At 42.4% G+C, this 144179-nt stretch overlaps 1 protein-coding gene across 1 annotated transcript; it reads right to left on the bottom strand.

Moving 5' to 3' along the window:
* Nucleotides 1-38972: 38972 nt before the first annotated feature.
* On the bottom strand, nt 38973-117319 carry LOC126144218 (J domain-containing protein-like). The gene is made up of 4 exons (XM_049915478.1): nt 117100-117319; nt 109692-109793; nt 48900-49016; nt 38973-40233 (listed from the first exon to the last, which is right to left on the bottom strand). The coding sequence occupies exons 1-4, from the start codon at nt 117184-117186 to the stop codon at nt 40018-40020; spliced, it is 522 nt and encodes a 173-aa protein (XP_049771435.1). The 5' UTR covers nt 117187-117319; the 3' UTR covers nt 38973-40017.
* Between the last annotated feature and the right edge of the window lie 26860 nt (nt 117320-144179).

Here is a 144179-nt window from a genome sequence, read left to right as displayed (position 1 = left end):
CGTTTCAAGGTGGCGTAAGGCCGTAGCATTGAATGGAGATTACGTTGAAAAATAGTGTTGTGTAGCTAAAAGATTGGGGAATAACCTGGTGTATTTCAATGCTGAATAAAACAACCCCTGTTTCAGAAAAAAAATGTGTTGCATTACTTATTGAACTGCCCTCGTATATTTACTCCCTTCCACAATTTCACTAAATCCACAGTAAATCTGAATATTCCCTTCTCATCAAAGATCAAACAAAGTTATGTAGTAAACTGCCGAACTTTGAGGCTTTCGTTTTTTCCACAAAATAGGACACTCGGTAATCATAGTTCAAATGAAGAGGAACCTGAGAGGTGTTGTGATAGGGAAAAAATCAAGGTAGGTACATAAATTCAGTTATAAGTTACCTTATATTTGTGCACACTAAATCGCCCAATAAGCTGATCCTTCACTGTACATTATATTAGTACTCCTTTACAGTGATTGCGCAATGTGGTGGCAACTGCATGTTGGTAGGCGGATTTGCAGACAGAATTGCTAGACCCTGGCCCTTCTTGGTGGCGATGATGAATGCCAATTTCAGAATCATTCCAGTTATTTATCCATCCATCCGAGGCACTGGAAAGTAGCAGAAAAAGACTCTCTCGGAACCAGCACAATATGCAACATTTACATGGCAGTGCACAGTTTGGTAGCTCGTTCCCGACTGACTCTTGTTCCGCCTTTTCTACCTTGGCCAACCACAATTTGCGCGCGCTACACAGTTCCGTTCCCAAGGGGAACCACACTATCTCTTACACACAAGATAACTAAGAATTCTAAGTGAAGGTCAGCAGTTTACATAACAATAAACAAATATTTTAAATATAACAGAACCTTTGCACATATTGACATTTCTATAAAAATTATTTAAACAAAATTACACTTATATACAGTGAGTTTTGTTCCCGCCAAATGGGACAAAGAATTTAAATGACAAATATACTACATTGCATAGAATCAAACCAGGGCATCAAAGTTTTAACAAAGAAAGGAGTATACAATTTAGTGTTATCGATTCAATCAAACAAGATTTACAGAAGCTCAACGATGTAACATTAACTAAAACAAAAGCAAAATAAATCAGTAGAGCATTAGATCTATGGTGTTACAAGCACAGTTGTTGTATGTCCTGCTAACGCGTGAAAAGTGTTCACTGCCTTGCCTAGTGTGTTTTAATTACGGATTAGTAAACCAATGGTTAATTAGGCTTACTTTTCTGTCTATTGGCAAGCTATCGCCTTAAGCAGAGGCTAACTTGTGTTCACTGGGCTAGTGCCTACCTAGTGATAAGGGGCTAAAACTCACCAAGGATTAAGATCTAAATGAAGCTACGGCTAGTGCGAGTAGAAATAAAGGATTATTCCTTCTACTCGTATATTATAAGATCAAATGGAATTTACTGTCTAGATGTAAGTGATATTATAGCTATTGAGACTAAGCAGTTTTAAGAAACTAAGTGGGCTGTAGTATGGGTATCAGTAAATCGGTGTCCAATAGTCTGGGAGTTCTAGAAATTATTGCTGCTAAAAATGGACTAAAAATAGTCTCCGCTGCAATAAAAAACTGATTATCAATGATTACCGGTTAATAAACATTTTATTGCGTTCGAGACGGTTTTCTCCACGAGAAATATTCTCAGAAATGATTACTGCTTACTCGTGGTTTGGTGGTACCGCATTTTGCGGACTATTAAGACGCTACGGACTATAAGACGCACCTCAATTTTTAAGCTCTTTTTTTTAAAAAATAACCTTTTTATCATTTTTATTATAAGACTGCAAAGACAGACTAAAAAAAATTCTTAGCTTATAAAACCAAGCTGACGTTTAAAATCGCTGAAAATCGTCACCTGAACTTTCTTTTCTTCTTCTTCTTCATCCCTTTCGTTGTCATCGTTGTCCTACTCTTATAGAAAATGACCTTCACTGCCATCGAGAGCGCTAATTGCGCGGCACTTCTTGAAAGATTTAACAAAATCTCACTCAAGACCGCGACTGTTCTATCCACTGACTCACTTGTTTGGTTGGTTTCATACATCGTCTCTCATATACATAATGGTTTATTTATCGAGACATCAAGAGGTTGCAACTGTTAATTCGGTCCTCCCGGAATAACAGGAAGCTCTGTATTTCACTGTCTCAGTTTCTCTTTCACAGAATTTTTCAAATGACCAGTAAACTGATTTAGCACAAGAAGAGAACTCTTCTTCAATAAAACATCTGTTCTTCTCTCCAACACTCTGTTAATCCAGAATTTCACACCAGCCTCGTCAATCCAACCCTTGTCACGTACGTAAAAAACAACATCTGGCGTATTTCAGAAGGTTTTGGCATTGTTTTGCGCTTGAAAATGATCATTTGGAATAAGTTTAGTACCATCAGCACAGCATGAATGGACAACAGTGTAGTGCATTTTTTCATGTCCACTTGTTTTTATAGTTACAGTTTCAGCACTTTTCATGGCAACAGTTCTGTTACTCGGCGCATCAGATGTCAGAGGAGTTTCATCCACATTCGCTATTTGCCTTAGTTTCACACTTATCTTCTTTCGATTTTGAATAATAAAGCGATGGAAAGATAATATTTTCTCTTCATACTCTTGTGGCATTTTCTGAGATATTTTGGTTTTGGCTCACCTGCTAAGTACATGAAGCTTCATAAACCAGTAGCAGTAACCAACTCCACCCGTGAAGTCTGTTATGTTCCACTGTAATGCTAGCTTACGAGTGTGTATTTGCGTCATTTTTGTATCAGTTCCAATGCCATTTTGACGTGTCCTTGAATCTATTTCAAATCGCCACCTTCTAGTTTTGGCCATTTTTGCTTTGCACATTTAGACTTCCTAATGTTTATTAGTTCTTCTTTACTAGCCCGCCAGTCGCGAATGTTTTTTTTTTCTGTTGGTAGAGGGCCGAAATGCCGCTCAGCTGCTCTGTTTCCATGTTCTTTTGCATGTGCTGTTACTTTCAGTCTATAGCTCGCGCATATGAATATCTTTTTTCCATAACGAAACAAGCTACTACCAAAAATATTGTACTGTTACCGACAACACAAATCACTTTCAGTTCTAGTTCACTAGTACCGTATACTGCAGTGATGCATCAAAGGCTAGACAGTGTCCTGGGTTTGTGATGGCGGGATGGGAGGGAGACGCTGTTAGCAAACTTATGAATCCCCGCAACTCATGTTCGTAACATGTACTTCTTTTAATATCTCTGTCGGCAAGACCTATTTGTTTCCACAACTTGCTTTCCTATTAAACCCTTAACGTCCAGGTGCGGTCTCACAGACTGCTAGCGTTTACTGTTACTCTGTTGCTAATGGATAGGGGTGGGGCAGGTGATTACAGCGATGCCTAGTTGTCCTTTCCCGAGGCTGTCGTGTTTTACTTTGTCAGTAGCCACTTGAACGTGACGAGAATTGACACTATTTAGTGCTTCTTTCGTGCTATCGGTCTCTGAGACCGCACTTTGCGTTATGCATTCAGTAGTCAGATCTTCGTCTGCTGTTCGTGTTACAGACCCTGACTTCGACGGTACTGTTTTAAAATGGTTTGAGGACATTTTAGGAAGTGATGTTGGATCAGATAGTAACAATGAAATTGAAAGTGAAAGTAATTCAGAATCGCGACAGTGTGGAAGCGAAGAAGAATTTGTTTTGCCACCTCCAAATTCCTTGAATGAAACAAGTGATCAGAGTGATGAGGACAGAAGTGTAGAGATTGAGTTTTTAGCTAAAAGTTCTGCTAGAAATCTATTTGGTTGAAACAAATATCGCTGGTCGTCAAAGATTCTTCTCAAGTGATATCGTGTTTAGCAGCATATCATTCGTTTGCTGACATTGCGACCGCCTGCTCTAGTAGATAATATCCAGACCCTCTTACCATCTGGAATTTTCTAATGACTGACTATGTCTGAGTGTCATATTGAAACGGAATAACTTAAAAATAAACAAAGAAATGCCTGAAAATGATCCAAATGTTTCGTATGGAGCTGATTTGTGTGCACTAAAAGCATTTTTCGGTTTACTATTTCATTCAGCTTTTTTCACATTCATAAGAAAATATTACAAATCATTTTATGCCACAGATGGATGCAAGGATGGCTTGAAAGCCATGTGCCTTACTGATGCTCACACTGGTTATCTGTTTAATGCACATGTTTACGCGAAAAGGGATTCAGATGGACAAAATCTAAGCGCAGAAAAAAACTTCCATAAACCAACTCAGGCTGTGATTAGACTAGGTAAACCAATTGAGCAGGCTAACCAAGGTATTACTCAGACAATTGGTTTAGCTCAATCGAATTAGCAACATGCCTCGAATCAAGAGGACTAACGTACGTGGGAACATTGAAAAAAAAAGAGAAATACCAGAAGATTTCTTACTTATGAGAACTCGGTTCTGCAATATATGCATTCGTGCATGATCTAATTCTAGTTTCATTTATGCCGAAAAAGGGTAGGATAGTGATTCTAATAATGACTGTGCACCATGATGAATGTAAAGATGGTGATAAAGGTAAATGAGAAATAATTTCATACTATAATCTCACTAAAGGTGGTGTTGATGCCTAGATTAGCAGTGTGCGAAGTATTCAACTACACGATGTACCCAACGATGGCCAATGGCATTGTTTTTCCGCATGCTGGACATGCGAATGCCTTTTTCCTTCACAACCCCTACAAAGACACTACTCAGATCAGCCGCTTTAATTTTTTGAAGAAGCCTGCTTACACGCTAGTGACACCACAAGTGGAAAAGCGGATCAACAACTCTCACGTACCTCGTGAACTTCGTGCATCCATCCGCCATGTTTTGGGTGCAGCAGAAACAAGAGCAGACGTCGCCGGAGAATGATTGGAAAAACGCAAAACATGCTTTACCTGAGACCAAAAAAAGAAGAGGAAGACTTCTTATGTTTGCCATTGTGGCAAGAAGCCAGTCTGCCTCGAATGCTCTACAAAAATTTGCTGAGCATACAAAGAAAACTTTTGACAAGGAAACTTAAAACAAAAAAGTACTAGTGTCATTTTAATTTTTTAAATGTTGTGTGGGAGTTGCTTATGTTTTCATTATTACATGTATAATAAACAATAAAGGTAAAGCAAAAAGTAAAATTTGGAGTGTAGGGTGTTCGAGTTTTTATAATTTTAATATAATCATGTAATTTCTACCTAAATACTTCTTTTCGTAAAAATAAACTTTAAAATTTATTTGAATATTTTTTGTGTGGTATTAGTGTAACATTTTGCAAAAAGATGAACTATCTCACTGATACTGCTGAATGCAGTTTTTTATGGCAATTTAAACATAGCGGTCTGCCAGACTGGACATGGAACCAGTGATGAATTTAGGGGGTGGCCCGGGGAGGGGGATTGTAAATTCCCCCCCCCCCCCCCCCCCGAGAAATTAATATCTATAGTTGAGGTGAAACATAAAAATTATCACCTGGTCTGTTAACTTGTACCGTTGTGACAAAATTTAAACTACGCCAGCTGCTGTTGCTAACGAAGTATGTTGTCAGTTATGGAGAAGTCGTGATGACATGCAGTTTTTACAAGCAAAATGAATGTGTAACACAATAGGTGGCGTCTGGGTACCTATAGTTTGGTTTCGTTACTTATCGGTTCGGTCTGGAACACTTAGCGTCGATTATTCTGTTATTATTATTATTCTTTCTTCTCTCAGACGTTATGTCTGGTCATTATTATTATTATTATTGCCAACAACAACAAATTAGCAGTTGCTGTATAATAAGCTAAGCGTTGCAAGGTGTGTTGGCAACGCCGATTGTGGAATAAGTCAGCCTTTCCTCTCTCATGTCTTCCCTCACCACACCTCCAATTGGCCTAACGTGTAAGCTTAGCTACGCAGCCCACCCTCGCTGCGAGCTTCATTCTTATCCGCCACTCGTATCTATACTTTATTTGCCCTTAGAATAAACCTGATGTCGCAAAACACGTCCACGGGTATTGCTACGAATTTGGAAGTAGCATCTGACATTATAAAAGATTGTTTTAATTTTTTTATTGCATTACTGGGAATATTTCCAAGATTTTATAGCCATATAGATTTTTCCTAATCGATGAGTCCAAAGCTCAAACCAAATATTTGTGTACACTTGACAATAATTTTCGCAGTGTCAATGGGGATACACAGTTTTTGCCTAAAGAAGCGGTACATTCCACCATTAGTGGGACATTTGGCAACGCTGCTCTACGAGTATAATCTAAGCTTTCATTGTTGTATAAAAACTCAATGTATTGTTGAAACTGTTGTAAGGTTGTAACAATCAGTCGACAGGTTACTGAGGAAGTGTGATGTTATTCTATAGTGTACTACCTGCAGTCTTCGTCAGTTTATAACATAAAAAGAAGTGTTAGTGCCGAAACACAATGTCGAAACAACAAACTTTAATTTCTTTCTTTTCTAATAAAAGACAGTGTATTGTAAAAGACAAAGACGAGTGTGAGTCTACTGAAAGAAGTGCTAGTGATTGTGACGATGAATTGCATAGGTCTACCAAGTCTTCAGTTTCCCTTCCACAGTTTTCAAACGATAAATGTGCTATTTCTGGCCCATGCGTAATTTGAAATTCTAAACAAAGTATTGAACGCGAGATTAAGTATCAGCAAAAATGGGAGTGTAAGTACAACTGGTTGTACTTTGATCACGAGCGGGGTGGGGCTTTCTGCAGATTGTGTGAAATGCATTTAAAAAACGATATCGAAGCTCTACAGAAAACAGGAGGAGTGCTCATTTCTGTACCTTTCACTAAATTTAGAAAAGCTACCGGAAGCACGGGAAAACTAGAAAAGCACGCCAACTCAGAAAAACATGCAAGATCCGTTACACTTGAAAATTGTAGATTACAGGGATTAAACGCTCCAATTCATACACAGATACTTAAACAAAATCAAAATGAAAAAGCTTTAAACCGCCAAGCATTGTCATCGTTAATTCGAAGTCTGTATTTCCTTAGTAAGGAAGAAACACCCCACACAACAAAATATGAACGTCTAATTCGTAATGCAGTACTGAAAAGCGACATTAATCTTGAAAAGTGGTGAAAATTTCAGAGCGAAAGGTCCACATATCTTAGTAAGTATACTGCGTCAGAATTGTTGACTTGTTTGGGAGAGTCTTTAGACTTTCAAGATGAAACACTTCTCCACGACAAATATTTTTCATTAATGGCAGACGAATCTAGAAATGTTTCCAACCAAAGTGAACTGTCTTTAGTAGTTAGAGATGCTGCACCGTCTCCATCGTTTGAAGTGAAGGAAAGGTTTTTATGTCTCGTCGAGTTGAAAAGCACTTCAGCTGAATCCATATTTACAGCAATTGATACTGAACTAAAGAAAAGAAAACTTTCTTACGACAGATTATTATCTTGTTCTTTCGACGGAGCTGCTAGTTCTAGAGGTTCTATCTCAGGAGTCCGCACTCGGTTGTCGGGGAGGAAGGGCCATAAGCTGCCATACATTCACTGTAGAGCACATGTTTTGTCAATTGCTGCCACCAACTCTAGGAATAAACACCCCATTATAAAACGCACATTACATGTTGTTAAAGACATTTTCATGGTTCTTCCAAACGAGAAAATGTTTTGCATGAAATTCAGTGTGCTTTAGAGCAACCTGTTTTAAAAATACACGAAGCTGTTGACATCCGATGGTTAAGTACCTATCGCACAATTCATGCTATTTTCCTAACCTACAAGTCCATTATAATGGCATGTGAACATATACACAAGGACGGCGCGGATTTAACAAGTTTAGCTGCAAGAATCTTGCTAGAAACAATGAATTCCAATTTCATTGTAGGTTTAGTGATTTTAGGCGATATGTTAAATGCAGTCTCAAACTTATGTAAAGTTTTGCAGATACAATCACTTAAAATTTCGCAAATCCCTCTACTTGTTTCTGGAACTCTGGAACATTTAAGACACATCGACTGTCTTTGTGACTGCGATGGACATAGTGCAGAAAATGAAACTCTTAGTAAAATTAAAAACTACAGGAGGTCGCAACAGAAGTTAAAGGTGTGCTATTCACGAACGTAGAGGAGCAGATTAAAACTATGAAAAGCGCAAGGAAATTTGTTAAAAGTATGGTTGAAGAAATTGAGCAACGGTTTGATGAGAAGGCAATGAAAGTGATAGAACTAAGTGCATATTTTGAAAGTTTTAAAAAATTTCTACAGTTTAGTGATAATGATTGTAAAGAACTGTGCTTCATTTTGGAACTTACAAACGTCGACGCTGTTACTGCAGACTTGCATTCTTTTAGGTACGTTGTTATTAATAAATTAGACGATACGTCTTCTGATGTTGCTTCTTTCATTCTGAGAGCCGACATCGCCTACGAAGCACTACGGACACTCGCTGAAAGTGTACTGCGCGTTCCCGTTTCGACTTGCAGTGTGGAAAGGTCATTTAGTGCAATGAACAGGGTGATTACAAAATTAAGGAATAGGATGGGTCAGGAAACGCTCCAAGCTTGTGTGATGATTTCAACTGAAGGGGACGACGAGCCAATAGAAAGTTTTATTGATGACGTCATCAAGAGATATGCTGTAAAAAAGCCTCGACGTATTAGTTTGATGTAAATGTGAGTTTTTTTGCATGCAATAAAATTATTTTATTATTTAATATAATTAACTTAGGTTTAGCCTAACAGCTTAGTACTTAACCTACATATTATTTAATTATATATTAGCTATTCATGAAAAACTTTAAATATTAATAGCGCTGCTACGTCTTTAGAACGCTATCACTTAAATTTTAAGCCTATAACTTTGTCCTCTCCTCCCCCCCCCCCTCCCCCCGTCAAACTATATAGCTATATATATCCCCCTCCCCCCGGGGGCATAGTGGCTGTATTCATCAATGCGTGGAACCATGTGTGACAAGAAAAAATGACCAGGGAAGCTAAGGGTTAACAATGTCGGCGCACGGAGAATTCGTAGCGACAATCCGAGTGAAAGCTAAGCACAGCGCCAGTTAGGTACAACCCCGGCTGCCAGCTCCTCTGCGTCGTAACAGTGCATCTTTCAGCGCGAATGTTTACATATCGTGCAAGCAGACGTCGCACTATGCACAGGACAACACCGTCATAAAGGTCGTACCACACCAACAGCAGCTGACACATTGCCGAATACATTACTGGTGAGTAACACGTGTCATTGTAACTTTGCGCTAGCAGCTTTTTTAATTTGTTTTGCGGTTTACAATTAACGTCACGACACAGTACTAGCTCGGAAAGTTCCGCCATTACCTGGTAGTGTCCATAACTGTTCATATCACGTCATTTATTCACAGCCGTAAGCGTGTTGTTCCCTAGAACCTCAGCTCATTTCATCGTAGACCAGTGGTTTAACATTTTTTATTGTATACCATTTTCTTCCCCTCACAATCAAAGTACCTTGATCGTAGCATTCATAATTAACATATTTTCAGAGCAATAAGCCCACCTCCGCCGAGTAAATAATATTGTCACACATCTCAATAGAGTGAGTTAAGAATCGTTTTTTTCATATGAGTTCGGACCTGACCAGTATGTATCTTTACTTCATATTAGGACCATTTACGGACAAGTTAGGTCGACCTTACCTGTTTATAAAAGTGATGAGTCTAACAATCACGAAGAATGTCAGGTTAAATCAGGATATGGGTCGCGAATAGGAAAACTAAACGTGAAGGAAAATCATGGATCAAAACAGAGCAACGTTCAAAAGCGCGAGTAGCAATGGTATCGTAATCAAACAAAACCTGCTTGCTTTACTTAAGAATAATATTTACAAGGTTTTGCAGAGTACTTTATCTAAATCTCTTTTCTCAGCTACTTGTGGTAGCATAAATGTATGATGAGTATATACACGTTGTCGTCTGCAGCACATTCTCATTTAGCTAAGACTCATATTTACAGGATCCGCAAGTGGTGGAAAGGAATTTTCAGTGATTATTCAACTACACTATAAGATCTGTTACATTTGCGTTAGCCATACGTCGACATCCAAAAGGAAAGGTACTTACCTTTTTTCCTTAATCATCACATCTATCTGTTTTAAAGAAATAAATCTTCCCATTTTGTTCCTCGATCTACATAGACAAATTACTTATACTCATTATACAACTTAGGCGCAATCTTACTGAGCATACAATTAGATCAGTAACATGATTCATTTAACAATACAATCTTTGCTTTTAAATCATCCTACGCCTATTATTTACATAATTATGTACGTCTGTTAATAAGTTTAATACCCTAGGCAGAACAATGTCGACCAATACAGTGCACTCAACCTGTAAAATCTGTAAGTTGGAGGAGTACTCATTTATCCCTTACTGTTCTAAACTTTCTTATCATATGTTTAACTGTTTCTAATATGAACATTTTAAATTTATCTTTAAACGGTAAAAGTCTTATCTCAAATACAATCAATTCTTTTACCATTTGCACTTGCCATTTCAGATTCACCTCATAAGTAATAGTTACCCTAAGTACTAACATTAATTCAGTGTGCGCTGATATGAGATTTCATGGTAGATTAAAAACTGTGTGTCAGACTGCGACTCAAACGTGGGACTTTTGCCTTTCACAGGCAAGTGCTCTACCAACAGATCTACCCAAGCACGACTCACGACCCGACTGAGCTGTGGTAAAAATTGCTGTTTTGAAGAGCGCGCCGCAGCGCGTTGTGTGAAGCAGTCGCCCTCCGTTTCTGGCGGTAGCGCCGCTGTGGCAATCGCAGCTTTGGTGTCTCCCTCTGGTGAGAAAGGGAAAAGGTTGCCTGTTCACGTGCATTTAAGGGGCGCTATGAGCTCGGCAGTTGGTCAGTCGGAATGAGGCTGGGTCAGTCTCGCGTCACCAGTTGCTGGTCTGTCTCTCGTTCGCATTTGTGCGGCAGTTAGTGTCTGTCTGTCGTCGGATCAAACTTTAAGGCCAGAAAATGAGAGTCTTGCCACTCCTCCAGTATCAGAACTCAGCTAGTGGTCGCCCGGTCGGGGCTGAGTTCCTGCATCTAAGTCTGCACATTAGGCCGCCAGTCTGCTCGAGTTGCTCGGGCAACGGTCATTGGCGGTTGGGGCCGCCCTCACCTCAGGGTGAGTGGCGGACAGCAGTGCGTTCGCGTCGCTCGAGGCGGAGGGTCAATGTGGAGGCTGGCCGGCTGGCCTCGCCCATTCATCCGTCAGTGGGCAGGTGGCCGCTCCTTCAGCAGGGCCCGAGGAGGCACACGGGGGCAAAGGCTTGCTGGTTATTGGGAGCTCCAACGTTAGGCAGATGATGCAGCCCCTTCGGGAAATAGCGTACAGGGCTGGAAAGAAATTCAACGTGGACTCGGTTTGTCTGCCGGGGGGTCCTCATCCAAAATGTGGAGGCGGCCTTGCCTGCGGCTATCGAGCGTACGGGGTGCAGTCGTCTGCAAGTAGTTGCTCACGTCGGCACCAATGATGCCTGTCGCTTGGGTTCTGAGGCGATCCTCAGTTCGTACAGGCGGCTGGCGGATTTGGTGATGACCGCTGGCTTCGCACGCAGGGTACAAGCAGAGCTCTCTATTTGCAGCATCGTTCGCAGAGTGGATCGGGGTCCTTTGGTTTGGAGCCGAGAGGAGGGTCTCAACCAGAAGCTTCGTCGACTGTGACGGTCTTGGCTGCAGATTTCTAGACTTGCGCTATTGGGTGGGGAATTGTAGGACGCCCCTAGATAGGTCAGGGGTGCACTACACAAAGGAGCGGCTACTCGGGTAGCAGAGTACTTGTGGCGTGCACATGGGTATTTTTTAAGGCTAGGCCGTAGTGCGAGGTGTCCTGATGAACACTCACCAGTCGACGTGCTGGCAGGGAAATCAGGACGCGCTCAGTGTAAAGACACTTCAGCTATCAAGATATTAGCAGTAAATTTTCAGAGTGTTTGGAATAAAGTTCCTGAATTTACTGCCCTCCAGGAAGCGTGTGGCGCTCAAATTATTCTCGGGACTGAGACCTGGCTGAACCCTGAGATAGGAAGTTCTGAAATATTTAGTGAGGGTTGGAAAGTGTATCGGAAAGACAGATCAGACACCATAGGAGTTGGTGTCTCCATTGCAGTTGGCAAAAATATTGTCTACTGAGGTCGAAGTAGAGTGTGACTGTGAAGTTATCTGGACACGTTTAACAGGGCTATGGGAAATAAAGTTAATTGTGGGGTGTTATTACCGGCCACCAGGTTCCACCGTGACAGTTCTAGAATCATTCAAAGGGAGTCTACATTCTGTATCGCAGAAGTACCCGGATCATGCTATATTAGTCGGAGGCGACTTCAACCTACCTAGTATAGACTGGGATGTCTATGGATTCATTACAGGTGGTACAGACAAGCCGTCGTGTGAATTGCTTTTGAACACATTATCCGGAAACTGTCTTGAGCAGCTAAATCGACAGCCAACGCGTAATGGAAATATTTTAGATCTGGAGCCACCAACAGACCAGACCTCATCGATGGTGTCAGTGTTGAGACAGGGATTAGTGATCATGATGTCATTACGACTATGGTTACGAAAGTTACTAAGTCGGCCAAGAAGACTACGAGAGTATTCTTACTAGAAAGAGCAGATAAGCAGTTGTTAGCATCCCACCTAGTAAATGAATCGACTTCATTTACGTCCGGTACGATGGACGTGGAAGGATTATGGGCAAATTTTAAACACTTTGTAAATCACGCATTGGACAAGTATGTGGCGATGAAGTGGGTTACGGACGGAAAAGCCCCACCGTAGTTTAACAGCGCAGTTCGGAGAATGCTCAGGAAGCAAAGGCAGTTGCACTCGCAGTACAAGAAAGATCGGGAGAATGAGGACAGGCAAAAGTTAGTAGAGATTCGTGCTGCTGTGAAAAGAGCGATGCGCGAAGCATTCAACCACTACCACCATCCTACCTTAGCAAAAGATCTTGCTGAAAACCCAAGGAAATTCTGGTCTTACGAAAAATCGGTAAGCGGGTCGAATGCTTCCATCCAGTCACTCACTGATCAGTGTGGCCTGGCAACGGAAGAAAGCACAACGAAAGATGAAATTTAAATTTAGCATTTGAGAAATCTTTCACGCAGGAGTATCGTACAAACATACCGCTGTTTGAGTCTCGTACAGATTCCCGTATGGAGGACATAGTGATAGGCATCCCTGGGGTTGTGAAGCAGCTGAATAGGTTGAAAATAAATAAATCGCCAGGTCCTGATGGGATTCCAATTCGGTTTTACCGAGAGTACTCTACTGCATTGGCTCCTTACTTAGCTTGCATTTATCGCGAATCTCTTGCCCAACGTAAAAAAGCGACTGGAAAAAAGCGCAGGTGACGCCTGTATATAAGAAGGGTAGAAGGACGGATCCTCAAAATTACAGACCAATATTCTTAACATCGGTTTGTTGCAGGATTCTCGAACATATTCTCGGTTCGAATATAATGAATTTCCTTGAGACGGAGAAGTTGCTGTCCATGCATCAGCACGGCTTCAGAAAGCATCGCTCCTGCGAAACGCAACTCGCCCTTTTTTCACATGATATATTGCGAACCATGGATGAAGGGTATCAGACGGATGCCATATTCCTTGACTTCGGGAAAGCGTTTGACTCGGTGCCCCACTGCAGACTCCTAACTAAGGTACGAGCATATGGGATTGGTTCCCAAGTGAGTGAGTGGCTCGAAGACTTCTTAAGTAATAGAACCCAGTATGTTGTCCTCAGTGGTGTGTTCATCGGAGGTGAGGGTATCATCTTGGAGTGCCCCAGGGAAGCGTGGTAGGTCCGCTGTTTTCTATCTACATAAATGATCTTTTGTATAGGGTGGATAGCAATGTGCGGCTGTTTGCTGATGATGCTGTGGTGTACGGGATACAAGATGACTTGGACAGGATTTGTGATTGGTGTAAAGAATGGCAGCTAACTCTAAATATAGATAAATGTAAATTAATGCAGATGAATAGGAAAAAGAATCCTGTAATGTTTTAATACTCCATGAGTAGTGTAGCGCTTGACACAGTCACGTCGATTAAATATTTGGGCGTAACATTGCAAAGCGATGTGAAGTGGACAAGCATGTAATGGCAGTTGTGTGGAAGGCGGATAGTCGTCTTCGGTTCATTGGTAGAATTTTGGGAAGATGTGGTTCATCTGTAAAGGAGACCGCTTATAAAACACTAATATGACCTATTCTTGAGTACTGCTCGAGCGTTTGGGATCCCTATCAGGTCGGATTGAAAGAAGACATAGAAGCAATTCAGAGGCGAGCTGCTAGACTTGTTACTGGTAGGTTTGATCATCAAGCGAGTGTTAGGGAAATGCTTCAGGAACTCGGGTGGGAGTCTCTAGAGGAAAGGAGGCGTTCTTTTCGTGAATCGCTACTGAGGAAATTTAGAGAGCCAGCATTTAAGGCCGACTGCACTGCAATTTTACTGCCGCCAACTTATATTTCGCGGAAAGACCACAAAGATAAGATAAGAGAGATTAGGGCTCGTACAGAGGCATATAGGCAGTCATTTTTCCCTCGTTCTGTTTGTGAGTGGCACAGGGAGAGAATATGCTAGTTGTGGTACGAGGTACCCTCCGCCACGCACCGTATGGTGGATTGCGAAGTATGTATGTAGGTGTACATGTAGACTTGTCTGCCTTGAGCGTCGGCGCATGTGAAGTCCCCAGGTGAGTCCAGTGGGCCGCGCCGTATAGAAAGGGGTCGTGGCTTCGCTGTTGACACGAGAGGAACAGGAGTCAAACCACATCGGGCTGGCCGGTGCGAGCTGCGACGATGTGAGACGGGAGATCGGCGCGCCTTCTTGCGTCCGTTGAAGCGGCTGGCAGCGGACGGTTCGGGAGAGCGTTGGGGGTGCTGCGCCAGGTCTTCGCCAGAAATCGCAGTTTATTAGAAGTTAAGTGACTGAATGTATGTTGTTTCATTTACTTGTTAAATTCTACTTGTTTTCTTGGTGAGGTCACCAGCCGCTTTGTTTTGGGGTCGTCCCACCATTCTTCTCCGTTGGGTGGCCGTTTTTCCCTTGTGGAGTAGGGGCGGGTCAGAGCAATCTGCGGTTTGGGTTGTTCAGTAATCACCCTGTCAATCTGCCATGCGTTAATAGCTGCCTCTGTCATGTTTGTCGGATTCGGTGTCAACGAATTTATTGCTTAATATGTTTTTATCTTGCCTATCATCTTGAGAGGCGGTATATGTGTAATGTAGAGCATGTTTGTACATTTTATGTACGACTGCAATTCATGGGTTTTTATTTAAATGGTCATTTCAGTATATAAATTTGCCACCCTTCCACGGTAAGAGTTTTCTTTTAAAAACAAGTTGCACTTTCGGTCACATGTAATTTTTTTAATGTGAGTGTTTTGTACCATTTCCACCCCTCCTAGGGGGGTGCATACTTTATGTGTTTGTGTGAGTTGTTAAAATTTTTCTACGGCCGTGTTAAAAGGGAGCGGCAAGCTTCTCAGCCCGAAAGCTCATACTGTCAAAAAAAATGTTATTTCTGCCTCTGAATAAACCGTAACTTGATATTTAGAGGGTGCTTTCTGATTATAATTTTAAATCTGTTTTTTTCTTAAAAAAAAGAAAGGGCTTTTAGGAATAAAATTTCCATTTGTTGAAAGAAATGTGTTTTCATCAGTTACCCATTGGCACTACTTCCACGCTCACATAGTGTGATTAAATGTGTTAATTTGCTTTCTAGTAAATAAAGTAAATTCTTTAAGAAAATATTTTGAAAGTAAATTCACGGTTCACTGACCTTACAGCTTTACTTCCGCCAGTACCTCATCTCCTACCCCCCCCCCCCCCCCAAACTTCACAGAAGCTGCCCTGCAAACCTTGCAAGGTTTCTTGCTTACGAACTGACATTTTACTACTCTGTTTCGTAATTTCACATCTACTTGCGCCTGCATCTTGTCCCCCAGGGGGCTCACAATTCTTTTGTGAGTACGTGCTTGGCTAGCAAGGGGCCCAGCCTTTGCAGCATTACTTCCTTTCTGGGGTGATTTTCTTGGTGCAGATCCTGCTTGGACTTGGTTTACAAATAGGACTCGAGTTTACACTTAAGGTGTTTACTAAAACTTTTCATTAAATGAGTACATGCTCCCCATTGTTGGGTTTGACCTACCTCCAATTTTCAAAATTCTCCAGTCGTGCAGATTGTGCAGGAAAAGTCTCCCAGTGCGGTGGATGCTCCACCAGTGTGTCTTTCCATCTTTGCACCTTTCCCCCAGGGACTCCGAGCAATGGAAAATTGGAAATTTGTGGTTAGGTCTTATGGGGCCAAACTGCTGAGGTCAACGATCCCTAAACTTACACACTACTTAATCTAAGTTAAACTAACTTATGCTAAGGACGACACACATACCCATGCCCGAGGGAGGACTCGAACCTCCGACGGGGGCAGCCGCGTGGACTGTGACAAGACGCCCCAAGACCGCTCGGCTACCCCGCGCAGCTCCGAGCAATGGATTATTGGCCAGGTGACCATTGCTGAGGCTGTATGGCACCAAGGCGAAGCTCCCGTTCGGAGTGGGTGGCACCATGGTGGATGAATCACAAATGAAGGGATAGTTATCTGCTGCTGGTGGCTGTACAGCCCCAGTGGTCTCTATGGGAGAGAAGTCCTTTTTAAATGCAGAGAGATACGACCCTACAATGTTTATCCAGAACTTCCTCTTTTATTTTTTATTTATTTATTTATTTATTGTTCCGTGGGACCAAATTAAGGAGATATTATAACACGATATTAGAAACAGATAAAATGAAATATATAAAAAAAAACATATTCAGGTGACAAGTCGTAAGTTTAAATAAAGAAAATCAACAATGTAACACTGGAATTTGCTTAATTTTTTAGCTCTTCCAGGAGCTCCTCGACAGAATAGAAGGAGTGAGCCATGAGGAAACCCCCTTCAGTTTAGACTTAAAAGAGTTTGGGCTATTGCTAAGATTTTTGAGTTCTTGTGGTAGCTTATTGAAAATGGATGCAGCAGAATACTGCACTCCTTTCTGCGCAAGAGTCAAGGAAGTGCATTCCACATGCAGATTGGATTTCTGCCTAGTATTAACTGAGTGAAAGCTGCTAACTCTTGGGAATGTGCTAATATTTCTAACAACAAACGACATTAAAGAAAATATATACTGTGAGGGCAATGTCAGAATTCCCAGACTATTGAATAGGGGTCGACAAGAGGTTCTCGAACTTACAACACACACATCGCTCGAACAGCCCGTTTTTGAGCCAAAAATACCATTTTTGAATCAGAAGAATTACCCCAAAAATAATACCATATGACATAAGCATATGAAAATATGCGAAGTAGACTACTTTTCGTGTTGAACTGTCACTTATTTCAGATACTGTTCTAATGGTAAATAAAGCAGCATTTAGTTTCTGAACAAGATCCTAGACATGGACTTTCCACAACAGCTTACTATCTATCCGAACGCCTAGGAACTTGAACTGTTCCGTCTCGCTTATAATACGCCCATTCTGTCTGATCAAAATATCGGTTCTTGTTGAATTGTGAGTTAGAAACTGTAAAAACTGAGTCTTACTGTGATTTAGCATCAAATTATTTTCCACAAGCAACGAACTTATTTCATGAACTACATTATTTGATACTGTTTCAATATTACACACAAGATCCTTCACTACCAAGCTGGTATCATCAGCAAACAGAAATATTTTTGAATCACCTGTGATACTAGAAGGCATATCATTTATATAAATAAGAAACAGCAGTGGCCCCAGCACTGACCCTTGAGGAACGCCCCACTTAACAGTGCCCCATTGGGACCGAACATCACTACCACTCTCAATATTGCGGAGAATTACCTTCTGCTTTCTGTTCTTAAAGTAAGAGGCGAACCAATTGTAAGCTACTCCCCTTACTCCATAACGGTCCAACTTCTGCAGTAATATTTTGTGGTCAACACAGTCAAAAGCCTTCGTTAAATCAAAGAAAACACCTAGCGTTCGCAACCTTTTTTTTAATCCGTCCAAAACCCCACAGAATATAGCATTTTCAGTTGTTAAACCATTTCTAAAACCAAACTGAACATTTGACAGCAAGTTATGTGAATTGAAACGCTCCAGTAACCTTGTATATACAACCTTCTCGATAACTTTAGCAAACACCGATGGCATAGAAATAGGTCTAAAATTGTCAACATTATCAATGTCTCCCTTTTTATAAAGTGGCTTCAGTACCGAGTACTTTAATCGGTCAGGAAACCGACCACTCCTAAAGGAAAAATTACAGATATGGCTAAGTACTGGGCTAACATACATAGAACAATACTTCAGTTTCTGCTAGATACCCCGTCATATCCATGAGAGTTCTTGGTCTTTAGTGATTTAATTATCAACTCAATCTCCCACTTGTCAGTATCATGGAGGAGCATTTCAGGTAACAGTCTCGGAACACTTTTTTCTAAGAGCGCTATATGATTCCCTGTTGGGACTCGGTTTCTATTTAGTTCACCTGCTGCATTCAGAAAGTGATTATTAAATACTGTACATATATGCGACTTATCAGTAACACGGACATTCCCACTAAGCACTGATTCTATATCCTCGACCTGTCTCTGCAGACCAGCCACTTCCTTTACGACTGACCATATGGTTTTAATTTTATCCTGAGACTTAAGCTATTTTATCTGCATACCACATACTTTTTGCCTTCCTAATAACATTTTTAAGCACCTTACAATACTGTTTGTAATGGGCTGCTGCATTTAGATTTTGACTGTTTCTAACGTTTTGATATAATTGCCACTTTGTTCTGCAAGATATTCTTATCCCTCTAGTCAGCCACCCAGGCTGCCTGTTTGTGCCAGTACCCTGTTTTGAACGTTCTAACGGAAAGCAGCTTTCAAAGAGCACGAGAAAAGTCTTGAGAAAAGCATTATATTTATCGTCTACTGTATCAGCGCTATAAACATCTTGCCACTCTTGTTCCTTGATAATGTTTACAAAGGTCTCTACAGCAACTGGATCAGCTTTCCTAAACAGCTGATGACTATATTTAACACGTGTTTCAGCAAAAAAATCTTTTAGAGTTAAAATTTGTGCATCATGATCTGAAAGCCCATTCACCTTTTTGGTAACAGAATGCCCTTCTAGTAATGAGGAATGAGCAAAAATGTTGTCTATGGTTGTTCTACTGTTCCCTTGCACTCTCGTTGGAAAGAATACGGTTTGCATAAGATTATATGAATTAAGGAGGTCTACCAGCATCCTCTTCCTTGCACAATCACTTATACAATTAATATTGAAGTCACCACATATAACTAACTTTTTGTATTTCCTATAAAGTGAACCAAGAACCTCCTCTAGCTTTAGCAAAAATGTTGTGAAATCGGAGTCTGGGGATCTATAAATAACAAGTTAGAAGCTTAGCTCCATTAAATTTAACCACACCTGCACAACATTCAAACACCTTTTCAGTGCAGTACTTTGAAACATCAATTGACTCAAATGGGATGCCGTTTTTCACATATATGGTTACTCCCCCACACCGCAAAGAGCTCCTCGAAAAGCTGCCAGCCAACCTGTATCCTGGTAAAGGAAGCCTCTGAATTATCTCCTTATTTAAGAAGTGTTCAGATATACCAATAATTTCAGAGTCAACATCTATAAGCAGTTCACTAACTATATCTCTAATACCTTGTATATTTTGATGAAATATACTAATTCCCTCATTACTCGGATACCTAAGCTTTGTCAAAAGTGGTTCCTTTGTTAGAGAGACTTGCCTTAAGCAGGAATACCTAACAGCTGACTTCAATCTAAAAAAGGTGCAGCTCTAACACCCACTACTGCAGGAATTTTCCCATGAGTGATCCCATAAACCCCACCTATGCTGTCACCTATAAGCTTTGCCAACCTCCCCTTCCCCTACCTGTTGAGGTGCGGGCCATATCTAGTGAAACCCGTCCTGCTGATAGACTCCACCGACACCACTAAAATGTGACCCATGCTTTCTGTCATCAGCGCACCCCCAAGTCTCATGTTATTACGCCTGACGGCTGTATTAAGATGAGGCCGATCGTGACGCTGAAACAGTTCCACGAAATGCACATTCGTGTTGCCAGTCTGAGTGGCTATCTTTTCCAGGTCACCATCTATGTCATACTCCCCATCCCCATCAATACTATTACCAACCCCACCCACAATCACTACCTGATCCTGTTTAGTAAAATCCCTACATAACCCCCCTATGTTAACAGTCACCTGAGCCAATCCTGCATTAGGCTTCACAACGCTGGTGACCTGGTACTCACTCCCTAGCACTTCCTGCAACTTCTGGCCTGCACCTCTGCCATGAGAACTACCTAACAGCAGAACCTTCTTCTTCCTCTTCGACTTTGCAACTGTTCTAGCCACCGTAACTACTGAGGTCTGCTGCATACTTCCTACATCTACAGCTACTAGAGATTCCTCTCCAGTAGACTCTGACAGTTGGTCATATCTATTGTAAACACCAATAGTAAAACTATCTGAAAATCTTCTTGTCCTAGCAGATCTCTTGCCATCAACTTGCAACTTCTGGCCTGCACCTCTGCCATGAGAACTACCTAACAGCAGAACCTTCTTCTTCCTCTTCGACTTTGCAACTGTTCTAGCCACCGTAACTACTGAGGTCTGCTGCATACTTCCTACATCTACAGCTACTAGAGATTCCTCTCCAGTAGACTCTGACAATTGGTCATATCTATTGTAAACACCAATAGTAAAACTATCTGAAAATCTTCTTGTCCTAGCAGATCTCTTGCCATCAGCCAGCTCCCATTCCCCAACCCCCTTCTCCCTCCTCATCCTATCTAGCTCATCCTGTGCGTTTTTCAACGGCACCTGAAGGGTACAGATCTTACGCTCCTGCTCCTCTGTCAACTTACTCTTGCTACATAACCTGCGGTTCCAGGAGAGGATCTCACCAGAATGCCCACTGGCTTCCCCACTGCATTCTCCCCCCCCCCCCCCCCGTGAAAATACGTCGAACAAGTCTCACACCGCAACCCACTACTCACGAACCTACGGCAAAGCCCACACTTCTCACTCACGGTAAAATTTTACTTTTTCTAAGTTCCGCTACTACAGTAAGAATATGTTATAAACCTGACTACAATAATCACAAACTTACTCTACAAGGGAAGTAACTACTATTATTAACAGTATTAATACACAAAAAATGTGAATATAACAAAAGACTAATACAGAAAGAGAATCAAACGTATAATGACACAGTAACGAAGCTGAAAACAGTTCCCAAAAGGTTCTTCTGAAATTATTTCACCAGAAAACACAAAAAACACCGGTTGAAGACTACTTAAGTTCCTAAATAAACCACTATACACAAACAATTAATTAGTACTTAGCTTTCGATGCGCCGATACAGCAGCAACTGGTCAGCGCGGAATGTAAACACAGGTAAGAGGTTACGTTGCTCGATACGAAACACTCACAAATGTCAGGTCACACCACAAGAAAGACAGAGGTGAATGAAGAAACCACTAATAAGTCACTTATATAGTCACTTATAAGTCACTTATATAGTAAATATTATCACAAAAACCGTTAAAATATGTATCTGAAACCTAAAAATATATAAAAACTTAAAGAGCGATCTCACACGCAGTCACTCGCTTATGACGTCGCACCAAAGATTTCTGGGTTTGAGTTGGTGCTTCCAACAGTACCCCTGCTATCTAACAGAATGGGATCGCACAGGGCTCTGCATTGAGTGTGTCTCTTTTTCTAGTATCCATCAATGGTCTAGTGGCAGCTATGGGGTTCTCAGTATAACCCTCCTTGTGTGCTCACGACTTTTGCCTCTATTATTGCTCCTCTAGTGTGAGTGTTGTTGAACGTAGACTGCAAGGCGCCATACAAAAGGTGCAGGCATGGACCCTCACCCATGGCTTCGGTTTTCAGCCATCAAGCCTCGTGTCAGGCACTTCTTTTGGCGTCATTCCGTTCACCCACACCCAAAACTTTACCTCGACGACCAACTACTCAGTGTAGTGGACTGTCTTCGAATCTCAGTTGACGTGGATTCCCCATCTTCGCCTGCTTAAGCGAAAGAAATGGCTGCACCTTAATACACTTCACTGCCTGAATAACACCAGATGGAGTGCAGGTCGCACTACCTGTCTGCAGCTTTACAAAGCCCTGATACTATCCTGTCTTGATTCTGGGAGTCTGGTGTACGGTTAGATATTGCCTTCAGCATTGTGCATATACCACTGTGGGGTTTGACTTGTGACAGATCCGATACACCACTGCGGGGTTCGACTTTCGTCAGGAGCCTTTCGAACTAGCCCTGTCAATAGCTTACTCGTGGAGGCAGGATCCTTCCACTGCAGATCAAGCGCCAATCACAGCCTGTCAATTATGCTACCCACAATTGCAGCTCCCCTGAGCATCCAAACTACCATTTCCTCTTTCCAAACACGAAAATCCATCTCCCACAATGGTGGTCCAGAGCATGGATTACAACTGCAGTCCATATCCGGTCGCTCATCTCTGAACTTCAGTTTTGCTAAAATATATATCGGCTCAGCCACTTGGTTATAGTGTAAAACACTGAGATTGACGCGTTTCGGAAGTCAAGCTTCCATCATCAGAATAATAAAAGTAAAAGAACCTGTTAAAACTCGCTGAAATGGAACATGTACCAGGCACAATAAAATTGATAATAAAATTAAAACATTGTGGCTACTTCCCTTGTTGCAGCCGTGTCTTCGAAGGTGCATCTCCACATATTCGTCAAAATATAAAAAACTCTAAAATGGTGTCGCCTATGGTGTTCAACATCTAACCACATGGCTGTCTCCTCTATCGTCGTAAACAGTCCGTGCGTCTCCGTTGATACCACACACCACGTAGCCAAACACGACACTGAAACGCGAGTGAGCTAACGCGCAAGTAAACAAGGAAGTCACAGAGCTGTCTATAAAAACAGATAACGTATACATGTTCCAAGGATCTCATGAAATGATGGTATCCTGCCAATTGATAAAAATGTAGTTACTAAAAGAAACCAGTGAAATGTTTGAAAAAGTTATTTGTATCACCAGTTAGCTGTTCATTCAGTGTGTTCTGATTATGTGGAGATGCACCTTGGAATACACGGCTGCAACAAGGGAAGTAGCCACGATGATTTAATTTTATTATCAATTTTATTGTGCCTGGTGCATGTTCCATTTTAGCAAGTTTTAACAAGTTCTTTTACTTTTTATTATTCTGATGATGGAAGCTTGACTTCCGAAACGCGTCAATCTTAGTGTTTTACACTATAAACAAGTGGTTGAGCCGATATATTTTTTAACATTGACATTCACAACCACGACCTCTCATCCAGTATGGATAAAATCAATGAACTTCAGTTGTTTCCTCTTCCATCTGTCCGGTCCTGTCCTCTGGGCCCACTCATATACACCTCCATGGTGCACCCTTTGGCCAAACCTAGTCTTGACCTATCACTAGGTCCAAAAGGTTCCTTCCGAGGTCCTCCACCACAAATGTTTCTCAGTCTTTGGCGCATCTTGGGTTTCAGAAGTAATCTATAATGATGACTCGATGGTTGCTGGTCACATGGGCTGTGCTTGTACTCATAAGGGACGTACCAAACTGTGTTCCTTGCTGGATGGTTGTAGTGTTTTCACTGCAGAGTTAGTAGCCACCTCTCGTGCTCTTGAGCATATCCATTCCTGCACTTGTGGGGTCGTTTCCCATCTGCAGCGCTGCCTTGAGCAGTTCGCAAGGTCTCATCTAGTGTTACCCTCGCTATCCCTGATCATTGCTATCCAGGATTCCATGTATGCACTTGAACAGTGTGTACACTCAGTGACCTTCATCTGGACCCTGGGCCACATTGGGAACCTCAGTGAAGAACTTCCTACCAGTGTACGGACTCTTGAGATCGGTTTTCCGGAAACAGACCTCGGACTGACACACAGCGTCAAGTTTTAGGAATCTGGAACACAGAATGGCTCGCTTAGACTTCACCAAACAAACTACAGGGGATAAAGGAGACTACAGTTTAATTTAGATTCTCCATCAGGCCTCTTGCAAGGACTTTACCATCCTTTGCCGGCTTCACATCGGCCATACTTGGCTGACTCATGATCGTCTCCTCTGTTGCGAAGACCCACCTCACTGTCGTTGTGGTTCCAATTTGATGGTGGTCCACATTTCGTTGGACTGTCCCAATGTAGCTGCTGTGGGGTGGACTCTTAATCACTCTGACTCGTTACCCCTGGTGTTCGGAGATGATGCCTTAGTGGCTGACTTAGTTTTACGTTTTATTCATGAAGGAGGCTTTTATCATTCTCTTTGAGGGAGAGCCACGTAACCTTAACGGCTCGTAGACGGGTTGGCAGAACAGTTCGTTGCCTTCCCTGCCCAGACTGGTCTGTGGCTGTACGGGCTTGATGGTCCAGCTGGGGTCTTCACCCTTCTCTCCCCCCTCTTGCATGGTCTGTTCGACTTGGTCGTTTAATGTCTCTCTGTGTTTCTTTTGCCCTGTTCTTGGAGCTGGTCTTTCCTAGGCAATTTCTGAGTGGAGTACCTCTGGTAAGTGGCGGGGCTGGGGGTTGTACGTCCCCTCATTGCACTCTGCCTTTGGGGGCTTCTGGCTGCCCCCTGTATGGGAACCTTGCCTGTCTTTCTTCCTCTGTGTCCCTTCCTTCTTTTTGTCTCTTATCTCGCCTTCTTTGATCTTTCGTAGATCTTGGGGTTTTCTTGTTCTGGACTTTGTGCAGTAGGCTATCTCTGATCTACAGTCATATCGACCTGTCTGTTCGGGGAAAAAGAGACTGATGACCTAGTAGTTTGGTCCCATTAATCATCCAACCATCCAACCTACATCTTGATATTTTGTAACTTTACATAGCAGCTGTAATTCTACAGTTGACCAGTGGACAGGTTGGTACTTTATAAATTATACGTATTTTGTTAAAAAGATTAAACAATAAAACACTCTCCATAGCACCTGATATTACTGTGGTCGATATTCCACCCACTACTGCAGAGAGTGTGGCCTGCACAATCTTTTGTTAAGATTATGACATTTGGAATGATCCGTGGTTAATTCTTCTCGGATGTCCACGTCATCATCATAAGGCAACAAGTTTACTTTATGGTGTTGGTAGCACCTACCCCAGTTACACCTGAGATTGTGAAGGGTGGTTACTCCGCCAGTTCACTTTGAAGATGGCCATGTCAGGCTTCATTCTGAGTAATTTTCGGTTATTTATGTGTTTTTTTGACTTTTCACGAGTAGAATAAGGGTACGGGCTGAACAGTTCCATAAAAGTATGTCCTCTGTTATGTTCTCGAAACTTTAATAAAAGCCCGTACCGAGCTACTGCAGTGGTTAGCACACTGGACTCGCATTCGGGAGGACGACGGTTCAATCCCGCCTCCGGCCATTCTGATTTAGGTTTTCCGTGATTTCCCTAAATCGCTCCAGGCAAATGCCGGGATGGTTCCTCTGAAAGGGCACGGCCGACTTCCTTCCCCATGCTTCCCTAATCCGATAAGACTGATGACCTCGATGTTTGGTCTCTTCCTCCAAACAACTCCCCCCCCCCCCCCCCCCGAGCTACTGAGAGAATGTGCTACTTTTCTTCCTTTTCAACAATAATGGAAGTGCTCAGTATCTTCTTCGCTGCTCAGCCTTTACGAGTTACAGACGACCCAGTCGATCTATATATCTTCGTCTGATGATTACGTATTCTGAGTCATTCTTAGCACGACCGTCCCGCATCTCTTTGACAGCGCCACTTCAACGTGAATCGCTCACGTCCGTCCACGCCACGTGCGTGACTCACTGCCGCCAGGCATGCACGCCACGCCATTTCCGTGTGAATGGGCTCTTACGTTACGTTGATAACTGGCGTCCCCAAAAAGGCATCCAGCCACTAAGTTAAAAAATAAAACAAGAATTGTCAATTTCTGAAATACTGGATCCCATACTATATGGGATGAACACTACAGAAAAGAAGTAGTATTGTAGTTTACCGGTATAGGGAAAAATAGTGTATCAGTAAGAAAAGGTGGTTCGCGTGCGAACCTTAAATATGTATTACCTATACCGGGAAAAAGGAAGTAAAAACTTCCTATAGCGTTACTGAGAATAATATTGCCGATACGGAATCTACTTACCCGACTCCATTGTCAGTTCCGAAATTCCCATTATTGTGAAGAAGTAGGCTTACTTTACCTTTCATCTACATATTCTTCAGTAGGCTAACTTAGGCGTCATTCTGTGGTAAGTGTTCCACCCTGGAATTGCTGCAAGCTCACCCATCCTCGATTTTGTTGAAACTTACACAGAATGTTCGTAAGAGACAAGTATGGACTTCCGCGAGTTTCAGCCCTATTGCTATTAGTGCTGTTTCCTTTTCGAAAAGGCTATTTTATTTGGCTTGGGAAAAGTGTGTAAAAAATTGCATCAGCGAGTCATGGTTGTTGACCTAGTACAGCTAGGGCCCTGTAACTTGCCGTCCTGCAAACTTTTTGTGCACATTTCGGAACCACGAAATCACTACACACGGCGCAATTTCTCTCCAGACTTTATGACAAATTTTGTGAAAAATTTTGCCCGTATTTTAACAATCAAAAGACAGTAAGAAGCAACTGATAGATGATCATTTTTGAGTGTCAGAAAATTAGTGAATTGCCAACTTTTCCATAAATGTATTCACCCTGTTACGCTTGTCGTAAACGCTGCAACAGAAAAAAAATGAATGCATTCCTGTGATATTCTTTCATTGTTGACGTTATTCTCTACAAGTGATGCACTGCCTATTTTACATCTGTATCTACACTCTCCAAACCACTGTAAAGTGTATGGCAGAGGGTACATCCCAATGTATCAGTTGTTAGGGTTTCTTCCGATTCCATTCACATATGGAGTGCAGGAAGAATAATTGTTTAAATGCCCCCGTCTGTCCTGCAATTGACCTAATCTTGTCTTCATGATCCCTTTGGGAGCATTATGTAGGGGCTGTAGTATGTTCGTGGAGTCATCATTTAAAGCCCGTTGTTGAAAGTTTGTAAATAGGCTCTCTCTTGATAGCTTACACCTGCCGAGATTTTGGCAGTTCAGTATCTTGAGCATCTCTGTGACACTCTCCCATGGCTCGAACAAACCTGTGATAATTTATGCTGCTCTTCTCTGTATGCGTTCAATATCCCAAAAGTCCTATTAGTCACGGCGCAAACACACTTGACCAATATTCTAGAAGAGATTGCACAAAATACTGAAACTGGCGAGAAGCCTGATGGACATAGTGCTGCCGAAATGGTTCTGCAAAATACAGAAGAGAGCCATAATCAACGACTTGTGTTTGCAACATGAAAAAAACCATAAATGAGGGATCCCTCGTCTATATGTTTTATTATCAAATGAAGGCAATAGCTACGCATGTAGCACTAGGGGAAGGTGATGATGTTTGACAATCATACACATGCAATGTCTCTTCCAACAAGGTGTTGGATAACTGCAGTGTACTAGGTGAGTTTTTCTTGGGAGTTTTATTATTTCAAAATAACGGAATCATTTACAGTAATATGGCAAGCACTGAAACGTGCACATGTGGATGATCCCCATATGCAACAGCATAAAACGAATGTACAGGCTCCCTCTATTCTAGAATGCGTGCTGTAGTAATCTGACGAAAAAACTAACACCAAAAAATAATTATGTAGAGTAATGAAGTTTCGGGAATAGGCTACATTTGTCCAGGTAACATATTTAAGTGATTAACATTGCAAGATTACAGGTTACTATAATGAGCGTTCAAAAATAAACGAGCCGGAGGCATAATTATAGAAACCAGTACCTGTATGTTAGAAGTATTGACACTGTCTGTTGACACACTTGTCCCACTGTGACACAAGGCGGTGAATGGCTGTCTCATGAAATTCCCTAGGCTGTGATGTGAACCAGTTCCGCACGTACAGCTGGACGTCGTCGTCCGAAGTGAATCGTTTGCCCCTCATAGCCTTTTTAAGGAGACCAAAACTGGCCCCCTTCTGATTCACTTCCTTCAGCACGGGACAACAGTTAATGTCCAGCGTTACTCGCAAACCATGACCACCTTTCGCCAAGCGATCAAATCAAAACGACCAGGCAATCTCACCCGTGGGGTCATTCTGCTCCACGACAATGCAAAGCCTCATACGGCCAACACAGTTGCGGCACTCCTGCAAAAATTCAAATGGGATGTTTTCGGCCACCCTCCATACAGTACGAACCTCTCTCCCTGTGATTACGCCATTTTTGGTCCCCTTAAAAAGGCTCTGAGCGGCAAACGATTCACCTCGGACGACGACGTCCCGCTACGTGCGGAACTGGTTAACATCGCAGCCCGGGAATTTTATGAGAGCCATCCACCGCCTTGTGTCACAGTGACACAAGTGTCTCAACAAAAATGGTTCAAATGGCTCTGAGCACTACGGGACTTAACATCTGAGGTCATCAGTCCCCTAGAACTTAGAACTACTTAAACCTAACTAACCTAAGGACATCACACACATCCATGACCGAGGCAGGATTCGAACCTGCGACCAGACTGTAGCGCCTAGAACCGCTCGGCCACCCCGGCAGGCGTGTCTCAACAGCCACGGACAATACTTCTAACATGCAGCTACTGGTTTCTGTGATTATGCCTCCAGTTCGTTTCTTTTTGAACGCTCTTTATAAAAGCGTGAGATAAGGTATTGCAAAAGTGAAATGGTGGTACAGTAATAGCTGGTGCCACCGCCAGAATTTTGAATGCAAACATGAAAATGTGCATGCATTGTGTTGTACAGGTGCCGGATGTCAGTTTATGGGACGGAGTTCATACCTGTTGCACATGACCTGTCGATACGAGACAGTTAACACTGTGGATGACGCTGGAGTTGTCCGATGATGTTTCATATGTGCTCGGCTGGACACAGGTCTGTTGATCGAACAGGCCAAGGCAATATGTCGACACTCTGTAGAGCATGTTGCGTTTCAACAGCGGTATGTGGGCAAACATTATACTGTTGGAAAACAACCCCTGGAATGCCGTTCATGAGTGGCAGCGCCACAAGTCGAATCGCCAGATTCAAGTACAGATTTGCAGTCACGGTGTGTGGGATAACCACGGGAGTGCTCCTGTCGTATGAAATCGCACTTCAGACCATAACTACAGGTGTAGGTCCAGAGTGTCTAGCACACAGACAGGTTGGTTGCAGGACTTCAACTGGCCTCCTTTCTTTTTTCTCTCTCTCTCTCTCTCTCTCTCTCTCTCTCTCTCTCACTCACTCACACACACACACACACACACACACACACACACACACACACACACACAACTACACCACAAACACACGGCCGCAAGTGGCACCGAGGCAGAACTAGCTGTCATCAGAATAGGCAACAGACCTCCACCCTGCCCTCCAATGAGCTCTTGCTTTTCACCCCTTAAGTCGCAAAAGGTGGTGGTTTGGTGTCAGTGGAATGCACACTACAGGGCATCTGACTCCGAGCTGTCTTTAAAGTAGTCAATTTGTAACAGTTTGTTATTGATAATTGGCAACCAATGCTGTACAATCGCAATAAAGCCATGAGATGTTCAATTGACTCTTTTATTAGAACATATTACGCGTTTTTGGGATTACACCCATCTTCAGACATCACAAACTTCAACTCCTTACTAACCAACCACGCGTACAGCCTTGACAACTCAAAGAAAGTGTCGAAGAACATATGACTGCGACACAAGCAGTCTTGAAGCAGCTCTGCTTCGAGACTGCTTGTGTCGCAGTCATATGTTATTTGGCTTTTGAGTTGTCAAGGCTGTACGCTTGGTTGGTTAGGAAGGAGTTGAAGTTTGTGATGTCTGAAGATGGGTGTAATCCCAAAACGCTTAACACGTTCTAATAAGAGTCAATTGAACATCTCATGACTTTATTGCGATTATAGAGCATTGGTTGCCAATGATTAACATAAAAATGATTGCAGGCTTCATACGGTATTTTATGTCTTGTATATCACAGTTTGTTATTGGATACGGATCCTCCTAACCCGCTTGTCTCTCCCATCCCCTCCCAACCCCGTCCGCTGCCGCGCCTGTATTTCCACGTCCCACCTGTTCTCCATCTCTCCACTCTCCTTACCCTCTCCCAAGGTGGCTTCCGCCAGCTCCCCCTCCCTGATGATGCCCTCCTCCCCTCCATCTACCCCCCTACCAACTTTGATACTCCCCTCCCTCTTCCTGTGCTTGTTCCCATGGGCACCCTCTCTCCCTTCTCTCCCCCTTCCCTCCCTCCTCCATTTCTCCCCCCTTCTCCCCCGGGCTTCCTCTACCCCGATACCTTCATTCCTCCCACCATCTCCTCTGCCATTGGCATCTTTGCTCCCCCTCTCCATCCCCCATCACCTTCTTCCCCTCTTGGCAGGTCCCCGTACTCGTACACGTTAAGTGGACATTCGCGTGCCAGAGATCATCGCCATCAGTTTCTCGTGTGTGTGCCATCGTGTTTGTGATTTAGTGTTTTTCGCCGCCACGCTACTTCGTTCACTTGTACCGTCTCAGTCATCTGTGTTTGTGCGCAGTGCCGACAGTTCTTCCTGTTTTTTTCGTCGAATGTGAACGGCTTCGTGTTTTTACATTTTTGTATCTATTGGTTTTAACCACCCATCTTACTTTTCTCTCTTGTCTCTTTTATTGTAATGCTTGTGGCTGAAGAGTGGAGTCGATTTATTCGCTGCCAGCCCACCTTTGTATGAGGTGAAACATAACAATAAAGAAAAAAAAAACAGTTTGTTATGTCACTGTGGTACCAACTAATGTTCAGATTGCTGCTGCAGATACAGTACGATGCGCCAGAGCCGTATACTGAACACGATGGTCTTCGCTCTCCGTAGCGCCACGTGGACTTCTAGAGCCCGGTCTTCTCGAGACCTTATTCTCGTGACCACCGCTGCCAGCAATCATCTACAGTGGCTACATTCTTGCCAGGTCGTTCTGCAATATCGCAGCAGAAACATCCAGCTTCTCGTAGCCATATTACACAACCTCGTTTAAACTTACTGAGGTGTTGATAATGGCGTCTGTGTCGTTTTAAAGGCATTCTTGACTAGCATCAGCTTACCACGCCCAATGTCAAAGGTAACTAACGCTCACGACCATTACATTTTAAAACAAATCTGACTTTCATAGTGGAGCTATTGTAAGTAGGCTGTTTAGGTTTTTATGTTGGTAACGTCACCTAGCGCTATATATGAAAATCACTGACTGTGCGGTGTGCAGTTTGTGGCTGATTTGCATTGTTGGAATTTGCTATTGTAGTGTTGGGCAGTTGGCTGTTAACAGCGCGTAGCGTTGCGCAGTTGGAGGTGAGCCGCCAGCAGTGGTGGATGTGGGGAGAGAGATGGCGGAGTTTTGAGAGCGGATGATCTGGACGTGTGTCTATCAGAGAGTAAATTCGTAAGACTGGATGTCATGAACTGATTATATATATGACTTTTGAACACTATTAAGGCAAATAAAAAATTATTTGTTCTCTATCAAAATCTCTCACTTGCTAACTATGCCTATCAGTAGTTAGTGCCTTCAGTAGTTAGAATCCTTTATTTAGCTGGCAGTATTGGCGCTCGCTGTATTGCCGTAGTTCGAGTAACGAAGACTTTTGTGAGGTAAGTGATTCATGAAAGGTATAGGTTATTGTTAGTCAGGGCCATTATTTTGTAAGGATTATTGAAAGATTGAGTTGCGCTAAAAATATTGTGTGTCAGTTTAGTGATGATCAGAATAAGTAAAGAGAAATGTCAGAGTACGTTCAGTTTTGCTCAGCTGTTTGAAAATCAAATAACGTAAGGGGTTTACCAGCACAGTAACTCAAATTTTTCTAAGGGGACGTTTCACTATTAGCGCCACTCTTCTGTGACTGGCGCGAAATTTGAATAGACGTCATCTTTCAGGTGCAGAAATACGCCTATCAACTTTCGTTTATGTCGCACAACTCTTTCTTAGTGTTCCGATTATTTTTCCATCAGTATATGTGTGAAAAAGAACTGGAGGGGGGTGAGTCTTTAAATCTGTGTATAAGTACAGACTTGAGTACTGGTCAGCTTACAAACTATATGCCATTCGAATGAACCAGAGACGTAATACTTTTTGAAATAGCTAAGAAAGTGCCTATACTCATGTGAGGGGTAGTTTTAACAAAAATTGCGACAGTAAAAGTTTGTGATCGTGTTAGTTCCTTCACAACATACTCACCTTTCAAAATAACACATTTTTACCAACGGTGGGTGGATTTTGGAGACCTGGGTTCCAAAACTGTCTTTTCAGCTCTCCAGGAAAAATTCAACCTTAAAAATCACAGTCATTCTGAAAATACTGGCCAAGCAGGACACAGAAAGAAGTCAGTGTGTGCTATGTGGAGAGAGGAGGGGGGCAGAGGCGAGGAAAAATTTGGTATCCCAACGAAAGTCTGTGTGAACGTCTCCTGAGCAGAAAGAGCTGCGTTGTTGTGGAGCAAAATCATACCTTTGACAGCTTCCCGTAGTTATTCGTCATGGCAGTCTCAAAAGATACTTAGCATCACCTTGTCCGATAATGGTTGCATCTTTGTCTTTTACGGCGATGATGAAACCACACATTTCCACTGACAGCCTTGATGCCTTGTCTGGGGTGTAAGGGTGTAGCCAGGATTTTGTCGAAAGGGGAGAGGGGATTCGATTTGTTGAGGAGATTCTCAAAGAGACTTGTTTATCATTTATCCTGAACATTTCCATAAAGAACGGTAAACTATTTTATTTGAAAATGATCTGTGTTCTCATCAAGCGGGGATACAATCTAGTTAATTAGGTGTGCTGTCTTTTTTGCAAACCGGTAAGACACAGTCATGCTCCAATCTCCTTTCACCCGTCAAATTCACTTTATACTCTTGTTCTTTCAGTTTGGATTAGAGCTGAGAAAGAGATCAGGAATGCACGTGCGCAAATTTTTTGGAGCACCGTGCTTATTACCGACCGGGCTTCTGGAATAGAGAGATCTCTGTTCGACAGAGAAGCTACGAGGGCAGTTCAATAAGTAATGCAACACATTTTTTTTCTGAAACAGGGGTTGTTTTATTCAGCATTGAAATACACCCGGTTATTCCCGTATCTTTTAGCTACACAACACTATTTTTCAACGTAATCTCCATTCAATGCTACGGCCTTACGCCACCTTGAAATGACGGCCTGTATGCCTGCACGGTACCATTCCACTGGTCGATGTCGGAGCCAACGTCGTACTGCATCAATAACTTCTGCATCATCCGCGTAGTGCCTCCCACGGATTGCGTCCTTCATTGGGCCAAACATATGGAAATCCGACGGTGTGAGATCGGGGCTGTAGGGTGCATGAGGAAGAACAGTCCACTGAAGTTTTGTGAGCTCCTCTCGGGTGCGAAGACTTGTGTGAGGTCTTGCGTCGTCATGAAGAAGGAGAAGTTCGTTCAGATTTTTGTGCCTACGAACACGCTGAAGTCGTTTCTTCAATTTCTGAAGAGTAGCACAATACACTTCAGAGTTGATCGTTTGACCATGGGGAAGGACATCGAACAGAATAGCCCCTTCAGCGTCCCAGAAGACTGTAACTATGACTTTACCGGCTGAGGGTATGGCTTTAAACTTTTTCTTGGTAGGGGAGTGGGTGTGGCGCCACTCCATTGATTGCCGTTTTGTTTCAGGTTCGAAGTGATGAACCCATGTTTCATCGCCTGTAACAATCTTTGACAAGAAATTGTCACCCTCAGCCACATGACGAGCAAGCAATTCCGCACAGATGGTTCTCCTTTGCTCTTTATGCTGTTCGGTTAGACAACGAGGGACCCAGCGGGAACAAACCTTCGAATATCCCAACTGGTGAACAATTGTGACAGCCCTACCAACAGAGATGTCAAGTTGAGCACTGAGTTGTTTGATGGTGATCCGTCGATCATCTCGAACGAGTGTGTTCGCACGCTCCGCCATTGCAGGAGTCACAGCTGTGCACGGCCGGCCCGCACGCGGGAGATCAGACAGTCTTGCTTGACCTTGCGGCGATGATGACACACGCTTTGCCCAACGACTCACCGTGCTTTTGTCCACTGCCAGATCACCGTAGACATTCTGCAAGCGCCTATGAATATCTGAGATGCCCTGGTTTTCCGCCAAAAGGAGCTCGATCACTGCCCGTTGTTTGCAACGCACATCCGTTACAGACGCCATTTTAACAGCTCCGTACAGCGCTGCCACCTGTCGGAAGTCAATGAAACTATACGAGACGAAGCAGGAATGTTTGAAAATATTCCACAAGAAATTTCCGGTTTTTTCAACCAAAATTGGCCGAGAAAAAAAATGTGTTGCATTACTTATTGAACTGCCCTCGTAGAATAATTTTCGCTTGGGAAAATGCAAAGGAACTAAGTATTCATCCTTACACTTTTCCAAATTTCCTCGTTTAAGTATGCATTTGTACTTCTTGGAATGTAAGAAACGTTTTCTGCATTATAGTGTGTCGCGACAGACAAATGTGCGAGTCTAAATGAGAAGAATTTGTATTATTATTTATTTATCATATGGCCTTTAATGCCGGGAGTCTCTGAAGAGGTGTTTGGCTCACCTTCGATGGTAAACTGAGCGACTGCATCTTTAAGGGAATTGGAATCTGTCAAGAAAGAAAGGTATTAGGAAGGCTGTGTTCTGTAATAAGGGAGCAATACTGGCATTTGTATGAACTGAAAAGGAGAAACCGCAGAAAACGATATTCAGGCTTGCTAGCAGATGGGTTCAAACCAACTCGCCTCCCGAATCCAAAGATTGCTAGCTCAGTGGCTCAACACGCGGAGCTATCACAAATCGGTGGAGAATTTGGAAAAAACTGGTTGTTGCACATTGTTTCAAAACAAAATAAAACACAGGCAAACCCAATGTAATTTTGATGTAATGTTTCTAATGATATTTTCCGCTCCGTAGCCTTGTGAAATACTGAAATATTGCATCCTCAGAGTCCTACCAGCCTCTAAATAAATCCAGTGATAGGCCATTACAGTAATGCATACACATTTTTAACTTACAATAACGCTTTCTTGTTACAAACTTATACATAATTAGAAACTATCGGAACAACACACAGCACAAAAATAACACACATAGCACAATGATCAAATTCAACTGCAAGTAAAACTGAACTGACTAACAACTGAACTCAAGCGAGGTCAACAATTGGTCTTAGCTAAAATCGGGGTGGGCGATAACTGAAAGTGTTACGGATGTATAGATAGTTTAAATCTACAGTTGGCATTGCTGACTATCGACAGTGTGTATCCCTCTTTTGTCGCATGATTGAAAATCAAAATATTTTTCAGTTTCACTACACGGCAAGTAGATCGTGTGTAATTTCAAGTAAGTGAATGGGGGTGAGGAGGTGCAGACAGCCCTTTGGCTACGTCTTTGTGAGGAGTCATGATGATACACCGAGATCTCGTCCGCAGTGATTAGGCGGTTATGGATTAGTCTCACGCCGCTGCAACATTCACACTACACTCGGCATGCTTTTTAAATGAGTGTGAGCAATCGTGGAACCCGGGGGGCAGCAACCTTTGTCATGTACAACAACCCGTGCAACATTTTGAAAACTAATCCATTACTGATTTTCGGTTTTTACATTGCCGCCTCGAATGTTATATGCTGCTCTTCCAGCACTAGAGCCTTCACTTCTCTGGCGTTTTCTGGTTCTTCACGGAGAGATGGTCTGATACTTCATTCTTCATCATTCAGACCTGTAATCACTCTGGAAGCGTCTGCACTACGTCAGAAACTGCGATGTATGATGGTGTTGCCATACACTTCCACCAACTCTGGCGAAATTTTTGTAGCGTTGTTCCCCATCCAACTTCACACAGTATTCGACTTTATCAGTAGGCTACACAATTCTTTTGGCTCGTTAACAACATGCTACGTTACTGCCATGCAGGGGTTGTAATTGTAACCGGGGCTCCAGACTTGTCGTTGCGAATGGACTTTATTGTAACTTCAGTATAATTGGACACATGAAAAATCAACTCACAACGCGGCAGCAGGAGAAAACACACACAAAAGTCGTGGAAATGTACAAGCTTTAGGAGCCAATGACTACTTCTGGCAGAAGGAGTGGAGGGGAAGGAGGGAAAGGACTGACGAGATTTAGGAAATCGGGAGTGTTACGGAAAAGTTGCCGGAGCATCAAGTCATGGGAAATTTACCGATGGGACTAAAAGGAAAGACAGACTGTTGGGGACTGCACCGGAAGAGATTTGAAAATCAGAGAGCTTAAAGGCCTTGATTATTACCCTGTCGTCCGAATTCCAGCACTTAGGTTTCAAACCCCATGTGGTGCAGTTCCCAAAAATCAGTCTTTCCTTCTCATCCTGTCCAGTAAGTTTCCCCTGACCTGAGGTTCTGGGCGACTTTCCCGTAACTCTCCCCATTTCCCAAATCTCGCCAGTTCTGTTCCTTCGTTTATAATACACACATCAAAAAAAGTTTTGCATCACCCCGGTTCCGAGAACTCCTGAAGACAGACGTTGACTGTGGACATTGTACCACAGACACAGTCCCTTTGACTGTTCAGAGGTGTCAGTAAACCCGCCCAAAAATGTAAGAAGCCACGCATGAGCAGCGCCTATTAGGCGGAGGGGGTTCGACAGCCGATCAGTTCCAGTCATTCCACCAGGAAGAAGGTACACAGCTCCTGTTGTCTGCAGTTTAACCATGCCTAGATGGTCAATACCGCGGTTCGATAACGCGTCCGCATTGTTACTTTGTGCCAGGAACAGCTCTCAACAAGGGAAGTGTCCAGGCGTCTAGGAGTGAACCAAAGCGATGTTGTTCGGACATGGAGGAGATACAGAGACAGGAACTGTCGATGACATGCCTCGCTCAGGCCGCCCAAGGACTACTACTGTAGTGGTTGACGACCGCTACCTACGGATTACAGCTCTGAGGAACACTGACAGCAACGCCACCATGTTGAATAATGCTTTCGTGCAACCACAGGACGCCGTGTTACGACTCAAACTGTGCGCAGTAGGCTGCTGAAGCACAACTTCATTCCCGACGTCCATGGCGAGGTCCATCTCTGCAACCACGACACCATGCAGCACGGTACAGATGGTACCAACAACATGCCGAACGGACCGCTCCGGACTGGCATCACGTTCTTTTCACCAATGAGTGTCGCATATGCCTTCAACCAAATAATCGTCGGAGACGTGTTTGGAGGCAACCTGAACGCCTTACACACACTGTCCAGCGAGTGCAGCAAGGTGGAGGTTCCCTGCTCTTCTGCGGTGACATCATGTGGGCCCGACGTACCCCGCTGGTGGTCATGGAAGGCGTTGTAATGGCTGTACGACACGTGAATGGCATCCTCCGACCGATAGTGCAACCATATTGACAGCATATTGGCGATGCATTGATCTTCATGGACGACAATTCGCGCCTCCATCGTGCACATCTTGTGAACAACTTCTTTCAGGATAACATCGCTCGAATAGAGTGGCCAGCATGTTCTCCAGACATGAAACCTATTGAACATGCTTGGGATAGATTGAAAAGGGCTGTTTATGGACGACGTGACCCACGAACCACTCTGAGGGATCTACGCTGAATCGCCGTTGAGGAATGGGACAATCTGGACCAACAGTGCCTTGATGTTCTTGTGGATGTATACCATGAGAACACAGGCATGCATTAATGCAAGAGGACGTGCTACTGGGTATTAGAGGCAGCTTTCTGGACCAGCACCAATGAAGGTCTCGCTATATGGTTTTACAACATGCAATGTGTGGTTTTCACGAGCAATAAAAAGGGCGAGATTGATACTTATGTTTATCTCTATTCCAATTTTCTGTACAGGTTCCGGAACTCTCGGCACCGAGGTGATGCAAATCTTTTTTTGATGTGTGTATATATATGAACTATATGAAAGTGTAATATCTGTTCTTTCAGACTTTCATAGTCCATGCATTTGTGATAAATAGTGTGTGGCTGACGTAATGGTTAACGCAACTGCCTAGGATGCAGGAGATACCAGAATTGAGTCTGGTTGTGGTACATATTTTCAGTCGTCGCCGCCGATTTCATATAAAGCCCCGATGCAGCTGATATCAGTTTCTTGTGTTCCTTTCCTTTCTCTCCTCCACTTTGAGTTTACGTAATAACCTTTTCCTTAATCCATTTTCCTTCCTCTTCTGCCAGGAGGATTCACTGGTTCCAAAAGCTGACTCATTTCCATAATTATTCTATGTGCTGTCTCCTGCCGCCTGTTGGGGGAGTAGATTTTTTATATATTCAATTACATTATATTTTCAAAAATTTATTATTTTAGGTGATATATTGTATCTTTATGAGGTGATATATCTGATGACTGACCCTCATAGCATAAATGGAAATAGTAAAAAACTGAGCGATGTTCTGTGAGCTGTGGAACGCAATCTTTATGTTATTGCTAGGAAGATATCTGTTCAAAAATTGTCATTTAATTCTTAATTATATACTCAAGCTAAGCAACTTGGGTACAGTTATGTTAATGAAAGCTCTGGCAGAATGTGAATGATTTGGGAGTAAAGAAGACAACTCATCAAAATGGTGGAAGTAATGAGTAATTGACAGACACACAATAAGTAATGAAAACTGTGCCTTTAAGAAGATCACCCGCCCACCCGCCTCCCCTCCCCCCCCTCCCCCCCCCACATACACTACATTTTGAACCCAACTGTTGATTTTCCAACATACATATGGCCTATAGGTAGATGCAACAGCAGTGCACATTCTTTTGCTTCACTTTAAATCTGAGCATAAAATTACATGTAACTCACCATACATAAAATATTTCATGAATACCTTGTACACTATGAACTGTTTGTCAGAATGCAAACTATAGTTTGTTAGACATTTATTGTTGAAACATACAGGAAACACACTTATGGAAGGTACATGATAAATACACACATTGAGAATTAATGGTGCTTTCAAGTGGAGTTGATTTCCCAGGATATCAAAGTAGCAACACATTTAGCTCCAAAACACAGGTACAGATTATACTAATAAGTAATATAAACAATGACTACTTTACATTGTGACTTCACTAATTTAAATTTGCAATTCCAGCTTGCAAATTTGTTATAAATTTTGAAACCCTTTATAATACATTTTAATTCTTTTTCAGTTATCTAATAACCATTCATCAACAGAACCCTGTTTTCGTACTACTCTGAAACATGTCCAACATATCATGCACACATCAAATACTTATTATAGAATGACACAATTAGTTTGTCTTCAGATTTGGGTACTAAGATCACCTAACAACAAACATTAATTGTAACATTAAGTTTACAGGTAAGGAGCCACATTCAATAAGAAGGAAGTTTATCACAGGAAATTTCTAAGTAGGACCCGTCTCTTGCACTTCACTTAAAATAGTCTTCAGTTTAAAATATAGGAATTCCATTATTCATAGTGAAAAATGCTTGAGCATGTTTCCAAAATACTTAAATTCATGTTTTGTTGATTATAATGCTTTATCACAAAAATAAAAATACTGATTATCGTAACTTGTCATGTTTTAGCCTTCAGACACCTGTCAGTGGAATGCAAAAGGTGATAGTTTGCTTTCTACATTTGTGGCAGATTTAAAAATACTTTCATTTGGATGCCACTGAAAAATAAAAGTGTATAGTTGGTGGCTATATAAATATATAAAATATATTATATGAAACAAAAATTGCGATGTGTAAGATTGTAGAGTTACAAGGAAGACAATAGAAATACTTCTTGCTGTATGAAAATATCAGAAATATTACAGACAGCATGCAGATTGTCTAAAGTATGGTACAACACAGAGACGGTATCACACCCATGGAATGTAGTTCTCTACAGGTTGTGACACAAACAGGAAATTAGTTACAATAGCAAAGCAGTCTAAATTTCATAGTTGCGGAACTTGCTGACAACTTCACTAGAAGCATCAGATTTCCAGTTGACAGTGCCGCGAGCACCCCAGTGTATATTTGCACCTCCCTCTGAAGCCCGGCGGTGTGCCTGGGGGGCACTACCTGAGCCACTTGTGCTGCCACCTTCACCTGCAGTTTCAGGCAGCATCCTATCTTTCGTCTTCAGGGTGGTCCAGTGCATTGACTGAAAAATATTCAATAGTATGAAATTAGGATTTCTGAAAAAAATTTTCAAAATAAAGTGAAACTTTTAAGAATCAGCAAACATATTTTGAAGCTAAGGAAATTATGAGTTAATGGTACTGCAGAATTGCTTTAGGAAGATTGAAGAAGAAGAAGAAGAAGAAGAAGAAAAGGAGAACAAGAAGAGAAGAAGCTAGGTAAGCCGTGAAGAAAACTGTAAATCTTAGAAAGTTTGTAAGAGCTTTATCTTAAAATCCAAGAGATAGAATACAACAAATGGTTGTTTGTATCGTTATTTTTATTGTATGATTATTAAGAAATTGCGGTTATATAATTCTAAATGAATTTATTGATTCCCCTGTTTGTCGGCCTCATTCTGTGGATGTACTGGAGCAACTATTGTCCTATCTCTTGGGTGATCATCTGACAGTTTTTTCCTTGTGGTCGTTCCATGTTTGCAAATTTTAACGAGTCTTTGTCATCCTTCCAATTTCGTTGTCTTATCTCTCTGTATTCACATACATCTTTTATCCCACACAGATGCTTTATTCATACTTTTTTTTCTCTTGTCCCACAATGTTACTCCTTGGATCTGTCTTAGTTTCTTAACTTCCACTGCCTTTAACTTTGGTTATCTTTTCCATTTTCACTCTAGTTTCTACTGGATTTCAATAGGTTTTTTATATATTTTTATTTTCCCCATAGTTGTCAAATTTATTTCAAGATAGAGTACTTTGCAGTGATTTGCCTACCGTTACTGCCTTTGTCACTTTGTTTTTCACGTCCATGGTTATGTCTTTATAGCTGGTGATAAGAGTCCCTGATTAATTAAAACTCATTACTTGTCCAACTGACACACCATCCACTTGTAATTTACCTCTTACAGGTGTTTTTGATATTACCATACTCATTTTTTTAGAGAGGATTTTCATTTTATATTGCATTGCTATTTTACTGAATTGGTGATTGAACTGTAATTGTGAAAATCAGCTGAAACTGATTTCCAATTATGCCATTTAATCGCCATCGCCTACGTGGACAGGAACTAAAATACAAGCAGTACGTAGTTCCGTTTATTTAAGACAACCATAGACCTGAAGCCAGCAGTAAGTCACTTGGACATGAGGCATCCATCAGTGTTTTCTGGAGACGCTGGTCAGGATATGATGAAATGATTAAAAGGATTTGACCGAATCACCAAATGCAACTGGTGGGATGACATGTGTTTGGCAAATGTGCACTTTCACTTGGATGGAACAGCCCAGCAAAGTTCAAGAACAACGAAGAGTAGCTCTGTAGGGGACAAATTCGAGGCCGAACTGAAGAAAACATTTGATTACAACCAACAGCAAGCCCGATTAGCAGCAGAACAGTTGAATGTGGCCCAATGTCGTGGCGAAATGACGGTTTTATGTACAGAATGTTTTGGACTTTTGCAACATTGTGAATCTGAATATGACAAAAGCCAATAAAATATTACATTGGATGAAACGAGTCGCAGAAGGCATGTACCAAATACTTATGGTTAGCGATGTCACAACAGCAGAAGTATCATCAAGCGGTGCAAGGAAATGCAACAAGAAAAAGTCTGACGAAGAGTTATAACCGCCTGCCGAATGTGGTCCCTTTGGCAACTGAGGAAGGCCACCATGATCTCGCTTTCTCTCATATGCCATGTTGTAATGTATGTATCAATCGTGGGCTCCAATCTCCACCACCACACGAACGTGCCATGGAGAAGTGACTGCCATCTCGGACTTACATCGCAGCTGTGAAACACACACCCGGCAACCAACCAAAGGAACTACAACCAAATCCTCTACGAAGTAGAACGCCCCCTAGAAGAACAGGTATCTGGAGGCTAGAGGACAATATGCCAGTCGATTTTCACTGTGGATACTTTACTACAGAAAAGAAGACGAATGTTCAGTGACTGTTAAGCCACAAGAAGTCAGCCACTCATACCAGCGAACTGCAGACGATTATAGTTTACCAAAGGGCTGAAGCTCATTGCTGTGTCATGGATGACATTGCAGAGGGTGACCAAGAGATGAACACACTAAGCAGATTCAGAAGGATGTAGGTTACAGTAGTTACTTGGCGCTGAAGAAGCTTGAATAGGATAGAGTAGCATGGAGAGCTGCATCCAAGGACTCTGGACAGAAGACGACAACAACAACAACAACAACATAGTCATGATGTTATTCTCAGATGGAACTTCTTGCAGGCATCCCAAGAAGTCTATGGATGATCTGAGATCCTGGTAGACGAAGCTACTACAACAAGAAGAACACATACAAAATATAGCTTATTTGCTGTTGAAGACGTTATCAACGTCGTCATCAATTGAGATGCTAAGTACAATTGTGAAGATATTTTTTTTTTTCCACAAGCAATCACAGTTCATCTCTACAGTTACGTACATCGGGTCAGTGGAACCAGTCCGGGACTGGCAGATTAGTGTCACTCCAGTGCTCCAGTACTGTTACAGACAAGACAGTGGAGAAAGCTGCCACCTGTCAGTAAGATCTGGCCTGACAGAGGAACAATGTCAGCGAGCAAGACATTCTGCAACAGTTTTCCGATGTTTTTTTCACATCCGGAGTGGAGAAAGAGAAACCAAGTGACCTGTGGTAAAACACCGTATCAACACTGGGAATCTTACACCAATCAGCAGCGCTCATATGAAGTGTCGTCAGCTGAACGATGGATAATCGGGGAGGAAGTGGAGAAGATGCTACAAAATGACATCACTGATCATTCAGAGAATTGTTGGTCCTATGCTGTTGTCTTTCTGAAGGAGGGTGGTAGATGGCGTTTCTGTGTTGACATCAGTGACTGAACAAAATCATGAAGAAAGATGTCTTTCCATCGCTGAGCACTGATGACACTCTAGATCGCTTGGAAGGAGTGGCGTATTCTCAACTATGGTCATGCAGACAGGCTTCTGGTAAATCGAGGTTGACCAGGAAGAGATTACCTTTAATACCCCTGACATCCGAGTTCAAAGTTATGCCATTTGCTGTGTAATGCTCCAGCCAACTTCGAATGCGTGACTGACAACCCGCTTCGACACCTTAAGCAACGACTTGTCGTCACTATCTGAATGACATTTTTGTTTAAGACATTTGAAGACCATCTAAGCCACCTACAACCGTGCTGTAGTGTGTTCACATTGAAAGTCTCTTCCTTAATCAGAATAAGGGTCTGTTCTTTGCCCAATAAAGTTTTGGGGCACCTAGTGAATTATGCTGGAGTCCATCCTGGCCCAGAGAAAATACTATGGTGTGCAAAACTTAAGGATTAAATTGGCTTTTGGATGATATGTCACTGCCAAATAACAAAGCTCTTTGAAACTTGGACCATACACAGAAGAAACAGCCACATTGTAGTACAGAAGGCAATAGAAACAAATACGCATTGAGACCAAGAGAGAGACGCTTTTATTCAAAGGCAGTAATTACACTGAAGTCACCGTAGTTCATGCTGGCCCTCTGGACATTATAGACTCTGGGACACTGTTCTTAATAGGGTGTGTGATCACCACATAAGGCAATGAATACTCTGCAATTTCTTCCAGTGCTAGCCACAAGATTGATTTATAAGTTCTTGTGGAGGGGCAACCCATTCCTCCACCAGCGCGCTTGACAACTGCTAGACGGTCATTGTTGCATGTGTACTTGCTGCAATACGTCTCACCAACACGACACACACATGCTCAGTGGGAATGTGGAGTGGATAGGCCAGTCCATTTTCCAGATATCCTCTCGTTCCAAGAGCTGTGTCACTTGCACTGTTCGCGATCGCGCGTTGTCATCCATAAAAGTGAAGCCAGGATCGAATGCACCCCTAAGAAGATGAACAACAATAACGTTGACTCGTGAGTGAGCCCTGTTAAAAAGATTTGGAGGCCAGTATGCCATGCAACATTATGCCTATCCGTAGCACCTGGACTATCAAAACGATCATGTTCAGCAAGACTACAAGTACCTTCATAAGTCACGATGTGGCAACACACAATACACCCATGAAAATTGTTGAACTTTATTTTAGTGCTCCAGGTATTATGGTGTGGGCAGGCATAATGTCGCATTGGCTTACTGACCTCCAAATGTCTGAACAAATAATCACCGTTGATGTTGTGACACTATACAGCTACCCAACATACATCTTTATAGAGGTGCATTCGGTCTTGACTTCATATTTATGGATGAGAGTGCGTGACAGGGAACAGTGCAGGTGGAGCAGCTCTTGGAATGGGAGGATATCTGGCGAATGGACTGGCCTACTCGTTCCATTCCATAGAGCACATGTGGGATACGTTGTGGGTATGTACTGCAGCATGTCCACATATCCAGCAACGACCGTGCAGCAGTTACCAAGTGCGCTGGTGGAGTACTGGAACGCCCTACCACAGGAACTCCTTATCAACCTTGTGGCCAGCATGGGAGCACACTTCAGAGAATCCACTGGCATCTGTGGTGATCACAAAACCTTCTAAGAACAGTGTCTTACCCTCTGGAATGTCCAGTGGATCATCATAAACTATGCTAACTTCAGTGCAATTATTGCCTTTGTATACAAGTATCATTCTGTTCTCATTGAGTATTTCTTTCAGTTACCTTCTGTACTATACCGTAGTATACTGTACTATACCGAGTTCTTTTTATGTATGATCTAAGTCTTTGAGCTATGTTACTGGGACGTCCTGGCGTCCTTGAGTTTTTCATACCAGTTTAAGAGCAGTCACAGATTTTCCAATGCCTCAGCACATTCGTAATGTGACAAGTTGTCTTGGAATGTGCTCGAACTACTGACGATTCATAAAGGACGTCTGCTCCAAGGTATGTCCATTGCAAGACCTACTGCAGGGAGAAGCCAAATTTTCCAGAAATGAGGTGCAAGAAAGATCTTATCACATTTAGCACTGTGTGACTAGAATGCCGAGACAAAAGTTCGCATTGATATTAGTTGTTTTGGGATATGAGCAGTTGTAGCGGAAATTTAGGATGGCATTGAAAAGGTTACAGCTTACGTTTACAGAGTACTTCCAAATCCGAGGTGAACTACTCTAAAACCGAAAAAGAGTGCCTTGCAGTTGTTTGGGCCATTAAAAACTCCAGCGGTATTTGCTTGACAAACTGTTCAGTGTTGTGACGGTTCATTATTGTCTATGTTGCCTGACTAGCCAGGAGGATCCCGTCAGTTCATCTGGTGAGACGGGTGCTTTAGCATGCAGAGACCAAGGTCACGATGGCTAGGTTTCAAGGCATCCTTTAGCGGAACACAACGCTGTGAATGAAATCTCAATCATGACTGTGTTAACTGACATTGCTGCTAAACAGAGGAAAGATCCAGCATCGCTAAAAACCATAGAAGCCTTTAACTAGTAGGAATTGATGAAAGGAGGATGTCAGTTAATAAATGGAACATTGTTTTAGAGGAATTATTAAATTTGGAAAAGTGTGGCTAAATAAGGAGCGAACATACACATTAGGCTTTGATACATGCCAGTCTCACCACAATCAAGATTTCAGAGAGTGGGGGGGCGTCCGATATCGCATTTTAGCCCCATGACTACCCTTATTTTCGTTTTCAGGGTTAGAGTAATTTATACTTTGCCCATTATACCTTATCGACGCGATCATCGGAAGTTATAATTTAAAAAATGTTGGTACCTGTTGTAGATTCAAACTCTGAAAAATGACTATGCATACATAAAATCCTAACCAAACTGATTCACAGAGTATTTTGTAAGTCACACTCTGCATATAAAGGGCTGCCATTATAATTTGAAACTATAATTTAAAACAGATAACTTTTGTTCACAGGTAATTACACACCATTCCTTAATAAGGTGAAAGCATGCTTCATTTAGTTTTCAGAAAGAACCAAAAACAGTTATTGGAGTAATGCTTATTGCAACTGTCAAACTGGATCACACAGAAAAGACGTAATCGACCATATCTTCCAACCAGAAACTAAGATTTCAGTCTCAGAAAAAGAAAAGAAAAGCTTACGGTATTATGATCCTGGCGTTTCGGAAATGTTACAAAGTATGATACAGGCCAGGAACGTCGTATGCTCAGAAGAACCTGGATGAAACAAGTTCTACTACACAAACAAATACACCACTATATACAAAACAGCGCAGTTCCAGAACACAGTACGTAAGAACATTTACACCAATTTTTTTCTAGATATGTGCATACATTTGTATTCTGAGTTCAACTGCGGAAAGAAACTCAGCAACTGCGTAACTTATGAAACCATACTCGAGCTCTGTAACTTTCAAAGCAACCGCAGAATGACTTCCCGAAACATGGCAACTCCTAGTACGGACTGGCACAGCAGGGAGCGCTGAATAACGTGCCACAGCTATTCTATGTATTCTCTATCTCTCTGGCTAGAGATCAATGTCATTCGTGTGCTCTTGCCGAATTGAAGCTACCGAACACGACTGTAGTTACCAGTCCCTTGCACATTTGTACTGACTATCAAGAGGACCACGTGCCCCTACATTAAATTCCATGACCGTTATACTTTCGGCTATATTATTTTACGGTTAACCACCTACTTCCCTGGACACCCATTCATTAAGCTCCAAATGGAGTAATTACAGCGTGTAGCAGCAAGGGTGGAGCAGCAGGACTACCTGAGCGCGAAGACAACTATAAAAGCTAGCATTTTAGTGTTTAAGGCACGCGCAGGGCCTACAATCTGTAGTAATTCTGCTGACACGCTGCCTACCGGCAAAGGAGTTGAGAGGCAGCTGAGCATTCAAATAACTGGACGCTGAAATCAAGCAGATTTTAGAATGATCATTCATACAGCTTTTATGGTACCGTAGTTAGGTGGAATTATAATTTAATTCCCACGCAGCCTGCTAATTTCCAACCAGATGATGGTTCAAATAACTCTAAGCACTAAGGGACTTAACATCTGAGGTCATCACTCCCCTAGACTTAGAACTACTTAAACCTAACTAACCTAATGACAGCACACACATCCATGCCCGAGGTAGGATTCGAACCTGCGACCGTAGCAGCAGCGCGGTTCCGGACTGAACGGCATAGAACCGCTCGGCCACAGCGGCCGGCCAAACCAGTTGAATTTTGTAATCTCCCTAGTGTCTGTATTTTCGGGACTAATGTCAGTTGGTGGTGTATGCCGTGTCTGCGCAAATAAATGTGACGCATCTGTATTTGGTTGTGTATTTCTGTGTGCAATGTTTGCCACCGCTGTTAAAAGTAGTAATTGCATTTGGTGACCAATGTTTTCAAAGTGTCATGTCTACCAGAGCTATTTCCTGAGGGATGAAGTCCATTAGTATCACCATTTTTGTTTGTTTACTAATGGGCTAAATGTTCTTTGATTTATTCTTAAGCGTTTAATTTTTGAGCAAAGTACACCATTTCTATTTTATTGATAACAGACGGAAAGATTTTACAGTACTGGTGGCAATGGAGTTCCAAACCTTGAGTATAGCCTTTCCTCTGAATTACCTAGATCTCTGTCTTCCTAGCGAAAGTATTTTAATCCTAGGAATCACCCACCCCTTATCTCTGCTTCCTGAATGGAGAACAATCGTTTTGACTTTTCAATTAAATTACATTCAACTAATAGTTCTATGAAATACAGAAGATCCACCGATATACTGATTGCACAGATCTATTGATATTTTCGAAAACGAAATATTAACACTTAGCTTTGATGAATAATGATGCTGCAATGTGTTGCTTCACAACAACGTATACTATCACTACTCACGTATTTCGAAGGTACATATTTTCGCGCCATGAGTTAACGCTGCCTTAGGACATGTCAATTTCTAACAGGAATATTTGTCTTGCTGTGTTAAATTTACAACATCAGATTATACTTCTTTTTACGTCAATTATGACAGCATTTTAAATTTTTAAATTCGCTCAAAAATTATATTAATATTGAAAATGAAATTTTTGTTGACCCTGAAAGCCGTCAGATAGACAACCTGCAACTGAGATTGTATAAGCGAACGTTACTTAAGTGTAACTATCAGCAGATGATTGTCAGCTACGAAGACCAGTAAACAGTAAATGATCTGGGCAGTTAACAGAAAATCCCAGTGTCCTCAGAAGGACATTGCAAGGGTGTTATAACTTCCATATTATTGTTACTACTGACTTCTGGCAAAAAAATTATTTTATTTAGGTGCTTTTCACAAGACGTGAATTTCGTAAGTGAAGGAGTGATAAAACACAAAAACTAACCACAGTACATATTTAAGGTCGTACAGTGAGGGGCACAGTACGTTTATGAAATAAACATGCTGATCTGAGCTGCTTGATTAGTTGCCTATGTGTTGATTAACTTGTTATCGAGTCATGATCCATGGAAATTTAGACACAGATTTTCATATAGTGTATGAGGCCGTATTTGCTCATTTGAAATTGCGTAATATGAGTCTTGTGAGATTAAAAGTTAATCTGTTGTGTGCTTGTTCAACCGACATCTGAGCTGTGTCTGGTACAGTTGAATTTTGATCCTCGATTAGCGTACTTATAACATTAAATGTTTTCAACCATTTGTAATATTGTTAGCCTAGAATTTACGTAGTAAACGAAAGTGCAAAAATTGTAATAGTAAACTACGTAACAAACGTTTATCTTCGCTGTAGGTACTTACCGAATGAACGTGTTCCTTCATTCCAACCCATTGCTTGTAGCTGATAGCAATGCCACTATTGCGCCACTTGTCGTAGTTGCTTCTTTTCTCGGGGTCACAAAGGATTTCCTTTGCTTCCTGAAATAACCAAACTATTATGAAATACTGTTTTCATCAATTTCTTACTCTTAGTTTACTAAAACTTATTTGGTCCTGTGCCTAGGAGAGGGAACAAATTATGGAATTATTATTGTTCTGATAATCAGTTGTGTTTGCGACATGCATGTCGCTCTATGACCTATGCCTGCAGGGTGCTGTCAAATTGCATTTTCATAAGAGCTGAAAAATAAATATACTGATTAACAAAACCTAAGTGATTTAGGTAGCTTGCATTATTAGCACCTCATCCAGAAGACTTACTTTGTTGTGGTTCCCAATTTTAGTTGTTTTTCTTGGGATATACTGACGCTATGCCATACTGGAGTAGAAGCTGTGACGAAACGAGGTAAGTGCATTTCGCACATTGACTTACGTGTGTTTATATATACAAGCCGACTTCTAGTATTTCCTTTGTGTCCGAATAGAAACTTGTCTGTCAGATATATTCGCTTGAAAACAAATATCCTCAATTTTCACGTACAATTTAAATGTCTTATGTCAACTGTGCGGTGATCACACGCACACACGCACACGCACACACACACGCACACACACGACAACTCGGAAACCGATATCCTGACATATCTTTTGTAATCTTTGGTTTTTACTCAGTCTGCTCTTCCTCCATGCACTTGACATGTGTAATATTTGTCTACCGGATAGAGTGATTTAGATAAGTAGTTGTGATTCATTCTACTCACCGTCCTCTGTAGTACCCAAATTCCACAACTTTCTCAAAACGTGTCTCTGTATATTATGATAAGAGTGTAATCGAACACAGTTTAGCATAAAACTTGTTTTGTGCTATAGCATCAGTTGTAATTTACTTTTGTTTTTTTTAATTTTGGAACAGTATTCTCGTCCAAAAAAAAGCATTGATCCGAAATTTCAGTTTATATTTTTTAGAGTGTTCAGAAGTTATAAGTTAAGGAAGTTTTACACGTGTAGTGTGTTACATTTTTCTTTGTAAATCGGATTTTGTGAGTTACAGTTACTACAGCGTATATTTTAATTAGCGTATCGTGTTAAATGTAAGTTTTCTCTTCCAACAATACTGTATATTGTCAGCGATAATCTTACATATTCACTGTTTTCGAGTCTGATTTGTGCATTTGTTAGTTCCCACAATGTAAAAGGTTCCACATAGTTTCAGGGTATCAGTAGTTTTTATTCCCGTTCGTGGTTATCTCTTTGATGGGTGCTCAGCGCTTCACTTCTTTAAGAGAACTGGTATCATTCGTAGCGTAATGGATCCGGAAACTGAAAGAGAATAAGCAAGTTTATTTAAAGTTATTTGTTGCCAGTTGTATAGTATATTTCACCAGCGACAATGCAACCCCATGTGAATGCCATCCTTGGTGCAGGACGATTTTGTTGCTGTCTACAAGAAGGTGGGATTCTCACTGACTAGCATCACACATTTGGAAGCAGCTGCAGATCAGTGTTCTAGAAGTCTACCAAGAGACATGTACCAGAATACCAAAGGTACATGAAGTACTGTCTACTGTGCATACCGCCTCTTCTGCGGGCAGTACTCAGGGTATTACATACAACCCTCCACCCAACAAATTTGAGGTGCTATTGTTGAGTTGGCGTTGATTCCTGACAGTTGCGGTAGGCTAAGCGCGGTTGCTTCACGGGCCTACTCCAACCAGTGACTTAACACGATTATATAAACATATCTCTGGCAATGTCTCTGTGTTGTCACAGCTCTATAGGCGGCTGCAGTTTTTGCCTGTAACCGTGAAAGCTAACAACAGCACAACGAGTTGTCAGGTATCTCTTACATTGTCTCGACTGTATCTCCCACTGAAACTGAAGCAAACTGAACCCAGCGAGGATGACTTCACCTTTTGGAGAAACTGCAGTGTTCCGTATCAACAGGCAGCAAAAGCGAAAGGATGGTGTTTAGTGATCATTTCCCTAAGGACAAAGATACCAAGAAATGAGAATTAACTTCACGTACAGTGTGTGTCTCTGCCTCAAGGACTCATTCAGCATATTGAAGTTGTTCCAGCAGACGTTGAGGAAACACGGCGAAAGCAACTGCCGACCGTGGTGCAAATTGGAGCAAACAATGCCTATTGTTTTGGTTCCGCAGTAATAACTGGACCGTCCTACTGACTGGCAGAGGAAGTTGTGAAGACGAAGCTCATAATCTGTAGCATTGTACGTGGAACTGTTCATGCCCCCCCCCTGGTCCTGTGTCTAGCGGAAGGCTTGAACCAGTTGCTTAGACTTGCGACCCACACAGTATTGGGTACAAAAACCTGGTAAAACCCAAAGTAGATATCAGTGAGGCTCTTGGGGACAATTTAAGTGTGTATCGAAAGGACAGGCTAATGGAGGGTGTATCTTTTGCAGTAGATAGTCAGTGCAGGTTTAAGGCCCAGGTAACAAAAGCTGCTGCTTGAGACACCAAACAGGGGGGCGCCAGAGACGCGACAAGTGTGAGATTTTTGTGCATCCTGCCGCTTGGGGGCGCTAGCTGAGAGAGAGAGAGGTGCACCAGGCAATCCAAGTGCTAGATTTGTACACAATGTGCACCACAGTTAGTTCCGAAAACTGACCAGGTGAGAGTGTACGAGGGAAAGGGGAGGGGGGCAAATCGTAAGTCGGTTGTGTGGAAAAAGTTCTCGATCTGACCCTGTGGGACAGGTGATAAATTCACAGAGTTGGTGATTGAAGATGCATGCGAGATTGTTTGGGCAAGAATCAGTATTAATGGTGGGTATAAGCGTATAATTAGATCTTTCTACTAGCAGACTCGTCACACATGCCAACAAAAACCTTAGAGGAAATCTCAGTTAACCTCATATTTAAGTTCCCCAATCACTCTGTCATCACTGAGAGAGACTTTAATCATCCAACAATCAATTAGAATATAACAATTATGTAAGTGGTTGACATGACAAAACAACCTGCTAAGCCAATAATAAATGACAGAGATATCTAGATTGGAAGCCTACTCATGATGGAAATATATTGGATCAAATCTAACAGCAACGAAAACTACCGAGTGCAGAGAGCAACTAAAACAAGTAGGTTTGTATTTTCGGCAAAGCAGATGAACAGTGTCATATCTCAATTAGGAACTTTTAACATTTAACTCAGTACAGAAGCATGCTACAAAAATGTATCTCAGGTTTAAACGAATGGTTGATAATGCACTGGATAGAACAACAACTAGAACAGTTTATTCTGTCAGTAAAGTAACTTCTAAGGAAACAGATTACTGCAGAACAGGTGTAAAACAGAGGATGGGGTTATAATCTAAATTTAAAGCATTTGGTTGTACATAATAACAATCCTTGAAGCCTTCAATGACAATCATACCATAAAACTATATCTCTGACCAACTCCAAAGAACTTCATATACGAAAAGTTGTAAGTAGCAATGAAATTAGTTATCTGAAGTACAGACATATATCAGAAACAGACGAACTATCAGTTGCAGAAAAGTCTTCGGAGGAACTACTTTAGCTACGAATTCACCACATCCAAAAACATACGGCCTCCAATATTATTTTAGAGAGGTGCGTAAGGGACCTGAAGATGGCGTAATGAATTGCCGAAACTGGTAGCGAAAACATCTCAACTGCAAGGCTGTTTGGCGAATTTCATTGTTAATCTGTTTAGCTACGTGACATTATGCGAAGCACAATGTGTAAATTGCCTTAGTGGGACACAAACTATGAAAGTTGTTCAGCATTTTGCTTTTCCAGCGCGCAATGTGTGTTTTTCCACTTATTTCAGTTCCGCTGACAAACTAAAGAAATAGTCCTAACATGGACTCAGTGACGGGCATTAGATTATGAAACTTAAGTCAAGAACGTTATTTACTTCGCTATTTCAACTATACTTCGAAGTAAGCACACAAATGAATAAGGCAAGTTGCCCAGTAAAATGTAACAGACTTCAACTAAACTGTTGGTATATGAGACTACATTGCAGAAGGAACTTGCGCAGTAAAATAATGAACCAATATACTAGTGATAAATTTCTCATCTTTGACCATTTCGTGGTGTCCTACGTTTTAGGCACTAATGTTCTGAGATTTTCCTGTAATGTCCTACATTTGAACATTCATACATTGAATTTCATTTAATCCAACTGGCAACCCATTGAAAAATTGTCTATCACAGTCACAAGTGGCTACTAGCCCCAGATCACAGTATTACCAAAGGACAAGATTCCCATTTATCACCTACTTGTCCTTATGGCTGTAACAGACCATACTGCGACGCTCACAGTGTCCGCTCAAAGCCTGAGCACTAGAAAACATTGGACCTGTTCACAGTGGTGGTTCCTCTTAACTGTATACAAGCCATCGGTCTTACTACAGTGGCAACATCAGTTCCTGGCAGTTCATCGAAGTTAAACGCTGTCAGGCTTGGCTAACACTTAGATCAGTCACCATCCGGGTCTGCCGAGTGCTGTTGACAAAGCAGGTGAATTCAGCCCTTGTGAAGTCAATTGAGGGGCTACTTGACTGAGAAGTAGCGACACTGGTCAGGAAAACTGACAACAGCCGGGAGAGCGGTGTGCTGACCACATGCCCATCCGTTTCAGAAGACACCTATAGACTGAGGATGCCACGGGGGCTTGTCGTACTCTTGGCCCTTGAGAACTGTCCGGATGTTTTTTTTTTTTTAGCTATCTACAGAGAACTCAGCTCCTGCCCCATATTCCTTCCCGCCAGCTTCCACTGAGTAGAAGGTACAAACGCCTTATAGCAGTAATTGATATAACACTGCCGCCATTGGCATACAGAGTGGACAAATGTCGAGTTTTCACAGGATCCCCACTTCAGCCTGCCATGCTGTGATGGACACATGCGGGTTAACACTACTGTGTCCCACAGGGATCCATACTTAGTCCATTGGTCTTCACTTTATGCACAAATCACAGCCCAAACAATTATCATAATATAGTTACTTACATAGATGGTATAACTACTATTGAGGGATAGTGATACAGAAAATCTGCTAATAAAATTCAAATTTGAAGTAAATAAAGCTATCCAAAGGTTTTCTGAAATAAATTTGCTCAATAATATTGGTAAAACACTGTTTAAATTTCAGACTAAAAAGCAAGCACAATGAAGATATTAAAATTTGGACTGCTGAGTGCATAAAAAACTCATAATTCCTTGTAATACTTAATAAAAACATTTCTCAGTACAGCTGAGAATGACAGATCACCGAACCTCATAGGAAGTGCTGGAAATCAAAAAGAATGGTTACAAAAAATCTTTAGATTAATCGATAACACCCCACATGGTTTAATTCATTTCCATATCACAATGTCCTATTTCGTACATTCCTATCCCTTAATCGAGAGTATATTTTTGATGCAAAGAAAGAGCGAAGCGTAGCTGAATCTTGCCTCAAAACAACAGGTATGCATTTGCTGCCAGGCAGTCATTTCTGCAAATAAATCCACACAAGCTTTAAAATTGTACCGAAATATGCAGAATAAATTACCACACACTGGGCATACCACAACTTATTTTCGATTAACTGACTTCAATGATTGTTACACTAAGCCTCTTAATTATTTGTTGGGTATATTCAGATCCCTGTCTTCCCCTAAATTTTCTGCACTCTACGGCTCCTCCTAGGACCAAGGAAGTCATTCTCCAATGTTTTTATACCTGTCCTATCATCCTGTGCTGCTTCTCATTCTTGGGTTTTCTATATCTTTCCTTGCCAATTCTATGGCGAACATCCTCATTTCTTATCAGTACACTTAACTTTAAGCCGCCTCCTGTAATGTCATGGCTCAAACGCTACTACCTTCTTTTCGATCCAGTAGAATTTTGTAATTAACCTAGCTCATTCTAAAATAATTTCGGAACTAATATTCGTGCTTTTGGATCAAATTTAAGCTTTCCTCATCCTGCCGTTTACCCATCCATTTTCATATTTTCGTATTATTCACTGTCACGGAGTATACGTCATCTGTCACTTACGAGACGAGGACTGCCTATTTCGTTTTGCACTCAACACCATAATACAGGGTGATTCAAAAAGAATACCACAACTTTAGGAATTTAAAACTCTGCAACGACAAAAGGCAGAGCTAAGCACTATCTGTCGGCGAATTAAGGGAGCTATAAAGTTTCATTTAGTTGTACATTTGTTCACTTGAGGCGCTGTTGACTAGGCGTCAGCGTCAGTTGATGCTAAGATGGCGACCGCTCAACAGAAAGCTTTTTGTGTTATTGAGTACGGCAGAAGTGAATCGACGACAGTTGTTCAGCGTGCATTTCGAACGAAGAATGGTGTTAAACCTCCTGATAGGTGGTGTATTAAACGTTGGTATAAACAGTTTACAGAGAATGGATGTTTGTACAAAGGGAAAAGTTCTGGACGGCCGAGAACGAGTGATGAAAATGTAGCACGCATCCAGCAAGCATTTGTTCGCAGCCCAGGAAAATCGACTCGCAGAGCTAGCAGAGAGCTGCAAATTCCACAATCAACTGTATGGAGAGTCCTACGAAAAAGGTTAGTTATGAAACCTGATCGTCAACTACCCGAGGCGGTGGATCGGCCGCCAGGCAGCCCGTGACAGAGCACTTCATCACTGGCCTCCAAGAAGCCCTGATCTTACCCCCTGCAATTTTTTCTTATGGGGGTATGTTAAGGATATGGTGTTTCGGCCACCTCTCCCAGCCACCATTGATGATTTGAAACGAGAAATAACAGCAGCTATCCAAACTGTTACGCCTGATACGCTACAGAGAGTGTGGAACGAGTTGGAGTATCGGGTTGATATTGCTCGAGTGTCTGGAGGGGGCCATATTGAACATCTCTGAACTTGTTTTTGAGTGAAAAAAAACCTTTTTAAATACTCTTCGTAATGATGTATAACAGAAGGTTATATTATGTTTCTTTCATTAAATACACATTTTTAAAGTTGTGGTATTCTTTTTGAATCACCCTGTAGATTGCTGAGTGTGCCATACTGACGTGCGTCGTGTGTTGCGTCTAAATCAGGCATGGACAACCTTTGGTGACCCGCAGGCCTGATTGAGATACTTAACTTGCAGATGCAGGCCGCATCGTCACGTGACGCGCTCCTAGCGCTTGAAGCTAGACTGCAGTGTCTGTGACGTTAACGTTTATGGGGTATCGCACCGCCCAGTAGCATCCCTTTCCGGACACGCTACGCCAACAAATTATAGCTCAAAACATGTTTTTGAGAGTACATTCATTTTACGTCCACCCGTAATTTCTGCCGCGAGCCGGCCCTCAACCAACCGCGGGTCGGATGCGGTCCAAGGAACCGCCGGTTGCCCATCCGTGGTCTAAATAAAAAGGCCGTATTGCATTCGGTGTGGGGCGCACTTTAAGTAACGAGTAAATATGCACTGAAATTCACGACATTCGCAGATATCAATCTGGCGTTGCAATTTTCAGAAACTTTAATGCGCGTGCAAACAAACTAAGTAAATCGTATGCCACGCTGGCAATCATTGAAAGAATGTGAAGGAAATTTAATTCATCCGCGAAAGAAGAGGCTTATAAAACATCTACTTGATTACATTGCAGTTCACAATTAAATGCCTGGCGGAGGATTCAATGAACCACCTTCAAGCTATTTCTTCACTATTACACTCCGTAACAGCGCGCGGGAGAAACGAGCACTCAAATTTTTCCGTGCGAGCTCTGTTTTCTCTTTGATCATTTTTCTCCCTATGCAGATGGACGCCAACAAAATATTTTCACACCCTGAGGACAAAGTTAGCGATCGAAATTTCATTAGAAGATCCTGTCGCAACGAAAATCGCCTTTGCCTTAACGATTGCCATCCCATTTCAGGTATCATATCCTTGACACACTGTCCCCTATTTCGCGATAATACAGAACGAACTGACCTCCTTTCAGAGCTGCCCTTCTTTGAACTTTTTCGATGTCCTTCGTGAGTTCTATTTGGTGCGTGTCCCCACAACGCATAGCGGTACTCCAGAAGAAGGCGAGCAAGCACAGTGTAAGCAGTCTCTTTAGCAACCTGTTGCATTTTGTACGTATTCTACCAACAAATGATAGTGTTTGGTTTGCTTCCCCCAAAACATTTTGTGATCTTTCCAATTTAGGTTATTCGTAATTGTAATCCTTGCCGCGCGGGACTAGCCGAGTGGTCTAAGGCGCTGCAGTCATGGACTGTGCGGCTGGTCCCGGCGGAGGTTCGAGTCCTCCCTCGGGCACGGGTGTGTGTGTGTGTGTGTGTGTGTGTGTGTGTGTGTGTGTGTGTTTATCATTAGGATAATTTAGGTTAAGTAGTGTGTAAGCTTAGGGACTGATGACCTTAGCAGTTAAGCCCCATAAGATGTCACACATATTTGAACATTTGAATTGTAATCCTGAAGTGTTAGGTTGAATTTATAGCATTCAGATTTGTGTGCTTTATCCTGTAACCGGAATTTAGCGGATTCCTTTTAGTACTCATGTGGATGACTTTAAGCTTTTCATTCTTTAGAGACAACTGTCACTTTTTGCATCAGATACCGTGTCTAAATCGTTCTGCAGTTTGTTTTTATCATCTGATGACTTTATAACAGCATCTTCTGCAAATAATCTAAGATGGCTGCTCAGATTGTCTCCTAAATCGTTTATGTAGATCACGAACAGCAGGGACCTATAAGACTTCCTTCGGGAACACGAGGTATTACAATGACTTTCCGTCAACAACTACGAACGGAGACCTTGATAACAGGAAATCACGGATACAGTCGCACAACTGAGACGATACTCCACAGGCAAGCAACTCGATTAGAAGTCGCTTGTGAGAAACGGTGTCAAAAGCCTTCTGGAAATGTAAATAAATGGCATCAATTTGTCGATGGCACTCATTACTTCGTGAAAATGTGAAATTAGTTGAGTTTCCCAAGAACGATATTTTCTGAATCCGTGTTGGCTGTTCGTCAACAAATCGTTTTCTTCGCGTTGATTCGTACTATTCGAGCGCAATATATATCCCCGAATCCTACTGCAAATCGACGTTAGTGATATGGGTCTGTAGTTCAGCGGATTACTCCTATTTCCTTTCTTGGGTATTGGTGCGACTTGTTCAACTTTTTAGTCTTTTGGTACGCATATTTCGACGAGCGGGCGATTCTATGTGACTGCTAAGTATGGCGCTATTTTATTAGCATACTCTCTGCAAGGAACATGAGTGGTATACAATCTGGACCGGAACCCTCGCCTTTATTAAGTGATTTAAGCTGCTTCGTTACACCGAGGATATCTACTAAGTAACTACTGTTGGCGCATTTTCTTGATTTGAATCTTAATACTTACGTCGTCATCTTTGGTGAAGAAATTTCGGAAAATGTTTAATAACTCCAGTTTGGTGGCGCTGTCATCGGTACTATTACCATTCGTATCGTGCAGTGAAGATTTTGATTGTGTCTTACCGTTGGTATACTTTACATACGACGAGAATCTCTCTGGAATTTCTGCCAGATTTCGAGACAGAGTTTCGTTGTGGAAACTATTAAAAGCATCTCGAATTGAAGTTTAAGCTACGTTCAGAGCTTCTGTAAAACTTTGCCAATCTTGAGATTATGCGTTCTTTGAAATTTGTTCAAATTTTTTTTTCGTTGCTTCTGCAGCAGTGTTCTGACTTAATTTGTGTGTCATAGCTGACCAGCACCATCTCTTATTACCTTATTTGATGTGTATCTCTCAACTGCCGTCGATACTCTGAATTTAAAACATGTCTGGTCTACTCTTACATTAATGAACTGGAAGGAGTTGAAACTGTCTCTTAGGAAGGCGTGAAGCGAATTTATAACTGATTTTTTTAAATATACTTATTTTACGTTTCTTTTTGGTGGGTTTCAAAAATGGCTCTGAGCACTATGGGACTTAACATCTGACGTCATCAGTCCCCTAGAACTTAGAACTACTTAAACCTACCTAACCTAAGAACATCACAAACATCCATGCCCGAGGCAGGATTCGAACCTGCGACCGTAGCGGTCGCGCGGTTCCAGACTGAAGCGCCTAGAACCGCTCGGCCACTCCGGCCGGCTTGGTGGGTTTCGACCAAATTTTGAGTACTACTTATCAGTCTGGAACCCTTATCAGATTAGGTTAGTAGAAGATGGAAGATCGAACGGATAGCAGCATGTTTGGTCACGTGACCGCTGCAAGTGCGGCGTTCTCTATCACGGAGTAATTTACTGTTGAAATTCCGAGAGAGTTCATTCTGCGGAGAGTCGAACCAGCATATTGCTTCCTCTTGCGAAATGATGACGATAAGAAAAATCAAAAAAATTAGAGCTGATACGGCTGCTTACCGACAAACATTCTTCTCATTCGCTAGTCTAGCAGCGATAAAAAAAGTACCCTCCACCACACACCGTAAGCTGGTTCGCTGGGTGTAGATGCAGATGTAGAATACACGAGCCATTTTCGTGGGTTCACATGAGGACGCAGGTTGCCCGTGAAACACCACTGAGACATCAGTTTCCTCAGTCGCTACGAGCCGTGACTGAAATCATACCCAAAGGAATAGGGCACAATGACGCCAGGAGTAACGCCGCAGTTGTCTGTACCAAAGTAGCGAAGCCAGAAGACAGCCAGTCAGAAGATAGATAGCCAGTCAGAATATAGAATTTGCAGAACGACCTGCAGAGAATTGATGAATGGTGCAGGCTCTGGCAGTTGACCGTGATTATAAATAAATGTAACATATTGCGCATACATAGGAAAAGAAATCCACTACTGTACAGCTACACTATTGATGACCAACAGCTGGAGACAGCGTCTGCCGTAAAATATCTATGGGTGACTATCCAGAGCGACCTTAAGTGGAATGACCACAGACTCAGATTCATCTGAAGAATCTTAAGGAAATTTAATTCATCCACGAAAGAAGTGGCTTGTTCGCCCGATGCGTGAGTATTGTTCATCTATCTGGGATCCCTATCAAGTAGGACTGGTAGTGGAGGTAGAGAAGATCCAACGAAGAGCGACAAGTTTCGTCACGGGATCGTTTAGCTGGCGAGAAAGCATTAAGGAGATGGTAAACAAACTTCACTGGCAGATGTTACAAGAGAGGCGTTGTGCATCACAGAGAATTACTATTTACGTTCCGGGACAACACTTTTCAGGACGAGTCAGATAACTTCCCCCTACAGACATTATGTTATCAAAAGTATCCGGACACATGGCTGAAAATGACTTACAAGTTCGTGGCACCCTCCATCGGTAATGCTGGAATTCAATATGGTGTTGACCCACCTTTAGCCTTGACAGCTTCCACTCTCTCGAGGCATACGTTCAATCAGGTGCTGAAAGGTGTCTTGGGGAATGGCAGCCAATTCTTCACGGAGGAGAGGTATCGATGTCGGTCGGTGAGGCCTGGCACGAAGTCGGCGTTCCAAAACATCCAAAAGGTGTTCTATAGGATTCAGGTCAGGACACTGCGCAGGCCAGTCCATTGTCTTGTAGCCACTCCGCCAAAGGCCGTGCATCATGAACAGGTGTTGGATCGTGTTGAAAGATGCAATCGCATCCCCGAATTGCTCCTGAACAGTGGGAAGCAACAAGGTGCTTAAAGCATCAATGTAGGCCTGTGCTGTGATAGTGCCACGCAAAACAAGTGGTGCACACCCCTCCAGGAAAAACACGACCACGCTATAATACCACCGCCTCTGAATTTTACTGTTGGCACTACACACGCTGGCAGATTACGTTCACTGGTAATTCGCCATACCCACACCTTGCCATCGGATCGCCACATTGTGTACCGTGATTAGTCACTCCACACAACGTTTCCCCACTATTCAATCGTCCAATGTTTACGCTCCTTACACAAAGCGAGGCGTCGTTTGTCATTTTCCGGTGTGATGTGTGGCTTGTGAGCACCCGTACGACCATGAAATCCAAGTTTTCGCACCTCCCGCCTAACTGTCATAGTACTTGCAGTGGATCCTGATGCAGTTTGGAATTCCTGTGTGGTGGTCTGGATATATGTCTGCCTATTACACATTACGACCCTCTTCAACTGTCAGTGGTCTCTGTCAGTCAACAGACGAGGTCGGCTGTACGCTTTAGTGCTGTACGTGTGCCTTAACGTTTCCACTTCACTGTCACTTCGGAAACAGTGGACCTAGGGATGTTTAGGTGTGCAGAATGGTTCAAATGGCTCTCAGCACTATGGGACGTAACTTTAAGGTCATCAGTCCCCTACAACTAAGAACTACTTAAACCTAACTAACCTAAGGTCATCACACACATCTATGCCCGAGGCAGGATTCGAAACTGCGACCGTAGCGGTCGCGCGGCTCCAGACTAGCGCCTAGAACCGCTCGGCCACTCCGGCCGGCCGGAGTGTAGAAATCTCGCATACAGACGTATGACAAGCGACACCCAATCACCTGACTACGTTCGATGTCCGTAAGTTCCGCGGAGCGCCCATTCTGCTCTCTCACGATGTCTAATGACTACTGAGATCGCTGATATGGAGTACCCGGCAGTAGGTGGCAGCACTTAATATGAAAAAGTTATGTTTTTAGGGGTGTCCGGATACTTTTGATCACATAGAGTACATCTCGCGTATTGACCAAGAGAAGAAAATTCGAGAAATTAGAGCTATTACAGAGGTTGACAGACAATCATTCTTCCCACGCACTACTCGTGAGTGGAACAGGGTTGGAGGGATTAGATAGTGGTACCGAAAGGACCCTCTGCCATCGTACATTGTGCACGAAATTGTACACAACATAAAACAGAACCGTGATTCATCGTTAACGGCAGCCAGCACATGGGGAGCTAATCCTCTAGCCCGGCTGCTGCCATCTGCTGACCAATCTTACGCAATAACAGTGTTGCATGCAGACCATTACTTATTCTCAAAGGGCAAAGGCAAATGTGAAGAGTTTTCAATGTGCTTTGTGCAAAATACGTCGGTCCTCCACAGTGATGGTCAGAAGTAGTCAACGGGACGAGTATTCCTGCCCGCAGTCGAACTTCGGGTCACTGTTACGTCCGAATGCTCCACAAATCTGGATACTGCACAATTCGACCAGCCGGCCAAATGGAGACCCACAATGAGTTCCCTTTCAAACACTGTCAAAAACTGATAATGCTGTCTCGCAGGAGTATGCGACATCTTGTCCTTCAAAGTCATTACCCAGCATCTCTAGCTATTTATGCCCCTGACATACCTTACCAGGCCTGTTAACAACACTAAACATTGACAGCACTAATGCACTCTGTTGGCCGCTGTCACTGAGAATTGCAACATACTTGCCGATGGTGTGTACATGTACGAAGTTACATTGGCATCGGACCATGTCTTCTGTGGGCTTCATATTTTTTGTCAGACAGGTTACTCTGAAGTTAACCAGAAGTACGACTATGACTAATTTATTATTAGAACAGATGCAGGTAACTATTTTGTGGCAATTGATAGTATAATGAAAATCTGACTAGCGATACACGACGTATCAAAGAGCTCAAGAGGTACCTTGCTCATCTTTAAAGGCTCTCTCTAAGTTATTTTTATCCGATTTGTCTACAGCTACTCCGTAAAGGATTTCAAAAATTTGTTTGATTACGTAGCGCTCGTCTTCAAAGCGCTCTTTGAGTTCCGGATAGCGCGTGTAATTAGCGCATGGCTGCTATAAATCTGCTTCACTTGAAAATTATTTTCTGTTGTAATAAGAATTAGTATCTACACTCAATACATCGCAGCACCAAAAAATAATTGGTGTTGGGTAATGAAATTTCGGAAATGCATTTGTTTAGGTAACACATGTAAGTTACTAAGACACGCACACCTCCCTGCAATATTTCAACAAAGGCTTAATCAGTCTTATACGACGGGCGTTTGAAAAGTCCGTGCGAAGTCCGAGAGATGGCACCACCGGAGCGTATCTAAGTTATGTTTAGTTTGTAGCATCTTTGGAAAGAACGCACACCAAGTGTCAGCCATATTTCTTTATGTTTGGCATTCGTGTGAATCAAGGAAGTCGAGTGATTGTTAAAAAATTGACGAAAAAGAACTTCGTGTGGTGATTAAACATTACTTTAGGAAAGGCAAAACGCCTCAGGAGACTACAGAGAAGCTTGATAAACATTACAGTGACTCTGCACCTTCGATTAGAACAGTTTATAAGTGATTTCAAAATTTTCGGAGTGGCCATATGGGCACAAGTGATGCTGAACGTTCTGGACGCTCTGTGGAGGTTACGACTCCAGAAATTATTGATAAAATCCATGGTATGGTGATGGATGACAAAAGAGTTAAGGTGCGTGAGATTGCTGGTGCTGTGGGCATCTCGAATGAATGGGTACATAATATTTTGCATAAACATTTGGACATGAGAAAGCTGTCCGCAAGATGGGTTCCTCGATTGCTCACGCTTGACCAAAAACGGAATCGTGTGAAGTGTTGCAAGAATGGTTTGCAGTGGTTCAGGAAGAATCCGCAGAACTAAGCGTCGTTTCGTGTGGATGAAACATGGATACATTACTATACTCCTGAGACCAAACAACAATCTAAACAATGGGTTGCCAAGGGAGAATCTGCACCAAAATTGGCGAAGACCATTCCTTCGGCCGGAAAGGTTATGACAACTGTGTTTTGGGATTCGCAAGGCATAATCCTCAACTATCTGGAAAAGGGTAAAACTATTACAGGTGCATATTATTCATTGTTACTGGACTGTTTGAAAACCGAGCTGCAAGAAAACCGCCGGCGATTGGACCGCAAAGAAGTCCTTTCCCATCGCGACACTGCACCAGCACACACCTCAGCAGTTGTGGTCGCAAAATTAATGGAAATAGGATTCCAACACGTTTCACATCCCCTATTCTCCAGTCTTGGCTCCCTTGGACTACTATTTGTTCCCCAATTTGAAGAAATGGCTGGCGGGACAAAGATTTTATTCAAACTAGGAGGTTATTTCTGCAACTAATAGCTATTTTGCAGACTTGGACAATTCCTATTATTCAGAAGGGATAAACAAACTAGAGCAGCGTTGGACGAAGTGTATGAGTCTAAAAGGAGACTCTGTCAAAAAATAAAAAACGTGTACCCCAAACACGTAAGTACTTTTTGTTTTTGCATGGACTTTTCAAAAGCCCCTCGTATCAAACAAATACTATATGCGGAGATAGGAAATCACGGGAACAACTGAAACAGCGCATCACTTCACTGCAATTTGCATTTATTGTAACACTTGATAACAGACCAAAAAATGTCGCGTGTTACACTTGACATAACAGCACAACAATAATAAATACCTGATTCAGTTTTCTGCACTTTAGTTAAAGTTCAACAGGCAAATACAATTTCAGTTCTCCCATAAATATAAACATGCGCTTAGGCGCGTTGAAGAACTGATTATGAAACAATCACTGATAACATCAAGGCAGGCACACTCCCTTTCAAGGGAAAATAATTAGCAAGTTTACACATTGATTAGAACATTAAGGTGAATAACAGGAAAGTGCACCGTCCACAACACCTTACGGCGACAGTTAACCTCCAATATTTTCCTGTCTTTACAATATGACATTAAGTACAGCTCAATAGTAATATTTTATATATATATATATATATATATATATATATATATATGCGCGTGCATAAGCACGATTAAAAACTGGTGGAAAAACACATCTAAACACCCTAAAAATGGCAACTTAATGGCTACCTAGAGTAGCCGATTTACGAGCAGCATGCTTATAGATTGACTAGAATAAAGGAATAAATAACACATACACGGCTTCTGACGGCCAACAAACTGTGTTGGGCTATTGAGCAGTGATTAAGCCAGCCACAACATACGCTAACCAGGTTAGCGGCGTATTTAAAGACAAGCGACGAGCAAGAAACCTGGTCAGAAGGTAATGGAACCAGTACTAATTTACAACTAACTCCAGCATTGAAATCAACTGATAAGAGGTTAACCATTACCGACGTGTCGTACGATGGACAGTCAATAGACTGAACACTCAGCTGAAACCCAAGTATAATGCTGAGGGGCGAAACGCCCAGCCCAAAGCATGTTTAGCGCAAACACCTATTTTGAGAACAAAACAACCATGAAACAACAGGGTGATATTGCAGCTTGCAGTACAAATGCCAGAGCCCGAATATAGCCTTAACCCAAGGCAGGACCAAAGCACACTAGTTTCTCTCTCTCAAAGTTTTCAAAACAATAAAAACTAGCAGGATTCCCTTACACGGCAGACGTGCCAACCCTTCCGTTCATACCCCAGAATCAACTAGCGCAACATAAATCATTAACACATTTCAGATATTTTAAAACAACATACTGAAATACCTTTGTTTACCACAAGCGTTAATTAGTTAACAGGTTAGGCTGTATTATTGATGCCACGCAAATGAGGTAGCAAGTTAAGGTCTACAATTGTACGTTGCCATTTAACACGCGTCGTGACGAGGAAAGGTGAGAGCCAAGTTTACACTCGCAAGCAGCACACGCAGAACACGAGCATAAGGTGAGCATTAAATTAACTGTTCCTTGTTTAATCATTTACACACCGACGAATCAATCTTCGCCGAATTACTGCAGACGCCGGAATCCTCAGTTGCTTGCAAATGACGCAAATAATGGTCAAAACGCCTTACTTTAAGTCCGATAACATCCGTAGGATAGGAGTTTCAATGGACAACCATGCCTTCTCCCCTTGGATCCACCTGCGACCAAGACAGTAACATTGGCTGCTATCACGGCTTTAACGATGCATCACACCTGACACGAGTCACGCCAGACCATCAACAAAACGGCGTGGCCTCCTGTACACTCCCAGACGTCCGCAATCAGAATTCTTCCTCCCGACCGACGCTCTCTCGCAAACACGGCAGGCAGCCAGCCGCAGCTAGAGAGCCTGTATGCAGAGAGAGTGGGCCGGCCGCGGTGGTCTCGCGGTTCTAGGCGCTCAGTCCGGAGCCGCGCGACTGCTACGGTCGCAGGTTCGAATCCTGCCTCGGGCATGGACGTGTGTGTTGTCCTTAGGTTAGTTAGGTTTAAGTAGTTCTAAGTTCTAGGGGACTGATGACCACAGATGTTAAGTCCCATAGTGCTCAGAGCCATTTGAACCATTAGAGAGAGTGGCCATAGGTGAAGTTGACCGTCATTGGTTGATTAGCTTTGGCGCCATTTTTCTGCCAAATGTCTGTCGCGCTTCCTATGTTCGCCATGCTTTTGAGTTGAATGGAAGTTCAGAGGACTTTTGGAAACGATTAAAAGGTATTTGAATTATTGAGAGACTTGTTATGCGTTGTGCATGGATGTTCGATTTAATTGTATATCGTTTTTAGTACGTAATTAGCGTTTGCGATCTTAAATACGAGTTGAAATAGTGAAGCGTTTTGTGATGAAGTCGGTAGGCCTACATGTTTGAAGTAAACACGTTATTACTTGTACAGTGTTGTTTTTGACATCTGTAATTCGTTCTTCATACGTTCGTAAACGATGCCAGGTTGTGCTGCATTTGCTTGTTCCAATAGATGCGAAGGTGGATTTCGCATGTTAGCATTTCCACGCAATGAAATTTTTAGCGTTATGCACTTCTGACAGAAAACAAATGCTATACACTATATTTTTTTATTTACGTTACTTTGATTGCAATATGTCAAGTAAACGAACTTTAAAGGAGATAAATGCAAGTAACGAACAATTTTTACAGCCACTATATCAAATTTTCCTGTACTGTACGTAGTAGGCTACTATGAGTATATTATACCTGTAAAGAAAGGCATTTAACGAATGATTTCGCCATATTGTCTTGTGCTTTTAATTCGGTGACTGTACTCCACTACTGGCCATTAAAAAGTCCCGCCCTCAGTTTGGCAGAAAAATGGCGGTCTTATCGTCCGGTTGGCCACTCTCTCCCTATACAGGCTCTCTAGCCGCAGCAACGCCAAAGCGCTCTCTGGCTAGCGTAAGAAAACAGCAGAGCGCGAAGCGGGAATTTCAAAATGGAACGCGCTGCAGACAAGGAGGAAAAACAGAACCAACCGTGACATTTCGTTACGGTTCACTAACACTGCAAGACCACAGGTTAATGTTAGCGCAAGATAAGCCAATGCAAATGCGAAATACTGGTACATTAATAACCAGTGTTACCGCCAGAATGTTGAATGCAAGCACGCAAAAGTGCATTCATTATGTCGCACAGGTGCCGCATGTCAGTTTTTGGGATGCAGTTCCATGCCTGTTGCGCTTGGTTCTTCAATACGGCAACGTTTAATGCTGTTTGTGCTCGATTGGAAACAGATTTGGTGATCGAGCAGGGCAAGGCAACATGTAGACATACCGTGTAGAGCATGTTGGGTTACACCGGCGTCATTGTTCACGAATGGGAGCACGACAGTTCGAATCACTACATTCAAGTATAGATTAGCAGTCAGGTTGCTTGGGATAACCAGGAGTGCCCCTGCTGTCATAAAAAATCGCACCCCACGTCATTACTCCAGTAGGTCTAGTGAGCCTAGCACGCAGACAGGTTGGATGCAGGTCCTAAACTGGCCTCCTCCTAACCAACACAAGGCTATCACTGGCACCGAGGCAGAACTAGCTCCCACACAAAACGCAATAGATCCCCACCCTGCCCTCCAATGAGCTCTCGCTTGACACTACTGATTTGCGGTCAGTGTGGTTGGGATCTGTGCTTGAAGCAACAGTTCGTGTGTCACTGTGTTGCCAACTGCTGCTGAAATTTGTGCTGCAGATGCAGAACGGTGCGCCAGAGCCATACATCGAATACGATGGTCTTTCCTCTCTGGAGTGCGACATGGCCGTCTGGAGCCCGGTCTTGTTGCAACCGTGCGCTCACGTGACCACTACTGCCAGCAGTTGTGTACAGTGCCTACATTCCTGCCAAGTCTTTCTACAGTATCGCAGAAGGAACGTCCAGCTACTTACAGCTCTGTTACGAGACCTCGTTCAAACTCTGATGTGTTAATAACATATGGCGTCTTTGTCGCCTTAAAGGTATTCTTGACTAGCAACTCACCATGTCTAATCTCAGAGATAGCTAACTCTCACGACCGTTATAGCGTGTATTGAAAGCAAGCCTGATCTGCATCGTCATAGTGCCGCTACTTACGCGAAAATAGAATGAAAATCATCTTTCAGATATAGAAACACGTGTAACGTGTAACAACTTTCGTTTACGTCGCACAACTTCTCCTGATCTCCCCCCCCCCCCCCCCCCGGCCCGGGATAATATGCAGAAGGAGGCAGAGGGATAATATGCACTATCACTATCATCATCATCATCATCATCATCATCATCATCATCATCATCATCATCAATCTTCCTATAAATTAAGCTTTTTGCTTGTGCTTGCAATAAGATCTTCCGCCTTTCAGCCCTAATATGTTTCATGATGTGGAAGTGCCATTAGATTTCATACTTCCAGTATGTCGTGAAATTTAAAATTTTCCCGGTGAACTAAATATTCAAAAAGATTTCGGGCTCGCAGCCGGTCGTCGTTAGCTTCCATCCACGATATTTCGACTGGACAACTGCCAGCTGTCCTCAGGTGAGCCATCGAAGACTGACGAAGACGCTTGTTTTTTTTTCCTTTATTGTAATTTTCATCACCTGATACAGGCGGGCTGTTAGCAGCATAGTACGCTGCTCTTCAGCCTTAAGTGGAACAATAATAAGACATACAGGTGATACAGACACTACAGTAAAAACGGCGGTCAAAAAAAGGAGATTTAAAAAACAATAAACATGAAGCCGTTCACGCTGGACTCGAAAAAACAGGAAACACTTGGTGACACGGCGCACAGAACACGGATGACGGCGACGGCACACGTGAACAGTTGATGCGTGACGGTGACAGAACACTAAACACAAATCGAGGCACACACACGACACACAGATGGCGATGATCTCCGGCACGCGAAAGTCCACTGAGCGTGTACGAGTCCGGGGACCTGCCAAGAGAGGAGGAGGAGGAATGAAGACGCCCTCCGTTTCGCAATATATAGCGTGCAGCGAGTATTCCGCGCATGCGTCAAAATCATTAACAGACGAACCACACCGCCCGCCAGCAGCGCCCTCGCTGGTGGAACTGCAGAACTCAGCTGTCTTCGGCGTTGTCAATTGCCGCAGCCATCGGAGTCCTCTGACGTCTTCGTCTGGAGCAGATCTTAGAGATGACAGGGTTCCACGCATTATATAGCTGGTAGCCATTGTCACGTTTCATAAGATTGTCTGTCATACGAAATTCCACTGATTCTTTTATGACGGAGCCTCAAAAGGATGTTGCTGTGGCCAAAATTGTCGTGTTGTCATACTCCATTGAGTCTCCAGTGGAAATGCAATGCTCAGCAATTGCAGACTTGCTAGGTTGCAAAAGGCGAGTACAGCGCTGATGTTCAGTGCAGCGGGATACTCGCTGCACGCTATATATTGCGGAATCGAGGGGCGTCTTCGTCAGTCTTCGATGGCTCACCTGAGGATGGCTGGCAGGTGTCCAGTCGAAATATCGTGGATGGAAGCTAACGACGACCGGCTGCGAGCCCGAAATCTTTTTGAATATTTCCAGTATGTCTTCCGTCGTTGTGATATTTTCTTGCGCCTCTGCGCTGGACACTCAAAGCTCAAGAGAGCTTCTCTGCTAGTGATGCCATTGAATACACTGACGGAAAAAAATCCCAACACCAAGGAGGAGTTAAATGTCCTGTGACTAGGACCTCCCGTCGGGCAGACCGTTCGCCGGGTGCAAGTCTTTCGATTTGACGCCACTTCGGTGACTTGCGTGTTGATGGGGATGAAATAATGATGATTAGGACAACACAACATACCGTCCCTGAGCGGAGAAAATCTCCGACCCATCCGGGAATCGAACCCACTGACGCCAGATTTCGCCGCACCGCCGCAACGGATACGTTCGTTGTACGTCCCACATTGATTTCTGCAGTTATTTCACGCAGGGTTGTTTGTTTCTTAGCACTGACAAGTCTACGCAAACGCCGCTGCTGTCGGTCTTCAGTGAAGGCCGTCGGCCGTTGCGTTATCAGTGGTGAGAGGTATCGCCTGAAGTTTGGCATTCTCGGCACACTCCTGACACTGTGGATCTCGGAATATTGAATTTCCTAACTATTTCCGAAATGGAATGTCCTAAGAGTCTAGCTCCAATCACCATTCCGCCTTCAAAGTCTTAATTTCTGTAGTGCGGCCATGATCATATGAATCACCTTAGTACAAATGACAGCTCCGTCAATGAACTGCCCTTTTACACCTCGTGTACGTGATACTATCGCCATCTGCATACGTGTATATCGCTATCCCACGACTTCTCACCTCATTGTAATGGAGAGATTCTGAACCGAACTGAAAAGAGAAGAAATTTATGGCACAACTCGAGTAAAATAAGGTATCGTTCGCAGGAGAGCTTCTGTGAAGTTTGGAAGGTAGGAGACGAGATACTGCCAGAAGTAAAGCTGTGAAGACGGGGCGTGGGTCAAGCTTGGGTGGCTCAGTTGGTAGAGCACTTGCCCGCGACTCGAGTTCGAGTCTCGGTCCGGCACACAGTTTTAATCTGCCAGAAAGTTTCATATCAGCGCACACTCCGCTGCAGAGTGAAAATCTCATTCTATCGTATAATAGGCTACAGCCGGTTATTTTATCCAGTACTGCATTAAAGTGCAATAAACAAGACTTACGCCCAACAGTCCGAACAGTTTCCTGATACTTGTTAAGAGTTCGATATCGAAACTAGTTACACTCTAAATGCCTACGAGCGACGAATAGGAGTTCTCAGATTTTTGGCGAGTCGGGGACACGTAAGCCTAAACTTGCTGAGTTGATTCACACAAATCCTCTCCAGCCACACTTTGCACTGCCGAGCTCATGAGGTCGCGGGTTGCCACAGCGGCTAATACGTTGTCACGGTGACACCATCATTAAATCTCTCGCTTACGACGGCCTGGCCGGACATTTATTTGATCGAGTTTAGAGTGTCCATCGCAACCGTAATTAACGAGCTCCGCTCAACGAAGAGCCTCGAACGTGCAGTTTAAGCGCGGAGAGTTAATTTAGTTTCACGACCCACATTTACTGCTGCGTTTCGCAGGATACGTCTGCGTGCAAATTCTCGTAAGTGCTCTTAGAACATAAAGTAGTGGCTATCTTTAGCCCATGAGCTGCAAGATGATGCATATGAAATCGTGCGAGAGTGTTACATACTAACGTTCGGAACGTAGCGACTCGTCACTGAAGTGAACCAAATACCGTGTATATGCATATTACACTACTGGCCATTGAAACTGCTACACCAAGAAGAAATGTAGATGATAAACGGGAATTCATTGGACAAATATATTATACTAGAACCGACATGTGATTACATTTTCACGCAATTTGGGTGATTGATCCTGAGAAATCAGTACACAGAATAACCACCTCTGGCCGTAATAACGGCCTTGATACGCCTGGGCATTGAGTCAAACAGAGCTTGGATAGCGTGTACAGGTACAGCTGGCCATGCAGCTTCAACACAATACCACAGTTCATCAAGAGTATTGACTGGCGTATTGTGACGAGCCAGTTGCTCGGCCACCATTGACGAGACGTTTTCAATTGGTGAGAGGCAGCAGTCTAATATTTTCTGTAGGCCCGTACAGGACCTCCAACAAGCGGTCGTGCATTATCCTGCTGAAATGTAGGGTTTCGCAGATATCGAATGAAGGGTAGAGCCACGGGTCGTAACACGTCTGAAATGTAACGTCCACTAGGTGACCCAGACGTGTAACCAATGGCACCCCATGCCATCACGCCGGGTGATATGCCAGTATGGCGATGACGAATACACACTTCCAATGTGCGTTCACCGCGATGTCGCCAAACACGGATGCGACCATCATGATGCTGTAAACAGAACCTGGATTTTCCTGGAAAAAATGACGTTTTGCCATTCATGCACCCAGGTTCGTCGTTGAGTACACCATCGCAGGCGCTCCTGTCTGTGATGCAACGTCAAGGGTAACCGCAGCCGTGGTCTCCGAGCTGATAGTCCCTGCTGCTGCAAACGTCGTGTAACTGTTCGTGTGTCCGCAGCTCGTGGTCGTGCGGTAGCGTTCTCGCTTCCCGCGCCCGGGTTCCCGGGTTCGATTCCCGGCGGGGTCTGGGATTTTCTCTGCCTCGTGATGACTGGGTGTTGTGTCATGTCCTTAGGTTAGTTAGGTTTAAGTAGTTCTAAGTTCTAGGGGACTGATGACCATAGATGTTAAGTCCCATAGTGCTCAGAGCCATTTGAACCATTTTTGAACTGTTCGTGCAGATGGTTGTTGACTTGCAAACGTCCCCATCTGTTGACTCAGGGATCGAGACGTGGCTGCACGATCCGTTACAGCCATGCGGGTAAGGTGCCTGACATCTCGACTGCTAGTGAAACAAGGCCGTTGGGATCCAGCACGGCGTTCCGTATTACCCTCCTGAAACCACCGATTCCATATTCTGCTAACAGTCATTGGATCTCGACCAGCGCGAGCAGCAATGTCGCGATACGATAAACCGCAATGGCGATAGGCTACAATCCGACCTTTATCAAAGTCGGAAACGTGATGGTACGCATTTCTCCTCCTTGCACGAGGCATCACAACAACGTTTCACCAGGCAACGCCGGTCAACTCCTGTTTGTGTATGAGAGACCAGCTGGAAACTTTCCTCATGTCAGCACGTTGTAGGTGTCGTCACCGGCGCCAACCTTGTGTGAATGCTCTGAAAAGCTAATCATTTGCATATCACAGCATCTTCTTCCTGTCGGTTAAATTTCGCGTCTGTATCACGTCATCTTAGTGGTGTAGCAATTTTAATGGCCGGTAGTGTACATAACACAGAAAATGTTTTGTTGACAATGTCTTCCAGCTAACAAACAGTTTTTAAATGACGGGTGCACGAAATAACTTGGCCGCTACCCTCGCAGACTGAGCGGAAGGGGGCACAGAGAAGGGCGCCAATACCCGGGGCAAGGGGAAGCCACAAAAAATTTTGTATAGTCAATTGTGTTTCTTTCAAGACAATGATTTATAACGTTTTCGAGGGTTTTTAAGAGCATCGGAGCTGGAACATTTCTTGTGGCCGCTTACAAGTCGCCATTTGTCTTCCACGGTATTAAAAATAATTGATGCCGCCAGTTCTGGCCCCCTCTCCCCTGCAAACTCTCGTGTGGGCGTCCTTTCAAACAGATCAGAGGGGTCACAGTGCGTAGTAATTGACGGAAAGTCATCAAGTAAAACAGAAATGATTTCTGGCGTTTCCCAAGGTAGTGTTATAGTCCGTTTGCTGTTCCTTATCTATATAAACGATTTAGGCGGCAATCTGAGCAGCTGCCTTAGGTCGTTTATCGTCCAGTAAAATCAGAAGCTCAAAACAAATTGTACAACGATTTAGGAAAGATATTTCTATGGTGGGAAAATTGCCAGTTGACCCTAAATAATTAAAAGTGTGATTTCATCCACGTAAGTGCTAAAAGAAATCAAACTTCGGGTAGACGATAAATCAGTCAAATCTGAAGGCCGCAAATACAACTAAATACTTAGGATTTACAATTACAGAACAACTTAAATTGGAAAGAACACACAGAAAATGATGTGGGGAGGCGAATCAAACACTGCATTTTATTATCAGAACACTTAGAAAATGTAACAGATCTACTAAAGAGACCGCCCACACTACGCTTGTCCGTCGTGTTCTGGAGTACTGCTGCCCAGTCTGAGATCCTTACTACATAGGATTAACGGAGTACATCGAGAAAGTTAAAAGACGAGCAGCACGTTTTTTATTATCGCGAAATATGGGAGAAAATGTCACTGACACGACATAGTGTGTGGACATAGTTAAAACGAAGTCGTTTTTCGTTGCGGCGGAATCTTCTCACGAAATTTCAATCACCAACTTTCTCCTCCGAACGCGAAAATATTTTGTTGGCGCCGACTTAAATATGGAGAAATGATCATCATAATAAAATGAGGCAAATCAGAGCTCGCACGGAAAGATACAGGTGTTCGGTTTTGCCGCGCGTTGTTCGAGATTTAAATAAGAGACAATTATTGTGAACCTTCTGCCAGGCACTTAAGAGTGATTTGCGGAGTACCCATGTAGAGGTAGATGTACATAGTGCTTGGGGGGATGGGGGGGTGTCGACAAGGAAGACTAACCAACACACGGCAAGGGAGGTGCATTTCGACTGCTAAAGGCTACACAGAAATGCGTATCTTGCATAACCTGTAAGTTACAGCTTGCTCGTTTGCAAACGATCGTATTATCAGGTTATATCAGTACGATCAGTAATTAGACAAACATACATTGGAATTCAATAGTTTCTCAGAGTACTGAAAGACTTATCAACAAAGGATCAACTAAAGGAAAACATATCCGATCATGCGCTGCCAGAAAAATCTCAAAACAAAAAAGGTGGAAAAAATGTAAAACAGCGGACAACGTCGTTTACAAACTGGAATATTTCAATATTTATCCTGTCGAAGGGTGAAAAACACTGAACACTCATACACAAGTGGAATCACCTAAAAAAAAATTTATTGGCCACTTGAGCGTGGCTAGTCCACGAAAATACATCGTGCGAACGTGCACGTAAAATGCGATTGAAACTTGGCATGCCATGCGTGTAAGTCAATTTTCTAAATGGACTAGTCTATTTGCTTCGTTGTAGTCGTTACGTCCCATCTTCAACAGTTTAATAATAAACTACAGGGGGAAGAAACAATATCGTCGGTGTTCGAAGAAGTTGTTTCATTCTTCAAAAATGGCTCTAAGCACTATAGGACTTAACATCTGAGGTCATCAGTGCCCTAGACTTAGAACTACTTAAAACTAACCAACCTAAGGACATCACACACATCCATGCCTGACGCAGGATTCGAACCTGCGACCGCTGGAGCAGCGCGGTTCCGGACTGAAGCGCCCAGAACCGCACGGCTACAGAGTGGTTTCATTCCAAAACAAATTATCTGATTTTGCTCAAGATTTTGAAAGAGCAAGCCTGTTGAAAAATCGCCAAGAAAATAATTCTGATATTGAAATTTGCTATTTTAGAACAACACTTTCAAATATGAGGGACGTCGTTAGCCTTTGTTTAAAAATCTATTGATCCTACTGTAAAGAAACTGAATTCTTCTCCTTTTAATATTGAAACTAGAGACACTGCAACGCAATTGCTGAATTTAAAACCAAGGATTGTGGAGTTCAAAATTTGAACGTCTTTGTGCTGAAACAGAAACAATAGAGAAAAGTTGATGCGAACTTAATTTACAACTCAAGTGGTCTGCATCGCAAGACCTAAAGAAGGGAGATATGTTTATTTTTGTTAATACCTGCAATAGTATTCCTGTCTGATATGATCAGCTGACGAAACTAGCGTTTGCTGTTCTTTCTTCATTCGGCTCTACATGTACATGTCGACAACCATCTTCAACCACAAACCTCATCACAGTAAACTGAGAAGTCGTCTTATTCGCAAGAACCTGGAATTGAGACTACAATTCAAACCATCAACATACAATTTGTCTTACCAGCACTTTCCAAGGGGACGCAAAGTCATCATTTAAATTGGTGTTTGGCAGTATTGGCATGATTTAATTTTATGTATACCTTACAATTTCATTTTATCAATAAGCAATATCCTTATTAAATATGATATTAAGTTTTGTTAGACATGCCGATAGTTTAAGGACAGCTCAGGGGTACCTTAATTTAATAGCAGTATGCGTACTACGACTATAGATATTTTTAAAAATATCGGGAATTCAGTATATCACTTTTAAAAAAATATCATTATCGGCCTTCGATAAATCGAAAAAAGTTATCGATATACCGACGCAAAGAATACCTACGTATCGGCCAAAAAGTATACTGCGCATTGTAAATACACTGTCAGTTTCAGAGGGGTATTGGTTTATTATTAGATATTCTGTACATCAAACAGCTACCAGCCTGCTTATCCCGCTACGAATAAGAATTGAAAGGGAAACGATTCATGTTCATGCTTGGCGATAATCGTTTTGCTAACAATGGTAATAGCAGGTAAGTGGCACAATAAAAGGTGTCCGATGGGGCCGGCCGGAATGGCCAAGCGGTTGTAGGCGCTACAGTCTGGAACCGCGCGACCGCTACGGTCGCAGGTTCGAATCCTGCCTCGGGCATGGATGTGTGTGATGTCCTTAGGTTACTTAGGTTTAAGCAGTTCTAAGTTCTAGAGGACTGATGACCTCAGCAGTTAAGTCCCATAGTTCTCAGAGCCATTTGAACCATTTTTTGTTCATAGACGATGATGTTTACACGGAAACTCAAAGGACTGTGTAGAATAGTTATTTTTGGTCTAAAATAATTTTAACTAATGGAAAATGGCTTGACGTGGCACTAACCGACGGAGAATGTCACCAAGCGTAAAGAGCAGTAAAACTAGTCTGTAACTCGTACTTTGCAAGTAAGATCTCACGTAGTTTCATTAAGGAAAAAAAATTCATACCTAAAACTGTGTTTAGTAATAATTTTTGACGTTACTGTGGGGCAACAGTGATCGTACTTAATATTGTAATAAAAAATCAGCCCTTTCTGTCTGTAATAGCATTCTCAGACCAGCGACTCCAGGTGACGTGAGGAACAGGCTCACAGAAATGCTGCGTAGTACCGCCTGGTACCGGTTGCAATATTATTGCAGCTAGGAGAGAGAGCGCTTAGATCGATCTATCTGTCTTGGGTCAGCGCGTAATCGCGGCTGGCAGTGTGTGCACAACTGACGTGAAACCACCGACAGCGCGATGGCTTCTCCATTATCACCTCTGTACTTGTTTACTGTAACGTCAACTCGTGTTTCTGGTACAGACAGCTACAGTAGTATGTTGAATTATACAAAGTGTTCATTTAATTTTGTTGTTGTTGCTGTTGCTATTGTCTTCAGATCGAAGACTGGTTTGATGCTGTACTTCAAACTTGTTTACACTGTGCAAGCCTCTTCATCTCTGCATAATTGCTGTAAACTGCCTCTATTTGAACGTGTTTACTGTTTTCATGCCTATCTTCCTCTGCAATTTTTACCCATGCATTTTAGTACCCGTATCTACATTAACACAAGTGCGAGCAGAGAAAGGACTTTCCATGTATTCAAATGGGTTCAAATGGCTCTGAGCACTATGCGACTTAACTTATGAGGTCATCAGTCGCCTAGAACTTAGAACTAATTAAACCTAAGTAACCTAAGGACATCACACACATCCATGCCCGAGGCAGGATTCATACCTGCGCCGTAGCGGTCACGCGGTTCCAGACTGAAGCGCCTAGAACCGCACGGCCACAACGGCCGGCGAAGCTCGTCAGGTAAGGTCAAGTGTCAAAGCAGTAGTACCATAGATTAACAGTTTGTCCCTGTCGAACGAATTCATGACGAACTAATCCTTCAAAGAGGACTATCAACATGGCTTTGACATTTGGCCTGACGTGGCGAGCTTTTTTTGGTCTTGGAGAGCATTTGCTGACCCACTGTGAAGATTGATCCCCACTTTGAAGTTTGAACCTTCGTCTCAACATCATAACCGCAAAAGCAAATCTCATCACGAGTTAAGATTCTTTTAAGGAACATTTTGTTTTCATTTGCGCGACCCAAAAGCTCTTCACAGATTGCGACGCGAAAGTCTTGCCGAAATTGGCGGCAACACGATGCAGCCCAAGATGCTGTGACAGGATTTCATTACATGATCCAACTGAGTCTCTCGGACAGTCAGTCTTCGATTGGCAAGCACAATTTCGTTGACATTCCTGACATGAGCGTCATCGGTAGGCGTAGAAGGCAGTCCTGAACGAGGTCATCTGTAACTTTCGTCTGGCAATTTTTAAACCGTGTGAACCATTCGTAACAACGAGTACGGCTGAAGCACTCATCACCGCAGGCTTCCTGCACCATTTGATGTGTGTGTGTGTGTGTGTGTGCGCGCACGCGCGCGCGCGCGCGCGCGTGCGTGCGTGCGTGCGTGTGTGTGTGTGTGTGTGTGTGTGTGTGTGTAAAAGTTTTCTTGAGTTTCAAAATTTAATGCAGATGCATTGCTCCTCTAACTCTCTCGAAATTCGCAAACTGTGCGACGCAACGTTCTACTCAATACAGCATTGAACAATAAGTAACAGACGTACGACAATGTAACTTCTGGCAGTTACACATTAAACACAGGTGTGTGCGAGTGTGAGCGTGTTGGTGAGCGTGTTGGTGAGCGTGTTGGTGAGCGTGTGTGTTGGTGAGCGTGTTGGTGAGTGTGTGAGTGTGTGAGTGCAGGCACGTGCACGCAGAGATGCCAACCGCGTTTCGCTCCAACACAGCACAGATGCGAAGTTACGGATATTCCGGAATTTTTTGAGTAGACATCGTACAATAAAGGTGTACAAAACTGTAGCGTAACGGCGATACTGCAAATGTCAAATAACGAGAACGTGTCACGTCGGAACACTGTACCAATCTCCTGAGAACCTACAGGGAAAGATTACACTTAAAAATACCACTTTCTTCTTTTTTCCGTCTTTTTCCCGAAGATATGAAGCCTTGGAAGTGCTTGTGGCTATGCTTTATTCTCATTACTGAGCGAATGCAATAGCTACTGGTTCCTGCATCGCCCTCAGACACAGTTTTTCGAGAGATGTTTGCTTACTCGTTTGTCGCCGAGATAATGAAGAGCTACCGTTACATGCTATGTACGGAAGAGATGTGTGTTGTTGTTGTTGTTGTTGTGGTCTTCAGTCCTGAGACTGGTTTGATGCAGCTCTCCATGCTACTCTATCCTGTGCAAGCTTCTTCATCTCCCAGTATCTACTGCAACCTACATCCTTCTGAATCTGCTTAGTGTATTCATCTCTTGGTCTCCCTCTACGATTTTTACCCTCCACTCTGCCCTCTGATCCCTTGATGCCTCAGAATTAAAAGCACTGCAAGATGCCGCATATAAAGACTGAGTTGTTGTTGTTGTTGTCTTCAGTCCTGAGACTGGTTTGATGGTACTCTATCTTGTGCAAGCTTCTTCATCTCCCAGTACCTACTGCAACCTACATCCTTCTGAATCTGCTTAGTGTATTCATCTCTTGGTCTCCCCCTATGATTTTTACCCTCCACTCTGCCCTCTGATCCCTTGATGCCTCAGAATTAAAAGCACTGCAAGATGCCGCATATAAAGACTGAGTTGTTGTTGTTGTTGTCTTCAGTCCTGAGACTGGTTTGATGGTACTCTATCTTGTGCAAGCTTCTTCATCTCCCAGTACCTACTGCAACCTACATCCTTCTGAATCTGCTTAGTGTATCCATCTCTTGGTCTCCCCCTATGATTTTTACCCTCCACGCTGCCTTCCAATACTAAATTGGTGATCCCTTGATGCCTCAGAACATGTCCTACCAACCGATCCCTTCTTCTAGTCAATTTGTGCCACGAACTTCTCTTCTCCTCAAATCTAATCAGTACCTCCTCATTAGTTATGTGATCTATCCATCTAATCTTCAGCATTCTTCTGTAGCACCACATTTCGAAAGCTTCTATTCTCTTCTTGTCCAAACTATTTATTGTCCATGTTTCACTTCCATACATGGCTACACTCCATACAAATACTTTCAGAAATGACTTCCTGACACTTAAATCTGTACTCGATGTTACAAATTTCTCTTCTTCAGAAACGCTTTCCTTGCCATTGCCAGTCTACATTTTATATCCTCTCTACTTCGACCATCATCAGTTATTTTGCTCCCCAAATAGCAAAACTCCTTTACTACTTTAAGTGTCTCATTTCCTAATCTCATTCCCTCAGCATCACCCGATTTAATTCGACTACATTCCATTATCCTCGTTTTGCTTTTGTTGGTGTTCATCTTATACCCTCCTTTCGAGACACTGTCCATTCCGTTCAGCTGCTCTTCCAAGTCCTTTGCTGTCTGACAGAATTACAATGTCTTAGGCTAACCTTAAAGTTTTTATTTCTTCTCCGTGGATTTTAATACCTACTCCGAATTTTTCTTTTGTTTCTTTTACTGCTTGCTCAATATACAGATTGAACAACATCGGGGAGAGGCTGAAACCCTGTCTCACTCCCTTCCCAACCCCCTGCTTCCCTTTCATGCCCCTCGACTCGTAACTGCCATCTGGTTTCTGTACAAATTATAAATAGCCTTTCGCTCCCTGTATTTTATACCTGCCACCTTCAGGATTTAAAAGAGAGTATTCCAGTCAACATTATCAAAAGCTTTCTCTAAGTCTACAAATGCTAGAAACGTAGGTTTGCCTTTTCTTAATTTAGCTTCTAAAATAAGTCGGAAGAGATAGCAACGGGAAATCTAAGTATGTAGTCCGGCACACGTCGCACAAGTGAGGCAGCCCTTTGGAACGACGGTATGTATTCGCGAAGCACTCACGAGGAGAACGCTGTTCTGCATCTGTGCCACGTTTTTTTTGCGCAGACTGTTCTCAGTTATCACAGTCGTCCGATCAGTAACCTCCAATAGTTACAGAAGAAGGAAAATGTCAGCTGGTGATCCGCTGAGCCGTTCCTAATATGAAACTACAAATTCGAATATTGGCTAGACTTCAGCTTTTAACACCCAAACATCTGCGCCGAGTTTAACGTCAAGGTGAATTTCAGGAAATATCTTGAGAAGTCTGGCGCAGAACACTAAAAACTTAGGTTTTTGTTAACCAGTGAACTGACCCGTAAAGCAAGCCCATAACTATTTTCGTATAGAGGGCAGCAATTGGTGCCGACAGAGTGCGTCCCATCCTTTGATCTCAATTATAATGGGCGAAACTTCCTCTTCGCTTCCAGCTTCATGACAGGTCACGGCAACGTAGCCTCCCCGGGATAACGACGCCATTAGGGAACAGGAATTGGGTTCGGCGTTTGCTGACGTAGAGAGACTCCATTTGCTTTGCTTTTGGTGTCTACGGGCGGCTAAAAGAGAAGCTCATTAAGCAGTGACTTGCGTTCTGCCTGCAAGTGACTAGCAGCTATAGGAGTTGTTTGGAGGTCTCGACTTTGCTGTCTACTGTGATGATTCCTCACCAAACCGGCCCTTGCAGGAACGTAACGCAACAAGACACAGGTGCGTTCGGGTGGTGTCATTTTTGTGTGTTTCAGTAGTAAAGAAAAGAGAACTGCTTTCACCCATATAAATATTTTTTTGTTATTTCTCAGAGTACTGAATCGGAGCGTGAGTAGAAGCTGCATGTGTGTGTGTGTGTGTGTGTGTGTGTGTGTGTGTGCGCGCGCGCGCGCGCGCTCGAGCGAACTTTAGTGTATCATCATCATTGTTAATGTTGATTATGATGGAGAGAGAGAGAGAGAGAGAGAGAGAGGGAGAGAGAGAGAGAGAGAGAGAAGACGAAGCCCAGTGGTGATTGGTTGGTTTGAAAAGGGGGGGGGGGGGAGGGGGAGGGACCAACATGCGAGGTCACTGGTCCCTTGTTCCCAGTAGAACAATTATCCAAGGGAAAGAAGGTGTACGGCACAATAACAGGAGAAAGGAAGAACCAGAAGAATGACGTAAGGACAACAAACACTACAACGGACAAAACAGGACAACAAAACCAGAGAGATGCAAGAAACAGGGAGAGATTAGAGAGATTAAAAACAAGAAAGCAGATTACCATGGCTGGCTGACCATGAGAATAAAAAAGGATAAGTCAGCCACTGTGCAACACATTAAAGATGGCTTGGTTCAAATGGCTCTGAGCACTATGGGACTCAACATCTGAGGTCATCAGTCCTCTAGAACTTAGAACTACTTAAACCTAACCAACCTAAGGACATCACACACACCCATGCCAGAGGCAGGATTCGAACATGCGACCGTAGCGGTCGCGCGGTTCCATACTGTTGCGCCTAGAACCGCTCGGTCACACCGGCCGGCCAACACATTAAAACCTCCACCCTAAAAGCCCTAGGGTAAAGGACACTGAAGGACAAAGGACATGCGCTAAAACTCAGATCAAATGATAAAACCCACCCTCAAGAGTAAAACGTAAAACTAAACGCCATGGGCACCTGGTACCCAAAGAGACGTCTGATCGTCCAGACTTGGGAAGGTGGCGTATGGCACCCAGTGGTCGACAAGTACCTCTCCCAACACTCCTGTTTCCGTCGTTTTATAACGAGGCGAATGCGGGCACGGAGCCGCTTAAAGGCTATTAGATGCTCTAGGGAAGGGTGCCGCTTATGTCGCTGTAGAGCTCACCGACGCTGTTTAATTGCCTCAGCAGCATCCGGCGACCACCAAGTGACTGTCTTTCGCTGGAGGCGCCCTAGAGAACGAGGGATCGCGTTTTCCGCCGCATAAATTATCGTTGTAGTGACCTGCTGAATCACAACATCGATGGCACCACGTGAAGGAGATTCAACTGTGACAGCAGAGGTGAAGGCTACCCAGTCTGCTTTGTTTAAAGCCCATCTGGGTAGGCGTCCGTGGATATGACGCTGGGGGAATGGCAGGAAGATGGGGAAGTGGTCACTACCACACTGGTCGTCATGTGCTCTCCAATGGATAGATGAGAGGAGCCCTGGGCTGCAAACTGATAAATCAATGGCCGAGTAACTACCATGAGCCACAATGAAATGTGTGGCGGCCCCAGAATTTAAGAGGCAGAGGTCGAGTTGGGACAGCAAATTTTCGTCATCTCTGCCACGGCCAGTAAGCATGGAGCTACCCTACAAGGGGTTATGGGCGTCAAAATCTCACAAAAGTAGGGCAGGTTTAGGGAGTTGATCAATCAGTGCAGCCAATACATTCAGGGATGCTGCAGCATCTGGAGGGAGGTATACTTTGCAGACAGCTATTTCCTGCATCGTCTGTATCCTGACAGCCACAGCTTTAAGAAGAATCTGAAGGGGCACAGGTTCACTGCATACCGAGTCCAGGACATAAACCCAAACTCCACCTGAAACTATTATATTCGCTACTGTTCTAGTAATATCCCCTGTAACCGCGAAGGGCAAGGATCTGCATTGCTGGGAACCAGATTTCCTGTAGGGCAATGCAGAAAGCAGGTGCAAAGCTTATGGGAAGGCATGAAACACTCAATGAGGCAGTCTACGTCTCAAGGCCACCTGCTGCCATCAACTTATTTCCTGAACAGGCTATATCCATTGTGTTGAGGGTCTGGCGAGATTTAGGTCCTCAGCAGACGCCAGAATCTTCACCTCATCCTCAGACGCAGAGCCTGTAGGCAGCAGTGGCGTGGGTGCCACCGCAATTCCCTTGGTCTTGGGGGTCTTCTTTTTGGATTTCTCTCGTTGATCCTTCGGTTTCTCTGGCTGGGAGGGCTTCACTGATTCAGTCCGAGACTGAGGATGATCGTGAAGCCCTAGAACCAGCTGCTTTTGGGCCCTTCAGCCACTGGTGGGTGTCATATTTCCCACTATCAGAAACCTGGGAAGGGAGTGACACAAGGGACCCCTTCCTAGCGAGAGGAGCCGAAGAAGACTTACGCTGCTCCAGCTGAGAAGTGGTGACTGGTGTTCCCGATGGTTGGGGGACAGTGCTCCCGAGGTAGGGTGGTATGGGAGCAGCAGGGAGAGAAGTGCTCCCCACCATCAAGGGGGCAGATGTAGTCTCGCAGATCTGGTGGGGCTACAACTTTTCTCATAGCTGCGCCATAAGAGGTCACAACCACAGGATGTAGGCACTCAAATTTCATCTTGACCTCAGTGTAGGTCATTCGGTCCAGGGTCTTGTATTCCATTATTTTCCTTTCTCGCTGTAAAATCCTGCAGTCTGGTGAGCAAGGGGAATAGTGGTATAGGGTACCCTCCGCCATGCTCTGTAAGGCGGATTGCGGACTGTAGATGTAGATGAAGTTCTACTACATGGACAACGAAAAAGTAGGAGGCGATACACTTACTTGCTTTCGTTATTTTGTGGGGCTGTCAGTGAAAAAAATTTTTAAAAGATTTGAAATTAAATGTAAAGATTGTTGGAAGTCCTAAGTGCTCTCATTCTCCAATACTGGAAGAATACGGCGTGGGTAATCTGACCGCTGTGAGTTTCGCTGCCTGAAGACACAGTTTTTAAATTTTAATACTTATTGTGTAAAACCTTTAAAGTAATGTTCCTCATAATGAGCAGAGTATGACAGTTTGGGTTTCATTCCTGGTGACCACATCTGAGTTGTCTAGTGGAAAGGTCTGTAAGGAGCTCCATTCCATTGTGAGTCCAACTCAAAAGCTGCTTGAAAATAAAGGCATAGAAAGTGACGCTCAAGTCGGCGAGGTAGCGTTCCGTTGGAAGACTTACTATTCTTTGCAAGATTCCGTAACAGTTCTGAAGGATATGTGTAGATGGTATGGCAGCAGTAAGAGGGTAGCCATTCCCTTGCGAAATTGAGTCAGTGGAATAAAAAGAAGAATGTTGATATTAATGCCCAAAAGTTCGGCCTACCTTTTTTTCTTTATGTTTTCCTTGTCCAGTTCTACATCAGAAGTTTTCCTGTTGTAGCCATTGACGAGAAGTGACCAAGAAACTAAACTCTTTATTAACAACAATCTAATGTTGTACGGCACAGTTTTTTATAATACTTTCCGCACGCTGCCACTGTGCAATATTTGTTCACAATATAATGTGTGTATAACCACAGTTAGTCGAAATAAACCATTGATCGCATTAATTCTGATGCTTCATATTTTTCGTAAAAATCTCACGTATTATATTCTATTTCCAAATATGTTCTCTCTTCCGCACATAATGACTGCGAAGTTTTCGGAGAGATGATATTTTCTTGTACTATTTATCATCTGTCTATAATAACACCTTTACCTATATCATAATAAACATTTACTGTATAGACTCTTCGTGCTTTGGGGGCAGAATCAGAATCCTGCTCCATTCGACATAGTGCCCTTCATTCCGCAATTCTCACACCATTGACTCAGCCTCTGCTTATCATTTGCTCGCAGTTTCCTTCGCAACTAGGACACCTTTCTGCTTCTCATTGTCAGTAAAATTAATGACTGAACAAGCTCTTGCGGATTCCAGAGAAGCAATTTGCTGCAAACACTTTTTACGGTCACACTGCGAGGTAACAAAGCGTGGTACTTTGAACTGGTATGTGACTAGTTATTCACGTGACAAAAGCAGTTCCCGCCACTGCCTTGCCGAATAATACTTCCTTGATGGCGGAAAGCTGCGAAGCCGAAAGCAGAACGAGGACCATGTCATTCTGTAAGGTTGCCGTTAGTTACTAAGGTAGCTGACCTCTTCGTATTCTGACCTATAACGGTTATGCTAGACCATGTAAGAGGTATGCGCTGTTTGCGATATAGAATCGCTGACCAGAGAGCAGTGTTGACTGCAGTACGAACTGTGTAACTGTAGCAGTTAGTTGTTGCTAGTCGCTTGTCTGAGGTGATCTGCAGTCTGGTCTGATCGGGAATCTGGAGATGGAGTATTATTGTATAAGGTAAAGAAGCAGCGTCGCGCATATCTAATAATATATCTGAACTGTTATCCAAATGTTTTAAAAATGTCCTAATAATAATTTTGGTAATATAAAGTAATTTTTTAAAAGCATTCATTTCAATTTTAAAAATCAGTTGCTTCCTTTCACAAATGACAAATATATAAGCCAGCATTGCACGGAGCTGTGCCGGAAAAATGTTAAGTAAGAGCAGATATATTCGCCGTTTTTATTGAGGTAAGAATTTTTGCTTTTTTATTCAGAATGATCTTACAGGGCCACGACGCAGCACTGCTGTCGTCCAAATTTTACCATGTTACTGAATATATTGTTTTATTATGAGGTTTAGGAATTTTTTTTGTTTCGTGCTTACATTAAATGAGAAAAGAATTTTGTGGTTACATTAAATGGGAACCAGTTTTTTTCTGAGGTCACACAAAAATTAGAATCATATTATTTTTAATTTCAATTTTTTTTAAATTTTTTTTGTGGAGAGGTTACACTTGGCGTGAATATTATTTATGTTCACATTTTCTGTTGAGAGGTAGTGGTGAATAATTTTACGTGCGGGGAGGTTACACTTGGCGACATCTTGCCAGGATCGTGTTTCTTTGTGAATCTCTGAGAAGTGGTCATGTATCTGCTCTTATTTACTTAAGTGTAGTTTGCATCTGGAGCAACGCATTTACTAATTTGTCACTCTTTCTTTCACAGATCATCGGCAATTTATTGCTCTTTGTTGTAATTGTGTTTGTTCCATTTTTTTTGCTTCGTCTTTATTTCATTTTTGTGCTTAATTTTGTTTTGTGAAAAATGCCGCGGAAAACTTAACAGTACATCGCGATGAGTAATGAGTGAAATAGCCGACTCGAATAATTTGACCGATAATACTTGCGACACTCAGTGTAATAATGATAATCCTCCATTTATAGACAATCAGTGCGTACTGATCACTAACATTCATTTTGATCCTAATGATGAGCAAACAAATCCAATTATGTCTAGAGTAAATGTAACAATTGATGACGTGGCACGTTCCGATACAATGAACGCTGCCCAGTTTGACACACCCGTTTTGCAAAATTTAAATTGTGAACAGATAATTGTTTCTAATGAAGGTGAACAATGTAGTCAGAATACTTCAGATTTATTTGATTCCGGTGTAGTGACCAACAGTGCACATCCGATTGGCAAACCTTTTAGAGAATCACATAATGACCAAATGGTTACACAAAACGTGACAATTTCAGGTACGCCGTCAAACAGCAGAGAATAGAGTAGGTAATATTGGCTTGGATCAAATTATGGCAGTATTGCTACAACACAATGAAAGACAACAATCACAAACAACTTAGTGAAAATCTCAAACAACAAATTAATGAAAATAATGAAAATCTCAAACAACAAATTAATGAAATTAATGAAAAACAAGACGACAATTTCAAACGACTTAATGAATCGAACAAACAACTTAGTGAACAGATTGCAGCCGTTGCCGCGCAATGTCATGATACTAAAGAACAATTACGTGAAGAAATTAAGGCTTGTGGTAGTGAAAGTAGTGAAGAAATTAGATCTGTTGCACAAGAATTAAGTAATACACAAGCAGCCACAACAGAATCACTTAGACACGAAATTAGTGCAGTCGCTAAACAATGCTCTGAAAACACAACACAGTTACGCGAGGAGTTTAAATTAATGTCAGCAGAACTTTCACGCACACTGGGTGCGAAAGTAGACGCAAAATTTGACCAACAGAACAGCCAAATTGACGAACGCTCCAATCACCACCTACAAAACAGTGAAACGCGTTACCGTAAATTTATACAGGAACAGAATAAAGTAAAGCGACAAGTAATGGGAAACAATTACTGCACAGAGACAGGAAGATAAGCGTAAATTGTTTACGAAAGCGAAAACATACGTAGACAACAATATTGCTACAGTATCAGACGAAATTAATGCTGTCAAACAGTTGAACACCGAATTGCATGATGAAATCTCCGAACTTAAAGCAAAAACAAAGACACACACGGTAGACTTTCTGACAGTGACCGACAGACTTTAACAATTAGAACTAATACAGGATCCCGATGCCATCAAAGCAGACGTTAAGAAATTGAACGAAACCACACGTAAAATACAAAAACAAATTAATGCTTGTGATACTAAAAAAGATGATCAGGTAAAAGCACTGACTGAAAAATATGATGAATTGGCCAGCCGTGTTGATGTTATCGAAAATAATGACACCAAATCAGACGATGCGTCACCAGTTTCGCTTAATCAAACAGCCGAATTTCAAAATTTACAGCAGACGATCAGTGAGATAGGTTCGTTCACTAATTCATTACGTAGAAAATTGTCATCTTTACAGCAAGAAGTGACAGAGATGAAAAATGTTTCAGCCTTTAACACATCACAGCATACGCCACTTAGCGAACATTTGTCAGACTCACACAGCCAGTATAATTGAGGTAATTTACAGAGAGTACGTGAGTTAGATTCCGAACAGTCACAGTCAAACAGATTGTCATACCTTCCTGAACCTGTTGATTACAAGCATTTTCTATCCGTGAGAAAATTCAAAGTATTTAAAAATGACAGAACACAGATTCACCGATTGGATTGGATACAACAATTTAGCTTTACTTTTCCAACGACTTGGCCCGTAACACATAAACTTGAATTTATTTGCAGTTTTTTAGAAGGCGAACCGGCAACTCGTATGAGACCGATCGCGAGACAATGCTATTCGGTAGAAGAATTTCAGAATGCTTTTCTGTCAGCGTATTGGTCGAAGACGACACAGCGCGGAATCAAGGATCAACTAATTAGTTTACCGAATTATGAGAACTCAAATTTTCCCACTGTCACGCAATTTTTTGAACACATGGTCCAACAAAACCAATACTTAAGTAAGCCATACAGTGAATCTGCACTTATCCAATTATATATTTCTAAATTACCACGATCATTAAGAGTATCACTTTTAACAGGACAGCAGAAAGAAAATATTTCGGCATTTAGAGATCTGTTACAGCTTTTGGAAGTTCAGCAATCAGATTATTCCTTCATATACAAAAATTTTTCACATCATAACCAAGGACAACCAACATATAGTAATTACGATCAGTCACGATATTTCAATAGCAAAAGTAATAGACGGTCCAGGAACGACAACCACCAGAACTTTGATAACAGACAAAATTTTAATTATCAGTATCGTCAAAGTTATCAGCAACAGGAACCACATTTTGGTAACAATAGAGGTTTTTCTCAACAACAGCATCAAAACCAGCCAGTTAGCATACCTAACCAACAATGTAGTCTGCAATGTCAACCAAGCTTTAATGTTTCGCCGCCTACACGTATAGCTTCGGCTCCACCAAATAGTAACGCACCGCAACAAGGAAATAACTACGTACAGAAAACACATCATTTCAATTCCTATGGCAACGCGCCATATAGCAAAGACTATCATGACAGACGTAAAAATAATGAGCACAATTTTCAGCGTACGTTTAATAACAGTCGGTCTTACCAGCAACAAAATCATCCGCAACAACAGATTATCATGAATGGACCAGACAGTAGATATCATCCCGAACGTAATACGTCAGGAAGAAATAACAGAACAGTACAAATAGTGAAAATGCCACAGCATCCTCCAGAAAATAATAGCACGTCAGATAGAATTTGACTAGATACAGTACAGGTTGCATCTTCCAGCAACGCAAGCAATGCTTTTGACACGCAGAATCTTGTTCACGAAAATGTCATTACTTTTGACGACATCCGAAACACTTTTGCAGGAAAGACCGGTTACTCAAAAAACCATTTCCCACCCTGTCATCGAAGTAAAAATTGGATCATCCAAATTTTCAGCAGTAATCGATTCTGGATCTCCTATGTCAGTTATAAATGAGGTAACTTTCAACGAATGTAAGAAAGAATACCTATCCTACGTTACCATTAGGCAAAACTAACGTAAAAGGAGCAGTATCTAGTAAAGGAGTAGATGTAAAATTACAGTCACACTTATTTTGTATTGCAGGTCATACGTTCCACTCAAATTTTTGGATTGTTCCCTTATTGAGGACAGACATTTTAGGTACGAATTTTCTGGTACAACACGACGCAATTATTGATTTTCAAAACTCCTATTTAATGTTAAAGGATGAAAATGTACAACTGGCTTTAGAATTTCAGCACTCTTTATCTGCAGAAGAACAAACAATTAATCGTACAGAGGTCATTTCCGCAACATCTAACATAGACTGTCATTCCACATTGTTCACAGATACGTACGTACACAACTATAATACTCCAGACGAAGTTGACTATGACGTTATGCAAATGATTTCTGATAAAGTTAAACAGAGCAGTGCAAATACAGACGACGAACCCACGCAACTACACAAAATTCTTTTACAGCATGCTCCAGTTTTTGACAACGTTCCTGGTACTATGTCCGGTTTTATGTATGAATTTCAGGTTAAACAGCACGCCACATTTAAAGCCAAACATTATCCCATTCCGTATATTCACAGAGAACAAGTTAAGAAAGAATTGCAAGCTATGCTTGACGAAGGTATTATTGAACCGGCAGTTAGTCCGTACATAAATCCACTCCATATTGTTAAGAAAAAGGATGGTTCACTTCGTCTCGTACTTGATTCGCGTCACATCAACGACATTATTATTAATGAAACAGATCGCCCACAGACACTAGAAGACCTTCTACAGAAATTTCATGGTACTGCTGTTTATTCTACATTAGATTTGAAATCGGGATTTTGGCAAATTCAACTCCATCCGAACTGCAGAAAGTACACGGCTTTTCTCTGTTTTGGTGACTTATCAATTTTGTAAATTACCGTTCGGTTTAACTATTTCTTCAGCAGCATTTATTCGCGGTTTGAATACTATACTTCCGACAGAACTTAAAGACAGAATCACAACGTACGTAGACATTCTTATTGCAGAAGCTAACTGGTCTGAACACAATCTGATTCTTGAACAACTGTTGCAAACTTTTCGTGCACAAGGACTCACAGTTAATCTCAGTAAATCGCACTTTGGCAAAACTTCTACAAAATTTCTTAGACTTGTAATCTCAGCAGAAGGCATTGCGCCTGACCCCGAAAAACTTCAAGCTTTACGTGACATTACTGTTCCTACGACGAAGAAACAACTACGCAGTTTTTTGGGTTTAATTAACTTTTTTCGTAAATTTATTCATTACTCTGCTTTAGACACCCCTAGATTATGTCAATTGACGGGTAAAAACACTATTTGGTCCTGGGATAGGCAAGCACATTCTGAATTTATGAACCTGAAAGAAGCTTTGTTGACTGCACCACTTTTATCACATCCAGATCTTACTAGAAATTTTTCCATTGCCACCGACAGTTCTAACACCGCTTTGGGCGTACACATTTTTCAGGAAATTGTAGAAGATGGCACTACAGTAATTAAAAACATCGCCTTTGCAAGTCGCATTCTGTCACCTGCTGAACGCAATAATTCTGTTACAGAACTTGAAACATTATGTGTTGTATGGGCATTTATGAGATTTAGGCATTTTCTTTATGGAAGACACACTACCGTTTACACAGATCATAGAGCTATACAGTTTTTACTTTCCGCTAAATTTACACACGACAGATTAAGCAGATTGAAACTTTATTTACAGGAATTTAATTTTACAATTGTTTACATTCCTCGTACACAAAATATTGTAGCAGACGCACTATCCCGTTCTCTCAGCAACAATCAGCAAGACATCGCAACCAACTTCTGCAAAGCAAATTTCAGCGTCATGTACATTCAACAAGTTGCATTTGAAAATTTCATTTCGTCGTCATTACAAGACATAGCACAAGAGCAGAGTAAAGACAACGTATGGAAAGAAATTAAACACCTTTGGCAAGATAGGAATAATGTTACTATTAGAAACCATTACATTGTACGGAATAATATTCTGTTTCGCCGCTCTCACCCTGACAGCAACAATTGGTTATTATGGATTCCTGACGAGCTTGTTAACAAATTAATTTGGTATACTCATTTAAGTTACGCACATTACGGAGCCAGAAAATGTTTTCTTATACTGAGACAGAACTGTTATTTTACCAACATGGAGAAACGTATTCGACGAGTTTTAGCGTCATGTAGAATCTGCCAGAAAGCTAAGTCAGATACGACTTCACATATTCCTCCGTTACATCCCATTGTACCTGTTAAATTGAGACACATGGCTGCTGTAGATATTTTTGGTCTGATTCCCAGAACTAATAGAGGTTTTTGCTACATCTTTGTCGCTGTTGAACTCACTTCAAAATTTGTTACCTTCGCTCCGTTACGCAAAGCTACTGCTAAATCTGTTTCGAATGCATTTGTAAAACATTTTCTATTCCATGTAGGGCATGTATTGAAAGTAATTTCCGACAATGGATCACAGTTTCGATCTGCTATATGGACAAGTATGTTACGAGCTAGAAACATTTCTCCGATCTATATATCCAGGTACCATGCTTCTTCGAACCCTTGTGAACGACTAATGAAAGAAATTGGTAAACTATGTAGAATATACTGCCATAAAAAACATATTGATTGGGACACACACATACTCTCATTCCAGGATGTAATTAATTCCATACCAAATGAATCTACTATGCTATCTCCAACTGTTATACTGAAAAATGTTGAACCACCTAACAAAATTAAATTAGTGACCTTTCCTACATCTCGTCAACTACGACACCATGAAATAATTGACATTGCGCTGAACAACATCAAACGTGCCGCAGAGCGCCGGAGAAGACAGCAAAGACAGGTTTGTACACGCCGTGACTTTCACATTGGACAGAAGATATTAGTATGCACACATTATTTATCCAACAGAGGAAAGAATAGGTGTAGTAAATTTGAGCTTCTATACGCAGGTCCATATCGAATTTGCAGCATTCCTCACCCCAATGTAGTACACATCGAAACTTTGAGAACCGGAAAAAGTAAAGGCAATCACCAGTGTCTCCAATATTAAACCCTTTATTAAATGAATATACTTTATGATTTATCACACTGCAATGCCATTTCCTGATTTTTATATGACCAATGATGCAATTATATTTATGTGACTACTTACTGATGATTATCGTTTTTTTTTCTTGGCAAGTGCCCGGCAAGGTAAGGTTAGCAGGTCGCTTTTCTTGTCGTTACACATCAGACCGTGCACATTTTTCCAGATAAGCTTACATATTTTATGACCAATTATGCAATTCTATCTAGTGACATATTAATTTTATCAAATTCTTTCTCCATTAAAGTCTTCAACTCTCGCCTCTATCAACTACACAACATACAAGCTGAACAAAGGAAGGCATTTCTTGTCGTTACACATCAGACCGTGCACATTTTCCATTCTTCATGTATGTATGATTGTTTTCCTGTTTTGTTTGTATGTACTATGAAGTATTTAAGATATAACAAACACCAGTTGACTTTGACATTTTGCCTTATGATATCTCAACATCGTGACTATTTTACATTTTTTTTTTTTTTTTTGCTGCTACATTGTGATACTCTGTGTACATTTTTGCACCTGCACACTATGTTTTTGACATATTACTTTTCTGTCATGCTATGCTGTATGCTCAATTATATCACTAGAAACCAGTTTTTATTTAATGGGTATATGATTTAAATGCAAGACAATCATTGTTCATTATTTTCAGAAAGCAATAACGTGTAAAAGAAATAAATTAAATGGGAATTTCACCTTCGGAATGAACGGAAGAAGATGCAATACTTCGTCACGAAGAGTAAATGGATCAGAATTAACAAGCATTAACAAGAATATACTATACACATCGTATGATAGCGGTCTTATCTAATTTTTTCTTTCAGAATACGAGGCGATTGATGCAGGCTGTCAGACAGAACTACACATCTTAGTTTTAGTGATGAAATATGCTAGAAATAAGGAACTCTATACTATGAATAGTTGTATGATGAAGTGTCTTTTTGCAGATGATAATGAATGTTGATGAATAGTGATGCAGAATATAGTAATATGAATAATGAAGTTTTTCTTTGCAGGTGATGATAGTAATGATAATGAAATTTTTCTTTGCAGATGAGAATAATGATGAAGTTTATGTATTTATGCTATATAGTTATTTAAGTATCTGTTGCAGTTCGTTTTGACAGTATGTCTTATATTGCATGGTATGATGACTGAAGGTTTTGGAAAGGACAGCTAGAGAACATATATATTTAATACACATTTCATTACCTGTTAATTCGAAGTTCACTAATTTTCAGCATAATATGCGTTTCTTCTTTCAGCTCAATAGTCCATTTGGTATTTTTTTCCCAAGAGAAGCTATTCATGAAATTAATGTGCTATAAGCAGTTGGTCATTAAACCTGTTCTAGTACTTGCATTTTTTTTACCCATTTGTGTGTGTCATTCATGAATGTGATCACATATACTTTGTTTCATAACCTTGCTACAGCTGACTCATGACGAATGACGTTACCTATCCTCATTTGCAGCAATAAGTCAAGAGTAAATATTGTTATGCCCCAGCAATTAATTATCGATCCCAAGGCAATGCATTGCTAGTATAAAAAATGTATTAACAGTCCCAAATAATGCTACCAGTTTAAGAGAGTTCTGAGTAATACTGAATGATGTTTTTCTAATCACAGACCTTGAGTAATAGTTACAGTGTGTTTGTCATATGTCACTTGAATGATGAGTTCTGAGTAATAGTGAATGATATTTTGTAATAATGCATACATTCTCTACACTCTGTAACTCCTATTTTGAAGGATGACTTCTGATGTTTTGTAACTGGCCAATGAGTGCCAATAATTATTTTAAATATGTCGTATGTCACTTGAATGATGAAAAATGTTTTGTAATATTCAATACTTGCTATATGTTTAGTAATTGGCCAATGAATGCCACTGTTTCTTATATTTGTATTATGTCACTTACATGCTATATATATGAATACTAGTAGCTTGATGCTACACTCATTAGCTCCTGTTTTGAAGGATGACTTCTGATGGTTTGTAACTGGCCAATGAGTGCCAATGATTACTATAACTAGCTGAATTATGTAAATAGTATGCCATTAATTAACTCTTGTTGAATGATCACTTTTGAATAATGCATAAAATGGTTTGTAACTGGGCAATGAGTGCCAGTGTTTACTATAATCAGATGACTTATGAACATTATTCTGTAATACTTCATACATAGTACAGAAATGTACAGTAACTAGGCGATTACTCAAATCAGTTGATAGACTAGTGTAATTCTCAATGATGACTGGCATAAGACAATGTCCTTCACCTTCTGACCTAATTACCAGGAATTACTGCAATATCCGTTTGTCCTGTTTATCCTCATGATCATGGAGCACTATATTTGGTTTTTGCACTAATTCTACGTTGGTGTACCTTACAAGAACGTGGTGTTGACACGACATGCTGTCCACCATCTTGAGCGATGGAGATGTTATTATGGTCCCACTGTTTGGTGTACCTAATGTACTACCAAAATGACAACATTGAATATTAATACGACATTTCAGTGTCTTGGCTACACTGATTAATTCTTCAGGGAAGAGAACTTCAGATTGTCTCACTTGGTGTTGTGCTTCTGTAGAAAGATATGGACTTTCAGTGCAGCTACGTGCAACATACTGTACTACAACCATGATGCAATCCTTCCCTTTCCTATCCTAGTTCTTGTAAAATGGTTAAAAAAGAAAATACTACAGTGCGTATGCACTTTATGTCATTTGTTAATATGTTTTGTACTCATTGCGTATACATTTTGTCATTGCTTGATATGTTCTGTACTCAGTGCATGTGCACTATATTTTATTTCATGTTCTGCACTTATATATATGTACATATTCTGTGACTGTAAACTTAGTTAATTAAGAAAAATTTGTCGCTCATGGCAAGTCCAGTTGACTCACCATCGCTGCCAAATTCCCCCCCCCTCCCCCCAGTGAAGGGTTATGTAAGAGTATGCGCTGTCTGCGATATAGAATCGCTGACCAGAGAGCAGTGTTGACTGCAGTACGAACTGTGTAACTGTAGCAGTTAGTTGTTGCTAGTCGCTTGTCTGAGGTGGTCTGCAGTCTGCTCTGATCGGAAATCTGCAGATGGAGTATTATTGTATAAGGTAAAGAAGCAGCGTCGCGCATATCTAGTAATGTATCAGAACTGTTATCCAAATGTTTTAAAAATGTCCTAATAATAATTTTGGTAATATAAAGTAATTTTTTAAAAGCATTCATTTCAATTTTAAAAATCAGTTGCTTCCTTTTCACAAATCACAAATGTATAAGCCAGCATTGCACGGAGCTGTGCCGGAAAAATGTTAAGTAAGAGCAGATATATTCGCCGTTTTTATTGAGGTAAGAATTTTTGCTTTTTTATTCAGAATGATCTTACACGGCCACGACGCAGCACTGCTGTCGTCCAAATTTTACCAGGTTATTGAATTTATTTTTTTATTATGAGGCTTAGGAATTTTTTTTTGTTTCGTGCTTACACTAAATGAGAAAAGAATTTTGTGGCTACATTAAATGGGAACCAGTTTTGTTCTGAGGTCACACAAAAATTAGAATCATAATAATTATTTTTAATTTCAATTTTTTTTAAAAATTTTTTTGTGGAGAGGTTACACTTGGCGTGAATATTATTTATGTTCACATTTTCTGTTGAGAGGTAGTGGTGAATAATTTTATGTGCGGGGAGGTTACAACCACTTCCACACTGCTGGATCCTGAAGAGGCTTGTGGTTGTGGCAAAGTGTGTATAGGCAAAATGCAGAACTGTCATAAGTAAAAGATCACGAAGTTCAAATACATTTAAAACAAAGAGAAAACCTGCGGTAGTGGAACACCGCCACACCTTGATATAGGATTTTAATAGCATTCCAGTGATAGTCAAAGGAAGTAATATAGAGGGAGCGTCCAGGAAGCGGCTCAGGTCTCTTTAGAATGACGCCGATTTCAAGAGAGCTTATTGCTGTAAGCATCCTGCCTCGTGGCTTCCCGCCATCGAGGAAGTAACTGCCCTGCCACGGACAGAGAGGAACAAACAGTCAGGAAGCTACCTCACGACAATATTTTGATAACAGTCCCTCATTCTTTCACTAAATGCTATCATTATGAAGATGCCTCGCCTATAGTAGCGTGAGTAATTTTACCGATAACTCATTCGTCACTATTAACAGTACCAAATCCTATACTTTCTACCCAACTGCACACGTGCCCGAATGCTCTGTCCTCAATGCTATTCTTCACAGACAATCCAGTCACATTAATGTGTCCACAGCGTATGTTTGACGTCAAAGTGCAATAACTACTCACAGATGGCAGGTGGCAGCACTAGAAGTGGAGGGTATGTAAAGCGTGTAGGGGAACGCGGAAGATATTGCAGTGGTTGTCGTAATGCGGAAGCGGAGCGATTATCTGACGTCAAAATGGCATGATCATTGGCTTTCGGGCCAAGGGTGAGGGCATTTCCGAAACGGCTAAGTTTGTAAACGGTTCGCGTGCCACTGCGGTTAAAGTATACATGGCATGACAGAATGGCGCTATCCAAAACCGGCGTTGAAGCAAATATGGTGCACCACGGACCATAACAGACAGGGGTGAACGACAGATGCGGAGACCTGCACTGGCGAACAGACATGCAACTGTTAAGCAACTGACCGCGCAGATGAACCAAGGGATTACCTACCGACATGTCTCCTCAGTGACTGTTTACCGAACGTTGCTGCTTATGGGCTTCCGCAGCAGACGCCTGATTCAGACAGCCATGCTGACTGTTGTCCATCGGGGATGAAGGTCGGAATTTGCACGCCAGTACCTATACTTTATGTCCAATGACTGGCGACAGGTGGCTTTTTCGGGTGAATCACGTACTACACTCCATCGAGCAGATGGCCGTTGGTGTGTACGGCGTGAAACACCTGGAAACAAACACCCACTACGATCGTCGGACGGGGCCAGGCCAGAGATGGCAGCGTTGTGGTCTAGGTAATTCTTTCGTGGCATTCCCTGGGTGATCTCATCATTCTGAAATGCACAAAGGATCAACTAAGTATTTGCCTATCCTTGGGGACCATGTCCATTACTACATGCAGTTCGCTTCTCACCGGCGTGATGGCACCTACCAGCAGGACAACGCAACGTGTCACACAGCTCGCATTGACCGTGTATAGTTCGAAGAGTACCAGGATGAGTTTACCGTACTCCCCTGGCCACCAGACTCCCCGGGTTTAATACCAATCGAGTATATGAGGGACCACCTCGATTTCTCCGTTCATGGCATGGACCCTCAACTGAGAAACCTAGAACAGCTGGCCATGACACTTGAGTCAGCATGGCTCCACATCCCTGTCGTTAGCTTCCATAGCCTCAGTGACACTCTTACTGTACGTCTTGCAGCATCTGCGCTGGAAAAGGTGGTTATTCAGGCGCCTGACAATTGGTCACATTAGTGTGATTGGACAGTATCACCGAACCAGATGAGGCAGCGGTCAGCATACTGGACTCGCATTAGGAAAGACAACGGTTCAAATCCGCATCTGACTATCCAAATTTAGGTTTCCTGTAATTTTCGTAAATCGCTCCAGGAAAATGCCAGGGTAGTTCCTTTGAAAGGGCATGGCCGACTTCCATCCCAATCCTCGACACAGTCCGAGCCTTTGTCTCTAACGATGTCTCCAACGATGTCTCTAACGACATCGGAGTCGACGATACGAGTTTAACTCCTTGTGCAACTAATGGTTCCTCGAGGTCACCCCATGCAAAACCTAGACATCAATTATGGGGCGAATCATCTGTATCTTCAACCTCCTATCTTACCTTATCCTTCTAACTGACACAATAAAATATCTATGACTAACGCTCGACTGACAATAAACAAGGAACTCCATCCACAAACCATCTAATAGACTGATGTAACAAAAGTCATGGTATACTTCCTAATATGTCGGACCCACTTTTGCCTAGCATAACGCAGATATCAATGTGGCATGAACTCATGTCGCTGCAAGTCACCTGCAGAAATATTGAGCCATGCTGCCTCTACAACCGCCCATAATTGCGAAAGCGTTGCCGGTGCGGAATTTTGTGCAAAACTGACCTATCGATCATGACCCAGAAATGTTCGACGGGATTCATGCGGGGGCGATCTTGGTGGCCAAATCATTCACTCTAACTGCCCAGAATGTCCTTCAAACAAGTCGTGAACAGTTGTGGCCTGGTGAGATGGAGCATTGTCATCCATCGTCCATGGTTGTTTGGGAACATGAATTCCATGAATGGTCGCAAATGGCCTCCAAGTACCCGAACATAACCATTTTCACTCAATGGTCGGTTCACACCATACCATTATGGCTCCACCACCAGCGTGCACAGCGCCTTGTTGACAGCTTGGGCCCATGGATTCGTGGGGTCTGCGTGACACTAACTCTACCGCCATCTCTGACCAACTGAAATCGGGGCTCATCCGACCAGACCACGGCTTTCCAGTTGTCTAGAGTCCAATCGATACGCTCACGAGCCCAGGAGCGGTGCCGCAGGCACTGTCGTGCTGTTAGCGAAGGTACGGGCGTCTGTCGTCTGTTGCCACAGCCCTTTCAGCTGTTATTTTACGGAGTGTTGTTTATTTGCTAGCAATGACTACTTTACGCAAACGCCGCTGTTCTCGGTCGTTAAGTGAAGGCAGTCGGCCATCGTGTTGTCGGCGGTGAGAGGTATTACCTGAAATTTGGTATTCTGGGCACATTCTTGACACTGTGGATCTCGTAATGTTGAATTGCCCAACGATTTCCGAAATGGAAATGTCCCATGCGTTTAGCTCCAACTACTATTCCGCAATCACCTGAGTGGGAATGACAGCGCCACCAAAGCACTGCCCATTTATATCTTCTGTATGCGATAATTCCGTCATCTATGTATGTGCATATCGCTGTCCCACAACTGTTGCCACAGTGTACCTTCACTGATTTCAAATGGTTCAAATGGCTCTGAGCGCTATGGGACTTAACATCGGGAGTCATCAGTCCCCTAGAACTTAGAACTACTTAAATCTAACTAACCTAAGGACATCACACACATCCATGCCCGAGGCCGGATTCGAACCTGTGACCGTAGCGGCCACCCACTTCCAGACTGAAGCGCCTAGAACCGCTCGGCCACACCGGCCGGCTTCATTGATTTCACCCCCATCGATCTAGTTCCGTTCATTTAATTCGTTTCAAAAAGTTCGTTGTCTGCATAAGCGTTTCTCTTATTTTATTTCTCAAGTGCCCCTGGGAAGTGAGATAGGACCGCTTTTGTCCTCTGTACACATAAACTATCTGACAGATAATATGTGCGACTGCTTGCTGATACTGTAGTGACGGGAAAGTGTCGTGGTTGAGTGACTGTAGGTGGACGCAGGGTGACTGACAGAATTATCGGTTGGTTTTATCAACAGCAGTTTGCTCCGAATGCAGGACAATACAACTTTTAAGTAGGCTGTTTATGTTTTCTTATTGACTACGTAGCGCTCTGTGTGAAAATCACTGGCTGTGCTGTGTCTAGTTTGCATTGTTGTCTGCCATTGTAGTGTTGGGCAGCGGCAGCTGGATGTGAACAGCGCGTAGCGTTGCGCAGTTGGAGGTGAGCCGCCAGCAGTGGTGGATGTGGGGAGAGAAATGGCGGAGATTTGAAATTTGTAAGACTGGATGGCATGAACTGCTATATATATTATGGTTTTTCAACACTATTAAGGTAAATACATTGTTTGTTCTCTATTAAAATCTTTCATTTGCTAACTATGCCTATCAGTAGTTAGTGCCTTCAGTAGTTTGAATCTTTTATTTAGCTGGCAGTAGTGGCGCTCGCTGTATTGCTGTAGTTCGAGTAACGAAGATTTTTGTGAGGTAACTGATTTGTGAAAGGTATAGGTTAATGTTAGTCAGGGCCATTCTTTTGTAGGGATTATTGAAAGTCAGATTGCGTTGCGCTAAAAATATTGTGTGTCAGTTTAAGCACAGTCATGTATAAATTTTTCAAAGGGGACGTTTCGAACTTAATGCAGATGAGTAGGGAAAAGAGTCCTTTGACCTTCGAATACATTGTTAGGGCTGCCTGACTCATTCATGTCAATTAAATATCTAGGCGACATGAAATTTAACGAGCCTGTAACGTAGCCAGTAGGGAAGACGAATAGTCGATTTCCTTTACTTAGACGTTTCTAGAAAGGAATGGTATAAGTTGGCGTCTAGGATGGCTTGCATAAGGCGGTGATTAAACTTATAAATTCCTGTAAAATTTGCATGGACGATAACATAAGCAGCGTTTTGTTAAATGGAATAAAATCTAACCGTTTTAAAATTAAACTAAGCTAAGATAGGAGATGCTCTGTTCCCTCTTCTCTTTAGTGTAGCCTTGGAGAGACTTAAGACTAAACAAATTAGTATCCCCTGGGATCCTCCCAAAAAATAAAGTTAAGGTTTTAGCGTATGCAGATGATGTAGTGCTGATTAGAAAAAGTGAACTAGAGATCAGACTTATTTGTGCAGCTCGTGTGAGAAGCATCCAAACTTTACTTAAAAGGTCTGAAAACAAAATACGTTATTGTTCAAGGATCCACAGATGAACAAGCAATCGTTTCTAAGAATCAGCAAAGAAATTCGGATGCGTTTAGCAGTTCATATTTCTGGGCGGAATGATAGACGAACAAAATCAGAGATAAGTAGAATAAAAATGAGACTGGAAAATACTAATAGAGCGTCCTACTCCACATACAAAATTCTAGGGTCGAAACTACTGACACGGAAAACAATTACCAGACCAGTCTTAACGTTTGGAGTAGTTGAACTAAAACGGAAGATCAATTGCAAGTATCTGAAACAAAGTTTACAGAAAACTATGATAATGAATCGCAAAGCTGGAAGGACAAGACACACAGATCAATCAACATGCTGTCAAACAAGCACCAATGATGAGCATAATAAATTGCAGAAAACTTTAACGGGCAGACCAGCAGATGAGAGTTAAAAGAGTATCACGTGGTTTCAAGAACATTCATGAAAAAGTCGTTTGGTAAGATACACGAAATGTATTCGCAGTTGCGATTACGGGCAACCTCCAACTGTAGAATGATATGACGGCATTAAAAATTAGTGCCAGCCCACGATTCGGACTGGGGTTTCCCACTTGTCGCGAGCGGTCGTCTTAACTTTCGGCTACCCGTGCACACTTCATGGGGAGACCCATCCTCCCTACGTCTTCGTCCTTTTACTGTAATTCCTGTACAGGGGAGACATTTAATACAAAGTCGCTTTCCTGGTATCCGCAGATAAATACATTTCAGTGGACTGTGTTTATAAGAAGTACTATGCATTGTCCCTTCGCACATTGCATCGTACTTCTTATAAACACTGGCACTGCAATATCGTATTTGGTGAGATACCAAAGGGAAGACCCAGGAATACATCGGTAGATGATGTTCATTGGTTTGCACGCTGACACTTGCTGATGGCAGAGCATTGAAATCTGCAGCAATTTGCGGACGGTTGAAGGTAAATAATTGCCAGGAAGCAGCATACGATAGAAGGATTTGGAGGTAACATACATTGAAGCGCCAAAGAAACTGGTATAGGCATGCGTATTCAAATACAGAGATATGTAAACAGGCAGAATACGGCGCTGCGATCGGCAACACCACATAAGACAAGTGTCTGGCGCAATTGTTACATCGGTTACTGCTGTACAGTGGCAGGTTACCAAGATTAAAGTGAGTTTGAACGCGGTGTTATAGTCCTCGCACGGGCGAAGGGACACGACATCTCTGAGGTAGCGATGAAGTGGAGATTTTCCCGTACGATCATTTCACGAGTGTACCGTGAAAATCAGGAATCCGGTAAAACATCAAATCTCCAATCCTTCAAGAACGGAACCAACGACGACTGAAGAGAATCGTTCAACGTGACAGAAGTGCAACCCTTCCGCAAATTGCTGCAGATTTCAATGCTGGGCCATCAAGTGTCAGCGTGCGAACCATTCAACAAAACATCATAGGCTTGGGCTTTCGGAGCCGAAGGCCCACTCGTGTACCCTTGATGATTGCACAACACAACGCTTTACTCCTCTCCTGTGCTCGTCAACACCGACATTGGACTGTTGTTGATGGGAAACATACTGCCTGGTCTGACGAGTCTCCTTTAAAATTGTATCTGGCGGATTGATGTGTGTGGGTATGGAGGCATCCTCATGAATCCATGGACCCTGCATGTCAGCAGGGGGCTGTTCAAGCTGGTGTAGGCTCTGTAATGGTGGGCGTGTCCAGCTGGAGTGATATGGGACCCCTGATACGACTAGATATGACTGACAGGTAACACGTAAGTAAGCATCCTGTGATCACCTGCATTCATTCATGTCCATCGTGCATTCCGACGGACTTGGGCAATTCCAGCAGGACAGTGCGACACCCCACAGATCCAGAATTGCTACAGAGTAACTCCAGGAACACTCTTCTGAGTTTAAACACTTACACTGACCACCAAACTCCCCAGACACGAACATTATTGAGCGTATCTGGGATGCGTTGCCACGTGCTGTTCAGAAGAGATGTCCATTCCCTCGTACCTTTGTAGATTCATCGACGCCTGCAGGATTCATGTTGCCAGTTCCCTCCAACGCTACTTCAGACATTAGTCTAGTCCATGGTACGTCGTGTTTCAGCACTTTTGTGTGCTCGCTGGGGCCCTACACTGTTTTAGGCAGGTGTACTAGTTTCTTTGGCTCTTCCGAGGATGATATCGGCAGAAGAGCTTACAGTCCCTTAGAAGCCAAAAAGAAGAAGAAGAAAAAGGACGAGAAGATAAACATTTAAACTAGTCTATTGTTGCTTCAGTATCTCTTCAGATATGACTGTTAGTGGTACAGCATATGTTTTGTCCTTTTGCGTACCATGATACGCCACAAGTTTCGTGTTGATACCTACAACCGTGTACGAAATATTATGGGTGTCCAAACTACGCCATGTGCTTCGGTCCTATCATCACTACCTTGAGGAACGATGGACGCTGTTTTCATTTCCGGTGTAAGCCCTTCATTAATAATTATGATTGTCTACTTGCCCTACGCTGGAGTAGCAATCTGTGTTACTTGTTTTGAGTTGTGAAGCTGTTAAACGTTTGGAAGTAACAGCACAGTGATTCTTGTGTGTCCTTGCAGCAAATGTAGGATTGAAGCAGAAAGTTTAAAATAGGCGAACTTCTGTCGAAGACGCTTCGCATTAGGCATACCATTCAAGTACTAACGAAAACTACGCCGCAGTGGAAGAGCTTGTCAAGGAAAAAGGCTATTACTACAATCTAAATAGCCTCTCTTTTGGACTGTTGGTGGTCGTACACCACAAAATATTGTCCACGATGTGCTGCGATTCAATAAAGTGTCCGCGAGATGGGATTTGTTGACTGCTGAGTTGAGATTGTTACGTCGACGCCTGTGAGACTATGCGTAGTTTCTAGAATGAAGGTCAGGGACGTCGCCCCGAAGTGTTTGAACGGCTCAGGCAACTCTGGGAGGTAAGCATTTCAAAGTGCTGAAGAGGCGAAAACCACGACGCACGAATGGCTGCATTCACACCCAAATGAATTTCTCTCACGAGATTTGAGATTTCCATGCACTTCTGAAGTAAGTGTTAGACGTCATGGGGTCTACGCAAAAATTATTCTGTATTACCTCATTTCAATCATAAGAATTCGATGTCAATAGCAGTCGTAAATTTATCCTTTTCCCCCATTCTAACTGTGCATTAATTTTTTATGACCGTAAAAATGAATATGCAACCGGGACAGTGAAATACTTATTAAACTGAAATTTCAACACAGTTGGGGAATGTACAGTGACAAATATGTCGGCAATTATATATAAAAGACTCCGAGCGAAAGGTTATCTACCACTTTTACAGAAACAGACTATACTTACTGCGTCGCAGCACGTGAAAGAAGCAGCAACTGAGAAGGGAGTGAGAATATTGTAGCCTACCCCCATGTTATTCAATGTGTATATTGAGCAAGCAGAGAGAAAACAAACGAAAAATTTGGAAAGAAAATTGAGGTTCAGGGACATTAAATAACCCTGCAGTTTGCCGATAACATTGTAACTGTCAGAGACGGCAAAGGACATTGAAGAGCAGTTGAACGGAAAGGACAGTGTCTTGAAAAGAGGCAATAAAAACAAAAAGACGCAAGGAAGTGCAGCAAAATTAAGATGATGCCGAGAGAATTAGATGAACTGGGACGTTAAATGTGGCATATGCGTTTCTCTGTCTGCGTTACGAGATAACTGGCGATGGCCGAAATAGAGGGGATATAAAATGCAGGCTGGCAATAGTAAAAAAAAAGCGTCTCAGAGAAAGAAATATTTTAACATCCAACAAAATCTGTCAGAAAATCCATTCTGAAAGCATTTGTCTGAAGTGCAGTCTTGCACGAAAGTGAAATGTGGAGTATAAACAGTGAAGACAATAAGCGAATAGAAACTGCATAGACTGGGCTTTGGGCCGATGACGACGCCATGTTGCATTTAACCGTATTTGAAGGAAGCTGCAGTATAGAACATCGTATGGAATTAGCGTCCATTTCCTTTTCCTTACCAACAGACCCCGGACAATACTTTTCCCATATGCAGAAGCGTCGTCACCGAACAAACAAGATCAGGATTTTGTGTCCCGTCGACGACGAGGTGATTGGAGACAGTACAAGCTCGGACTGGGGAAAGGCGGCGATGGAAATCGGCTGTGTCCTTTTCAAAGAAACAACCCGACATTTGCGTACAGCGATTCAGGTAAATCACGGAAAACCTAAATCAGGATGGCCGGACGGGGATTTTTGAACCGACGTCCTTCCGAATACGAGTCCAGTTCCTTACTACTGCTTCACCTCCGAACAGTGAGAGCGCTACTGATGGTACCTAATAAAACTTATATTTACCTTGAGTATATTAGCGATTCAATACATTCAGTTCCTCTCGTTCCTACTGAACAATCACTGTTCACTGTCACGCATCAGGTTTTATTAAGTCAAACATTCTCTCAACCAGTATAATTAGAGAAGGCAAGTGCTCAAGATCTAATGGCTGCAATCGAATGTGCATATATATATATATATATATATATATATATATATATATATATATATATATATATATATATATATATATATATTGATCGTATTTATTATGTAAACTTCTCATTAGAGAAATTTATTTGCCCAGATCGTATAGACGCGAAATTTAAACGACAGAAAGAAGAAGCTGTGATGTGCAAATGATTAGCTTTTCAGAGCATTCACTCAAGGTTGACGCCGTTGGCGACACCTACAACGTGCTGACATGAGGAAAGTTTCCAACCGATTTCTCATACACAAACAGCAGTTGACCGGCGTTGCCTGCTGAAACATTGTTGAGATGCCTCGTGTAAGGAGGAGAAAAGCTTACCATCACGTTTCTGACATTGATAAAGGTCGGATTGTAGCCTATCGCGATTGCGGTTTATCGTATCGCGACAATGCTGCGCGCGTTGGTCGAGAGCCCATGACTGTTAGCAGCATATGGAATCTTTGGGTTCAGGAGGATAATACGGAACGCCGTGCTGGATCCCAACGGCCTCTTATCACTAGCAGTCGAAATGACAGGCATCTTATCCGCATGGCTGTAACGGATCGTGCAGCCACGGCTCGATCCCCTTGGTTACACGTCTCTGTCACCTCTTCTTCGCATTGACGGCACTTTGAACAGTGGATGTTACATTTCAGATGTGTTACGACCCGCTGCTCTACTATTCATTCGATCCCTGCGAAACCCTACATTTCAGCAGGATAATGCACGACCTCATGTTGCAGGTCCTGAGCGGGCCTTTCTGGATACAGAAAATATTCGACTGTTGCCCTGGCCAGCACATTCTCCAGATTACTCACCAATTGAAAACGTCTGGTCAATGGTGGCCGAGCAACTGGCTCGTCACAATACGCCAGTCACTACTCTTGATGAACTGTGGTATCATGTTGAAGGTGCATGGGCAGCTGTAACTGTACACGCCATCCAAGCTCTGTTTGACTCAATGCCCAGGCGTATGAAGGCCGTTATTGCGGCGAGAGGTGGTTGTTCTGGGTACTGATTTCTCAGCATCTATGCACCCAAATTGCGTGAAAATGTAATCACATGTCAGTTCAAGTATAATATATTTGTCCAATGAATACCCGTTTATCATTTGCATTCCTTCTTGGTGTAGCAATTTTAATTTCCAGTATTATATATATATATATATATATATATATATATATATAGAGAGAGAGAGAGAGAGAGAGAGAGAGAGAGAGTTGGCATGTTAAATTGGCATCAGATCTGAACAAGTATTGCAGGAATTTTTTTTACAGTCTAATAACCGTCATTCGTCATGAAGAAGAAATTCTAATACATTTATTACATATAATCTACATATATAGACAATTGTGTCATTCTTCGTAGTGGAGTGTCATTCAGTCTTTGGGAACAACTGCGATATAAGTAAAAACGGATATGGAAAATCCACTGTCAAGAATATGAAACGTAACATGACTGAGGTGAACCTACCTCATTGAAGAAGACACTCCATGGTGACGATATACATTATACAATAAAATCGTGATCGTGCCAAATACGAAAGTTTCTGATAAAAAACACGTAGCCATTCAACGCTGGATTTTCCATAACTGCTTGTACTTATGTTACAGTTGTTCCGCAATATGTTCATTGCTAAATGACAGTACAGTACGTAGAGTTGTACAATGGTCTATGTACGTAGATGGTATATAAGACGTATTAGAATATCTTCTTTGTAGCAACGATTGTTAGACGTTAAAATTTTGTTGTAATATTTTTTTAGATCTGTAGGTAGCAACTGAAGGAACTAGTTGTGTATATGTTTTGTGTAAGAAGATTAAATTTTATTCAAATTCAGAGATCGTTCTTCTGCATAATGGTAGATGAACAACTACATTTATATTTTATGTATATTTTTTATCACCCATCGATATTTATTTGCAGCCCTCTGCGTTTGTGTACAAACCATGTTTGACAATGAACTACTCTAAACACTACAGAAGCCGAAGTCATTGAAAAACAATAGCGTGTAACAGACTATTACGACCAGCCTGCCATAAATGAGGTATTATTACGCGAAAATCTGAACATTGGCGTATATATGTAGTTAAAAAAACTTACAAAGTCGTATTTTCTAAAATACAAGTGGCTCTGTTGTACGTCCTTCGTCATCAGAGTGCATGTGTGGAGTTTCAATGAAGTGATAAAGAAGCGAAATGAAACAGCTCGTGGCAGAGATCAGGATAGTACGACCGCTGTGGATTTCGATCTCGACTACTGCAGCGAAGATATGCCGAAAATCATGTAGCGTGTCCCCGTATCGTTCTTGTCAAGTGAGGAAACTTCTACATTTCGCCGTGTGCTTATCATTTCACTTCATTGAAATTGCACAAATGCAGCTGTATAACGAACAAGGAACAACGTATGACGATACCCCAACTTCTATCATTGGAAATATGACTTATTTCTGCTTGTACCAGCATTTATTGTTTCAACTAAATGCTTTCTCCCAAATACCTCATTGATGACTCACGTGAGCCTGAAGGCCATGATTGCCTGCTACAAGACGCTTTTGCTCTATAGTGACTTGTCTTTGCATATGTTTTGAAGTTGTTAACCTTCAGACTGACTATACGGAAATGCAAGGTTTTTCGCGTAAATGAACTTACTGATGATTGAACAGACATCTCCATATTTTAAAATGATTTCTATTAGATTTCATACGTTCGAGCTCCGGTATTTGCCTTGTCAGAAGATATAAACGCAAAACGAGTCATGGAAAAAAAAAGTACCGTGTTGAAACTTTTCCGAGGTCGTGACCATGACGTCGACACGGAGCAGTTTATATAAATAGCGAAAACTAAGCTACGATGGTCGGCGTTGGCTTCAAACCCTGCTCCTATACAGCACTAGTCTTTGGTTTCCCCGAAGAGTCACTTCGCTGACGCGCCAGAAACATTACTGCGTTGTAATTTAGTACTGAGGTCTGTAGTACGGATCCAAACGATAAGCGAGGCCTTTTCAGCTGCCCTGGCAGATAAGTAAGGTCAGGCGACACTAAGTGGGGGATTCCTCTGTTATTCCAAAAACTCGCGCGCGATGAGTTACATTGACGTTCACCAAAAGCACGTTGTTCTGTCGTACGAGCCAAAAACTGCTACGCGCACGGGCGAACACCTGTTGGAAATCTGAACTGCGTCTCGCATTAAATCTGCCATGTTTGTGCCAAGAATGCGGAGCAACGAACATGAAAAATTACTAATGGCGTCTCAGAACCGTCCTTGCAACTACTAAAAATGAGTATTTATTTTACCATATCTGTGTCAATTGTCCGGAATCGAACATATTTACAATTTTATTTTTAGATCTAAACCTAAAACAGTTCGCTTTAAAGGACATTGAAGTTATCGTTTAATTTTGCTTACATCTAGAAGTTCCGTCTGAACGCACATTTCCCAGGTATTCTTGGGTTTAGCACTCATGTTTGTGGCCTAACATCGTATTGCAGCACTTCACATTTTCTCACATGAAACGTATGAGGTATTGCACCATTAATGTTTGTGTGTTATGAACATAAGCCAATATTTTATGTTTTTTGTGTCTTGTCAATTTGGTTTTCCTTTGGTCTAGAAACGCTCTTTTGATGTATCGTTTTATTTATGGTGTTATATATTAATTTATGTGAGTCGCATCATGGGAAATTAATGAAGTAGTGATAATTGGAGGGAGGGGGGGCGGGAGGGTGGAGTGTCAAAGACGAATACAAGATGGTGAATGCAGAAGTAAGGAATGAATGGAGAGTGGGTTGGTTATAAGTTGGAGCAATGATGAAGGAGGGAGGTAGGTGTGAAATGAAGAGAGTAAATACGCGTTTTTAGCAGTTGCGAAGACAGATATGAAACACTACGCCGCGCGGGATTCGCCGAGCGGTCTAGGGCGCTGCAGTCATGGACTGTGCGGCTGATACCGGCGGAGGTATCAACCAAAGAGCCTGCAACAACTGGAAGACAATAACTGCATGCCTTACCTGCAACTGCTGAAACTTCGCTTCGGCTTCTTTGTCGCCCTCATTCTTGTCCGGGTGGTACTGAAGAGCTCTGACCTTGTATTCAGCAACAATCTGTTCTGTCTGGAAAACAAAGTACAAGACAGAAATTAGTTAAACTTGTACAAAAGTCTTCAACATGTAAAATAATTTTGAAAAAAAAAAAACGAGACTTTGGATTGCAGTCGCGTGTTAATCAGCGTTTGTTTTTCTACCTTCTTCTGTGACGAGTTTTAGCGAAAGTGATCGACCTCGTGGTGGTTGCCGAGCAGCTAACTACAGACATATTCACTCGATAACCGGCCGTTGTGGCCGAGCAGTTCTAGGCGCTTAAGTCCGGAACCGCGCTGCTGCTACGGTCGCAGGTTCGAATCCTACCTCGGGCATGGGTGTGTGTGATGTCCTGAGGTTAGTTAGGTACAAGTAGTTCTAAGTTTAGGGGACTGATGACCTCAGATGTCAAGTTCCATGGTGCTCAGAGCCATTTGAACCATTTTATTCACTCGATACACCGCGAGGAAAAACTGCGGACTTTCTGTACACCCTCACGGAAAACCACATGCATAAATGTTTTGAGTAGTGGGAGTTACCAAAGCCAATCAAGAGTGGACTCAAATGGGTGGTACTTTGAAGTCGATCACCACTAATTTGTAATGAGAGAAATTTGCGCTATCGATCTATTGTTTTTATCGTTTCTCATACGCATTCCTGACGAAACGCGAGAAAAAAGACGAATAAAACTATAGTTCTACATACCTGAAGTTCAGCTGCTGTGGAATTTTGGGACATGTTTTATGCGCTCATATTATGACGTTTGTGGATACCAAAAATTTCCTCCTATAGGGATCAACATGGGTTCCGAAAACAACTCAGCTCTGTTTGTCCACGAGACTGAGAAAGCAGTAGATTCAGGCAGCCAAGTAGTTTATGTGTTCCTTGACTTCCGGAAGGCGTTCGATACAATTCCGCACTTGCGCCTGATGAGAAAAAAATACGACCGTACGGAATATCAGACGAACTATGTCATTGGACTGACGAGTTTCTAGCAAATAGATAACATGTCATTCTGAACGGAGAAAAGTCTTCAGACGTGAAAGTAACTTCAGGCGTGCCCCGAGGAAGTGTTATTGGACGATTACTCTTCACAATATACGAGAGTGATTTGTATTTACGTTAAAAACCCTCGAAGCTACGTAGCTGACGCTGACAAGTAATTTAATATGATACATGGGGTCGTATATGTCGGGAAATGCTCCATAAATGGAGAGAAATGTAGAATATGTGACGTCACCATATGACGTACCTCGCCGCAAATGCATCGGTTGGGCTTGGGCGTGAAGGAGGAACTGAGCGATGGAGCATTCGAGCAAACGGTGCAAACTTCGAACAGCTTTTGTAAATGCGCTTGGTTGTAAACGCAAAGTCAAAAAATTATTGTCGTCGCTGTAACCAAGTAAAAGCTGTTATTCTGTGTTCCTTTTCTACTGTCCGGTCTTTCTTGTTTACAAACATTATTTAGTAAAGAAGATGTAGCTCATTTACTGGTAACGACTCATTTACTTATGACAGGTAGGGTTTGTTGTACTGTACTTTCACAATAAACCCCGGAGACTCTAAATGGAATAATATATCGTACGTAAATGTAAACACATAATTGTCGAACGCAATGAAAAAATACAATTTGCCAGACAAGGCTCGAACTGTGAGCTCCACCATAGACGTGGGCCCAGAGCCACACCGACGTCAATACTTGAATTGGATTGGGATGATCAGATGCGACAGATTGATAAGCTCCACCGACGCAAGTGAGGCGAGGTACGTCATTCCCAACATTTGCAACCCCATATGTCAAATTACGTGTCACTATGTCATCTTCGTCGCCTCGGAGGTTTTTAAATGTTAGTAAGAATCACTCCTTATATAAATGACCTAGCAGATAGCATCGGAGGTTTCATGAGGCTTTTCGAGGATGATGCTGTTGTATACAGAAAAGTCGGAACGCTAGAAAATTGTACGAGGGTTGCCCAGAAAGTAATGCACCGCATTTTTTTCTTCAACAATTCTTTATTGAACATAATGAGAATTAAACACATGAAAGAATGTTGTTTCACCTACACACCCTATTTTTCCACGTAATCTCCATGCCGTTCTGTGGCCGTCCTACAGAGCAAAACAAGGGCGTGTATGCCCTGTCGGTACCAATCCCTGTCCTGGTGGCGCAGCCAGTGCTTCGCTGTGTGAATCACCTCATCGAAGTGCCTTCCACGAATGCCATCCTTTAATGGCCCAAACAAGTGGAAGTCCGAGGGGGCTAGGTCAAGGCTGTTAGGTGTGACACCCGTGGATGGTCTCCCAGTCCGCTGCAAATCGTGAAGCTCCGTCGAACCGCCTTCTGATGACCTCACCCACCGTTAACTTTACTTGCGTCGACAGCGTATGCTCAATTACTTTGCACAAGCGTTTGTGAATATTCCCACAGTTTCTTTCTCTGCAGTGAGAAATTCACTGACAACACGTTGCTTGTAACATGCCGGTACATCACCTACATACGCCATTTTGAAACTGTCCTGCTTCTACGTTGTCTGTCGGAAGTGACGGACACTTGACGCGCTCTCTCAGGAGACTTCAAATAACACATACGCAACGTTTCGCATTCGTAGCATTGTTTTCGGTGCACTACTTTCTGGGTAACCCTCGTAGCGAAATCCAGGAAGACCTGCAGCGGATCTACGCTTGGTGCAGGGAGTGAAAATTGATCCTGAACATAAATATGATGAAATGCGCGTAAATAGACAGAAAGGCCCATTGTTGTATGACTACGCAGTTGCAGAACAATAAGTGGAAAGTTACATCTATAATGTATCTATGAGAATTGCATAGGGAGAAATTTGAAGTGGAACGACCGCATAAAACTAATCGCAGGTAAGGCAGATGCCAAGCAGATTTACTGGAATAAGCCTCAGGAAATTTAGTCCACCCATAACGGAGGTAGCTTATACTAAGCTCGTTCGATAGGATTTACAGAGCGAATAGAGAAGAACAGCGCACTTAGTTATAGGTTCATTAAGTACGCGTGAAAGTGTCACGAAGACGCTTAGTCAGCTCTTGTGCCAGACTCTGCAAGAGGCGTTCTGCATCATGGTATGGTCTACTTTGAAGTTCCGAGAGCGTACGTTTCTAAAAGAGTCAACGAATATACGTATTGTTTCGTCCTACGCGTGTCTCGCGGATTGAGCATGAACGTAAAACTAGAGATTCGAGCCCACACAGAGTCTTGCCAAAAATCGTCCTAACCATTCACAACTAGGACAGGAAAAGGGGGAACTGACACTGATTCACAAAGTACCCTCCGCCACACACCGCAAGGTGGACTGCGGAGTGTAGGTGTAGAACGAATGTTTTACTCTTCCACTGCCGCTTGAGTTGATGGACTTCGACGGCACTAACAATGGAAGCGTACATCTAAGAGACCACCGATTTTGTGCTTCTTTCGCTACGATTGTAGTGCAGAGTTAGTTGTGTTAAATGCCGTCCTAATATGATGCACTCCTTAAGAGTTTTTGACAAAATGTTTAAAATTTCGCGAGGATGTTGAAGACCTATGGGAGTACCAGCCGTCCAGCAACGGCGTTAGCGCAACCGGCTAAGGCGGCGAAGTCTGCTCTAACTGCGTTCGACTCTCAATTTTTTATCCCTCTCCCCTTATATTCCAACAAACATTCGTATGATGATTCTCCAATGACCATTGAAGGCCCCGGTATCAGCTCAATTTCAGAAATATAGTAAATATACCTGTATCTTTGCAGTGTACAGCAATGAACGATCGTCTTGACCAGTTACGAACTAATTTGGATGATGTTGAGCTCTACAGCTGATACTAATACTACTGTAAACCACCTCAGCTGTATTACTTCACGTTTACTGTGATATGATCGGCTTCGTTCGTTATCCGAATTTGACGTGCCAAGTAAACCGAGAACTTTTTATGTGTCTTCAGGTTGCCTGCAGCTGGACAAAAACAGGGAATTAGGCTAAAGCTAAAATATCTTACAAATAAAGCAGACAACTCACACTGATAACAGCTTTATACTGAATCCTCAGAGAGCTGTACTAAAGGCGTGACAAATAGCCTGGCTGTCGTATGCAACATTAAAGAACATCGCTGATCATAAGCATTCTGCGGTATGCTGCAGCATACGATAACCACCACTTTGTTTGCTTTAGCTCTTTTACATTTTCAAAGACAATACACACAATTACGTTATTACTGACTTCGTTCTGCGAGATAATAATCATCGTTCCTGATAAACTTTACGTAAATCATATACAACTATACTTCGTAATTGTTCACCTAACTGTCATAGCTGTCAAATGACTATGTAGTCTAGTGTAAGCACTGTCACTTGTTGCCTTGTTATTGTGCATAATTGTGTTGTTAACTTTTGTTCGGTTCTACTTTTCAATTGTTTGGATTAATTGTGCACTCTTTAATATCAGTTCCGTACTTCAAGTTTCGTCACTACTTTTAACGATTATGATCGCACAGTCGCCTATCGCACTCGACACAGGCCAAGTACTATGTTTACATGGTCGGTTCCGACGTGGAGCGATCCTGGCTGGGAAATTTACGGTGCGCAGCCACACTTCTGCCCAGCAGTCAGCAGAATTTTTATGATAAGTGTTTTTGGATTTGGTCTTTAACGTTAGATATTATAACCAAACCATTTGTGTCACGATTTCAGTACAACTCGGTGAGGATTTAATATAAGGCTTTTATCAGTGTGAGTCGCCTATTTTATTCGTTAAGATGCTGTAATTTTCCTGCACTGTTTAACTGCAAGCAATATGAAGACGCGTAACGAACGAAATGTGTAATAATACAGGTGAGATGGTTTCTGTTAATCATAAGAGTTACGATCTGTTGACTGCCAACCCGATCACTTTACGCGGTCTGCAACACAACAGGTAGAAAAGCAGGAAACCCCGGCCGACTCCATGAACACAGGACTCAGCTGCTTTCTATTGACGCTCCAAAAGCAATACAAATGCAGAGTTCATTATTCGAAACAGATACAGCTCGTTATAACTCCATTGCGATATGCGCCTGAATGTCTCGATAAATAAATGTTCATTTCATAACGATTTATTATTATACACGAATGCCCCACCACGATTATCATTACTACTGCCATTATTATTATAATTATTATTAATATTATTATTGTTATTATTTATTTTTATTTCTGCCCCCGGTAGCTGAGTGGTCAGCGAGACAGAATGTCAATCCTAAGGGCCTGGGTTAGATTCCCGGCTAGGTCGGAGATTTTATCTACTGAGGGACTGGGTGTTGTGTTGTCCTAATCATCATCATTTCATCCGCATCGACGTGCAAGTGGCCGAAGTGGCGTCAAACCTAAAGACTTGCATCCCGCGAACGGTCTACCCGACGGGAGGCCCTAGTCACACGACATTTTATTTATTATTATTTTTTCTTTCCAAAGAAAAATCATTCGTTGTAGCAATATTAGTGTTTGGTGAGGAATTAGGGAAAACAAAGAAAATTACGTGTAACTAACGCAGTGCGGATAGACTTTTCGTCTGTAGCCTCAGCCAATTTCAATAAGATCGCGGTTCGATAGTAGGCACTGTCGTATGGTATTCAACAGATTCATAAAAATTTGAACCTCGATTGCTCAAAAATCATACTAAGATTTCATGTTTAACACCTAAATATGTACTACAATTGATGATCCGTCGCTCTGAAGGCAATGACTGGTAAAAAAAGGTTGCTCAGTAATAGGTGACGGCAAATAGTTCCTAACTGATGTAATAGTCTCTTTTCTTCTGTGTCAGTGTATGTACAAACAAACTTGTTTCAGAACGAGAATAAGATTTCTTAATGGTTGATCACAACCAACTTATATATTTAATATTATAGAAAAGAGATTTAGTTACCTGGGTTTCATGGAATCAGGAATGCAAAGGACTCAAATCTGCGAAGGGTCATTGTGACTGCTCAGCGTACCACATATCTATATAGAGATGAAGGAATCTCCACAGGGAGGTAAACTAACTTCATTTGGAAAAAACCTTAACCCGTCGATGAGGTCAACAGAGATGAATCATAAGAACGAGGTGGGAAAGAAAATCGGTCTGGTCTTTTTCAAAGGAAACATCCCAGCATTGGCGCTGAAGGCGACTTTAGGGAATTACGGTAAACGTAAATATCCGTGATAGGAGTAGGAATTGAACTCCCAATGCTCCTGGCTAGCACCTTCACCTCTGTGCCACCTATCACTGTTTGTTTACAAGAAGTATTTGTGTCGTTAACGTAATTAATGAACGAAATAGTAAGACTGTCGATAAGGTGCTATTTTTATCAGTAAAGAAATAGCCAGGGCAAATACTGTCATCAGTTCAATAGATAGCAATTCAGGAAATCTTGATTGCGGCAAAAGATTTATCTGTAGCGTAGCCCGACGTCTACGTTGGCGCCAAATTTAACACATACTTCGTTATACACTGTTTATATATATAAAAAAAAAAACAAAAAAAACTGCGGGGTAAATTCAGAAAAGATGTATTAGGTAATACACAAATCTCCAACTAAATGGTGTGATATATATACTGTCGGACATAGATTACGATAAATGCAAGGTGGGAGACCACTACGTAATTATTACCCTGATAGGAATCTGCTTAAGCTCATGTTAATTTGAAAACAGCCGATGACATGTAAACTGTCATTGCATTAGAGCTATTAAATGACGTTACTGTCTACGAAGAAGTAGTCTCACAAAATTTTAGTCATATACAACCATATGTTAAATTATCAATGATTAGCAACTACAGATAAAAGTAAGAACAAAATTAAGAAATCGTGCAGTCCAGTCAAAAATGACCTCAGAGTGCAGTCAAAGGCGAAGGGTTAACAGAAATGGTATGAAATGTGAAACATACACATTATACACGGTCCATAATATTTCGCGAAAACTTACTTAGAAAAGTACAAGTTGGATAATCTCTGGGCAGAATCTGAATATCTAACTCCACTACATCTCTGGCGGCCCCTCCTATCCTACAGATAGCCCACTTAAGAGTTCGTGAAAGTAGAATACGGCGTATAATAAATCTTTTCCTCTCCAATGTGAATTGTATGAGAGGAAAACAATACTGTTACTAAAAAAAGATCCCTTCACCACACACTTTGCAGTGAGAATACATGTAGATACAAGTAATTTAAGAATGATTATAAAGATGGTAATAGATGTAGTATGATAGAAACAGTACGCTGCAGGGCAAGCGAATTGAGTTTGTGCTGAAAAAATTTACTGCTGGCGATTTGCGAGAAAGATTTGACAGTTGCGCACCGTATCAAAGACGGACTTACTGTGGAATTCTCGTCGCAGCCGAGCAGTGCGTAGAAATCCTCCTCCTCTTTGCGGGTGTAATTGAGAATGCTGTCTATGGCGCTCATCTTCAAGTGTTCTCTTGTTTTCCGCCTGTGTTTGGCGCTCGACTTCCTTGTACTGTTATCGGGCAGCCGTGGAAATACCGCCGCGCTTACTAGCGGTTCTGCCCCGACACTGAGCGGCAGCAGACGACGTAACTCCGCCGCTGTCTCGCCATTGGTCGGTGCAGGCGACAACGCCCGATTCGCTCTCGGAAAGTCAGCCGAACGCGGGCAAGTTCGCAGCATCACCGCCAGGAGCAGCACCCGTGCGGGAAGCACTTGCGTTCACTCCGCCTGTAAGGTCCTTGGAACACGTAACGCTGCCTGAGAAATTCCGATACATTCATGTGGCTTTTACCACTTCGTGAAGGTCGTGACCCGGTTTGTACGTAAAGTGTGCCGATTACGCCTGACCGGCGAAGAAACTCTTTGAGTGTCCGTATCGACAATTTCACAGTTCCACGACATGCCCAGTTTGCGGTTTCGCTTGATATATTTCTTGTAGTGAAGGAGCTATCGCTGAGTGATCTCGTGCCTCTCGCTTCATTCTACACTCTTTACGATAACGCTACAATCCTCCCGCAGAGTACGGATGGCCACAGTTACCATGTCAATTATTCTGTCTCTTCCTAAAAGCTTCTCAGAAAGACTAATATGACGAATTACGGAACTTCTGCTTCCCGGTAAAGCGTCTTTTACATTATACAGAGGCTCAAGCAACAGTCTGACGTCCACGTTTCGCAGAAACTAATAACGCTCAAAGAGAACGATATCGAGAATCTTAGTTGGACTTTGCCAATGTCGTAAGAGAAGAAATGCACGTATTTTAGACTACTGTATAATACTAAACTGCATATGTAGAACAATAAAAGAACATGTCGTAAATGGCTGATAAAACTAACGATACAACCATCGAAAGAGTTTTTGATGTACTGTAATTCGGTATTTGCTTGTGTATTACGTCCAACTGTGCAGGAATTGACCTTCAAGATGGACAAAGATGCGCACAAATATGCGAACAGATCCATCACTGTTCAATTACACTATCGGGGATAAACTACTGAAAGTAGTTCGGTTCAATCTAAAGAGCGAAACAAAGTCCAATTACCCCATATCGCGTGTCCTCATAGTCATAGATGGTCGCGTTGTATTAATGTGAGACCATGGCAAAGGATAACTTCGAGGCGCTACAGTCTGGAACTGCGCGACCGCTACGGTCGCAGATTCGAATCCTGCCTCGGGCATGGATGTGTGTTATGTTCTTAGGTTAGTTAGGTTTAAGTAGTTGTAAGTTCTAGGGGACTGATGAACTCAGATGTTAAGTCCCATAGTGCTTAGAGCTATTTGAACCATTTTTTTTTTAATTCCTAAAGATTCAAATGGTTTTTTTTTAATTCCTAAAGATTCAAATGGTTCAAATGGCTCTGAGCACTATGGGACTTAACATCTGAGATCATCAGTCCACTAGACTTAGAACTATTTAAACCTAACTAACCTAAGGACTTCACACACACCCATACCCGAGGCAGGATTCGAACCTGCGACCGTAGCAGCAGCGCGGCTCCGGACTGAAGCGCCTAGAACCGCTCGGCCACAGCGGCCGGCCTTAGGAATTATAATTCACCCATGTGTCTCACAAAACACTCGTTTGACCGATTCGTGATACTGCTGGTTTGTCTGGAATACTTAACCGGGTAGGATGTCTGCCTGCTTAGCTGAGTGGGAATGGGTCTGCCTAACATGCAGCGGGCCCGGGTTCGATTCGCGGCCAGGTTGGAGATTTTCTCTTTCTCGTGGACTGGGTGTTGTGTTGTACCCAACATCACCGACGCGCAAGTCGCCTAATAGGTGTCACCTGAAACAAGACTCGCAACCGGGGGCCGAACTCCCCCAGTTGGGGCCTCCCGGCCAACAATGCCGCACGATCGCTTCGTGTACCGGGTAGGATTAACAGAGCAGCTCCAAAGAAGACACGCATATTTCGTTAACCTGGTCGTTTAGTTAAGTGCGGAGATGCTCACCGATCTCTAGTGGTAGACTCTACAACAATAGAGCAGTTGGGCATCACGGAGAGGATTTTTGTTAAAATTCCGAAAGCGTACTTCCCAAGAAGTCGGATAGCATGCTACGTCCTACATCACACGTCTCGCGAAATGACCACTACGAGGACAGCAAAAAAATTATATCTCTTACGAAGGCTTCTTGACAGTTCTCGCCGCACACTATGGCGTTATGTTAGATATTTATTTGCTGAATGTAAATTTGGATTCTTACTTGACCGTGTGTTTCCATAATCCACATAAATTCATCTCAGTCGCGAAGAGGTCTAATAATTCATTTCTATATAATTTCTATTTCCGACGAAACTCGCTTCTCTTCAAGATGTAAATCACTCATTCAAAATTTAATTTCAGAAACAGTGCTGCAATTTTTCTTCTCACCAACACGAAGGAGGAAAGTCGTTAGGAGAGTAGCAGAGATGCTAACATTAATTAGTTGCTTGAGTTTGAATTGTCAGTTAACTCAATTATTCGTCACAGAGTGACAAAGAGATTGTTTCTGCAGTAAAAAACGTAAATAAAATTCTTCGCTCATGTAAAAATACACTCAGATTCTTCTGCTTGAAAATAGTCTGTACAGACTTCTCCTGAGCTCAGTGCTTGTAAAATCAAGTGCAGGGTGTATCAAAAGGAATCGATGTATAAAAAATCGTAAGTATTACATTATTTGAGATACGGGCGTGAACAACGTACAGTTGGAAAGAGTAAACTCTCTAGTTTTACATGGTTACCGCTAGGTAGCAGCAGTGTGAGCCCACTTGAGTTCTAGTAAAAATGGTGTCGGGTCAACAGAAAGCATTTTGTGTTGTACGTTTTGCGCAGTGCGGGTCAGTAACAACTGTTCAGCGTGACTTTCGTGCTAGTAAAGGTGTGGATCCTCCTACAGCACAGAGCATCAAACGATGGTATGAACAATTCCGAGAAACAGATTGTTTGTATGAAGACAAATCGGCGGGCCGTACCCGAGCGTCTGACACAGACGTCGAACGCATCCGCCATTATTTCACGAGGAGTCCGCAGAAATTTGTTCGCCGTGCAGCTCCACATCTCACAGTCAGCATGCCTCCGATGTCCGTCGAGCGTGTTTTGCGTCGACGGTTACACATGAAACCATAAAAAATTCAGCTACTGCAAGGTCTTCGTGAGGTGACAAGCAACAACGTGGGGAGTTCTGTAATTCCATTCTTGACAAGATGGAAGATGACAGTTTTTCCACGCTTAGTGTTTAGTGACGAGGCAACATTCCTTTTAAATGGAAAGGTGAACTATCATAATGTGAGAATATGGGTTACGGAATAGCCACACGAAGTTGTACAACATAAGAGGCACTCTCCAAAATTTAAGGTGTTTTGTGCAGTTTCACGGGAAAAGATCCATGGTCCATTCTTCTTTGCCGAGAACACTGTTACAGGGAGCATATATCTCGATATGCTTGAGAACTCCTGACCATATGTGATTATTTCTTGTGGAGGTTTATAAAAGACACTCTTTATGTGCCTCCGTTACCAACAACAATGGATGAACTATCATCGCATAACAGTAGCAGTGAAAGCTGTAACTCAAGACATGCTCGCTGCCGTGTGGGAACATTGACATATGCTGTGCGTGTCAAGAGGGGCTTATTGAACACCTTTGAAGACGTATGGAAAAAGATTTTTGAGTTTCCTGTACATAAAAAAAAATCATTTTACCTGTGTATGTTTATTAGTTTCAGAAATATAGACATGCCAAATAGGATGATTCTCTTTGATACACCTTTTTATATAAATGGATGAAAAATAATCATCGTAATTTCAATAAATCAGTCAATTAGTCTAACATAAATGATCACCACCAATATTCTTATTTAGCATTTGTTCCGCCTGGTGGCAGGGTCTGCTGAGTGGATTCCCTCTCTGCATTTTGTTCGATCGTGGGTCATGTCTGGATGAAAGTTTACAGCCTTCAATGTGCTGGCCTATCGCTGTCGTGGTTGTCCCTTGGGTCTCTTTCCCGTGACTTTCGCTGTATGTGCTGCCTTTGCAATGGTGGCGTTCTCTGCGCGCAGCACATATCCAAACCGTCACATACGACTTTCTTGCATTTTATTCGTGTGACCCCAAAACGTTTCCTGATGGTGTCTTCGAAACGTGTTCCAGTCTAGTGGTGCCACCTGTCCATCTAAGGATCTTAGTCTCTGAGCTGCAATCGTCGTTCTGCCTCTTTTGTTGACGGTGCCGATGAGAGCAACAGGTTGGATGACAGTCCATTAGATCTTTGACTTCAGATTATCCTTAATCCGACGATCGCAGGTGACGCATGTTGTCGTTCGCCACATCATACAGGCTGCCTGCGTTCTTGCGTTGACCTCGTCTGTAAGCTGGTCATAGCTAGAGACTATAAAACCGTGATAATAAAATTTTGATACCCATGTTAGATATTCTCCATTAAATTTGATGGTCCCATCTTCTTGTGGATCTGATGTCACCTGCTTAGTTTTCTTTTCGTACAGCCTGAGTCGGTCGTTCCACTCTCGACTCTTGTGTTTGGCGCTGGAAATAAAACTTGTCCTCTGCAGCCAGCATGACATCATCAGCATCGAAAAATGTCCATGGTAGTGACATGTGCAGGTTTGTTGTGGCAATGTCCATTGCAAGAATAAGCAGCAATGGTGATAGGGAAGAGCGGTGGTTGACTCCAACAGTGACGCGTAAGTCATTTGATGCTCTGGAGCCGCTTGGACACAGTTCCTCGGTTCTACACACAAAGCTGTATCCAGTTAACAAGACACCGTGGGCTGCCATGTTATAGAAACGTTAACCACTTTAGGTCGTGTGGCATCTGATCGAAAGCCGTTCCGAGGTCTACAATCACCGCCAATAACCTTTATAGGCAATATAAACTACGAAGTCGCCGTCATTTTTAAGCCAACCGGAAAATAGCAGCCACATTTTGCAACGTCATGTTAAGTGATGCTAACCGTTGCTAAGCAAGGAGTCATTTGATTTTCTTTGTTATATAAGAACATTTGCTGCTGCCAGTCAAGATTTTTCTTTATCTATTTCCCGCACGACGCGTCTCGAGGAATAATTTCTATTATGAAGTGCATTTTTTTCTGGTGCTGTGAGATCTTAAGTGTGACATTGCGATGTGCGATCAGCTGCATTATTCCGGTGACTTTACTGTAATGTAAGCATGTGCATATTTGTAATTTCCTATGTAGCTTTCCCTATAAATACTGGTGAATTTGTTTATAATGTTTACTTATGGTTATTGTAACTCTGATTCGAATTGCGCATGGGTGTTTCACGCTAGCGTGTGCTGTCTTACGAATTTATAAAAGAGGTATATTTATACAGATCTTTGGCATTTATAAAGAAAACAGCGGTAGTTGACGTAAATAAATATTTTAGGGCATGATTCAATGGCTTAATAATCTTTGATTTTGAAGCTGTCGTGTAGACTTCAGCAGTTCTAATGGAAGACAGGACTGCATCTTACTTCTTTGGGATATTCAAAAGTGAAGCATTTTCCTTGCAATGAGATAAGTTGTTTCAAACTGTCATACCCAAATACTATAGCCACAGCCTTGAAGCCTCATATATAGACCAGTAACCAAAGCTTCATAGTTACAATTTGTTTCTTTATTCCTGAGATACGTTGTTTTGCATGCTTCACTCGCTTTCACAGCTTTTCTCGTCTCACTTATAATTTTACCCTGGACAAACAGATGTACTGATCCACACCAAACACAGCACAGAGATATAATTTAATAAAGACCTTCGAATGGGATTCTTGATGAAAATGGAGAATCAGAAAATGCAATATAGAAATTTGCTAAATTCGATAGTTACGTACAAGAAAGGTTATAAATGAAAACGTTCTGATACTCACCTAAAGTACGATATTCCAACTGTTTCATTTCTACTAAAATTTTCTGTTGAACATATATTACTCATGTTGTAAGAAGAACATTTTTTTTAAAATTTTATATTTAGATCACAGAAACGTATGTGTTTCCAGCATCTGTTGGATCCACCCAAATTGTATGTTCGGTGCGGCAGACTTTACAAAACATGGCGGCCGTTGTTGTTTGTTGCTGCCACCCTGAGCACAGTAACTCACAGATAGCCTCTCTGTGTTGATAATATACGTTTTTGATCATCATCAACTTCCGCTCAACAATAAACTTTTATTCACATCGAAGTTAATTTGATAGTCTCAACATCAACTAACTGTTAAAACATGTTCAACAGATCAGGAAATGATACAGAATCATTTTAATAATAAACATTCTGGTGCTTGGACACTGATTGGAGATTGCAGGGATAAAACGCGAGCACTTCTCTGAGGAGAGAGAGCCTTCCGTGCTTCGGAGCTGGTGACCAGGCACTCTACAGCATTCTCCCAACGAATAGCCGTTACATGAAAATAAAAACACAGTTTTTTGTAGTTAAACAGTAAACGTGTATCTGGTTCAAAATATAATAAAAGTCGTAAAATTGTGCAGTGCATGCATTCCACCAGCTGTTTCCAAGTACTGAGTGTCTCACATAAGTTTGTGACGCTGATGTACCGTTCGCGAGTGAAACACAAAAGGGGGAAATTGTGGTGGCTTTAAAATTACCCTCCGCCACACACTGTAATATGGCGTTTGGGTTATGTAGGACATGTAGACACTTTCAGTTTTTTTCCACTTAACTGTCACCGATGTTCCTTACGTTTGTAAGGTTATTAGCTTATTTTTTGGTATTTAATGAAGGTGATGTGACCTCTATTTTTATTCCATGTGTCATACTTCATATTTCTACACTGGATATCTTTCAAATAGAAGACTTCAATAGTCAACATGGTAACGTCGCAGAGATTCTTAGTACAAGCAGTGTGACCTTTGGATGTCAGTAGCATTTTCGTAGCCAGTAGCATTCTGTGAAGCATTGCCTGATTGGAGAAGCAAACTGGTGGGGGGGGAGGGGGGGGAAGGAGGAGGTGGGGGCAGGGAGGGGGAGGGATAGCAGGGTGGGGGTGGGAGACTGTAAAGTGCTGACTGTAGGAGCACACAGGGACGAGTTGGAGGGAGGGTAGATCAGCTAGGTGCCATTGTGTGATTAGACGATGGCAGGTGGGTGGGGAGAGTAGCAGAAGAGAGAAGTAAAAAGACTTAAGTGTATTGGTGGACTAGAGGGCTGTGTAACACTGGAATAGGAAAAGGTTGTTTCAAAATGGCTCTGAGAACTATGGGACTTAACATCTGAGGTCACCAGTCCTCTAGAACTTAGATTGGTTGGTTGGTTGGTTTAAGGATTAAAGGGACCAAACTGCAGAGGTCATCGGTCCCTTTTTCCAAAATACAAAAACTACCCACAGAGAATAAAAAATGTTCAAGAAAATAGGAGACAGTGAAAGGTGGCTACACTGAGCCACAGCGCCAGAAATCGCGCCAGAGAGTATTGTTCCGCCGCCTCCACTGGCAGTTCTTATTGAGAAGTAGCGGCAGGCAGTTCTTACCGAGAAGTTGTGGTGGAGACTGCTGGTCGTGAAGTCAGAGTGAAATGTGGTAGTGGAGAGTGTTGTTCCATGTTTTATGCAGTGGTTTGATGGGAGAGATAGCAGATGTTGTTCTAATGGAGATATTGTAATGGTCAGAGTGCATTTCGTCAATATATATGGAGGTATTTTCTTTTATTCTTTTATTCTTTCAGTGACCTGAATAATGTGTCATTACAGGTTCAGTCAACAAAGCATCTGGCGTGTGTTCTTGTATTAGAGTGTAATTTTGGTTTTCTTGCACAATTATAGTATTTCTAATTTTCTTTTATCACGTCAGTATAAATGGTATTTAAAATTTCTTGTCTTGTTGAAGAAGAACCGTGCCAGATGTGCGTTGAGTCACACTACCACACACAGAACAGCTACACTTGTGCCTTGTTTGCTTCGTAGAATTTATAGTTGCTGGGGACTTAATTAATTAATTGTATTAACTGAAATTTTCATTTCATTCTTTGTTGTTGTTCTATGCAGTCAGATTGCGTACTAATACTAGTCAGGGCCAGCCGTTTACGAGACTTGCGTAATCGGACATACAGCTACAAAAAATATTTGCATTCATATTTATTTTAATTGAGCCCCCATGCAACAGACGACACAGAATAAAAGAAACATAGACAAGGACCAGACAAAACGAAATAAAATCACACGGAGTGTGACGGTGGTTGGCCGACCATAGGAACAAAAAAAAGGAAAAGCCAACCACCGAAAACACTTTAAAAAAAACTTAGTTTAAAACCGTAGGCCAAGGCCAGAATCAACACAAGACAATAAAATAAAACAGAAACACTCAGATTAAATAATAAAAAACCCCTGCCCGAATAAAACGTAAAACTAAGTCAGCCATAGCAGAGTCATCGGTTAAAAGGGCAGGGAGCGAGTCAGGCAGTGCAAACGACTGCCTGAGCACAGATAAAAGTGGACAGTCCAACAAAATGTGAACCACTGTCAATGCCGAGCCGCACCGACAGAGAGGAGGGACCTCACGGCGCAATAAGTGGCCGTGGGTCATCCGCGTGTGCCCAATACGCAGTCGGCAGAGGATGACAGACTCCTTTCGAGAGACTCGCAAGGAGGAGTTCCACACAGTCGTCGTCTCCTTGACGGCACGGAGTTTGTTAGGGGTGGCCAGACCGCGCCATTCAGCATCCCAAAGCGAGATAACTTTGCGGCGGAAGACTGCCCTCAAATCAGTCTCCAGAAGGCCAATGTCTAGAGTGGGTTCACTGGTGGCCTGTTTGGCCAGGCGGTCAACATTTTCATTGCCTGGGATACCGACACGACATGCCCGGGCGTCCACACAAAGACCACAGAGCGGCCGCAACGCGCGAGACTATGCAGGGACTCACGGATAGCCATCACCAGACGAGAACGAGGAAAACACTGGTCGAGAGCTCGTAAACCGCTCAGGGAATCGCTACAGATAACGAAGGACTCACCTGAGCAGGAGCGGATATACTCTAGGGCTCGAAAGATGGCGACCAGCTCAGCAGTGTAAACGCTGCAGCCAGCCGCCAAGGACCGTTGTTCGGAATGGTCCCCTAGAGTTAGCGCATACCCGACACGACCAGCAACCATCGAACCGTCGGTGTAAACAATTCCAGAGCCCTGATACGTGGCCAGGATGGAATAAAAGCGGCGGCGGAAGGCCTCTGGAGGGACCGAGTCCTTCGAGCCCTGTGCCAAGCCGAGCCGAAGGCAAGGGCGAGGAACACACCATGGGGGTGTACGCAGAGGTGCCCGGAAAGGAGGTGGAACAGGGTAAAACCCAAGCCCGCAGAGAAGCTCCTTGACGCGTACGGCGATTGGACAACCCGACCGGGGCCGACGGTCTGGCAGATGGACGGCTGACTGCGGGAACAGGACACGGTAATTTGGATGCCTGGGCAAGCTAAAAACATGGGCAGCATAAGCAGCCAGTAATTGTTGGCGTCGTAACCGCAGTGGAGGGACACCTGCCTCAACAAGGATGCTGTCCACAGGGCTGGTGCGGAAGGCACCAGTGGCAAGTCGGATCCCGCTGTGTAGTATTGGGTCCAGCACCCGCAACGCAGAGGGGGATGCTGAGCCATAAGCCAGGCTTCCATAATCCAGACGGGACTGGATTAACGCCTGGTAGAGCCGCAACAGAGTAGTTCGGTCGGCGCCCCAGCGGGTGTGGCTCAAGCATCTCAGAGCGTTCAGATGCCGCCAACACGCCTGTTTAAGCTGCCGGATATAAGGCAGCCAAGTCAACCGGGCATCGAAAACCACCCCCAAAAACCTGTGTGATTCCACCACTGAAAGAAGTTCGCCGGCAAGATAAAGCCGCGGCTCCGGGTGGACAGTGCGTCGCCGGCAGAGATGCATAACGCAGGTCTTGGCGGCCGAAAACTGGAACCCATGAGCTACAGCCCAAGACTGCGCCTTGCGGATAGCACCCTGTAGCTGACGTTCAACAGCTGCAATGCCAGTAGAGCTGTAATAAAGGCAGAAGTCGTCAGCATACAGGGAAGCAGAGACAGAATTTCCCACGGCCGCAGCGAGCCCGTTAATGGCTATTAAAAACAGTCACACACTTAAAACAGAACCCTGTGGCACACCGTTCTCCTGGACGTGGGTGGAACTATATGAGGCTGCGACTTGCACGCGGAAGGTACGATACGACAGAAAATTTCTGATAAAGATCGGCAGAGGGCCCCGAAGACCCCATTCATGAAGCGTAGAAAGGATGTGATGACGCCATGTCGTATCGTACGCCTTCCGCATGTCGAAAAAGACAGCGACCAGGTGCTGACGGCGGGCAAAGGCAGTACGGATGGCCGACTCCAGGCTCACCAGATTGTCGGCGGCGGAGCGGCCTTTACGGAACCCACCCTGAGACGGAGCCAGAAGGCCCCGAGACTCCAGTACCCAATTTAAGCGCCGGCTCACCATCCGTTCGAGAAGCTTGCAAAGAACGTTGGTGAGGCTAATGGGGCGGTAGCTGTCCACCTCCAAAGGGTTCTTGCCTGGTTTCAGAATGGGGATAACGATACTTGCCCGCCATTGCGACAGAAACTCACCCTCGACCCAAATACGGTTGTAAAGGTCGAGGAGCCGTCGCTGGCAGTCCACTGAGAGGTGTTTCAGCATCTGGCAGTGGATGCTATCTGGTCCAGGAGCGGTATCAGGACAAGCGACAAGGGCACTGCGGAATTCCCACTCACTGAATGGAACATTGTACGATTCTGGATGGTGGGTGCGAAACGAAAGGCTCCGACGTTCCATCCGCTCTTTAATGGAGCGGAAGGCCAGGGGGTAATTCGCAGAAGCGGAACTCATAGCAAAACGCTCTGCCAAGCGGCTTGCAATGACGTCGGAGTCTGTACAGACTGCTCCATTGAGTGAGAGCGCAGGGACGCTGGCAGGGGTCCGATAGCCGTAGACGCGTCGAATCTTCGCCCAGACCTGCGATGGAGTGACATGGAGGCCAATGGTGGACACATACCGCTCCCAGCACTCCTTCTTGCCTTGGCGGATAAGGAGGCGGGCCCGCGCACGCAGCCGTTTGAAGGCGATTAGGTGGTCTATGGAGGGATGTCGCTTGTGACGCTGGAGCGCCCGCCGGCGATCTTTAATCGCTTCAGCGATCTCAGGCGACCACCAAGGCACAGCCCTCCGCCGAGGGGACCCAGAAGAACGGGGAATGGCAGATTCGGCGGCAGTAACGATGCCGGTGGTGACCGATTGAACCACCGCATCAATGTCATCACTAGAGAGAGGCTCAATAGCGGCAGTGGAGGAAAACAAGTCCCAGTCAGCCTTATTCATAGCCCATCTGCTGGGGTGGCGCCGTGGCAGTGACAGAAAGATTGGAAAATGGTCACTACTACACAGGTCGTCATGCACACCCCATTGGACAGACGGTAAGAGGCTAGGGCTACAGAGCGATAGGTCAATGGCGGAGTATGTGCCATGCGCCACACTGAAGTGTGTGGAGGCACCGTCATTTAAGATCGAGAGATCGAGCTGCGCCAATAAACACTCAATAGTGGCGCCTCGACCTGTTGCCACTGACCCACCCCACAGAGGGTTATGGGCGTTAAAGTCGCCCAGTAACAAGAAAGGTGGTGGCAATTGGGCTATCAGCGCAGCCAGGACATGCTGCGCGACAACACCCTCTGGTGGAAGGTACAGACTGCAGACAGTAACAGCCTGTGGCGTCCACACCCGAACAGCGGCAGCCTCTAAAGCTGTATGTAGAGGGACAGACTCGCTGTGGAGAGAGTTAAGGACATAGATGCAGACGCCACCAGACACCCTTTCATAAGCTAATTGGTTTTTATAATAACCTCGATAGCCACGGAGGGCGGGGGTTCGCATTGCTGGAAACCATGTTTCCTGAAGTGCAATGCAGAAGAAAGGGTGAAGGCTGATAAGTTGGCGCAGCTCAGCTAGATGTTGGAAGAAACCGCTGCAGTTCCACTGGAGGATGGTATTGTCCATGTCTGAGAAAGGCATGACGGGACTGGGTAGGCAGATTACGCCGCTGGGTCACCTGCTGCCTCCGACTGAGCACCTGTGCCAGTGCTTGCCATGGCGTCGGAAGGATCGGCGAGATCGAGGTCCTCAGCGGACGCCAGAATCTCCACCTCGTCCTCAGACGCAGAGCTTGTAGGAAGCGGTGGGACGGGTGCCACTGCAATGTTGGTATTCTTGGGGACTTTCTTCTGGTTCTGTTCCTGTTTCTCTCGTTGTGCCTTCGATGGTTCAGGCTTGGAGGGCTTCACAGAGTCAGTCTCAGGGACGGAGGACGACCGTGAGGCCCTTTGACCAGGGACTGGTGGTTGTTTGAGCCACTTGCGGGTGTCTGCTGTGCCGCTGGTCGGAACTTGCGAAGGGAGGTCCCCAAGGGACCCCTTCCTTGCGAGAGTAGCCGAAGAAGTCTTACTCTTCTTCGGCTGGGAAGGGGGAACTGATGTCCCCGATGGTTTGGCGGGTGTTTCTCCTGAAGTAGATGGAGCAGGAGCAACAGGTTGTGAAGTGCCCCCCACAAGCAAGGGGGCTGGTGGATGCTGACCGATCTTAGAGCCGATTCGTGAGGATGGGAGAACCGTCGTTGCAGCAGCGGCGTAGGTCGACGTCATTGCCACAGGATGGAGCCTCTCATATTTCCGTCTAGCCTCGGGGTAGGTCAGGCGGTCCAGGGTCTTATATTCCATTATCTTCCTTTCTTTCTGCAATATCCTACAGTCCGGCGAGCAGGGGGAATGGTGTTCTCCGCAGTTAACACAGATAGGAGGCGGGGCACATGGAGTATCGGGATGCGAAGGACGTCGAACTACTTAAACCTAACTAACCTAAGGACATCATACACATCCATACCCGAGGCAGGTTTCGAACCTGAGACCGTAGCGGTCACGCGGTTCCAGACTGAAGCGCATTAGAACATGTCCTACCAACCGATCCCTTCTTCTGGTCAAGTTGTGCCACAAACTTCTGCTACACAGCCTTTGTCTCTGAATCCTTCCTACAAACACCAGCTTTTTTGAATTGCGCTACACCTGCCGGCAATAGGAACAGGAAAGGGGTTAGATAGGTAAGGGCAAGAAGTAGCGAACGTTGAGGCCAGGAGGGTTACAGGAACGTAGGATTCATTGCAGGGAGAGTTCCCACTTGCGCAATTCAAAAAAGCTGGTGTTTGTAGGAAGGATTCAGAGACATACGCTGTGTAGCAGTCATTCGAATGAAGAACATCGTGTTGGTTGGCGTTCTCAGCAACTGGGTGGTCCATCTGTTTCTTGGCAATAGTTTGTCGGTGGCCATTCATGTGGACACACAGCTTATTGGCTGTCATGCCCACGAAGAATGCATCACAGTGGTTATACCACAGTTTGTAGATCAGATGACTGGTTCCTCAGTGGGTTATGTGATGCTTGTGACCGAACTGGAGTAGGTGGTGGTGGTAGGTCGTGTGGGACAGGTCTTGCATCTGGTTTTATTACCGAGATATGAGCCATGAGGCAAGGGTCTGGGAGCAGGGGTTGTGTAGGGGTGAACGAGGTTATTGTGTAGGTTCGGTGGTCGGCGAAATACCACTGTGGGAGGTGAGGGAAGGACGTTTTTCATTTCAGGTCACTACGTGAGCTAGTCGAACCCCTGGCGGAGAATGAAACATACAAGATGACACAAAACATAACAGTCACATATATTGCTAACCAGATTATGATCTTCTTTACTATGACAATTCGGTGTTGATCCTCCTTATTCCCAGCATGTTGGAGTTAGCTTTGGAAACTCCGACTGTTTGTGATATACAACAGAAATTAAAACAATTGTCTGTCACTTATTTTTATTTTTTCCCCCACTAAGCGATTACAACGCGCTTCGGTGGCTTATATCCTCATACTCAGTTACCTTCGTGGTTTACGTGAACATTCCACATTAATGACATGGGTATATTTTTGACATACACACGATGATTGCAGGGAGAGTTCCCACTTGCGCAATTAAAAAAAACTGGTGTTTTTAGGAAGGATTCAGAGACATAGGCTGTGTAGCAGAAGTTTGTGGCACAACTTGACCAGAAGAAGGGATCGGTTGGTAGGACATGTTCTGAGGCATCAAGGTTTAATATCTTTTGTGTGGGATCTAAAATTTAAAAACCTCTCTCACACCGGCCAGATTTAGCTTCACTGATCAGGATAGTAAAAACATGCGTATATTAAGGGAATTTTCATTGACAAAGCAGGCTTATCACATTCACACAGTTCAATACTGTTCTATCCTGATTAAATTGAGCTTAACTTAAATTCCATAAGGCAGTGAAGCAATTTCGAAGTCTCGGTGCGACGAAAATTGTCAGTCGATCTCCTGGAAACATTTGTAATAATTATTAACTTTCAGTGATCACATGGGGAAGACCGGAGATCTGCTGGTAAGACCGTGTTAGCCTATTTATTTGAAGTAACTGGATATCTTGAGCATACAAAACGGCAGGTTCGTCCAGTGTAAATCAGTCGTTCCCCACTGATCCCGTGCAACACAGCGTAGTAAGCAGACACTGTCAATAATAATAATCCGTTAAATAATACGCAAACACACTTACTTTAGTTTAGTTCATGTATTAAATTCCTTCTCATACAGAATCTCATCAAGATGGCGACTAGCTCAACAATACATATATATACATCCTTCTTTCACGACTAATCGGCAAGAAGTCCCCTATTCTTTTCATAAAAGAAAACATAGATAGCAGAGAAGCTATTCCATGGAGTAAATGGACGCTCCAAGGAATAATTGGGCTTGAAACTACTTTGCATTGATAATCGGTAAGATAAGAAGAGATATTTCGAGATATGTACTGAGTTGTATAATTTATAAAATTTCTGAAAATATCGCGGAGAGACCGCTGCAAGAGACATTACATCGCCCCTCGCAGTGAGCAAAGTTGATATGTATCCACTTTGCGAGCTAACTATTGGCTTAGCTAACTCGTTAGAATTTGTGGAACATACGTTCCTATAAAATTTAAGATGTTAGTAAGATTTTTTTCCTTTTTTTCCTTTTTTTTTTTTTACAAGAATTGAAAGAGATTTTGTATCTTCGTTACTAGATACCTAGTTGTTGCTTTCACGTGTACTGGGGCATACCCGCATCCCACGTACACAAACAGGGAAGATGGACTTACATAGTTGTTAATCAGGTCTACCTATTCAGGAACTGGCCTTCACAGGGAAACCCCGGAAAACCTGGAGGCTTAGACCCCAACTAGGTATCACAGATGATAGGAAAGACAGAATAATTTAGAAATTTGAGAGTTATCTAGAATTCATAGAAAAGATAAAATCTGCCTCATAGCCAAAAAAAATCTTTACACATGCAAAATTTTTTTACAATCTTCTGAAAAATTTTCTTCATTGATGTCCTGCTGAACTGCGGTGAAACTGATCGAACAGGAACATGGGACACGGCACGGAGGACAGGCGTCGCATTGGCGTACCGGACAGGAGACGTAACGGATTTGAGAGACCAGAAGGAACCTAAGGAACAGGTACTCAGGATTGTGGCATGAAACAATCGAAATTCGTCTAAGGAGTGGTCAACTATTAAAGATTCCTGGAAGAGAAGGGACAGTCGAATTTTCCAGATTCATTTTGAACTCAAATGTGGACCTGATCCATCCAATCTTCCGTCTGAGGAATGGGAAAATCCATTCGTCTTATACTTTCCACACCTAGGTATCTTAATCGATATTGTAGTTGCATAATATCACAACTCCAGATCGGAAAACAATTTTGAAAACATGGATAATTTCATCCATCTTCTTGAGTAAGCCGAAAGTTTCTAATCCTGGTTTTAATGATTTATTTATTTAATTTGTTTTTTTTTGTTGGATTTTCCAGGTGGAAGTAGATCTGAATCTTTCCTAATTTGGTTTCAGGTACGAATGTGGATAGCATGTCAGAATATTAAAAACTTTATTATTTGAAACAATTTCCAAAAGAAATTATATCTTACTCATACATGATTAAAATGAAAATTTTCTGAAAGAGAACGTTTAATTAAGTCTTGCTGCATGACCTCTCCAGCTGAAATTAATTTTTCTCTTTTATACTCCAAATGCCGCATTTTCTCATGAACATATATGAATGCAATATAACAATAAACAAATCCAACTTAAATGACACATTATTACAGATTGAATGAAGAACTTTCTTATTAACTCTAATTTTATAAACACACACTAAGCTGGTTAATTAAATTCTCTTGAATAGAATTTAGCTTGCGCAAAGAAAAAACCAGCGAGTCTTTATATCTGTGGACAGTAGCGATCGATTCTAATTTCCTAACGTGGTTCATTTGTTCTCCTGTGAACTGTCAGTTTACAAACACTAACTTCACAAGCAAGCGCCGTATTCGATCATATAGTTTCAGTAAACTTATTCTCACTGGAGATTAACACTCCCAGAATGTATATTATTTCACATGCACAAGCTTCTTTGGTGATCATCGTGTAGACAGATAAACCGTAAGTCTTCACAGCAGCAATAGCTACAGTTCCACTTACTTTTCTAAATATTCCTATACTATCACAGAAGCAATCGCTTACTGTTCATTAAACTATCACAGATGCTTGGCATGCTGTCATTTAACCTATCACAGTAGCTGAGGCATACTGTCCTTTGCACTTCAATTTTTTTTAACACTCAATTACTTCATACAGACTTTTCATTTAATTTGAAATACTTTCCTTAAAAGTACCTCTTTAGGTCTACATGGGGAAATAATCGTTTTATTCTTCCAGAATCCGGATATGCTGATAAATACGCACCAGGATTCGGTATGTCAACTATTATATATGGACCTGTATAAATTAGATTCCATTTTCTGATGGTCTTCTTCAACCTTGATGACTTGATGTGTCTTCTTAAAAGAATTTTCTGTCCGATATTGAAAGTGTGAATCCGTTTGATGTTTCTGTCATGGATTTCCTTTCGCTGTCTTGCTTTCTCCGTAATATTAATGAGAGCATTGCGAATTTTTTCTTCCCATGACATTTTGGTGTCCTCGAGTTTAGGCAAGTTATCTACCCAAAAGTTTCTTTCGTTATCTCTGAACATCAGTTCATTCGGGGTAAAGTTTGTAGAACTATGAGGTAAATTATTATAAATCTGCTCAAACTCGGTCAAATAGTTTATCCAGGTAGTTTGTTTATCATGACAGTACGTTCTCATGAATCTGTTTAGTTCTCGGAAAACCCGTTCAATTAAATTCCCTTGTGGATGATAGCAAGATGTAAATATCTGTTTTATTCCTAGTTGTGATACTAATTTTCTCCATAAATATCCAGTAAATGTCTTCGCATTGTCGGAGATTATAGATTTTGGAATCCCTGCATGAGGAATGTAGTCATTTACAAACTTTACTGCGGCAGCTCTTGCAGTTGCTGATTTTATAGGATATAGTTTAACATATTTTGTAAACACATCACAGAATCCAATAATGTACTTAACACCACCTCTGGCTCTAGGAAGTGGTCCACATATATCACATGATATAAGTGATCTTGGTGCTTCAGGTATTATTGAGTGAAGCGCAATTTTATTTCCCTTGTTGTCCGGCTTAGCCTTTTGACAGAGAACACATTTCTGTATGACTTTGTGCACTTTTCGCCTTATATTTGGGAAGTAATAATAATATCTAATCTTATTAGCACACTTTACAACACCAACATGACCCCAGGTCAAATGTGTAAACCAAATTAATCGTTCTTCATATTGTTCGGGTATGCAGACACACCACTTTGGATTCTCAGCCTTCCCAGATTTAAAAAATAAAATATTATTCACAAGCCGGTAGTATTCCAAATTGACCATAGGATTTTGTTGATTGAATTGTCGTATTATAGCATTCCATCGTCGATCCTTCTTCTGAAACTGAGCCATTGTCTTACATAAATGAATATAATATAACTTGTAATTATTTTCTTGAAGAAGAAGCACTGGAAATTCTGCCTTATTATTTACATCCAGTTCAGGTGTTATTCCTTCTGGAGATCTTGACAACGCGTCAGCTATAATATTTTCTTTTCCAGCTACATGAATAATTTGAAACTGATATTCTTGCAGCGCCAGCGTCCACCTTGACAAGCGAGGATGCAGCAACCTACAAGTTTGTAAAAAGGCTAGTGATTGGTGGTCACAATAAACAGTTATCCTTGAGCCATATACATAATAATTAAAACTTTTCAAAGACCAAATAACTGCTAAAGCTTCCAATTCCGTAGTGGTATATGCTCTTTCACAGGTGGATAAAACTCTGCTAGCAAATGCAATTGGACAAAAGGTTTTTACACCATCGATGTACCTAATTTGAAATAAACAAGATCCTAATCCGACATCTGACGAATCAGTGGCTAAACAGAATCCGACATTCATATCAGGGTGGTATAATAACGGAGCATTTATCAGTTGATCCTTAATTTCACAAAAAGCCTTTTCACAATCATTAGAACATTGCCATGGTACATATTTCCTCAGGAGCCGGTTTAGTGCTTCGGAGTTCATTGCTTGAGTTTTAATAAATCGACGAAAAAATGAAGCTAAGTCTATAAAGCCTTTCAGTTGTCCTCTGTTTCCTGGAGTTGGAAAATTTTTTATCGCACTAATCTTCGCTTCTGTTGGAAGAATGCCTTTTGCGTTAATCATATGTCCTAAGAATTTAATTCTCTGTAGAGAAAATTGGGATTTTTTTAGATTTGCAGTTATACCAGTTTGTTTGAACACAGCAAAAATCCTCCTAATAAGTTGTACATCTTCCTCCCAAGTTTTAGAGGCAATTAATAGATCGTCCACAAAAATTGTTATTCGACTACGTAGTTCTGGTCCTAGGGCATAGTCCAACGCAGAAATAAAAACTCCAGAGCTGATATTGAGACCAAACGGAACGACCTTGAACTGATAGCTTCTCCCTCCATATATAAAAGCAGTATATTTTCTTGAGTCCTTGTCTAACTGGACTTGCCAGAACGAACTTCTCAAATCAATACTGGTTAAATAGGATACATCTTGAAATTTTTGTATTTACTCATCGATGTTCTCCGGATGTGTGCGCACAGGTACTATAATTTTGTTAATTTCCCTTGCATCTAATACCAATCGAATTTTTCCTCCTGGCTTTGGTACAACAAGCAACGGAGAACAATATGGGCTGTTAGATGGTTCAATAAGATTCCAGTTTAACAATTTTTGTATCTCTTCCTGAACTGGTTGTTTTAATCGCCAGGGAATGGGATAGTGTGTGCGGCAAAATGTCTTATGGGGCTTAATCTGTAATGTACAAACATATCCTCTAATAATTCCGGGGTTTTCATCGAAAACTGACTCATATTCTGTTAATATATTGAATAATTGTTCCCTCTGACTATCCGTTAGGCAATCTGACTCAGCAATCTTCTTCTGTTCGACTGTTTGTCTGAAATCCTCTTCTTGAATTGACTTGATCGGTAGTCGGTACATATTATTATTTTCAGCACAAATCAACTGCACAGCAGCACCACGGAAATATCGCTCATACACTGCCTCCTTTCTCAGTAAGATCAGTGTAACAAATTGATCTTCGATTTTAAAATGCACCTTCCCTTCTACCAAGTCCAACTTGCAATTGCAGGCTTGCAAAGTTCCAATGCCAAGAATACAATCTACTAACAACTTTTCCACTACAAGGAATGTGCATTGTTTAGCTACATTTCCCAATTTTATCTCTATAAGCGTTTGTATCTTGACGTTCCGGGATTTTGCTCCCACTGCACCTATAACTCGGCAATTTTGAACTGGTAGGACAGGGATTTTCTTAATTTTACTAATTCTGCGAAACAAAGTTCCGGATACTACGTCTGTAGATGAAGCTGTGTCCAATACTACATTGGTTAAAATTCCTCCCACTTCTGTGATGATCTCAGACACAGGAACCCTTTTATCTTCGACTACACAGGCCTCTCGTCAATTCATCTGTCATTAATTCGCCTTCATTATATCTCAACATTGCCACGGAATTAATTTCGTTTAAAACAGGTTTGCCCCTTTTGTATTCCCCGGCCGACTTTACGGAGCATAAAGCGGCCCTCTTCAGTTTAAATGTCGATTATTATTTCCTCTTGAATCATCTACTACTTCTGTTATGACTGGTTGTTGTTGATGACTGGTTGTGTTATTTGCTTCAAATCGAGGGTCAGAATTTCTGTACGCATTATTATTATTTGAAGACTGCTGGTTCTGATAATCTCTTGCATTTCCAAACATTGGGTTGTATCTGCTACCTGTTCGATTGTCTCTGAATCTGCCCCTCGCAGCACTGTTATTGAAATTTCCATTTCCGTTGAATCTCTGACTGTTCCTAGTATAATAATTATTAAATCCGTTTCCATTCCGGTTTGCATTTGGCGCCTCAATCGCTCTCCTCTGCATAACCGGTTGTCTTGGCCGATGTTCATCTTCCTCGATCATATCTATAGTGTCAAGCGTAGTCATGAAAGAGTCAAGGTCATGCTCATTAATATACAGCATCCTATTTCTGATGCTGGCCGGAAGTCGAGATTTTAATATACCAATCACGTCTTGTAGAGGCATAGGCTTATCCCAATACCGCGATTTGTTTATATATTTCTCAAAGTATTTCTTTAAAGATCTACGTGAAAAGGAAAAAGGTTCCGGGTATAAACCTCCTGCCTTAAACGTTCTTGTACTCCTTCAGACCAGTATTTGGATAAAAATGCTCGTTCAAAATCTTCATATGTGTCCCAAGTTGATATCATATCATATTCCCATATAGCTCCTGACCCCTGAATATAACCGGTCACGAAACTAACCTTTTGCCACTCACTCCAAATTTTTGGCAATGCTCCCCTAAAACTTCTTATAAACACTACGGGATGAACATTTTTCTTGTCTGGGTTGTAGATCTGGAATTGACGTTGTTTCAGCATTTTCTCCTCAGTATTGCTTTTACAATTACAGGCATTATGACTACCCTCATAGTGTTGTGATTGCTTTTGCCACTCACTCCAAATTTTTGGCAATACTCCCCTAAAACTTCTTATAAGCACTACGGGATGAACATTTTTCTTGTCTGGGTTGTAGATCTGGAATTGACGTTTCAGCATTTTCTCCTCAGTATTGCTTTTACAACTACAGGCATTATGACTACCCTCATAGTGTTGTGATTGATGTTGATTGCAAAAACGAGCGTGTGCATTAATGTCCCTGTCTGTACTTGGTCGGGTAAATAATGTAGGTTGATTGACAGATCTTGTTATGGGTTCATTTCTTTGCGTGGAGCACAAATCTTCTCGAGATAGATTTAAAGATCTCTCAATGTTTTCTTTCCACTGTCTAATTCTTCGCCTAGTTGAACCTTTATTAATAATACATTTTCTTCAGAACTCTCGGTCATAGTTTGTATAGTTGCTCTGAGCGTATGTTCAATATTGTCTGAAGAAATGCTTTGCCTTTCTAAACTTAACTGCGAGAATTTTCCCGCGAGAATGTTTACCTTATGATCACCCTCGCCTTGTCTCTCCTTCATGTTATTTATGGATTTATCCAAATTTTGGATGTCCTTCGGGATCTTGTCTTGTGATTGTCTCAAATCCTGCATATCTGCTGACATCTCATTTACTTGTTGCTTTAATTCGTCTTGAACTTCAACTAATACCGGAATTACCGCGATAGAACATTACATCTGTTCTTGTGCTTGAACTATCTGTGGGATTGACTCGACCTGCTCTTTAATAGTATCAAGCTTAGTAACAACATACTCAGTTAGCTCTAGGCGTAACTTCTTCGCATTTTCATTACACTGCTGAGTGACTTGCTTAATTTGAGCAGCTAATTTTAATTCTGTCTGTTCATTCTGAATTTTCAATTCTTCCGCAGTTTTATTTAATTTATCATCAAGTTTCTGAAAACTCTCTACTAATTTATTATTTAATTCCGCTTGATTAGCTTCTAATTGCTCCTGGACTTTCACTTGATTGGCTGCTAATTGTTCATTCATTTCCCTTTCAATCTCTATTTGCGCTTTAGTTAATTCGCTTTTAGTCTCTATTTGCGCTTTAGTTAAGTCTGTTACATTTTGGCTAACAGTGTTAACTGCTGCATGACTACAGTCAATGGGTTTATTTCGTCCTGCTCAGATGACATCGAAACATTTAAGCTTTGTTGTGGGGCCTGACTACTGCTGCCGCTAGGCACTACTTCAGTTAAGCTAGCGTCTAATGTTTCACTAACCTCAGAAACAGCTGAGGGCTGTTGTGATTCGCTCTGCTGTTGGATTGCCATTTTATAAGCCGCCCTAGTAAGAACCATTAATACACAGAACAACAAATATATATATAGTCACTCGCATCTGAGTTAATAATGTCACTGACCTAAACTTTGCATAATACTCACTTATAATAAACACTTCCTATCTAAAGTATAACCCAATCAATCCGATACTAACCGATAGACATTTAAATAGTTATTATAAATTTCTATCTACAAAAATTTAATTGTATATTGTCTGGCCTGAACGACGTTCTCGTAGGTTGTGGCGAAATTGTGACTTCTGGAACAGGCCTCGTCTTCTTTTCTCTCGTGCACATGCAACATAAAATTCACACAATGTTTAAGTAATGCTCAAAAATGAGTCCTGTCACAGTGAAGCCAAATTTAATATCTTTTGTGTGGGATCTAAAATTTAAAAACCTCTCTCACACCGGCCTGATTTAGCTTCACTGATCAGGATAGTAAAAACATGCGTATATTAAGGGAATTTTCATTGACAAAGCAGGCTTATCACATTCACACAGTTCAATACTGTTCTATCCTGATTAAATTGAGCTTAACTTAAATTCCATAAGGCAGTGAAGCAATTTCGAAGTCTCGGTGCGACGAAAATTGTCAGTCGATCTCCTGGAAACATTTGTAATAATTATTAACTTTCGGTGATCACATGGGGAAGACCAGAGATCTGCTGGTAAGACCGTGTTAGCCTATTTATTTGAAGTAACTGGATATCTTGAGCATACAAAACGGCAGGTTCGTCCAGTGTAAATCAGACGTTCCCCACTGATCCCGTGCAACACAGCGTAGTAAGCGGACACTGTCAATAATAATAATCCGTTAAATAATACGCAAACACACTTACTTTAGTTTAGTTCATGTATTAAATTCCTTCTCATACAGAATCTTATCAAGATGGCGACTAGCTCAACAATACATACATATACATCCTTCTTTCACGACTAATCGGCAAGAAGTCCCCTATTCTTTTCATAAGAGAAAACATAGATAACAGGGAAGCTATTCCATGGAGTAAATGGACGCTCCAAGGAATAACTGGGCTTGAAACTACTTTGCATTGATAATCGGTAAGATAAGAAGAGATATTTCGAGATATGTACTGAGTTATATAATTTACAAAATTTCTGAAAATATCGCGGAGAGACCGCTGCAAGAGACATTACAAAGGAATCACCAATTTAGTATTGGAGGGCAGCGTGGAGGGTAAATATCGAAGGGGGAGACCAAGAGATGAATACACTAAGCAGATTCAGAAGGATATAGGTTTCAGTAGGTACTGGGAGATGAAGAAGCTTGCACAGGGTAGAGTAGCATGGAGAGCTGCATCAACCCAGTCTCAGGACTGAAGACCACAACATAATAATACTTCATAAACTAAACAAAGGCCATAAAATGAATATCTGAAGAGTCGGAAATTTACGTTCACAGTAGAATGCAATGTGTGACAAAGCTGACATGGTGCCAATGAACATTTTTTAGAACTTTTCAATAGTACTAAATGATACGCAGTAACTTCTACTGCCATCTGATATTTAGCTAAAAAAACGGAACTCAATGCTCAAACGGTGGAAGCCGATTCGTTACAAAATAAATACGCTGAGATACATTTGTTTGTAATAAGGCTATGATTATGTGAGAAGTTTCAAAGATATGAACTGCATTTTGGCTGTGTCTTTGACTCGCAATGCAAGCTTTTGATTTACAAGGCACTGTACTTTTATGCATATACGGACTCTAGACTGCTTTGTTTTGTGTTTGATATTCAGTGCTACACGGTCCAGTCACATTAATGTGACTATCTGTCACAGCCCCGAATAATGGTTTTTTGTAGCGCACACGTGCAGGAAGAGGCTCAATGAGGTTCTGGAAGATACCGACAGGTTTTTGGAGCCATGACGACTCCAGAACTGTGGCCAGCTGCAATAGGTATGACGGCTGAGGATCCGTGGCGCAAACTGCTCGATCGAGGTGGTTTCAGATATTCTCGCTTGTGTTTAAATCCGATATGGTTTGGTGACCAGGGGAGTATGGTAGACCCATCGTAGCACTCTTCGAACCACGCACATATACTATGAGTTGTGTAACAAATGTTCAAATGTGTGTGAAATCTTATGGGACTAAGATTACACACTAAGATTACACACTACTGAACCTAAATTATCCTAAGGACAAACACACACACCCGTGCCCGAGGGAGGACTCGAACCTCCGCCAGGTCCAGCCACACAGTAGTTGTGTAACACCTTGCATTGTCCTGCTGGTAGACATCATCATGCCGAGGAAAAACAAAGTGCGTGTAGAGTGGGGGACGGGAGACATGATCCCCAAGGATAGATGCATACCTGTGTTGATCCACTGTGCTTTACAGGTTGACGAGATCACCTAGGTAACGCCATAAAAACATTTACCAGATGATAATGCTCCCTCCTACAGTCGGAACCCTTCTGACTGTAGTTGTAGAATCGTACACGCCAATGGTCGTCTGTCGAATGCAGCATAAAACGCGATTCACCGGAAGAGGCCACTCAGGGGACGTCCAGTCGTGGTACTGTCGTAGAGATGCCAGCTTTCATCGATGAACAATGGTCAGCATGGGTGCATGGAGCAGGCGCCTGCTGCGGAGGCCCATATGCGGCGACGTTCGCTAAATGTGCAGTGAGGAGACACCGTTGGTAGCCCCAAGTTCCATCTGGGCGATCAGTTGCTCAACAGTTGCATTTCTATTCGTCTCCACAGCTGTTATTCACCATTGTCATGTATGGCCTGTGGTGCACCACTATTGTGTACATAGTTCCACGTAGTCAGTGCATACACAACTTTCCTACTAGAGCACTCCCCGCTAAGCACAACAGCACAGGCGCAGCGCTCGTCCGTCTCCGCACTACGAGATGGCGCTGCCTTAGAGACGGACCAAATTCTGCACCCGCCGATCCGCGTATTAATATGTAACGCAGCCAATGAGATTGCTGCTAATGTAGAACCTTTTCTTTTCGCAGATAACACTTGCATAGTGATACCTGAACGCGTGAGGTATTATAACAAGTGTACAGACCTCTGAATTAGTCAGTCTGCATTTGTCTGCACCAGTCTGTACCAGTCTGCATTAGTCTGCACCAGTCTATAGTCAAGTTTCAGTCTGCACCTAAGAAGATTATCATATTCCTGTACATAGCCATGAAGATAAATGTATAGACACTTTGTCAAGTATCAGAGATATGTGAGAATAAGATTAACGTACCAAGACCAAAGGAATTTCAGATTGTTAATTGTAAACAGCATCCAGAATCAAGTGACGTAATGTCTATGCTTTTTATTATTTTAATAAATGTGTGTGAAAATTAGTCAAGTTCTGTTTAAAGTTGGTCACCGTCAATCTGCTACTCTAAGCGTGCAAGTGGCATTTCTATCATCTGACCTAACAGCAGAAGATAAACACGCCACGATAAGACCACGAGACATATTGCTGACACTCGGCTACTTCGTTAGAGCGACAAGTCAAATAATCTGATGGTGTGTGTACCAAAGGTCTTACAGTATGCACACCAAAACCACAGTTGACTTGGCGCCGGTTTTGGATAGCACCATTTTGTCATGCACGGTATACCCTAATCATGGCGGTACTCAAACACTTTACAAACATTGGCATATCAGACACGCTCCTACCCTTGGTTTGAAAGTCAAACATCATGCAGTTTCGGACATTAGATAAATAGTTCCGTTTCTACATTGCGACAACGACTGCACGGATTTCTGCGTCCCCAACACGCTTTATATACCCTCCACTGCTAGTGCTGCCACCTGTCGTTTTTCTGTGGTTATTGCACATTAATGTTCCATATAGGCAGTGGTCCATTAATGTAACTGGACCGTGTATGAGAAGTAAGACATTATAACTAATTTGTAACGAAATCAAGCGTAAGGCAGACAAATGGCTACATCTAGGCAGAGAAATGCTGACATAATCCATTGACACATCTGAAGGTGAGGGTGTAAGACATGTCTTTCGGTTGACCATATTTTCCCCTTTTTGCACATTCATCTTAGGTTTTTAGTACCCTATTTAGCTTTGCTTCCAGCACTTGAATCGGTAAGGTCGGAAAATGCAACTTCTTCTGCCATAGAACCGATACTTACTTTGCAATTTCCTTTACACGTTCTCCCTCCTTTCTTGGATGCTCCAAGGAATATATACCGAAGAACACTTTGTATTTTGATCTGTATCCTGTAAAAGTTTTCATGTGATTGCTCTTCTAGTGGAACATTTCTTTTTTTTTCCATGCGATTCTTGAAATCATGCTAGATTCTTAATCGAGATCTTTTTGGTTGTTTCAGTGGTAGACGAAATTATTTTAAAATTCGCTTTAACTACAGATTATGCCTCAACAAAATAATCGATGCCCATTCAATTAATTATCCATACCATGCCACACAGCACTGTCACACAATGGCAGTCAAGTCAGCCGCACTCACAACCCGGTACAGCACGAAAGATAAAATTCTTTTATGTTATAAAAGTCTTTTATGTTATTTTATTCATGAAAGCAGCACATGTCATATGTTCTATTGTTGGCCGGCTCGCCTACCTGTTTAAAAGAGAGAGTTGTGAAAATTTTTAAAGTCATAG

Source organism: Schistocerca cancellata, chromosome 2 (assembly GCF_023864275.1).
Source record: "Schistocerca cancellata isolate TAMUIC-IGC-003103 chromosome 2, iqSchCanc2.1, whole genome shotgun sequence".
In the NCBI taxonomy this organism is placed as follows: domain Eukaryota; kingdom Metazoa; phylum Arthropoda; class Insecta; order Orthoptera; family Acrididae; genus Schistocerca; species Schistocerca cancellata.
Note: the sequence above shows the minus strand (reverse complement) of the source record. Positions and strands in the feature narration are given on the sequence as shown.

What these genes read in the sequence shown, in the direction of transcription:
- LOC126144218 (XM_049915478.1), bottom strand. Translation starts at nt 117,186, where the DNA reads ATGAGCGCCATAGACAGCATTCTCAATTACACCCGCAAAGAGGAGGAG. An exon ending in GCTGCGACGAGAATTCCACA is followed by an intron (nt 109,794 to 117,099) that starts GTAAGTCCGTCT and finishes TTTGTTTTCCAG; the next exon opens with ACAGAACAGATTGTTGCTGA. An exon ending in TGAAGGAACACGTTCATTCG is followed by an intron (nt 40,234 to 48,899) that starts GTAAGTACCTAC and finishes AATATTTTTCAG; the next exon opens with TCAATGCACTGGACCACCCT.